Genomic DNA, 144,179 nt, shown 5'->3' with positions numbered 1-144,179 from the left:
AATTAACTCTGGAGACAATATGGCCAATTACACAGAAGAAAATAGGTAGGTCCACTACTGCTTCCTGTCTGACGATTCATTTAGTTACTTTGAATTCTTATTCATGATTCTTATGCTTTTCCAAAGGAGCACGTGTTTCTAAGTTGATAAATGTAAGCAAATTAAACACCTTTATGGGTGCAATGAAAATGTATCAAATAATATGTGTTGCCTTAATAAAGTTTTCCTTTGATAAGTACACTAGGTTTTTAAATATATCATTCCTTCATGATCAGGCCAACCAGACTGAAGTGTTTAAATTAAATGCTGGATTCACTTTTATTTTGTAATGAAAGCACCAGTGATAATAATAATGATAATAACAAACCTTGCATAATGTGGAACTTTTAATTATAAACAAGCCTGAAATGCAGGGGGCTCTTATTTTGAAAAACATATGCTTTACTATTGCCAGATGCTCAGTGCTCATTTTAACACTTTTTTTTTTACCTTAAATTTTATAGAAATTAATTATTATCATTATTTGTATTTTATTGTTATTTTTTTTTTACAGTATGGACCCATGCTGTTTATTTTAATTTTTTTATTTATACAAATGCTACTAAATATATATGCACACTATTTTTTTTGTCACAAATGTGAGTTAAATACTCTCACTTGTCAAGTCCTGTCATACAAAAAAAAAAAAAAAAAATATATATATATATATATATATATATATATATATATATATATATATATATATATATATATATATATATATATATATATATATATAAACCTTAGGACAAATCTTAGTTACATTAAGCTGAAAAAGTCCCATGCTGGGCAGATCATCCCTCTGTATTCTTTAAAAACCCTCGGTTGGCACTTCAAAATGCATAGCAGTGCTAAATTCAGTGCTATCCTTTGCCGTCATTGATAGAGCTAGGCACATTTCAAAGGTCAGCTTGGGTCACCCGTGCTTGCTTTGTTAATGTCCATCTAAATTGGCAGTTAAATTGATCAAATCTCTGTAGCATTTCTTATTACCATTAGGACCTTTTCTTTTTATTTCATCACATTTAATTTATCCATTTGCTCTGAAAATGAACGAGGGATGAAGTAATTCAATTTTGCAGCTTTAAAGTCACTGCTAACTACCAGAAACACTTAATAAAAAGACTCTTGGCTATGGAATGAAGTGATGAGGAGATCACCATTACCCATCCCTCCTCTGACCCCTAATGTAGTTATGCCCAAAAGAAAATTCAAGTGGCACTTCAGGAGATGGGAAATAAGCAGACCTTCCTCATAATCAATTACTTTATCATGTGTGTGTGTGTGTGTGTGTCTGCAAGAAAGAGGCTTAAGAACTTTCTTTGGGTATGAGCTTACGTGAATCTTATTTATTTTTTGAAGAGTTTGTTCTTAAATAGGTCTGGCATACTTATATAAATATATATATAAATGAAAGCCTGTTATGAATTAATTTATATTATCTTTTAAACTTGTCTTTGTTTAAACAACAAACAATTGATTTTAAAATCTATCCTATATCCATATTCATGGCAAAAAATACAATTAAATTGTGTGTCTGTAATGAGACTTTTATGGTCACTGTGCACCGGCTACATCACTGCCTGAATTCTAATAGTTAGTGGTCATGGTTAAGGTCTGTCAGCCTCACTAATGTAATCAAGCATGTACTACCAGCCCTCAACTGTGTTTACAGCAGACCATTTCTGCCTCTGTGTTTTGAAGTTCAAAAAAAGCACAGGTGTTGCTCTGTGAACCTTGCATATTGCCCACTAACCTCATAACCCTACCCCGACCAGCTAATCTTATTCCTATTGATTTTCCAACCACCTTTCAATAGGTCCTGATGGAATGATGTCAACATGAAACTAATGCCTCTAACAAGCAAGCAAAGAGAAACATAAAATATAATTGCTGTTGCTTTCTTCATCAACGGCCTCTGATTAACTCGTGCCATTATTTTGTGATTGTAATGACCTTGTAAGCAGTGAAGGTGAGAGAATATGAGGATGGGATGCTATAAACACTGGCGAAACGAGAAAACCCCCAGCCTGATCTCACGGCAATTCGTACATTTTTAAGATACTAATTTGTATGACCTCATTCGTACAAATTCAAAAACATGAAATACGTTAAAATACAAATTGGTCATGAGATAGTGTTGCTTTTACCTTTTTTTATTATTTTTTTATCATTTTATTTAGCAAGGATAATTTAAATGAATCAAGAGTAACAGTAAAGGCATTTCTAATGTTATAAAAAAAAATCTATTTTGTCAAAGACTCCTGCAATCCAACTCTTTAACCTGTTAACTGTCACTCACGTTTTTGAAGATACACTTGAATGTGCATGATACAAACATAAATTTTTATAATTCATGACTGAAAACATTTTGTAACATGATTTTGATGTACCATTTACATGGTAATGCAATGTCTGATTTTAAAATGGGTTTTGAAGGATGAATTTTGAGATTTTGTGTTTTGAAGTGATGTATAGCTTCTGATGATTTCTAAAATGTTATAGAGAAAAAGGCAACGAGGAAGAATTTTTTTTAAACAAAGGTCAAAGCTCCTTTTGTAAAGTAAATTTCTGAGGGTGCACTCTTGTCATAAATTCATCTATTACTTTTCCTACATAATTTTTTACAAAAAATATTGGTAAAATATATATTTGGGAGTCTTAGACCTTTCCAACGATATATAGTTTGTCAAGATTAGATTAGATTTGATTGTAATATAGTATAGTCAACGTAGGCGTCCTGTATACGGGACGGGGTGACATTTAACAGGTTAACCATTAGGCCACAGCTGCCCCACTACAGATGTTGAACAAATATCTTGTTTTGGTTTCACAGAAGAAACAGTAATACAGATTTGGAACAAAATGAGGGTGAGTAAATAATTACTGTCCTTTTAAGGTAGTCGTTATAAATATCACATATCCAAAGTTGTATGTCTCAATCTAACAAGTTCTGTTTATGTATGTAAATGTAGTTGCATTAGAGTGCACACAAATTTTCTTGAAAGCCAGTTATTGATTTCGACCAGCATGTGCCATGCCCATTTTCAAAGACTTCCATTGCACCTAAACCCTAAAGCAAGTGATGGCCGAACATGGGCCTCATTCATCTAGTAACATTCATCTGGCTTATTGTTAGGGTGCATTGGGGTTGCTATGAGGCACCTCGCTTGCATCGGTCTGGTGTATTCCTCCATCCCACAGGACCCCAGATACAAATCAAACTGCTCTGACCCCAGTGTCCTCTCCACACTCTCTCGGCGGTGTGAGATCCTGTCTTGCCCTTATTTATTTTACCCTTTGTGGCTGTGCAGCCAAAGGCTTAAGGCATGTACTGTATATTTATGTGGGTAAACTCAACCCATGTTGAGCATCCATTGCCATTTTCTTTTTAAATAATGTTTGCTAATAATAATACCTGAATATCAAAGCTTTGAAAAGGGGAATGAGAGCTATTTTATAATGGATGTGTGAATTGGCTAGCATTTTCTTTCCATCACCTGAAATAGAAGACAGTGGAAATAATAAAAAGTACATCAGACAGCGATCTGCATTAAGATCAAAGAGCTTGAGCCATTGTACAAAAGTACAAACATGTTTACCCGTGAAGCAGATGGCTGTAGCTTGCAGCCTGAAGAAGGAGCTGTTGTTGAGTGAATAATGACATGGTTAGTAAGCCCAAGTGTAAATACGCAAGTAAACACAGGCGCCTAGAGAGCAAAGCAGCCATGCTAGCACCAATGAAAACGAATCCCTTTTTCATGTCACATTGACCTTTTCCAGGCCAGCTGAAATCAGTCTTGGCTTAAAACAAATAGCCACATTCATCTGCTGTTACCCTTCAGACCAGACCGTGTGACCTTTGAACTTAATTTTCTATCTAAACCCATTTCCATGTGCCGCATCCCCCGCTCCGCTGTGATAAGTGTCTGGGGTCAGAACAGTGATGCTTAAAATTGTTTTTGAAAGGGGAAGCTAAACTCTAAACTCAACCGTTACACAAAGTTACAGGATTGCATTTATTTGATCACTTTTGAAATAAGGTGCAGTGTTGGGGAAGCTACACGCTATACATTGCATAAATGCTAATTGCATTTATTGTCAAGTACCATTTTTTTATTTTTTTTAATATGTCTTTGAATTGCAAATGAAATTTACATTTGAATTAAACGTTTTTAACAAACTAATAAACTTAATGTGATGTATACGTACATGCATGCAAATGGTGCAGGTATTATTCCTGTAATAGTGCTAATAATGTGTTCTAAATGCAAAATTAGCATCATCCTGTACATTTATATATTTGAATATTGCTTGGTCCCCTAACCCTAACATGCTCATGCTTCTTTATTGTTTTGAATCAGTTTAACTAAATTAATTTTTACAAATATGATTATATAAAATAATCCATCTATCAATCTTGTAAATATAGTTTCACAACTATTTGAAGTACTGTAGCCTTTTGTCATGCCAATCATTTGAAAACAATTGAATTTCTTTCACGCCATTGCATTGCTACTTTTAGTTTGTTAACCTTCTAAAATTATTCTAGAGCATCGTTCATAAAATATCAAATGGCATGGTGGCAAAATAATCATTTCTTATTTTCTGAAGTACATGGTTAGTTCTGAAATAATTGGGTACACACAGAGGCACGATTCTGTGAAAAGAAATGGCCTTCTAAAAATGTAGACAGCAAATATAGAAATATCTGTCACTGGGAATGATAAATAGTTTACATCTAGGCTGCTAGTATTGGAATTTCACCTTAGAAGAGTTCATGGATACCGTGCACTCTTTGACCGCATATTCCAACCATGGCAAATTCTAGTCCTACATTCATATAAAGAATATGTATTTATAGAGAGCATTGTGGCAGACAGTGTGAAACTCAAGGTTTCCAGAAGTGACTTGAATAAACAAACAAGACGAAGCTATCTGTCCCCCCTATCTGTAAATACACAGTCAGCCACTTAGGCCACTTGAAAGGCTAATTTTCTGGAAATGTCACGTTAACTCGAAGGCCTCACAAGGCATGAGAAAAAGAAGATTAGTCCAGATGGAGACATTTGCAACACCAATCGCAAAGGAACTTGGGATTAGGCAAGCACCTTGTCTCATTTTCAAACATATGCACACATTCACAGACACAAAAAGGTCATTTCATACTCATTTCCCCCAACTCTGGTTGCACTTCAGTAAAAGCGAGGATGCATGGGCTTGAATATATTTGACAGACACAAGAGGATGCTTATCGGCACTCTTAAAAGTGCTGCGTCAAAAGCCATTTCATGTCACCACGGCTTTACTCCTTCCTTTAAGTTTGTTTGATTGTCACACTTTGCATTCAGTTTTATCCAGTGAGATGGCAAAAAATGACTACTGAGCTTGTGAAAAAACATGGAATCATGAAGCTGTTTCACCCTGAACTACACACACAAACACGAGACCACTAGTGCATTGAACTCTCTAATGAATTAACAATCCAAATCTTGGAGTAATATTGAATATATACTTCCATTGTGGAGAATGATGTGTAAATACATCAAATTGGTGAAGAGGGCCTTGAGCTGTTCATGCTTTCCATTCCAAGGTTAAGAAAATAAATTGCGTGCAAAAAAATCTTATCCTGTTGTGGATCAAATTTTTGTATAACCTCCCAAGTTGAGTGAGCATCCAGAGCATCCATTTCAAACAAATTTATAACGGCACTAAATTAATAAATAAGAATATCACAAGAGGTGACCTTCCCCAGCCGCGCAAAAATAAATGTCTGCTGCACTGTCCTTCGGCTGTGGGAACTCACATCAGAAATATTGCTATTTTCTTTCAGCATTCCTCCATGCAAACTGGATTAGTGCTCCACTGCTTATTTAACCTTTTCATGTAAACAAGATTATTTATTTCAACTGGCCTCTCCTAGTTTTATCTTCTGGTTAAGAGAAAAGAGAATGAAAAATAAATGGGTGACTGTGCAGTGTTCCCACGCTTGGTAGCTCTGTAGAATTTGTTGTCGAGTTATTTTAAAAAACGAGCAATAACTTTTTGGATTAAGCTGTTCTGTTAGAGTTAATGTAAACATCTTAATGTTTGGCAAGCTGATGAATTCACAAATAAATAGACTAATAATGCCCAGCACAAGCACGGTTTTTATTGTTATTGCTCTTGTGACCCTTCACTAGACCAGATGCCATTATTGGCATTGCTCTGAATTGAGCAGATTAAGTATTTGAACTCTTTGGTGGAGTCCATTTGACAGCAAAGTCTGTTTGGTTATTGTGTTTTCTTCAGACTTTTGCTCTGCTATTACTATAGTTGAACAAAAAAATTGACTGTAAAAGAAGGTTGCAGTAATGTTCACTACACTGTTGTGGCAAAGCTGAGAGTGCAACATGTATGTACATAATTTATTTTTACTGTAATTTTAGATTGCTAGAGATGTGTCTACTTGAGACCTTGCCATCATAACAAATCTGAAGCTGCATTACCACTAACATAAAACATTAACATACAGCATGCTGCAATTGCAATTTATTGCAATTCATCACTTATTTTCTTGTCATATATTATCCTACAATTTCGTTAATATGACATGTTTAACATTTTAGCACACCAAAACAAATAGCAATGCTTAATGTTAATCAGCACGCACGCCTACTGCCCAGAACGCCATCTGCAGGTTAATTTCAGAACGTATTGATCTTTGCATAGGGTTTCACTCCCCTGACAGTCATCAAGTTACAGTACCTGAGGCAGCTCTGTCCAGCGGTCTATCCCTGGCATTCGTGTAGATGCATGTGTTTGTGTGTGTGTGTGTGTGTGGGTGGAGTTACTCTGACATGCCTTGAGGTCCACTCACTGACACAGCTTGTTTAGCACAGTTTAAAATTATTTTAATGAGTTTGATGTTAATCAGACAGTCACAAACAAGCCTATTTGTGGTCGTTAAGCACATCTACCCATACTGTATATTTTGATAATCCACATACTAGTTTTTAAAATTAACCAAATATGACCTCTTGAATATTAGAAAAGAACTAGGTCAATGCAAATGTTTGAGATAAGAATGGAAAACAAACTTGAGCGTAAGAGCAGCCATGATAGTGTGGGTTGATATGAATTATGCAAACACACAAGCTTGTAAGGTTAATACACAGTAGACAAACACAATCATCCTTCCCCTTTTTAATAGGAATGTGCTTATTGAGACACTTAGAGGGGTGGCAGGTGATGCCTGACCTTTTATACACACAGTTCAAACATTCATTATCTTACAAATATAAGCCTTTTCACTAGACCATCGATAATACATGGATATGTCAATAAGTTCAAGCATGGAAAACCGCAGCAGCTGATTGGCTGGGAAGAAACAGTGCTTTTCTAGGTGATTAAACTCTTTCTGAATCACCCTGTTCCAGCAATATGTGGCTGTGTGAATGCAGACATATTGTGAGAGTGTCGATCAGGAAGTGCACTGCAGTGATTGTTGTTTCAAATTAATTTACAAAAAGCAAAATATTAAAATAAAGCGGTTACTGAAGGCCCCTTTGTTTCAGTGCAAATTTAGCCATGTTGTTCTTGTAAAAAGGCAATCAATGGGTAAGCACTGAGTTTAAGCAAGTGAATGAATACAGGAACACATACAGCATAGTTGGAAAAGTCTGAGTATTATAGATAGATGGATGGATGGATAGGTGGACAGACAATTACTGAAAGTTCCTTTATTTCAGTCCAATTTCAGCTACATTTCTATAGGTTTTTCTTATAAAATTGCAATCAATAAGTGTGCTGAGTTTACGTAAACGTATTGAATCCAGGAACGCATTCAGTACAGTACAAGCACTCAAAATGTAATTTTAAAAGAAAAGTGCTGCATTGAGCATCCAGCGACAGTTATCTTGTCCATAGATAGGAGATTGTAACAAAAGCAGCATCATTACATTCACAACCAGGTGTTTAGAAAGCATTGTGGCATGGCTCGCATTCTCACTGTAGCCTGAGCGACACCAGTCTCAACCTTTTTAAGCCTTCCCATTTTTACAATCCCCACAAAGGGTTAATTCAATCACGTCAGGGCTCTTTGCTCTGCCGCCCGCTCTCTCCCATCATACTTTAGACTCAGCCGAGCGTCCCCTCATTGATGGCACCTTTGGCTCCACAATAGAAGCTAATTTGTTAGAATCTTTCACAGGTCAGGGGCTACGTGAAGGCGAGAGGAGGGCGCCTCGGCCACCGGGAAAATAAAGCCATCCACTGAGGTAGGGGGAGCTGGGATGGGAATGATGGGGTGGGGTGGGGGGTTATGAATACCCACCTCTCTTTTTATGATCGTGGATATCTAATATATAAATATCCATTTCCCTCTTCTGTCAGGCCAGGCTGTAAGATCTCTGCTTCCCCCATCCCAGTTAACGCAGGTTAATAGATTGATTCCAGTGACATGGCTCATAATGAACAGTAAATTGTTTTATCTCTTAAGTCTTATTTGGTCGGCCAGGAAAACATATGAGGTAATATGGCTGGGACTAAATGGGGCGTATAATAGATCTCTAGCTAAGACATAAGGATAAGGGCTAAGGCAGGGCTATGATTAATGAAAATAATAATGCAGTTGAAATTGAAATTTTTCGTATTCTTCTTTTTTCCCCAGCCACTTTATTTATTTATTTTTTTATAGCCCCTCTTTCACCTCTGGCTCTGACCAATCATGTGCACTGTGATTTGTGGGTAATTGTAGGACCTCATTTTTTTTAAGTTCTGCACAAGGCATTCAGAGACAAAACTTCCATGCATTACTTGTGCTCAGCTTATTCGGTAATCCAAATGATGTGATGCAAACAACTTTCCAAATATGTTCAAATGATGTGACACAATTAAGGAACGGATGCAATTATGTTAAAATCAAGGTCATTTACCAGTGTGCTGAGAACTTACCCTCTTTTCTCAGCGCGGCTGGTGTGATGACAGCTATGCAGGGTAAAGAGACAAGAGGTCACCTCTGTTTCATTGCTCTTACATTTGTTTGGTTAGGCCACAAATCACTTTGTTCTTAGGGTAGCTATTAATGCTGCTGTATATCAGTGTGTTCTCAAGCATCTCTTCAGCTCAGCTAAAACCACCTCATCATCTTCTGACATTTGGAGTGACATGCTGCTTCTGGTGGATAAACTGTGTTCTTTGTCTATATCATGTACAAAAACATATTGTGGTGATATTAGCAGTTTTCATTGTTTGTTTTCTTTTGTTTGATAAGCATTTTTGCAATGCATTAGGTCACCACTGCAAGGTAAAAACTAATTTCTTAAATAAAACAAGCCGAGAACCACCATGAACCACAGTAAAAAAATAAAAACATGTCTAGACAATCAGCAGTTATTACAGGTTTCTTATTACAATATGTGAAAACAATTCAAATGTTGGATTGCTGGTTGATTAACTCTATTCCCATGAGAGCATATTATCAGCCTTCTGTCTCCTGAAATATTGTCCAAGTTAGAGTGCTGGACTCAGACACTAGAGGGAGAGCTTGGTATCAGTGCTAAGAGAAGGGACTACTTTTCAACTCTTTCAACAGTTGTGTCTTCGAAAGAAGAAGAAGAAGAAAAGAGGGATTTTGAACATAGAAATGAAATGACATAACTAAGCTCTAAATGTAAAAAGACACAGCTAAGCTCTATTTTTAGTTACCTATTAAAAGACCTACATTTGTGACACATATGTATATACAGTATGCACTAAGTAGAAGTATTTTCTCTTTTGAACACCATTGTAAACGTTCATTAACTTTTTCCAAGGTTTGGCAGTTTTGGAGAAAGAGAGAGAGAGAGAGAGAGAGAGAAAATCACCTACGTAGAAATCAATGGCTTTTAATTTCCTTCTATTGATAAACCTTGATAATGCAGCAGTTGAACTGGGCCTCTGTCAGTGGTCATGGCAAGAGGCAGATGAAGAGTAATTGTGCCTTGACCCATATAAGACCACTGCCGCCACCTTACTCGATCTCCCCATTCAAGCCTTACCCAGCCTGCACCAGACCTTCTTCCAAACAGCCCTGCCTGTGGCAAGGTGATAAATTACACTTCTTAACTACCATTGATTACTTTGGGCTTCTCCACTTTGTGTGACAACTGTTCAGTCGTACCGAATAGAGCTTAATGGCACATTAGAAGAAGGAAAGTACACAGCCGCCCCAGCTTTGATTAAACCTGCTTGTTGCCTAATAAAGACAAACTGAAGTGTGTTGGGTCTAAAGTGGCTGGAGACCACATGGCTAAAGATATGAAATGCAGGCCCAGCATTCACTGGATGCATCTATTGATGGTAATTAGGTTGTTTTTCTAAAGGAGGTAACAAAGACAAACACTTTTTAAAGATGTGTCTGAGGAAACCAGACACATATCTATTGATCTCAACCAAAGTAATTTCTATAATTTAGCTTGAAATATGATTTTAGATAAAAATATAAAAACAGATTTGGTGTCCATATAATTATATATATATATATATTTAATATTTATTTATTTATTTATTTTTTGAAAAACCAATTATAATTGAAATACCTAAACCAGATGTCTTAGAATCAAAACCACCATGTGACGGGTCACATGCAAATAAAAACAGTGTCGTTTGTCAAAACTTTTTTCCATGCCAATCAATTCCATCATTTTTTTGGATTTCTGTCATCAGACCTCAAAAAAGTGTAAAGCCTGTTTGTCCCTCCTTGTAAAAGAAAATATGGGAGCGAATTGTGTACCAGTCTGGCCAACCTGTTCGTTCACCCGTCAGTTTAAATCAGTTTTGACAGTCCTGTCACTTTCCCTGACCCTGGAGAGACTTCTACTGACCTGGACCATCCTATTAGGGTCAAAAAGCAAAAACGCAGCACCAATCCAAAAACAAAAGCTGTAAACCCCTCATTAGAATACGGATAATGTCATCTTTAAAGGAGAAGTGCCAGTTGGAGAAGATGGAAGCAGCTGTCTAAGAGATTGCCTTTGTGTTGATGTTTTAAGGCAGGCCCTCGGGCAGAGGTGTGCCCTGGCAGGTCAGTATGGCTCTGGGGTCGGGGCTTTTTGGCCTTGCCATACCGCAAGCAATGGTGTTCTCCTAGAAAGGGCCTGGTACTGCTGTCATCCACAGATCATGTGAAACTGCCAAAAGTCAAGTCTAGTATCGAAGGGTTAAACTGATTAGCCATGCACTTGTGCTCCCTGGGTCAGAGTTGGAAGAACAATAGTTTGTTTATGGAATGGAGATCTCTTTCATTGCTTGCTTAATATGGCCTTGCTTTAGTTGCGGCTGCCTCAAAAGAGCAAAAGTCAGATGACGACGGTCTTGCAGGAGTTGGGTGGTGAATGTTTCCCTTCTTTTGCAGCCCTACCCTTCTACATTGCTCTGCTCCTCTTGCTTCCTGTGGCTATTGCTCCCACTTGGATAGTCGTGCTACCTCACCCTTGCTTTCCATCCTCTGCATGTCTCTTCAATAAGGCGCTCCCTGTCCTTCTTTCTCTCTTCCTTTCTTCTCATTGTGTCCCCCCATCTCCCCCCACCCACTTTCACTCGCCCTGCTGGTTCTTCTCGCTGTGTTCTTCTCACTTTCGCCTACACTCCTCTCTGGGAAATCTAGATCTTTTCCTGACAAGTTCCTCGAAGACTGGAAAAGAAGCAAGGCCTCTGGAGATCATCAGCAATCTTCTGCCAAGAAATGCGTGGGAATGGTCTGGATGGGAAGAAGAAGGGCTTTTAATTGTTTTTTTGTTTTTTTTCTCTCTCTCTTTTTTTCTTCTGGAATTAGTCAGTGGAAAAATGCGGGGATTGTTCATTTATTTATCTAATGTAAAAGTGGGGCTGCAGATTTGTGCTGAAAGGCTATGGCAATGTAAATAGGAGAGGAGAGGCTAGTTTATGACTTACCTAAGAACTTACATCCTTTCCTTAATTAAGACGAATAAGGGACCAATTGCCTCTTTAGCTGACTGCATGATTATGTGCAAATGTGAAGTTTATGCATGTATACAATCAGTTGGCATTGAGTGCTGTACAATGGATCAATCAGGCCATGTTTACAACACCGGTGAATATTTACTCACTGTGTTTATGCACTTTAGAACCTGCTTTAGAACACAGCTGGAATAACACAGGCTGTATTTTGGGGTTCATTAAATGCACAATCAGATGGTTTCCTGACTGGAGAGTGGTAGAGTTCAGCTGTGAGGTAGAGGCCTCTGGAAGTTCATGGATGTCTGGAGACAGATGTTATTTTTGTTGGCCTGTGCGTCTCTTGATCTGTAATGATTATATCTCAGACATCCTTCTCGGCGAAAAGCATTTATAACATGGATGGACAGATGGACAGTTGAAGGCCATAGTCCATGAGAGAATGAGAAGTGAAAGTGACAGAGTGCACAGAAAGTTGACATAAGAGATGAAGTCGATATCATCTGTGTTCTTTATGATATATTTTTGTGCTTATATAGAGTAAGGAATTGAATTGTGAAAAATTGCATTTTTTATTTTTTTATTTGCACCCAGAAATTAAAATTTTGTCTGAAAGTCACTGACATTCATATCATTCCAAACTCATTACTTTCTTTCTTCTGTGTATTCCAATGCTTCATAAGTCATACAAATCATTCTTTTGCAATAAATATTTAAGTATTGTTTTGGTTCACAAAACTGGTCTAAATAATTAATTCATTCATTTTAACTCACTAAACAACATCCAACATACTGTGTAGCTAATTTACGATTGAGTGAATTGGTGCTAATTCTTAAGAATTCGTACAATCACATCTTGGTTGAAGATTGGGTTGAATTATCAGTAAACAACAGAACAAATTCTGTTTGTGTTGTTAAATGTTGTAATGCAGCGCACAGATCATTGTTTGTTTTGTTTTTTTAATTGCATATAAAAGAGCTCAATGGGTTTGTGCGGTGACGTAATAGTCTGTAGAGACAGAATTTCCATTTTTGGATGTTCTGTTCCTTTAATTCTACCATATGATAAGAGAGAGGGAGAAAGAGTAGAAATAGTCAAGGGCCTTTCCATATTCCCAGACAAGACAGAGGAACACTCATCGAGATCCTACTTACACATCGCTTTCAAACGCTCCTCACAGCCTCCACCCTGCAGGGGATCACTGAAGGTCAATCTCTTGTTGAACAATGTCACTTACCATCTTTGTTCCAAAATGGACTTAAAAGGGCCTTTATTGCAAACTCACAATCAGGCCCCTTTCTTATATTAAAGGCCCATGACACATCAAAAGTGGGGGGCCATCAGGAGAGTTGAGGGGAGAAAAGGATCCAAGCAACTGTATTAGCACATTGTCCAGTACTATGAATGAGAAGGAATGGCTCCTGATTTTCAGCTGTCAGTTTGCCTTCTTAGCATGATTGAGACCGTTATTGTGAATGTCTCTATATCCCAGGCGGCCCGTCAGAGAATGTCACCTTCAGAAGTGGGAAGAATGTGTACTGTGCATTATTAAGAACTTTATGATCACTTAGATTTTTGCACATCGGCTTGGCTGAAAGGTTTTTTATCATCAAAGACATTTCAGTTTGGGCTATGAAAACATAAATATCTGAAAACAATATTGCTTTTTTCAGAGCACAAAACAACCTTTTATTCTGCCCTTTCCTGATTTTCTTTTAGTGCAAAATGTGCATTGAGAAGGTCAGTCAACAATGTAACCGAATTATTGGGGCTAAACAGTGGACAAGTTTTTCATTTAATGATAATTTTATTGCGATATATGTAAGTCTCTACTCATGGTACAACGAACAGGCCTTGATATTATGATATTTAATGTAATGCAATATGACTGGGGCCATCTTCATTATTCCATATTTTTCAATAGTGTACACATATCTGATTTAAAGGGATAGTTCACCCAAAAATGTATATGCATATGCTTTTGTAACAGAAAAAAAAAAAAAGGTTTACTCAATTGATTTGGACAAAAAACATTCTTAAAATCTTCTTTTATATTCCACAGATAAAAGAAAGTCATACAGATTTGGAATGACATGAAGTCCATTTTTCATTTGATTTACACTATCCCTTTAAATAAATGTTTGTAAGTCAACAAATTTGTCACAAACGACACTTTTGGAGCTGCTTGGCATTCAAGATGTGTTGTTAGCCTCTAACACGGTAGGCAGTGAGGAGTGAGTGTGAATTACTAATGTAAACCCAAGGAAGCCAAGTGCTAAGCCTGTGCTATGTTTTGACATGCTTACCAAACAATAGAAAAATCTTCATCAATCTGAAGATTGAATCTAGAGCTAAAGCCTCCACATGTGTCTGCACAATATTGTGTCCAATCCAGAGAGTTTGAGAGCGAATGAGACTAATAAAAAGAAGGAGAAATAGAGAGAGAGAGAGAGAGAGAAGGGGCCCTATAAATTCTGCAGGGCCAGGGGCCTCAATCTGTGCACGGCAGGAAGCTTCACTGGGAGGTTTGTTTAGCTGGATGTGATTTCGAGTGGCAGGAGGGGGTGTCGCCCAGTCATAAGGAGCACAATAGGGCATACGTTTTCACCACAGCTAATAGGCAATAATGACGTGGATGGCATCCAAGCACTTCCATGGCCCACGTCCTCAGATTAAGATACCCCTAGGCCCACCACACCGCCTTTTGTTTATTACCTCACTTCATTTTTCACACAGAGTCCAGCTTTCTAGCGGTTGCGGGATAATTTATGTGTGCGGGGCGGGATTTTATGTGAATGTTTTTATTAATGTGTGTTGCTTGACCTTTGTTTGAGAAAATTACTGTTTCAGAAACTAATGTTGGGTAAGGTAACTCAAGGCGTTTCGCATTGACTCACTCATTGTAGTACTTAGATCACAGGCATTATTTTACAGACTGGCCATTAAGCTACACTATATGATTAACAGGTAATTGAGGTCATGAAAGTAATTTTACTAAGTGAAACATGCTTCCAACATATAAACTCACCAATGTTTGGCAAAACACTTGGTAAACGTATTGTACAAACATAGAAAAAAAGAGAAAAGGCAAAAGAAAAAAAGGGCTCAGGAGTATCGCGTTGCAGGAAATAACCACTCACCCTCTCTAAGTAACTGATTCCAGAGAATGGCGGAAGGGAAAAAAGATAGGGAGCCAGAGCCTGGGATTTTCGAAACACTGAACAAGACAGATTCTCTCCAAATCCTAATTGGAGAACAGTTGATTTAATTGGTATCCATTTGGCTGACAAAAGAAAGCAAGGGGTAGTGGGCAGGCAGGGAAGGCCCCTTGGGGGATGTGAACATGGAGTGGCTCTGCCGAACGCTCGGGGACGGATCACTTCCAAAGACAAACCGTGGGAGCTGGCAGGACAGATTGCAGCGGGAAAGGGAACGGAGGGGGAGGGAGTGGTGGTGAGGGAATGTAGAGAAAGCCTTTCAGAGTACAGCCATCTTTATTTTTGGAAGGCTGAGCTGTTTGTGAAGCTCTAAAACCACTCCGCCACGCTCAGGGAAAGAGCTTGAAATAGGACTCTGACCCTAGGAGGACAGAGGGGTTATGGTTCAATGGACCCTGCAACCTGAGGCCTCTTACCGCCCAGACAACTAAATTAAAGTGATCACAACAAACTACCAAATACTCTGCGGATTAACTCATCCACTTGGCCTTTTACGTTCACTCTCCACTTTCTGATTAAAACAGTGAAAAAAAAAAAAAACAGTCCCTATTATTCACTGGGCTTGACCTTCTCACACTGATAAACGATCTTGAAGGGATAGTTCACCTAAACATTTTTATTCTGTGATTCTCATTGTCCATCCAAACTTATTTGACTGTGTTCCTTCTGTGGAACAAAAAAGAAGATATTTTGATTAATCTCTCAAAACATTCTTCAAAATACCTCACTTTGCGTATCACTCTCACATACAAAAAAAAAATCACACTTAATTTTTGGGTAAACTGTCCCTTTAATGAAAATAATTGCTTTACTGAAGCAAAAGTTATAATGATCATTTTGTAAATAAAAGCTCAAATCTGATCAGCTGAGGTGCATGCTCTCTTTACAAAATAAATAAATAAATAAAAACTCCTAAATTTAGAAAGCTCTAAGCATGTTTCATGGTCTATGCATCTGTGTGTGTGGGATAAAGAGAGTTCATCTGTGGGCTGTTGAAGCCCGGATGTGCAGACAGGGGGAGACCCAGGTGCTGAACTGTTTTTATGGCCTCTGTGGAGAGAAAGGGAGGGTGGAAGAGGGATAGAGGAAAAGAGAAAGAGAGAGAGAGAGAGAGAACGAGAGACAGAGAGGAAGGGAGAGCAGAGATAGATGACCCGGGGCCAGGCAACATAGACCTTCACTTTTGCCACGAGGGGACCCAGTCACTTCTCATCTCTTCCTTCACTTTCACTGTTCTGCCATCTACAATCCTCTCTCCCCTCTCTTACTCTCTCCATCCCCACACCACCACCTCACACAATTCAAAAATAGTTACAACTGCTGTATACACATAGGAAAGAATTGGTAAAAATAGTAAACCTAAAATTGGGTAGTTCAAAATGAATTTTAAATTGAACAGGACTTTCTTTGAACTGGACTTTAAATGTTAATCCAACATATAGTAACAATAATTTTCATCATCCAAATGAATATATAAATTTCCTTTTTTTTATGATTAAAGGGTTAGTTCAACCAAAAATGAAAATGTATCTATTTATTCTCCAAATAATCTATGTGTGTTTACATTTTATTATTTGCATTTAGTATTATTTTTCCCCTTTTGTCTGTGACACTATTAGAACAAACCTGTAACTCATTTTGGGATTATGGCTTGCCAGCTGAGCCCCCTGATTGCCACGTCCACACGAAGCCGGTGCATTCCCTATCCGATAATTTTTTTTCCTCGTTCTAAAAAAAAATTCCGTAAACATGGCGTCGACTCAAGAAATATCTGTGTACACACGAAACCACTGAAACCGACTGAAAATGGTGTAGTATATATACCAGACCAGTATGGGGCGCTGTAATTATGTCACAGATATACACTATACACGGAGAAGAAGACTTTGAGAATGCGCATAACCTTGCATGCTGTATATGAACCAAGAAGAAGAAGACGAAGATGGCGAATGCTTCAACTTCAAGAGCAAGAGCAAGAGTGGAGTCTTTCGTATGGACTGACGACTAAGTCGAGCTACTACTTAGAGTCACACTCGACTACAAGTCCACTAAGCTCCAAGAAAACGTTGACTGGGAGTCGTGTCACTCTAAATATTGTGATATAACAGATGCGTCTCAGGCAAAGTATCCGAGGGAGCTACACGAGAAGGATTTCCCTCACGATGCTAGCATGGTCTCAAAAGCCCAAATCAACGCAAAGTTGAAAAATATACGCAGCACAACTCGGCCTGACGAACCAGCAAACCAACCTTGTCAGTACCGCCCTGAATGTTACATACCTACACCACATGTCACCCCACATCAGCAAACATAATTTTTGTAAAGACGTGCACTGTTGCAAGATGACACAGAGTGACTGCCCTGTTGCAATATATTATTCTTGATTTTATATTGATTGCACTGCATTTCAGTTCTGTGCACGGTTGCACTTTATACAGTTTGACACGTTTTGTGTAAATGACACAAAACAGTTGTAGTTTGACATGTTGTATATAGTTATTGTGTTTTGTGCCCTGTTGCACTTTATACCTGTTCAATATTACCTGTTTATTCAAATGGTTCTTTGACCTAAATATTTATTTTCCAATAAAAACAAGTTCTCGAATTGTTGCAGTCATTTATTTTCACTAGACATATTTAATACATCACTTTCAAAATAATCATTAGTACATTTTCAAAAAGGTAAATACATAAAAAAACCTGAAAAAAAAAAAAAAAAAAAAAAAACTTGATGGCCAACATTTTTAAGGGTCAAAGTACTTTGTGAGTACTCTCCTTAGTAGCTTCTGCAGCACAAACACAATCATGTAGTGCGGCATAATTGTTGTTGATGTTACGTGTGACGCAGCCGAAACATTATGTGATGACATCATCATTTCACAAAATATACGAATTGACTGTACACACGAAACCGCAAGGGTGTTTTTCAGATTTACCCGGTTTTAAAAAATTGCGATTTCATTCTCCCAAAACGCCGGATCTGTGTGGACGAAACGTCAATGCGATAAAAATGTATACGTATACAGTGATATGCGTCTCCGTGTGGACGGGCCCTTAGTGTATAATCCCAAACGCACAATGTACCAGTCCACAGAGTTGAGTGTTTTAAAGCGAGATTCACTCTGAAGTAATTCTCTCCATCCTTCTCTATCTTCTTTTCAGTAAAAGGAACATTGTTAGATTTATGCTAAATCAGTGTTAAGGCAGCGGGTAGCTTCAATCCCCTCCTTACAGTATATGACAGGGCTGCCCTCAGCTTGCCAAGCACTTAAAGATGCAATTTCTCAAAAACTTGCTTTTCAATTAAAGCCCTGCAAGTGTACGTAGGAGCTGTACAGGAGTTGGGGGTTGTAGCGACGGGGCAATGAGCCCATTCCTGATGTAAATGTAGAGATGCATATCAGTGTTAATCCATTGCTTTGTAGTCACAGCCATACCTAAAGTCTGTCTAATTTCCCTTGCCCTCCCCTTTCCAGCCAGAAGTGTATCGATTGGCTGTAATTGAAGTGTACTTGATAATCCGCAAGGAAACAGGGGAGAGGGAGACCCTCAACTCTAACTCTGATGCACAGAGATTGTGTGTTTGTGTGTGTGTGTGTGTGTGTGTGTGTCCTGTGAGGGCTCTTAGGTATGGGCGGGTTGGGCAACACCCTTTTCACAATTTTTTCTCAGCTGATTAAACTCATTGAGAGGCAGGCAAGTGGAACAAATGGATACAAAGGTCTGCCAGGCAGCCAACAGCAGCACGGATTTCTTCACTGAAACTGCCAGCTCCAAATCTCTAAGGTTGTCTCTACACTATTACCCTGCAGGAGAGCCCGGCCCCGAGCTCCCTTAACTGTATGAATAACCACAGCGAGACCGCTCAGACCCGCAATGTAGATTTCAAATCTGTAAATCCAATTTCATACATTTGATAACACAGCCACCATTAGAATTAAATTATGTTTTATTCATCCCGGTAAAGGGAAACTCAATGTATTCGGTAATGGGTTCAGTGTTGGATAAATACATCGGCTTACTTCAGTAACTGGGTATGTAATTGAAGGAGCATTGTTAAAATACCACCTTGCAAAAAAGTCAATTGCATAACACGTGGAATGCAGGAAGAAGTCGTTTCAACAAAATTTCAACTTAGACGTGACACAAATAGAGGATCAAAGCCATTTTGCTTGAGTAGCACGTCATATGCCCATTGTTTGTTTGCAAGCAGGGAAGAGGTGGTCTGTTTCCTAGCCGACTTTCTGAGAGGTTGCCCAGGATAGCTGTCCGCCTATCTAGACTGGTCGGTGCTCAGTTCTGCCATTTTAGTACTATGTATTTTGACCAGGTACCTGTGTTGGTTTAAAATAGAAAGGGAGGTAACTTAAGGTTGGCCACGATGTGGAATCTAAAAATATTATCTCTTAATATTTGATAAATAGTTTAGCACCTGAAATGTACGCTCAAAAGACTTTCCAATAGCTTACATAACTTGTTCACACATGCTTTCTCTCTGCTATTCTTGTTGTCATTATGCAATTTATAAGGACCAGAGATGTATAGTAACGAAGTAGAACTACTTCACTACTGTACTTAAGTACTAAAAGGCGGTATCTGTACTTTACTAGAGTATTATTTTTTTCTCCTACTTCCACTTTTACTTCGGTACATATTTTCGCTGAGTTTAATACTTTTACTCCGATATTTTTTTTTATGTGCTGCATCGTTACTCGTTACAATTATAAAAATGTTACGAATCATTCCATTACAAACCACTGCCAGAACTGTAGATGGCAGATTTGATGAAGCTGACACATCACTGAGCGAATCAAGCGATTAAGAAGACTGCGCACTCTGACTGAACTGCTGTGAAGAGAGAGATGAACACCGAGCCGAGCCAGATAATGACTCGTTCACGAGTCAAGAACCGGTTGCATCGGTTTTCGGATGACCAGTAACGTTAGTTCTTTCTGACAGTTCGATTCAATAAACCAGTTGAAGAAAACAGTTCACCGATTCTTTTGCGCTCGATGCAATGGCGTCATTGGCGTTGACTGCACATGGGCTCATAACATGAACACAGAATCAGTTCAGAATCAATCACCAAAAGAATCAGTTCGGTTCCAGACGCTCTGTGTGTCGGTTTGCTTCACGCTAAATCACACATGCGCAGTATCATCAGCTCCTCGGTTCACGAATCGGACGCGTCTGACAGAAACGGTTCTTGACTCGTGAACGAGTCATTATCTGGCTCGGCTCGGTGTTCATCTTCAGTTCTCTCTTCACATCAGTTCAGTCAGTGTACTGTTTGAGTCAATGAATTACTCCGGGATATTGGTTTGTTTTAACTCATAGGGAGTGTCAGACACATTAAACAAGTTAACAGCTTAATTCATCTGTGGATTAATGCGCATTGGAGACGCGAACTGTTTAAAACGATTCAGTTCGATTTGGTGGACTGTTTCAAAAAGATCCGGTTACATTGAATGATTCGTTCGCGAACCAGATATCACAAACTGCTTTGTTTTTAACTGTCTTACAACAGACACGGAAGAGAAGACAATGCTGAATAAAGTCGTAGTTTTTGCTATTTTTGGACCAAAATGTATTTTCGATGCTTCAAAAAATTCTAAATGACCCTCTGAGGTCTTACGGGTTTGAAACAACATGAGGGTAAGTTATTAATGACATAATTTTGCAAATTGGGCTAACTAACCCTAGTAACCGTTTTTTGTTTACAAGAAGTTACAGTCAAAGGAATTGTGGTTGTCCTTTAGGTTAATCATTTGAAATAGTAAAAACAATATGTTCAAACTTTTGACTACTTTCTTTAATAGCTACATAACACAATACTTCTACTTTTACTTTCAGTACTTGAGTAGTAAATTTTAAAATAGACTACTTGCAATACTTAAGTACAAAAAATGTTGAATACTTTAGTACTTCTACTTAAGTGTGGTGCTTAAAGAGCACTTCTACTTCTACTCAAGTCACTTTTTTGATAGAGCACTTGTACTTTTACTCAAGTATGGTTCTCTAGTACTTTATACATCTCTGATAAGGACAAAAAAAAAAGGTTTGCATTCTGCGTTCTTTATTACACACACACACACACACACACACACACACACATAGATGAGATATTTTATGTATACAGATATAATAGTTTAATAATAATCAGATTTTTACAGAGCCTTTTTGATAGTATGAGTATGTATATAGACCTACATATGGACTACTGGTCTTGATAATGGACCTCTTTCTTTGAACATGTGTGCTAACTAAAGAGAGAGCTGTCCTATTGCCAGCGAAGTGAATTAGACGAATTAGACAACCTAAACTTTAGCCTTGCCAGACAGTTGTGTCAGTGTCCTTGATCATCATGCTCTGACATTTGGCCATGAGGACAACAGGAAATGGCCAGGCCTGAATGGGAGCCACTGTGCGTCATGAAAGTGATAACTTTGGCTTAGTGCAGGAGGGGTTGCTTACACTATATGACTGATTTACTTTAGCAGAATGAGAAGGGTAGAAGGGAAATAGACACTGTTTGTGTTAATATAAAAGCATGGTTAGAGATTTGGACTTGTACAGTAATCCAAGGGTTGCGAATTCGAGTCTTGGGCCAGCAAGAATTGTAGGTGGGGGAGGTACAGTGCTCTCTCCAACTTCAATAACACGACTGAGCTGCCCTTAAGCAAGGCGCTGAACCCCCAACTGCTCCCCGGGTTCCGCAGCATAAATGGCTGCCCACTGCTCTGGGTGTGTTTTTTCTCTGCTGTTTGGGTGCACTTTGGATGTGTTAAATGCAGAGCATGAATTCTGAGTATGGGTCACCATATACTTGGCAAAAAATAAAATAAAAAATAAAATGTTTTTACAGAAATCGAGCATCGCGTTAGTTCAGTCAGGCCATGTAAGTCACGCTTTGATCAGCTGAAAGTCAGCTGTTCCTGACGTGTACCACCTGGCACACTTCATCAAAACTAAAAAAAAAAATTGTTTTGATTTATCAAAACTAAAAAACATTTGTTTTGAATTATTCCTGTGGCTCAGTGGTAGAACATAGCATTAGCAGCATAAAAGGTTGTGGGTTCAATTCCCAGAGGAACATGCATACTGAAAAAAAAAAAAAAAAACACTCTTCTGCTAAATGCATAAATGTAAACGTAAATGATTTATAAATTAATAGATGTACTCTTCAGAAAGCATTTAGACAATTTCTGGTTGTCAAATATTAATAGTCCATGTTCTCAGCTAATGTTAAGTACCCATGTACTCTGCTAGGACACTTGTGTGCACTTGAGGTGAGCTGACCTCAGTCTTTCAACAACATAACTTGTAACCAAAGTTGACACAAATTAAGGACAAAGGTGGATCAGAATGCAACAGCATTCAACAACATTCATAAGATTTATATGTGTAGCTCAAGTGTCTTTTCGTGTTGCTTTTTATATGTTGTGCATACATTATATAACCAATGATTTGTTTATTAATTGTTTAATTATATGTGATGTGCACTTATTATAAATAAGTAAATAAAAGTATTTTTTCTTTTTTTTTCTTTTTTTTTCTGTAAATACACACATACTGCTCTTCTAGCAGCCAGTACCCCCCAGGTATCACAGTGCCCTCTCCTCATTAACAACATACCAGCACCAGAGACCTTAGACTTATGAGGTCTCATGCTTGCTCACAGCATGCTTTTGCCCACTTACACACACACACACACACACACACACACATATATACAGCTAAATAGACTCGTACACACCGAAAAGAACACATGAAAACACACAGCAGCTATCCAGATGCCCATGCTCCTTAGGAGAGGCTGAGAAATAACCATAACTCCCTTCTCCCCTCCCTCTGCCCGGCTGACCTCTGTTTTAAGTGGGAAGCAGGTAATTGGTGAGGCGGTTGCCCATCAGCCGCCACCTCTGTGTGTGCCGTCTGTGTCATCTCTATTTATTATATTCTGCACGCACCCTGGGCTTGAGTAATCAATTTCACAAGGATACAGGCCTGATATCCGTCAGCATGCACATCATGAGGCCAGCCCTCTTCTTATCAAGTGCAGAATTGGTGGCTAGAGGTCAGGAGCAGATAAACAGGGGTGTAAAGCAACTCCCCCTCCTCATTCTAACCCTACCTCCCGACAAACAAAAAGGTTGGGGAGGCAATGTTGAGCGCTGCTGGTAGTGAGGGTGAGTGCATCGAGAACTAAACACACAGCCAGTGAGAGGCTGTGACCCCTGTAAGGTACCTCTTGTTACGGCCAACCTTCAGAATTCCATCATCAGTATCCTGCTTCATAATTTGAAGGCAGCGGCGGGCTCATCTTTGCCAAGGAGTTTGTGTGCGTTATCCTACAAACATGCTCTTTCTGATTATCTCTCTGCAGACCTTTGTAGACCAAGCCTGACTCTATCAATCATAGCTATTTTTCTCGAGCTCTTCTTTTGACCCATATTCTCCAGTTTCCACCTTTTTCAAGCATAAAATAATTATAAAAAAATAAATATATTATACATTTAAAATATTTTTTATTTATTTATTGTTTGTTTGTTTGTTTAGAAAAGTAATCTACAAGTAATCAACAAAGAGAGATGTAGAACTATATACTATACAGTATATAATACAGTATATAGCTATATACTGTATTACCTTTTCCAATGAATGAATGAATATGTATATGAATATGTATGTATGTCATCTTTTAAAAAAAAAAGAAAAAGAAAAAAAAAAAAAACTTGTTCCTGCTTTTAAAAATAATAATAATAATAATAATAATAATAATAATAATAATAATAATAATAAAGGCACTGAGGCACTTAAAATGGAAATAAATGGGATAACCATTAAACTAAAGACTGTTTCAATAGTATAGCAACAAGATGCAAACAATATGCTTGTTAACATGATGTAAGTGTGCCAAATTATCTTTTCTGTGTAAAGTTAAATCCAATTGTCAACCTCATTGCCATGACAACATACTGTAACACCTTCAAAAATATGCCCCATTTACTTTCATTGTAAGTCTCTCTCTGTAACCTTGAAAAAAAAATTGGGCCAGTTCTTCTTCTTCTTCTTCTTCCTTTTTTTTTTTTTTTTTTTTTTTTGAAGATTTAAAAGGAACATTGATTCTTCTGTCAAAAATCTGTTCTCCTAATTTTTATGGCCTTTCAATGTTGAAGTAACTTTACACAGAAAAGGTCAGTATGTCATTTATTTTACACTAAAATCATATTACTAGTCATAAATTATGTCTTGTGGTTACTCTATTGAAACAGTGAGTATTTTTTAAATATATATATATATAAATGGAGAAACATGCAAAATATTTGTTTCATGGTCATTAACTTTACGCCATTAGTGTTTTTGAATGAGCTTATCTTTGTATTGTACCCAGTATATTCCTTAGTTTACAGTCTGTCCATCCAGCTGCAGATTCTTATGGGCATTCTGCATGTAACTATTAGCAAGAAATTTTTAACAGATCGCCGGGTTCTCAATCGCCTGACATTGGAAAACACCAGTCAGTACAGACAAACATAACCATGATGCTATGTTCAAGAATTAAATGTTAGTGTAGTGCCATTGCTACTTCATTTACCTCAGCCGTTATTTGCACAATCCCTAATATCCACTTAGAATTCGAATAAAATCAAATATAGTTCTTGTAAGATGGAAAGGTCATTGTGGCAGAAGTGGTCATTAGTCATAGACATAGCGATGTTTAGGGATCACTGGGTGAGTCCAAATCATGAAAATGTCATGCAGTTTGAATCAGCTTGAGTAAACATTCATTAGGTTGTGAGGCTGGCTGTGTAGACACATCCCAGGATTCCTTGCAAGCAGCTGTGTGTATTTGCAGAGAGGAATGAGGCTTGGACGAATATGTTTTGGCGGCTTTACATCACTTTTTGATGCTTTGCTCAATCACTGACCGACCTGAATGAAATGTTTTTTTTTGTTTTTTTTTGAGAAATACAATGCATCAAAGTTATAAATACATGGTAAAGCAGTGCATTTCATTTAAATTCTATACAGTCAGAATTTTACTGAGCAAGAAACAGCTGCTCCATACCAGTAAACAAGGAAACTGCAACATTTCATCCCTTTTTATACTGACCCCATGATCTCTTTCGAGGTTAAAGAGTTGAAAAGAGTTATGCTTGCTCTCTCCATCTCTCTCTCTCTCTCTCTCTTTTTTTCCTTTTATCTATCTCTCTGTCCCACAGCACCGGCCCCCACCCACTGTCCCTCATTCTGCATCGACCATCCGCTCTGTCATTAAGCTGTACATGCACAGGCTTTAAGACACAACCATATGGTGCTGTTTCATTGTGGATAGGAAGGCTCAGGATAACCATGATCTGATGAATCTTTCTTGGAAAAAGAGGTGTCTGCTCAGCTGATAAACCAGGCCAAACTGTGTGTCCATACGTGTTGTGGCATTATATGGTTGAGGAGAGAGATTCACTAAGGTGGCACCACATAGGGGACCTAATAAGACCCTTTTTTGTGCCTTTTTTATATAAATCATACATATACTTACACACACACACACACACACACATATATATATATATATATATATATATATATATATATATTAGTTTAGTATTCTGTAAAACTGTGATATGTAAATTGCACATTTTTAGTCGAACAACCTTTGAGAAACAAATCAAAGCATTCGGTCTGCTGGTCACTAAGTGCAGTGAAACTCACAAGTCTCCATCGCGGGGAAAGAGCTTAGCCACATGTATGGAGTGAAAGCAGTTTTTTAAGCTGTTGGGTTCCCCTCAGAATCTTGACGAGCATGTACAATGGTGGGGCAAACAATGCTGGCCAGCTCTGCTGTTAAGACGATTGGTCTGTCTGGAGGCATGTTTAGTATTCATCTAGCAGAGTGTGGAAAGATAAAAGAGGAAATGTCTATCTCTGAGACCAAGGAAGCCCAAAAGAAGCCATCAAGCCCCTAACATACAAGTATGAATAGACTCCTCTGGCAGTGAGGAGATGGTATCGGCATCCACAAGCAAATTCCCCAAACATATAAGGAAACACAGGGCAACCAGTGAACAATTTATACGCCACAGGCACGGTACATGCGATCTTAACACAAATACTGTAGTCCTTTAGTGTGAGCGTGTGTGCTGGCACATGTCTGTGTGTACTTTTGGGCATCTCTCTGTCTGTGTGTGTGTGTATGTTTTGAGCACGATATTTTAAAACCATAATATTGTATAGGATGCATTTTGTATTTCGCCTGTAATATATATATATATATATATATATATATATGTATATATATATATATATATATATATGTATATATATATATATATATATATATATATATATATATATATATATATATATATATATATATATATATATATATATATTTCTAAATCTTGGTTTAATGCACACGTAAGCATACTGACTCTTTGGCCTCTGCATCACATTTCTTGCGCAGTTAAAAAATGAAGTAGCCTACTTTTGTCAAGTTAAAAAGTAGTTTAATTTCAAATTTTCCATTATGTTGCTCCCATGGTTTTTATTATTTTTTAAATCACTATTTAAAATAAATAAATAAATACATTCATTATAAAAAATATACTCTGGGTCAGAGAAGAGACATTGTGGTAAGTGAAATCTGTAAAAAAAAATATGCTCTGTTCTGTTGTTCTCATTGGATATTTTGCATATTTTAATCACTTTATTTTAAGAAATGTATATTTATTATAAAACAATTATATTTAATATATTATTTATTTTGTAATTGGCATATAAAGCTTTTTTTTTTTTTTTTAATAAGTTTATAGGCCTACGTATGTTTAATTATACATTTATTTTTTATTATTTTGACACCCTAATAAGAAAACTTACATTATAGCAATACTCAAAACTGAAGTAACTGTTGTCAATTAAAACTAAGTTTAATTTCTAATGTTGCTACCATGGTAAAAAAAAAAAAAAGAAAAAAAAAAATCATAATTGCATAATTTTTAAATCACTAATCACTAAATAAAAAAAAATATTATAAGAATATTCTCTAGGTCAGAGAAGAGACATTGTGGTATGTGACAGTTACAATGTATACATTTCTATTCAGCCTGACACAGAACAAAAAAAAGCTTGAAGCATTTGAATTTGACACACATCCTTCTGATAACACATGGCTCTCACAGAATATTTCATTTGAATTGACTAGTCATTTTTCAGGATATGAATCTATTTTGGAGTGACCTACTGACCTATAAAACAGCAAATCCTACTGCAGAACCGAAGGCCATAAGCTCATTTACTGCTGAGAGATATGAAAAAACAGATTAGTCCTGTAATTACATTTATTGGGCAAATGTTTTTCTTTTTTTCTTTTTCTGTTTCTGCACTGATAATATGTTTCGTCTTTTGTGAGGGTGACAGAAGGATCCCCAGTTTTGGATCAAACATTTTTTGGCACATTTTTCTCTTTTAATGTGCCTCACTGAGCTAATGTAATCACTATAAATGCCAACTTTATGTACTGATCATATTATCGCCACAGGCAGCTAAAGCCTAATCAGATGAGTGCTGAAGATCACGCAAGCCTTTTCCTTTCACTCATCTGAACACGAAAACATTTGACACCTCTTTCTATATTGACAAAAAAATTGTAGATAAACACCTCTTTATTATTAATAAAACAAATGTAAGTGAATTTAAATATATATAAAGAAAGAAAATAATCTCCTTTCACAATATTCTCTTTCTTCTGGTTCACTGAATCAATCCAAACTCCCACCCACTCATCCACACCTCCAGCTATTACACTTTTATGTGTTTTAATAGGCCTCCAGGCCTCTTGACTTCTTCTCTTCGCTCTTTTGTGTGTGCAAACACTTCATAAGGAGAGCTATTTAGCCAAACTGAACTATTACAGATGGGAATTATTAATTTGTATCTGCTTAGCTTCATTTGGATTAATTTGCAAATGACTAGGGAGGAAGGGAGAGAGAGAGAGAGTGTGATACAGCGAGATAGAGAGAGAAAATCATTCTTTTCATTTGACTGTGGGGCTTGAAGTCCCCGGGCTTTGGACAGATCCTAGTCGAGGGTCCTGAGTGTTAAATGTCAAGCCTTGTAGTGAGCTGTCAAAGAACAGAATAGGCCTGGCATGATTGATGACTGGAAGGCCCAAAACCCAAACCCCCGATTGCAAATGCTACCTTGTGTCAGCGTTCCAACACAACCCCTTCCCCCACAATGATAGATTCTTGCCTATTCAAGGTCAGCTTGCATACCCTGACACCCCAGCATTCTGACTTGCTTAGGCCTCTTGACGGAGAAAGCCAGGTCTTGCACCACCATTTAGTCCCAACAAGAGGAGAGAAAAATAACTAGGAGAGCAGGGCCTCAGTTTTTCCACCTTGGCTGCTTTTTTTTCTTCATTTCGGGCATTCGTACGCTTTACCATGCCCTCCTGCAGAAAACCTCAGCATTCTGACCCTGACAAATATGGTATGCCTGATATCAAGAAGATGTGCGTGCGTTTTGGTAAACTGGGAGGGGAAAGCTAAAAGTGCATGCATATTCATAAAGAAAAGTACAGATGGCTCAGTGCTGCTAGCCATTGTGGAGTTAAAGCTTTTCCAAAACAATAGCATACACACTGTAGTAATAGGTGTGCATAATTTAACTAGAGTCTGTGGGGTCTGACTGTATTTCCTTATTCCCAGAATCCTACATTATAGGCTACTATGAGCAATGCATGTTTAAAGGGTTAGTTCAGCCAGATATTAAAATTATGTCATTAATAACTTACCCTCATGTTGTTCCACACCCATAAGACCTGTTTATCTTTGGAGCACAGTTAAAGATATTTTAGATTTAGTCTGAGAGCTCTCAGTCCCTCCATTGAAACTGAGTGCACGGTATACTGTCTATGTCCAGAAAGGTAATAAAAACATCATCTACTGTAAGTAGTCCATGTGACATCAGAGGGTCAGTTAGAATTTTTTGAAGCATCGAAAATACATTTTGGTCCAAAAATTGTGCGATTTTATTCAGCATTGTCTTCTCTTCCGTGTCTGTTGTGAGAGAGAGTTCAAAACAAAGCAGTTTGTGATATCTGGTTTGCAAACGAATCATTCGATGTAACTGGATCTTTTTGAACCAGTTCACCAAATCGAACTGAATCGTTTTAAAAGGTTTGCGTCTCCAATAGGCATTTATCCACAAATTGCTTAAACTGTAAACTTTTTTAATGTGGCTGACATTCCCTCTGAGTTAAAACAAACCAATATCCTGGAGTAATTCCTGTACTCAAACAGTACACTGACTGAACTGCTGTGAAGAGAGAATTGAAGATGAACACCTAGCCGAGCGGCGGAGAGCTCTCGGACTAAATCTAAAATATCTTAAACTGTGTTCCAAAGATAAACGGAGGTCTTACGGGTTTGGAACAACATGAGGGTAAGTTATTAATGACATAATTTAGATTTTTGGGTGAACTATCCCTTTAAGTTATAGCAATCTACATTATTAAAGATGCAGCATTTTTTTCTGGAACTGTATCCACTAATATTTATACTATATATGTCATCCTTTTGCTTGACAATGCATCCGTTATTCATATAAATCTGTGATCCTTTTTTTAGGGCCTCACCTGTGTAAAGTAGAGTAGTGTTTTCCCTGTCTGCTGCTAAAGTAGTCACATGGCATTTGTGGCTCGTTTGGTTGGAAAATTTGGCATTTTTAAAGTACATTGCAGTAAAGCACCTTTCCATATCTTCTGTAATAAAAATTGGTGATTTGTTCAACTTGGTAAATCTCTATGGGAGAAATTAGAAGTTTTCCTTTGCCAAAAAAATAAGTTACTATGTAGCTCAATTGGTAGAGCACTGCTTATCAAGCGCAAGGTTGGGGGTTCGATTACCGGGGAACACATAGGTAAAAATTAGCCTGAATGCACTGTAAGTCGCTTTGGATAAAAGCGTCTGATAATGCATAAATTTAATTATTTTAATTTAAATTTAATTATATGTTAATGATGTTTGAATAACACATCTTAAAGTGTACTTGTGCTAATTTATAGACATCTTGACAGTTTGGTTGTTTTTCCGAAATTTTTAACCACACTATTATGTTATATTTAATTAACCAAACTCTTTTGCAAGTTCTATATTGCAACTAACTATATTGTATCTTATCTGATATGAACATTTACCGTATTAGTTAATAAGCATTTCATCTCAAACTACGTAAAAAAAAAAAATCTACAAAAGAACAGATGTGCCTACAAGATCTATTTTTTCATTCCCTTTGTAGATAATCATAATGGCAACAAGAAATACATATAACTGAAAAACGTCATTATCCGTGAGCCTTTCCACTAACAATGGCAACAATTGTCTGCACATACTTGTCTGTAGGTTAACCACATGGCTTGAGTGTCACTCGGGTAGAGGTAGATCCTTGTGAGGTATGAAGAGGCTTCAAAAGGAGAGTCTGCTCACATTACTTTATCTGTCCTTCACTCCAGGCTCGCTGATACTATCAGGGCTCTGAAAGCAACGCTCTATGTTACAGATCAAAGACCCTCTTTTCAAAACCCACCATGCTGATTACTGTCAATTCGCTGCAATAAGTGGTATTTAGACTTCATTATCATCACCAAAAGGAAAACTTGTGTACTAAGTTAGGCATTGAGAGAAAGCCGGGCGTCGAGAAAGGGAAGCAGCGTCCGTGGTGTGTCTCACTCAGTGGATTTCGAAGTGGACAGGGCTTTGAAAACAGAAATTTGACACTATGCTGCACCTGCCTATCTGACCTGCCACAGCAATTCAAGATCTCTTCACTGCCATCAATATTAACACAGATAAACATAAAGCTAAATACCAGGCCATGCTCTGTTAACTTTATGTGATTAAGAATAATTGGGTTCTTGCTTCACCACACAGCAAGGATCAAAGAGCATGAAATGCCTATGAGATCGCCAGTCTCCCAGTGGAACCCCTTTCCTCTTTCCTCTACATTTAATCCATGTATTAATGCATGTTAGCATCAGCATTTACTCTCGGGCTTTACTCAGACAATATGGAGTGCTGTTACATAAAATGTAGTGTTTGCAAGACGCTGCAAGTAAACGGCCTGTGCAGTAAACTTTCTTTCTGTGCCAGAAAAGGTGAATGATTTGACCGTATAAATGTGATGAAAACATCTGATCTGTGATCTGCACAGGACATAACGCTAAAACATCTATTTTATATTAGGATTGACTTGTGAGTCCTTGTCAGATGTTGAAATGTGATTTGTATGATTATATATTTCACAGATCTGTATATCAAAGAACAAACATTTTCTGTCCAGTGATGTTACTAGAAGTACTTGCTTTTCAGGTTCTTTTAAATGTAATACATTTAAAAGGCCTGTACTTTCCTTTGTATATATTATAATTTCCTCTTAATTATGTGTTTCTTTATTGTTTGTATTCCATTTCACAATTTTGTAATATATTTTTCTTTTTCCTTTTCCTTTTCCTTTTTCTTTCTTTCTTTCTTTCTTTCTTTCTTTCTTTCTTTCTTTCTTTCTTTCTTTCTTTCTTTCTTTCTTTCCCTTGAAAAAAAAAGGCTTGCATACTATGAAAAAAAAATGCCTATTGTCAGTCATTTAAGAAGACAGGAAGGGCCCAGTAACACAGCAATGGTATAAAAAGCATTAGGTAAGATCTTGCTGGAACCAGTTCCAGCTGGCTGGAACACTGGGCAAAGAGTTGTCCATGGTTACTTTAACCTGCGTGCGTGCTCAGTGAGGAAAACATGACCCCGAGAATTGTGGAAGTGCTGTTGACAACCAATTTTAGTTATTCCTTATAATAAGCCCTTAATTAATGTATAGCCATTACCAATAGAAATACTCAAAGTGGCAACTATATTTCCTGTATAGACCTGTCCGTGTGAAAGCACAAAGCGAACTTGCCATCAGTTTTGATGTTGCACTGCTTATAGTGTCAACAGGCCTATTGATAGTTTTTGAGGTGGTGGAAGTTAACTTCCTAATCAGGGTCTTAAAAAAAAATGTATTTAATAAAAAAAAAAATATTAATATAAAAAAGTAACAATAAAGAAATATATTTATGTAATTGGAAACAATCACTTTTTGCTATTTATGGACTTCTTCCTTCATCAAAAAATTAAAAAGGGAATGCAAATGCTTATCTACTTCTACTTTCACTTTCACTTCATTGCATTTTAAATAATTAATATAATAAATGAGTGCATTAGACTCACTTTTCTGTCCTCGTGTTGTACCATGTTGATTTAATGTCATGTTATATTGATAACCAACAGTGTCAACACAGAGTAAACCAATGTTTTTTTTTTTTTTTTTTTTTTTTTGTGCCTGAAGGCTGATTACTCATGGATATTTGATGAGGTCCATCAAGCAGGCTGATGTATTGCTCCTCTTTCCCTGACTACCTGCTCCAGTCTCAACATGTTGCAATCTGACAGTAGCTGGTTGGAGACTCTTGGCTCATCTCCATGGGGCTAAAAGATGAGAAACAATTGAACTGAGCCAAGACACAGGAGACAACACCAGAGTCTTGGACTCCGATACACATCCTCCTCATGTTAACCAACCAGCAACCGTATCCTTTCCACATTCACTGAACATAATTGTGTGGTTTACATTTGTGCTTTTGAGAAGAAGGGACAAAGAACACTGCGGAAACTATGACAAAAATCTGTTATCCAATTGTTTTATTTCTTTCTTGCTTTCTTTCTTTCTTTATTTTGCAGTGCATACCATGGTGAGTCCCCCTACAAAAAACAGGCTTTAACTGAATGCCATCATGCCTGTTATAGTTTCACATGTAGCGGATGGCAAACCATATCAGACACCAATAATAATGATAGCCAACTTAGCATCAAATCTTCAGAGGTTAGCGGTCAAATAGTTAACAGTTCATTGCTGCCCTGGAAGTGTTTCAGACAGCTTGGAGGACATTCTACTTATTCCAGCCGAGTGAGCTTTAGCTTTGTTGAGGTGATTGAAGCTGTAGTCTTTGGTTCTTTCTTCCACTGCTCTTCCCTCTTCCTAAAACAAACACACACACACACACACACACACACACACAAATAGTAGAACACAGAAAGCAAGGGGCGTAGTTGTCTATAATCACATAAGCCACCTGCTAAGAACCACAATTGTTATTTGTTTGTTTGTTTTGGTTCCTGTAAGTACTCTGGTTTGAATCTAAGTGAATCAAGTTACCAGCACTAAAGTTTGGTGGTAGATTACATCAAATTGCTCGCTCAGAGCAAAATTGACCTCTTCTACTAGGATCATGTCACTTTCAAATCCATGATAAATGGCAGAAATGCTCAGCCCAACTTAACATGCATGATCTCCATGCAAAGTTTTGTGTTGAGATTTTGAAATTTGACATTTCTCTTACTGGCTGTTCGGATTCAGAGAACAGAATTGTCCTTTTCTAGATCCATTCTTGACGAAGAATATGCAGCATATATATTTATAAAAAAATATATATTATTTGGTTATTTATTTGAATAAATACAGTAAAAACAATGATATTGTCTAATATCATAAAAAATTATAATAAAAAAAAAACAAAACAAAAAACTTTTATATTTGTATTAATTTTTTAAATATATAAATGTAGTTTATTCCTGTGTTGGCAAACAGCATTTATATAAACTCATTTGTACCATTGAAAATGTCTTTAGTGTAACTTTGTATTAATTTAAATGATTTGACTGCATAAGAATGAATTGTTAAAATTCAGAATTCCTTCCCATTTGATATTTGTCCATTTTGCTTTAATACCAGTGTGCACTTAAAGTTGAAGTCATCCTGACATGTATCCATTGAGCATATGTAGCTGAGGTCCTGAATCAATCAGAGTCACACGCTGAAGCGCTGACCTGCAAGTTGTAATCGCACCACCTCTGAACCAGCCCCCTTTGTGCGAGCATGATCTGGCCCTTAGCCTGCTCTCGGTTATAATTCCTTTCTTCCTTTCTCTTCTCTTGCCCCTGGAGCCATTACTGTATTTAAATTCAGACCAAAGGGCACATGTGAACCGGCTGACCAGGGTGCTAATCTCTGGACCTTGAAGTGCTTCTTTTTGCTTTTTGTGAACATATATACGAGAGATCGATTACACATGGCTGAGTGGTTGTCTGACAAAAGCCCTGCAGTGAACTTCACCTATGGATCGACAGGGCAGCTGCAAAGTTATGGTGACTGAGCTGTATTCCGCTGCCTTATGGCTAAGATTTGAATCAATCTGGCCTCAAAGGGAGGGTCACCTTATCTGCAACAGGGTCCTGTGACATGGGTGACAGGTGGAGAATTGCACTGGGGGTGGAAGAAAGTCTTAATTTCCAATTCTAACAGGTGGTCTAAGCTTTATTTGAAGAGGGAAAGTGATGGAAATTTTGTGGTTATTATTTTTCAGTTTATTTGACTGTCAACATGATCTCTTCCTGATGACAGACTCTAGCCTTCGTTATTGTCCAAACCTTTCCAAATACTCTGTATCTTGACTTTGTCTAAAGGTTAGCGATGTGAAGCAGCTGTTTCCCTCCTCTCAAAGGTTGGACTGCAGGGCTTTTCCGTATGTCATGTTTGACCCAATATCACGAGAATGGAGAACAACAGAGATGTGTTTTGCCAAAGCATGCTTCGAAACACTCACTAAAAGTCACATAACTCTCATAGTTTAAGGACAACTCTTCATTGACTGACGTAGCTTATAAAACTTTTTTTGAGTTAGTTTGGGGATATTAGGGGTTCGATACAAGTTAGGTTCAATTAACAGCATTTGTGGAATAATGTTGATTACAACAAATAAATAAACAAATGAAGAAACATAGGAGGTAACTATGCAGCACTTAGAAAATTAGGTCTATTTTTGGAGGATTTCAAAACAGAAATCTGAAAATTCGATTTTTCTTTTTTTTGTGAGAACAATGCCTTTAATAAAAAACATTTACCATTAATGTTTCTGTTAAGAACTTGTGTATTGTTTCTTGCAGTTCCTTTTTGCTGTTTTTCTGATGCCACTGTCAATTGAAAGTTGAATTGAACATGGAATGTTTCATTTACAAGTTACATTTCATCAACTCTACTATTGACACGAGAATGTATTGTCTAATTGAAATCATCCCTTTCTGCTTAAAATATTAATAGTTTAGCAGCAGATGGGACCCTTCTACTGACACAGAAATGCCAGAATAAATGTGTACAATATTACTCCATCCATCAGCGGTCCCTGTCTGTGAAGTGCTTTGGCACTCAGGAGTTTAATCCATTAAAGTGCACCCTTTCTCTCACCGGCCTGACATTGAGAGGCTGAGTCCAACTTTGTGTTGACATCTTGCGCAGAGATCACCCTTTTATTCAACCGGCGCTGCCATCTCTGCCTCTTTCAATAATATCCTGACTCTCGGGTCAAAGAATCAGGGATTCTAGCCCCATTGGAGAGATTTGCTCGGTGAAAAGAGACGATGAGGGCAGCACTACCTGTTGACAGGAGAGTGGAGAGCTGTCTAAACAACTATTCCTGGTTATGACAGTTAATGAAGGACATCCTGTTACTGCACAGGTTGAAGCATAGATATTCATAACAAACATGTCAATAGGAGTTCAGTGGGCAGGTGAAGGTTTCCGAGTAGTTTGATTTGGATGCTAGCTTGATTGAGGCTGTAATTGGAAATGTTATCTTAGGAATGGAAAAAACAGACTACAAGAGGGTATTCCTGTTAACACTATTTAACATATAACCCATTGTCTTAATGTCCTCTAAAAAAAAAAAAGACAACAACTTGCCGATTGGAGCAGGCAAAACACTGCACAGGAGAGAGAAAGGAAAGGGGCAGTAGCTGGTGCTTTAAAGTGTCAAAACCTTTGTAGCTGTGACTAGTTTATGATGCTGATGTCAAGCATCCCTCTCAATGAAGTCTTTGTCCCGGAATGAGACCAGGGCAGTGGGAAAATGGCCCACATTTAGTCGGCAGGCCCATCTATCTTTCTACTAGGCCTTGCTGTCCCCTTTGTAGCAAAACTCCTGTGTATTAAAGATCTCGCGGGTTAATGTGCTGGAAAATTGGCTTGCATTTTTAAAGGAGGAGGCCAGCTAAATGAAAGAAAAACAAGTTAAGGAGGGCAGAATGGGACACGAAAAAATATCTGAAGGAGTGATCTGAGAGGGCAGGCTCTCAAGACTTGTATCCTGTGACCTCGATAAAAGAGAAGCGTCTATGTCACACTGGAGACCTGTAGTCTGCCAGAGTGTGTTTCCATTCATTTATCATCAGTGTCATAAGCAGTGGTTCTTACTGTAGAAGTGTTGACCCGGTCACAATGCACACAGAGATACATTACACATAAATCTAAAGGGAACACCAACGTAGGATGGAAAAAGGAGGAGGAAAAAAAAAAAAAAAACTGGAAGTAGTATTGTGTTATACAGTCAGCTAGAAAGGAGAAACACTCATCACCGCAGATACTTCATTCACCAGGTCACTCCATCTTTGTCTAACTCATTTTTGCAGAAGCTTCCCACAAACATCGGAGCCAGAGCCTGTCACCTGCCCGGCTGCTCGTTGTAAAGTTGCACATGCAAAACTGGGCCCATCAGTTCAATCAATAAGCTCTGAGTATCCAGCTCACTGGACATGTTTACGGGTGTGGGAGGCTAATTAGGAGAGTCTTCCCAGGCTTAGAGAGAAGAGCCCACTCAACAGCTGGCCAATACTGGACTCCTGTCCTAAGGTCAATTTTGTGGTAACACCAGAAGGACCATCGGGACAGCTACAGGTCCACAGAGGCCAATTGGGTTAATAGCTGGCCTGAAGGCCTGAGATTTCCAAAAATGTCTTGACTGAGACTCTGAAATTTCCCATGATATATATGTAAAATAAAGCTAATAATAAAGTTGAAATTGATGATAGTAGTAAAGCTATTATTATTATTATTATTATTATTATTATTATTATTATTATTATTATTAAACATTTTAAATGAACACATACGTCATTATTGTTGTAGTTTGGTGTAATTTTTTTTACACATATGTTAATAATAATAATAACGTTGAAGAATTGTTCTAATAATTTCTAATAATAATAATAGTAAATGTTTATGTGTATATATATATATATATATATATATATATATATATATATATATATATATATATATATATATATATATATATTTTTTTTTTTTTTTTTTTTTTTTTTTTTTTTTTTTTTGTAATGTTGTATATTTGTATTAGTAGTAGTAATAGTAGTAGTATTTGTATTTTATTGTTGTTGTTGTTTCTGGTAATAATAGTAATAATACATTCATACAATAACCACAATCAAAATTTACTGTATTTGCAATTTGAGTTTTCTTTTATTATATGCTGTTACTGTTGAATTTTTCCCCTCTTCTGTTTTTATTTATTTATTTATTTATTTGTAATGTTTTGTCAGTGTGTGTGCTTTAACATAAAGAGGGATCAGGATCTGAAATACTTTTTTTTTTCTGTGTGATTAAGAGGACATGCTCACAGTCCTTGAGGACTACAAGTCAAACATTGGCCTCTGACAACCACACAATTTAACCGCTTGCTTTTTCCCATTCTGTGACCCGAGGGGTCAAAAAGTTTTGGTCCCAGAAGTCTCTTAACACGCAGATGTTACAGTAACATTGCCAGGAAATCAGGCCCAAACAGCACCTCTGACCCGTCTGTCAGCTGATCCAGCATGCCCTTTTTTGAAACAGACTCCAAAAAAATTACCACATTTTCCCACCATCTCTCCTCCATTCAGCTTCCCTATCTGCAGTCATTCGTTTCCAAGAGCCCTGCGGTCAACGAATAGCGATGGCCCAGTGGTTTGTGAATCTGACCTCTTGGCTCCAGAGAGGTCAAAGGGCTCACACCAGGGTCAGGGCCTCTCTTTATGTCTCCTCTCACCAAAGGCTCTGTAATGAATGGGGAATCCGGGGAAACAAAAGCTTTCAGGAGAGACAAGCGACAGTGCTCTATACATCAGCGCCTCTGCTCACTATGATGTTCCCCCTACCAACAGAAGCAACAGAAACAAACAAACAAACCCCCCAAAATGTAGGAACTATAGGAGCTGGAGGGAAATTAGATCTGTTAAAAAGTTCTAAAGAACTCAGGAACACAGCATTTAGAAACTATCTAATGACATAACAGGCAGCATGATCATCATCATTGGATCCATCACTGGAGGGTGGAGTTACAGGACACACAGTAAACAAAAAAAACAAAAAAATACAGTATGATAATATTTATATGATATATGCTATATAATGCTGGTATTTTAAATCCATATGACAGCCTTGAATTTTGAAAATCGGAAATTAAATTAAATTAAATTAAATTAAATTAAATTAAATTAAATTAAATTAAATTAAATTAAATTAAATATAAAGAGTCAAAATATAATCATGCAAAATGACAAAAGCACATTCAAAAATTAATGTAAACAAAATAGTTAGTTAAATATATTAATAAATACAATAAGATTATTTAAATAATACTAAAAATAATACTGATTTCAGTCAGACTAAAGTTCCCTTTCAGTCGGTCACTCTCGACTCCACGTCGTTGACCGACCAATATTGGATATCGCTTCGAAAGACCAATCTACTTCGAGTGTAAGCTAAATGAGCCAATGCACATTGGCATGCAATTATTGCATCCAGCTGCCGCTGATCACTGCGTGAGTATAAGAGGGCAGCAGGTGCAATGCATACCAGCTTTTCATTGCCGCGAGTCCCGTTGCTGCGGCCACGATCTGGGGCTCGTTCTGGTGGCCGACAGACGAGAACCACTTCCGGCAGTAGCGCGGATGGTTTGAGGGTCACAGTGGTGGCAAACCCTTTTTGGCACCCGCGTCCGGACCTTTGGAAACTCCATGTCGCGGAGGTTCTAGGTGACCTATCCCAAGAGGTAGTGAACACCATCACTTCGGCAAGAGCACCGTCTACGAGACACTCTTATGCCTTGAAGTGGAACCTGTTCGTTGAGAGGTGTTCTTCTTGCCGAGAAGACCCCCGAAGATGCCTGATTGCGGTCGTGCTATACTTTCTGCAGCAAGCGTTGGAGCGAAGCCTGTCTCCCTCCACCCTCAAAGTCCAGGTTGCCGCTATTGCTGCGTACCATGACCCCATGAATGGGAAGTCTCTGGGTAAGCATGACTTCATCATCAGGTTCCTTAGAGGGGCCAGGAGGTTAAATCCTTCCCGGCCCCCCTCTATACCCCCTTGGGACCTGACTCTAGTGCTTAAATCACTACAGCAGGGCCCATTCGAGCCTTTGGATTCAGTTGAGCTAAAGTTTCTTTCATTGAAAACTCTGCTCCTGCTTGCACTGGCCTCCATCAAGAGGGTAGGGGACCTGTATGCATTTCTGGTCGATGATACATGCCTAGAGTTCGGGCCGGCTGACTCCCAGGTAATCCTGAGGCCCCGGCCTGGCTACGTGCCCAAGGTTCCCACTACATCCTTCAAAGACCTCCCTGGAGGAGGCAGACCCAGCCCTGGCTGTGCTTTGTCCCGTCCAAGCATTAAGGTGCTACGTAGACTGGACACAAAGCTTCAGGACCTCAGACCAGCTCTTTGTCTGTTATGGAGGCCGGCAGAAGGGGAGTGCCGTCTCTAAGCAGAGAATGGCCCACTGGATTGTGGATGCCATAACCCTGGCTTATCAGGCTCAGGGTGTGCCCTGCCCTTTCAGGTAACGAGATCACTCAACTAGAAGTGTTACATCCTCCTGGGCGCTGGCTCGTGGCGCCTCGCTGACAGATATTTGTAGAGCTGCGGGTTGGGTGAGCCCTAACACGTCCGCTAGGTTCTATAGCCTTCGTGTAAAGCCGGTATCCTCCTGTGTTCTCACCTCAAACGGGTAGTGACACGGAGAGGCCCCAGTTAGTGTCGACTTGCTTAAACCACTCCAGAGTGTCTGTACTGTAGTCCCTGTTGAGATCCTCCATCACCCTAAGCAGCTGGACACGGCAGAACATCTGGCGCCAGACCTTCATGATGAATCCGTGAGAACCATGGAAGGTTAGGTTCCATATTGAGACCTAAGTGGTACTCATATGTGTATAGTCCATGGTATAGCCTTAGAGCCCGTGTTTCCCCGGCAGACTTCTGCCTTCCCAAGAGGGTTTTAATCACCTCAAATTTCTCCTTATACTCCTAAACGGATGCTATATGTGTATTTGCCTCCGAGACCTCCTTCGGGAAGGATGGGGCTTCCGCAGCGTCCTGGCTCCAAGCGGACCGGGTACATTTTCCCAGTGTTATCCAATCTCACCCAGTGAGGTAATGCTTTGACAATGGTGAGTGGAGCTACTTGTTCTGAGCCCCGACCTACACCTAATAGGGGTGCAGGAGGCTCGCACAGGGCACTGGAAAGGGCAGCACCCATGGCGCTTTGATAGGGATCCCACATTTGTCGGTCACCGACGTGGCGTCGAGAGTGAACGACTGAAAGGGAACGTCTCGGTTATGTATGGTAACCCTTCTTCCCTGAAGGAGGGAACAGAGACGCCACGTCCCATCGCCATGGTTGCTGTACCGCCGTTGAGCGCCCGGGTCCCCGGCTCGGCTCCTCAGCGAAAAACTGGTATGCATTACACCTGCTGCCCTCTTATACTCACGCAGTGATCAGCATTGGATCGTTTAATTTACACTCGAAGTAGATTGGTCTATCGAAGCGATATCCCATATTCGTCGGTCACCGACGTGGCGTCTCCGTTCCCTCCTTCAGGGAACGAGGGTTACCATACGTAACCGAGACATTTTTTTTTTCTTTCTCAGAACTCAGAAAAATAGGCCTGGATAATGCAGTGATATCTTGGTTTTGTCCATCATGTTAATAGGCTTCAGAGTTTTCTCATTATTCTGTGGTCATATCCCCAAACGACAAAAAAATAAATAAATAAATCTCACATATTATAAAATAAGAAAACATATTTATCACATAATCAAACATCAGGAAGAGTTTCTTAGCTCAGTGTGTTTTCCCCCCATCACAACTTGTTTTCTCCGCTATTGCATTTGACCCCAGTAAAGCTATATCAGCAAACTAATAACCAGGCAAACCACCAATCTACTGTGTCCTTATCCCTGGTCTTTTTCTGTAATGTGTTGCAGATTCCAGAGGTCACTGGCGGCAGAGTAGTTTTTAAGCAAATGGCATGTGGTGAGAGGTCAGAGTCAGGGGGCCCAGTGGGTGAAAGGTTGAATAACTCGAAGGAAAGTTGTTACTGTTTGAGAGGGGAGATGTTTAACAGGTTAAGACTTTTCCAGCTCTCACTCTTTTAAGCCAAAGGAAGAAAAAACATCTGTGCCTCCCATCCTCTTTCTGTTTTAAATCTATATTTTTTTCTTTTTTATAATAATAATTATTAAAATAATGATTCACATTCACCATTCAGGTACTGTATAGCCAAATCCTATAATATATAATGTTTGATGTATAAATTCAATATACAGATTTTTGCATTCACAGTTAAAGTCAGTTTCTGCAGTCAAAACATTTGTGGAAATACATCCATAATTGTGTATATAATTATCTAATAGAATACACTTGTTGCTTGCATTATATAGGGTTTTAAATCTTCCTAAAATAAGTTTGATTGCAGATGAGAACAGATAAAAGTTTCTGTAAAGTTCAAAATGCAGGTGTTTAGAGTCAGAATGTGCCATTTAAATTTTTTTTTTTTTGTAGTTTTTTTTTTTTTTTTTTTTTGCCAATTTAGGCATTGAGGGCTGAGAGAGGGGTTGGGGAAATTTGTGGAATTACTGGTTGATTTTAACCAGATGATTGCTGGAGCTGGAGACCAGAGAGTTTTCATTAGGTGCCCTAATTTACAAGCCTACCTCTGCATTCCAGCAGATGGTCAAACTCCCCCAGGTCTTAAAGTTCACCCTGGGCCCACACATCTGTGATAGTGGCAGTGATAAAACACAAGACACAAACAAGTAAACCATTTGTTTGTGCATCAAAAACCAGAAAGTGCTCTGAATTGTATCATTACGGCTCATTTAAAACCTGAAACAGTGATCATTTCTAAATGAAGATAGCAGAAATATCTATTTTATCTTGAGGTTTGTGTGTGTGTTTATATATACAGTATATATATGAAACAAATACATTTGTTTTGTACTTTGTGTTGTACTACAGTGCATTGCACTTTAGTTCTTGACTTAACTTATTAAACAGAGAGTAGAGAGTACAAGAAAATGAATGAATCAAAAGGAAGATTAAATATTTAGAAACATAGCAAGACAGCAAAGCACAACCATGTTCCCTGCAAAAGGTGCACTTAAGTTAAAGGCCAGAACTGATTTTGTGACATGGTGTGCATAGCATGTGATGGCTTGTTGAATGATTATGACAGTTGTCTCATAACTGAGCTGAAGAATTGCTGAATTCTTCATAAAATGTTTCCAGTTTGATGTAGTTATATGAAACATAAATGGCTGATTTGAGGGGGGAAAAAAATGTGGAGAAAATTAGCATTGCATCACTTGCTCACCAATGGATCCTCTTCACTGAATGGGTGCTGTCAGAATGAGAGTCCAAACAGCTGATAAAAACTTCACAATAATCCACAAGTGATCGACATGAGTCCAGTCCATTAATTAACGTAGTTAGTCTAAAGTTAAAAAAAACAAAACATATTGTACAGTATAAGATATTATTTATACGTTTTGAACTTCAAACCTTTGTATCCGTGTAAAATACAAGTCCATGATCCATAATAATCCTTCCTCAAGTGAAAAAGTCAATCTCTAGTTGTCTTCTCATATCAGAACCAACATGTGTTTTGGGACTATTGTTTATTTTATTTTTGTAAACTGTGCCTGGTCTGTGCACATTTCTCTCCTGATTCAGACAAGGCAATTATTATTTTATAATTTAGAGTTTATTTTTTCATATTGCTATTCAGGTTTCATATTTTAGCAGGGTCACTGCGGAGGATCCATTGGTGATCCAGTGATATAATGCTACAATTTTCAAAATCTGTTCAAATGAAAAAACAACCTCACTTAAATCTTGGATGACCTGAGGGTGAGTACATTTTCTATTCTCTATTTTCTTAAATAAGCTATATGACCAAAAATTTAAAATGAAATAAATAAATATCTATACTAACCAAATTCAGTAGGATATTGAACACTGGCTTTAACTATTTGTGTCAACGTATGGTGTCATCATGTTGTCACATGTGATATTATCTGACTGTCATTACCAATGCACTGGATTTCCTATAAAATTAGCACATACATGTAGTAGACACATATGCATAGCTCTTAAGGTAATGACCTCTCCTTGGTGATGTTTTTGCAAAAAGTACAAAACACAAGTGTAGTAATTTCCATAATTCTTTCCCCTTGCTGTCACTTAGGCCACAATATCTAATAAAAAATACCAGTGTTTCATGTTGCTGTTTTGAGTGAAACTAGCTTTAAAATAGTTGTTTATACACATATGAGGTGGAACTCACAGTGTGCGCAGATTGCAGAATTAACTTCTGCACACACACACAAAACAAAGTCCAGGTTCTGTGACATCTATAAGTATTTCTCTTTAGCCTCTGTGTCAGATCAAGAGACTCATTGGTCAAAATTGCAACCAGCAGTGCAAACAAGAGTCTGCTTCAAGACAGCTCAGAGTCTGGTAAACTTTGAAATCCCCCTATTACTTTTCCAGCACAATAAATCAAATCTCAGGCAGTGTTGTCTTGTCAGTGACCTTTGATCTCACACAAAAAAAAAGGTCAACACGACCGACGTGAATTGTAAAAAAGCAGGCTGCTATGTAAACACCATTAATTTCTCCACTGTAAGGGTTAGGGAGCTGTATGTTAAATAAAAGAAAGCCTCAGATGTCTGGAAATCTGAAGTTCTAATGGTATTTCATTCATCAAATTGTCTGGCTCAGCTAATAGCTGCTGGCATTTAAGTTTTAACTCCAAACGACTAGTTGATGACATGTTCCCCCACACATGTGTTCTGACAATGCCAGAAAATGCCAAAAATTATGTGGTATTCAATGTCTTAGCTTAATAATATTCTGTGTTTGCCGAGGGAAATGTTTTTTTTTTTTTTTTATTTGAGCATCACAATTTAATTAAAAGTCACAAATCTTTTAAGTCACACTTATCATGTTGTTCCCATCCACCCTAACACACACACACACACACAATTCCTCCTTCAGCTACAACTGTACAAAATAGATTTAATGACACCAATGACTAGCGGGGGGGGGGTTATATCTAAATGAGCTTGTTATTGTTTCCAGCCCATTACTTGCTAACGCTTGGGTAAACAAATCTGTAGGTTGCAAATAAGTTCACCTATCATGTACTTGCGAATGTGTGTAAACAGCAGACATGAAGTGGGCCGGAGAGAGGGTAAGTACGGGGAGGAGTGGCCTCTGATACGGCCATATCTAAATATATCCACATGCTGCTAAACAGATGTCTTACCACCTTCTCATGTGTAATTAAGAGTCACTGTCACCTGGAGGTCTACTAGGCCAATTTTGCCTAGTGCAGGTTGTGCCCTGTTTGTTTGTTTATTTCATTTTATTTCATTTTTTGGATCCAAGTGTTTCCAAAAAATATGTAATTTTATTGCATTTATATTTCATAAAAAAATGCATTTTTTTTTATTTCTTTTTTTTTTATATATATTTTTTATTAGAACTTCTAAATAATAATAAGAAGAAGAATGTGCTACCATTCAAAGTTTTTGGTCAGTACAAATACTTTTAAAGTATATTAATAATTCTGTTACACATTAAAATGATCAATCATGAATTTTTTTTTTTTTATTATTCCTTTATTTAGTTATGTTTTGTGTATTTTTGATCAAATAAATGCAGCCTTCAAAAACATTAAGAACAGTATTGCACTTTATTGATTTTAGATTTCATCTAACCATTGCACTGTTATTTTATTTATGTTCAATAAAATGTTGCTTTTTTCTTGTGTGTGTTGAATAATCATTCTAACAAATATCTGTTATTCATATTCATGCACATCCCTGATGTATGTGTTATTGCTGTTTCTTTTGTATTGGCTGTTACTCATCCATCGTTGTGATTGCAATGAGCTGCAATGCACATTTTCCAAAGGAAAACACTCGTCTAATCGCCTGAAATACCATGTCAGACCAAGCAATCTGTGCTGCTAAACATTTATTTATTTTACTTAGCTTTTTTTTTTTTTCTCCACCAAGAATACATACAGTCCAAAAATGTGTGTATCTACTTGGAAAACAAAAATCTTTCCCCCTCTGACAAAACCAAAGGACACAAGAAACGAAGTAGTGAATCTCTCCTACTGTAAACCAATTGGGAAGCATTTAAAGCTCTATCCATTAGGTTTCAAATGAACATCTAGAGAGTCAGTCTATCCGTGCTCTTATTGACTGAAGATAATAAATAGTCTTTAAATTGTCCCTGAAATTGTGTCCAACGGTGATTACAACCGGAGTCATGCTGTGCCTATGTACAATAAAGAGAGAGAGAGAGAGAGAGAGAGAGAGAGGGAGGGAGTAAGAGATGTGGAGTAAGGAGGGATAAAAGTGAAAGGATACAGAGAGAGGAAAGGGAGGAGGGAGAGAGGTGTGTGTTTGTGAGTGTGTGCACTTTCCTTTAATCATTGGGCTGCATGTTAAGAGCTGGCTTGTGTGTGTGGGGGGGGGGGTGCTGTGTATCTCAGTGTCTGTTGAAGCCCATGCGTATGGAGTGGTCTTTCACACATCTCAGTAAGGATTTCACGAGCTGTCAGTCCTCTTTTGAAATCCATTGGGGTCTCTCCCTTTGACTCCTCTCTGCCCAATAGAGCTGGAGACAAGCCTTCATTCACAATGTCTCTATTTTGTTCTTGTGGGACTCTTCACAAAAATGTTTAGCAAGGGTCTAGAACCAATGATAGCGACCAACGGTTATCGCTCAATTAAAGTACAGATTTTGGAGATCATTTGTGGTTGTGATTAGTTTTCCTCGCAAGCCATTAATTTAAATCCTTTAATCAAAGCCACACAAATTACAGAAACAATATGTCCTTGCACAAAATTGTTAATAATAAACATTTACATTTGCAATATATTCACATTTGCACTCTAGAGTGTGAAAATCCAACAAATGAATTGATATCTATGAGAAAGTCACGGCAAACACGGCAAGTGGTTAAGCAAGGCACATGCGGGTTTAGTAAGAGAAACTGCTAAGGGGCTCTATGGGGTTGAGACTTGGCTCTCCGCTATAGGAGCTTTCTATGCATTGTTAATCTTTGTGTAATGAGGAATTTAAGAGCAGGAGTGCAAACACATGCAGCATCCTGTCACTGGTGTGTTAGCTGGGAAATAAAGCCGAGGGTAAGCCAACGTGAAGCCAAAACTACACTGCAGTATTATTCTATGTGGCTTGGTGAGGGTTTTACAAGTAAGAGTGGAGACATCCAGACTAATTCAAGTAAAGACCCATCCATCAATGAAAGGCAGAAAGAAACATTACCCAATTTAAATGATATCATAATTGTGTCCCACTCACTGAAGGATTAACACTTGTGTGTGTGTTGTATGTCTGTGTGTTTTATGTTGTCATCATCTCTATGTTTGTTCAAAAAGAAATGCTGCAGTTAATGCAGTTAATAAAATGATGTCACTTGTAATAATACAAGATGGATATCCCAAGACTCTGGAGTGAATTTACAAAAAGTGCCTTTCTCCTGAGCTCAGTGTAGGCAGTTGTTTTGTGTCTTGGTGTGAAGCTCTACAGTATAGTTCTTTCATTTTTGTACTCACCCTCTTGGCCCGCGTTGCTTTTTTCAGAGCCAAAGACTCTGGGCATTGCCCAGCCACTTCTGCACTCACACTGCAGAGCTAAAGAGGCAGCTAATGTTGACAGTCTTCTCGGGCTAGGATAGGCTGTGTTAGAGAGAGTAAAGGAGAGTGGGAGAGGGAGCCGGGCCAGGACAGCACCTTGAGTCTCACCAGCTGCACCCTGTTTTTAAGGAGGGGATGGAGAGGCAGCTCATTGAGGCCCTGGCAAACGTTGGATCGTAAACTTTCCCCTGCCTCTCCTTTTGATTGTCCTTGGACATCTGCCTGGCCCTCCCATCAGGAATGTGTGGCAGCTGTTTGCTGCAAGTGCCCTCACCATGTGAACTTGGGCCTGTGCACGGGCCCCGGCTTAATGAATTGAGCCAGCTCTAACCAGGTCGCCTGGGACACCTGTCTGCAGTGCATAACTCTGCTGTGCAGATGAGAGGCAAGTGCAGGGGGCTGGGAAATGTATATTATGGAGGTTAACCATTTGCCCTTGCACTGTAATTGGCTTCAATTGTCTCGGAACAGAATTTACTTGGGTGTGTTATTATTATTATTATTATTATTATTATTATTATTATTATTATTATTATTTATTTGGCCTGTAAAGCTGTTTTAAAAAAAAAAAAAATTAAATAAAAACTTGTACAGTAATTATTCAGTTCAAACTAATTGTTTTAATAATTATTACTGTGTAATAACCATATATAATTTAATGTTATTCTAATTATTGTTATTATCTGAGCTGCACAGCTGTTTAAATCATGATGCAAGTTGTTTTAGGGTTTATGGCGTTATGTTGTCATGCTGATAAAGTAACTATACAGAGAAGTTTTCAATTTACAAGAATTGTTCAAGTGATCTTACCACCTCTCACTTACATATAAAGCATTATGTCCAATGTGTCAGTGCAAGAGTGAAGCAGTTAGAGAGGATGAGAGCGATGCTCTGGAAGAGTGCCAGGCTAAGTAACGGCACTCCGGTCTCTTCGAGAGCAGGCGGGGATTCTGTTAACTCACCACACCTTATCTGCTCTCACTAAGACAAGCAAGTGAGCGCTGAAGAAGCAGCAGGGATACAAAGATTAATCATGGAGCAGGCAGACACTGCAACTAATACTTCACTGCAGGAGAGGAACAGCTTCTGGTCAGCACAGCGTTCTGTATCAAGAATGGATTAATCACATCACAATGCATTTCCAATCACAGGCAGCTTTTCAGACTTTTTGTTGTTGTTGTTGTTTTTCTTCAGAACTATTATGAAGTATTTGTGAATTTATCTGATTGCATTGCACTGTTGTTTTTTTAAGGTTGCACAATCCCGCCCTGCAAGAAAAGACCTCTTGGCGGACAGCAGATGTTTACAACAACACGTCGTGGGATAAAATTGCAAAGGTGTGGATGCTGAGACTATGGGAAATTCCTGATGCAATGTGGAATGCTTTGATATCTCTCTGTCTTCTAATGTACTTGAAAGCATGAAAAAAAGGTTAAGATCGCAGTCTCAATTCATCCAAGAATTGATCTTAGGCAGACTTGGGGATTACAGATAATATGGGGAGTTCAGCTTCTAAACACGCAGGCCAACAAGTCAAAGGTGCTGACAGGAGGAGAGGAATCTGGCTGTTTGTTTGAGAAGAATTAAAGGAAAGGTGCTATTTTCAGAGCTGTAACTTAGTGCTTAGCACGTGTTAAGATATGTTACGACGTGTCACTCATGTGGATGATGCAGCTTCGAGCACAGCTTGCATGATTTCAAAATCATGTTCCCTCATTCTCCCTATCATTTAATCTATTTATGATTACATAAAATGTGTTATTTTCAGAGCTGTTTCCATTATTCTTTATGTGTTTTTTCAGCACATGTGTTCTTAGTGCATAAGACGTGTCTAATATGTAGATGATGCAGGTTTAAGTCTGGCTCTTCATTTGCCGTCCTTCTCCCTTTCATTTCTATTACTCTTCATGCATTCTAGTTCGCCATCTTAGTTCACCATTTGTAGTATGTTAAGCCATGGTTCTCATGTGGATAGTGCTAGTTTGAGTTGGACTGGTGTCACTGTTCAATCTAATTTCCCCCCTTTTCTTCCTCTCAGTTCCTCTACACTGTAGGATTAAATAAAATGTTCTGTTTTCAGAGCAGTGACTTAGTGTTTAGCACGCATCTTCTAATGTATTAGGTCACACGGCTGATGTGGAAGGTTTGAGTCCAGCACATCTAATTTACTGAACTTATTCTTTCAGTACTCTATGATTAAATAGAAGTACCTATTTTCAGACTTCAGCACACGAGTTTAGCACACATGTTCTGAAATGTTGATCCATGGTGCTCAAGTGGACAATGCGGGTTCGAGTCTGGATCATTTCCCCTTTCTGCCTGTTGTTTCCCTTCCTCTATGCAGTTTCTTAGTTCACATGTCTGATTTGTTGAGCCATTGTGCTTATGTGGACAACACAGGTTTGAGTCCCATATGTATAATTTCTTTTCTCCCTTTTATCAGTCATTTCCTTTACTCTTTATTATTAAATAAAAGGTGCTATTTCAGAGTTCCAGATACTGTATCTTGACACTTTGTAAACTGACCCATGTGGATAGATGTAGATGATGGCAGCTATGCATTTTATGGTTCACATTTTTGTTTTATATGAGTCGTTTAGTAGCAGCTATGGTATTCAAGAGCAGGTATTCAAGGAATGGCTCTAAGATGGTTTAGATCCTACCTGTCCGATCGCTACCATTTTGTTTACTTAAATGGGGAGTCATCTCATTTATCATCAGTAAAATATGGAGTGCCTCAAGGATCCGTCCTAGGTCCCCTTCTATTTTCAATATACATGTTGCCCCTTGGTAATATTATTGTTATGTTATGCTGATGATACTCAGCTATATATCTCAACGAGACCAGATGAAACTTCCCAATTATCTAAGCTAACAGAGTGTGTTAAAAATGTAAAAGATTGGATGACAAATAATTTTCTCCAATTAAATTCGGATAAGACAGAGATACTAATTATTGGACCAAAAAACACTACACAGAATCTTGTAGATTACAATCTGCAACTAGACGGATGTACTGTTACTTCCTCTACAGTCAGAAATCTGGGTGTTATATTAGACAGCAATTTGTCTTTTGAAAATCATATTTCCAATGTTACAAAAACTGCATTCTTCCATCTTAGAAACTATTGTAATGCACTTCTAGGTGGTTGTCATGCTTCGTCAATGAACAAGCTACAGGTAGTCCAAAATGCAGCAGCTAGAGTCCTTACGAGGTCAAGAAAATATGATCATATTACAGTATCTGCACTGGCTACCTATTAAGTTCCGTATCAGTTACAAATTATCATTACTTACCTATAAGGCTCTTAATGGTTTAACACCTGCATACCTAACTAGCCTTCTACCACGCTACAACCCATCACGCACCCTAAGGTCACAAAACAATGGACTTTTGGTAGTTCCTAGGATAGCAACGTCCACTAAAGGAGGTAGAGCTTTCTCACATTTGGCTCCCAAACTCTGGAATAGCCTTCCTGATAATGTTCGGGGTTCAGACACACTCTCTCTGTTTAAATCTAGATTAAGCATATGAATAATGTATCTTTTAAATTGTGAGTGTAGTTGCATCTGATCAAAGGTGCATTTTTATTCATTAGCTTGGGTTAAATTAATTTTACTTTGTTGGATCAGCAGCTATGCTAATGATGTCTCTATTTTGTTTCTATGTTTCGCGGTAACTAGGATTTACACAAGCTCCAGTCTGGATCCAGAACATCTGAGAAGAGATGATGCTGACCCTCAGAGGACCTCAGATGATGCTAACCCTGAATCAACAAACAGAACTAACAATTATTGCTACATGCGTGACTGCATCATATAATAACTTAATTAATAATATTGATAGTTCATCGTCTAGCTGACTACGTCTTGTATTATTATTATTTTTTTTTTTTCTAAAATCCTGTCAAATGTGCACAAACTACTAGCTATTACTAAATATTGTAGAAACATAATTTTCTGTAAAGTTGCTTTGTAACGATTTGTATTGTAAAAAGCGCTATACAAATAAACTTGAATTGAATTGAAAAATTGAATTGAATGCAGATTAAAGCTTGGAGCTAAAGTACTTCCTAACTTGTTATAGACTTGCAAGCAGAGGTTTATCAGAGCACGACTGGCTTGTTTGTAAGTTGTAGCCGTTTTGTTTTATTTGGGTTTTGGTGCATCGTTCTCCAATTAGGCAATACGGCACTCTCCTTAGAGCATGATGTGTTGTTTAAAACCTAATCAGAGACTAACTACTCCCCAGTTATTTGTTTCGGGGCCCTGACGCTTGAGAGTTCCCAGATGTTGTGGAAGGTAGGGAGTCGATTGTTTATACAGCAGCGAATCTTTTCCAAACACACACGTTCTATCAGCCTGCACGGCTATCTATCAGGGGAGGCAGAAGTTACAGTTTTTCTGAAGTCAGGCAGACACAAAAGCCCTACGGCAGCAAATTACTACTCCCACCCCACCTGCTGAAGCCAGCGTGCTGGCGGCGCAGCGCTCAGACGTGAAACCTGCCTCCAATCGATCGGTTGTTGTTGCAGCTGGGCTCCGCTTGATGGTTTATTTAAGCGGCTCCACATGCTTGTGGAGGGGGGAAAGCAGCTGAATACATAAAACGGGCTCTCAGAACCACTTTGTGGTCCGGGGGAAGAGTAAATGGAATAATAAAATCCAAATGGTTTCATCCTATTTTCTAGGCTCATAAATCCGGGGAGTCACCATTTACCTTTATGATCCAGCGCATTCAGAGAATATGAGTGTATGTGTTGCGGGGTGTTAGCTTGAGAGAGTCAGTGTCTATGCTTTGGGTGTTTTCGCTGAAGGATTCAACATAAGACTCTTTCTTGATTTATGTTTTAGTTTTCCTAACTCAGTTTTGGTGTCTTAGAATAAGCTTTGCTTTTCATTGTGCATCAAGCAGAAAATGTTTGTTTTGAGTGCCATGGTTTTAAGGGGCCTGCAAATACTTTCACAAAAATTGCACAATGCAATATGCATTATGAAAATAAATTGTGTGTGTGTTTTACTGTAAAAGAAAGTGATATGTGGGATCTGGACTGGGCAGGACATCGGCACATAACTAATGAATTGAGGTGTAACCAAAGTTGCATGACTGAGAGTGCATGCCATCCATTTCACTGGCTACCATAATGACGCTTTTGCCAATGAAAAGGTGTTTGTTCTTTTGAGACGCAGTCTTGCATGTCTCTACAGCAAAGGAGAATGCTTTTAAGCAATCGGAGTGAAGAGAAGTGTGTTTAAGCAATGTCAAATATTTGAAAAGATTCACCTGCTCACAATGCGTGTGCGACTGTGATGAGTCGCCTTGGTGAAGTCTAAATGACTATCACACAGATATAAATGATGTTCCTTTGGAATTCGTGAAAGTGGATTTTTATATAGAGGTGTTGAAATCTGTTTTCCAAAGTAAAATTTGAATATGTTTTCAAATTGCCTGTTTTATATCTATAATTGTATGGTGCTTGTGCCTGCACAGAAATTGACTTAAAAAAATACCCTGAGAATTTTAACTGCAATAAATGTGAAAACTAGCTCCACTTTTCCCTGTATGTATACATATGATCTGAATTTGTCTTTCCGTTTATTTAATAGGATTTACACTTTGTGTTTTCTGCAATACTTTATTCAGCTTTTATTTTATTTTAGAGAGATAAGTATTTATGCTCTCAAAAACAAAATTCTGCTGTGTTGCTTTTCTGTTTTTGATTCTGATTTGTCACATATTTCATGGTTTGTATGTGTGCGTAGGTTAATCATAAAACTGGTTTTATGAAGGGATGAAGGTTTCTGCTCTCAAAAATAACATTTCCTCTGGTCGGGAGGATCTCTGGGCTCCATATGTTGGATAATTTGGTGGAGACCACATGCTTATAGAGGCACTTTATAGGCAGTCTGCACACATATTTGTGTTTGGGAGTGTCTGTGTGCTGTCATCCTGCCTGTGACGACTGCTCTTGAGCTGTGGAGGCCCAGAGCTGTCAGCGGAGTGTCAAGGTCGAGTCATGACTTTCCTCATGGAGGGGTCACAAACAGCACAGGGCTCTGCCCATTTCCTTCCCATGGGGACAAAGCAAGGTTGTGTCCCGGACTTCCTACTGTACTAGAAACTGAGAGGAAACATGCCACAACTTTTATTTTATCACATAACAGAACGGCTATGTTCAGCTTGTGAATTATTTTAAAATTTATATTTTGTATGCTTTAGATCATTTGTTTTATCACACTCACTTTGGAAATTTTCCTGCTTATTTAATGTCACTTAACGTCACACTAGAAACGCATAGCACATATTTTACCTGTCATAGTAAGGTTAAACGTCATAAATTGGCCACATTTCAGCATAAGCGAAAGCCAACTCACAATATAATAATAATAATAATAATAAAAATGAAATAAAAATGAAATAAAAACTTTATAGTGGAAAATATAGCTAGGTCAAATTGAGTTTTATTTCTTTTGCTATTATTACAAATGAACGTAGACTTTGTTTTTTTCTTCTACTTCTTCAAGAATGTAATAGTACCATTTTATATCATTGCCATAATGCACAGCAGACTCCCCGTTACAGCCCAGTTAAAAAGAACACTGTACTGCTCTGTCAAATAACTAGATGTTAAATTTTCTTTTCAAATAAAACAATAATGGACATTAAATATAACCATTTCTAAACGTGCAAGCTTTTTGGATTGTATTCCACCTTGCTATCAATAGTCAAACAGTTTCAGTTTACTTTTTTGTAACACTTAGAACCAGCAAAGGTAAGTCTTGCAAAAGAATCAGATGCTCTGATATTTGGGATATTTCTGTAAAATCCCCAGAGACGAAGCCTGCCCCAGAAAATGCTGAGGGCTGAGAAATATTATGAGAGAACCACTGTTTATGCAGACCTCAGGTTCACAGCAAAGAAACAGAAAATAGCAAATCCCCGTAAGAGCTAAACCTTCACCTATTTACAGAAATACTAGGCAGCAAGATGAAAATATTTAATGTTCTGCCAGTCTAACTGGGGTTACATTGCATCTCTTTGTCCTGCATTTAGACAAAGTCTAACATTCAGCTATACTGGTTCAGTTTTTAGGTGTTCTTACATACATTTTCTGTATGTGTATATTGCTTTCTTTCTTTCTTTATTTCTTTCTAAGAAAAAAAGGTTATAGACTATAATGTCTCATATTTGATACAGTTCACAGTAAAAATGCTAATTAATTCACCTTTAGAACAAATGACTTAAAATAATTAGCCTCTAAGTCTTAGTAGGTGTTTGAGTTTAGATAACTAATTGTTAGGTTATTAAATATATATATATATATATATATATATATATATATATATATATATATATATATATATATATATATATATATATACATACATACATACATACATACATATATATATATATATATATATATATATATATATATACAGTACAGACCAAAAGTTTGGATACACCTTCTCATTCAAAGAGTTTTCTTTATTTTCATGACTGTGAAAATTGTAGAGTCACACTGAAGGCATCAAGGGCTATTTGACAAAGAAGGAGAGTGATGGGGTGCTGCGCCAGATGACCTGGCCTCTACAGTCACCGGACCTTTACCCAATTGAGATGGTTTAGGGGTGAGCTGCACCGCAGACAGAAGGCAAAAGGGCCAACAAGTGCAAAACATATCTCGGGGAACTCCTTCAAGACTGTTGGAAGACCATTTCAGGTGACTACCTCTTGAAGCTCATCAAGAGAATGCCAAGAGTGTGCAAAGCAGTAATCAAAGCAAAAGGTGGCTACTTTGAAGAACCTAGAATATTACATATTTTCAGTTTTTTCACACTTTTTGTTATGTATATAATTTCATATATAATTCTGCATGTGTTAATTCATAGTTTTGATGCCTTCAGTGTGACTCAACAATTTTCATAGTCATGAAAATAAAGAAAAAACTTTTGGTCTGTACTGATATATATAATTGTATTTTTAAATCAGATGTTTAAACAGCTTTGAGGTAAACCGTTTTCCTGTATGTACTATATAAATCAGTTCCCCTTGAAAATAAAGTTTAAAAAGTACAGTATAAATACTTTTTGCTGCATCACAAAATTGAGAAATGTTAGTTAGATATGTATTTCTGATTGCCTTCTTCATTAAATCTGTACAATAATCTGATTTACTTTTTTTTTCTTTTGGGATGGACAGAAATTCTGATTTCAAAGTCATTTTCTAAGATGCCATTTTCTGATGTGCTTCTATCTATTTGACATAATTTTACATGTTATCATTGTACAGTCTTCAACAAATTGCTTTACAGCAATTTACAGCTTCTGACCTCGCTGGACTGAACAGAAGAATTGAAACGAAGAAGATTTCCTTGTCAAAGAAGGCAAAGCAAACTTTTCTTGAAACTTAGCTTTGAAAAAAGTCAAGACAGCTGGAATAAATGCTGTTTAATTAATTGGAAAAATGGTCATGGAAAAATATATTATGACTGTTTATGACAACATCTCAAATTTAGGTGAAAGATTAAGAGAAAAATATTATTATTATTAAATGAGTGATGTGAATCCTTTCAGTAATCAAGAAAACTCCATCAAATGGAAGTGCTCACACATGTCTGCAGTTGTTAACAGTCCTGTAATACATCCAGAAGACTGGCCAATAAACATTTTTTATGTGTCATCACTTTTGGAACTTGTTACCTTTTTCCTCTCTTATACCACCAAGAACATCAAACCTTCCTGGATTTGTGACAGGCTCTCTAATTACCTCTGCTATTTACTGTGCTCGGCCCGTCTGTTACTGATTTCTCCATTATCTTGACAGTCAACAAACTGGTCCCATTAGAACGGCCGTGCACGAGGCTCGCCTGAGGCAGGCCTGGGCTTTGGCGACTGCAAATCGCTTCTGTATTAAAAGTCACCATGTAATAACTGCCTTCAGCTTTATCGCTGAAGTGTCTGTTTTTGAGTGAAGGGCTGGAAAAATAAGTTTTTTTTTTCTTTTTTACAAGCTTTATTGACTGACCCGTACGTTCTGTGTGAGAACCTTTGAATGTTCTAGCTTTAACCAGGCTTCTGATCTCATCCACTGCCTTATGCAAATTAAGATAAATAGCTTTCGGACTTTTAATGGCTTTTTTCATTATTCAGATTTCAGACATTCATAGACATTCATACAATTAATATGCAAATCACAATTAGAGCAGTTTTAATGTCTAGCAATTAGGCAATGACAAAGAGCACTCTGCTTACTGAGAAAAGTCAAGAGGGAATAGCCACACACTGACCTGGAAGAAATGTGTCTTTCCAGGTCATGTCTGGACTGCACAGAGGTTCAACCCCAGTTGAGAAGGTCCTATACATGTGGGTGTTTAGAGTCAAGGCTGTGTCATCAAACATGGCATCACCACAGTAAGATTTACTTAGCTCTATGTGGTTTAAAAATCTGTTATCCTGTGTGCTTGAGCCAATGCTGTTTTGATGTCGAAAGGGCATTGAACATATTTACTTGCAGTTTTAGTTTTGTTTTGTTAAAAGAAGAAGAAGAAGAAGAATTTATCCCTTAGTTAGATAAACAAGCTAAAAGTCATTTAGTCATTTTAGTAATGCTGTCAGCTTTCACAATGCTTTTCCCTAAAATGAACCATCAAATGAAGAAAAATTAAATGAACTTCTCTCTTTCTATAAACATGTCTCCATGAAGACGGCAGCTTCTTGACAGCATGACATTGTTGGTGAGATGTGACTTTAGAGTAAAGGTCATTATTCCTCCTCCATGATGTCTTTACATGTCACTCAGAAGAATGGTGTGATGACCAATCAGGGCCTGGCATGCATAAATCCACAGTAATGGCTCTAGGGGTGGTCAGAAGTCATCAGGATCGGCCGGTTGTGCGAAGGGTAAGGGAGGTCAAACCTTTGACATTTGCCGTGACACCAGCCCTCTATTTTTATGCTGAGGCCTTCTCGTGCCACTTACTTTTTTCCCTGTATAGGGGTATCAAGTTGCAAATGTCACCAATAGAATGGACTTTGTTATTAGAAACTGTGTGGGTCTCTGTATGCTATTCCCTTTAGGTTAGTATAATCAATTAACCAACTTTATTGTGTTTTTATGAAGCATACAGCAAAATGGAAAGACGGGAAGACGACATTGCTGAGATTGGCTACATACGTCTGGAGAAATCAGTTTGACACTACAGTGGACGGAATTCTCACTAGATTCTTGTATATAGTAATGAGCCAAATAAGGTCAGTCAGTAAACTCTGGCTCAGATTTCCCTGTTTAACAAGCTCTTGTACTATGAATGTCATACAGGAACTGGATATGAGCATGCTCTTTCTCTGATCTTATGTGTCAAACGTTTTGCTGAAAACATATTTATTATTATTATTTTTTTTATATTTAGTTACATAATTTTTAGGGGATATACTACAGTCAGACAAATAAGGGCAATTTCTCCACTTCAAAAAATAAAACCAAGTGCAATAGGCAAAACAGTGCTATTAGATCCTTCAGTTGAATGACTATGAGATTTTATGTAGCCCTCCGGGTAGATGAAGTGTTACGGACTATACGGCCATTGTGTTTAACAGAGCAGGCATAAAAACTAAATTACTAAAAGGTGCGATGTAGACCACATCATTTAAAGTTTACATGCAGAACACAAGCAACCACAATCTTTTTTTTTTTTCTTTTTTTTTTTAGCACATTTCAGCTGTACTGATCAACCATACATTTTGTTAATAAGTCATGTAGTCGAGTAACAGAAGTGCACACACATTATATAACACATAAAAGCTTCCCAGAGGAAGAGAAGCTTAAAACCTCAAAGTTGAACAATATCTTAAGAATTACTTTGGGAACCTTGGGGGGGGGGGGGGGGGGGTGCCAAGGGGTCATGTGTTTTGTGTCACTATTAAAACTCAATAACCTAACTGTGGCTGTGTTTCTTCTTAAAAGTATCAACTTGTTTTATCTTTCCTGAAATGCTTTTTTTGTTGTTTTTAAGGTGAGAAATTCCTAAGACGAGCGGTTTCAGACGTTAACATAATTCACCTGTCCCTTAGGGAAAGGACTGTGTTTTAGTGACGGGTTGACTGTGTCAGTATTCAGCTGGTTTTGAATGTCTCCCTATGGCACTGATGCCTGAAAATATGGATTTTTCTTTGTCACAACTGCATTGACCCACTAAGGCACTGGAAACAGTCACTGATCCCTTAGAGATATGTAGCAGATTTGTTTTAATTAAGTGTGCAAACAAAAGAGAAATCGGATCGTTGGCTGAAACACTGGAACTACAACAGTAAAGCCACTAATTGCTGTTACTTTTTTTCTCACAACCTGAATCGATAGCCATTTCTCAGCTGTACACAGCGCAGGCAGCACAATAAAATAGACCAAACAGCTGTGATGTGCAATGAAGCACTCCAGTTGAAGCTAATTTAGAGGCAAATAAACAAATAAATAAATGCATTATTTGTGTTGGTAGACATTTTCAAAGTCTTGGGTCGTTGTCACATTATTATTAATTTATATAATTAATAATTGTGGTGCATAATTACACCCCAACCCCCCCCCCCCCCCCCCCCCCCAAGCTAACACTGCTAAACTACAAAACCCAGCAAAATAAAACACTCAAAGGATTAGAACAATTTACAAAGGACACCCCCATCCTTTCATATGTGCTTTCTTTTGCGCTGCAGCTATTTCTCCGCACCCAGCATGGGCTCCGCTTTGTGGCTTTTAATAACTTGCCTTTCTTGTCCACTACCCCCTGAGACACATTTTTTTTTTTTTCATAATTTCTATCTGTTCCACTCACTTTATTCGTGCCGCCCTGTTTCTTCCTACAAGCAGCTGCAAGGAGATGCGAGGCCTATGCTGTGAAGGCAGCAGCGGCAAATTTCTTCCAGTTGCTCGACGCGCTAATCCTCCCCTTTTCTTCGCAGCTCAACCATTATATTGCAGTTTCATTGACTGGGAGGCGTTGTGTTGCAGTGGAATCAATAGCTGAGGGGATCCCAGCCCAGCGATTAGTTTGTCAGTCAGGCCTGTGCAGTGGCAAGGAAGGGGAGGCAGTATAAATCCTGGAATACCAGGGGCCACCAGCATAGAGGGGCAGGAATGCTGTGAGCCGTTGAGTGCTCCGCACCACCTGTTGTGGAAGGAAACATGTGCTGTATGTATTAACCTTTCTACTACTGTGGTTTAACCACTGGCCACTACAAGGACAGCACTCCGATCTGGGGTGAAACATGTACACGTTTTCACACTCACAGTTATAACATCACACCAGGACATCATGTTCTGCATAGTTTGGAGTTAAAGAAACATGCGTTCATATTTTATGCATGTTAGCATCTTTGCACCAACTTTACACATTCATTGTGCCTTGATAACTGTTATTCCACTGTCACATTTTTTACTTCTATTAATACTTCTGTAATTGGGACATCCATTATAATCGTGAGTTCCAAGAAAAACTAAAAACTACTGAATGTTTCCACCATTATTGCCCAGGAAAACATTCCTCAATTGCAGTTCATGTTGTTGGACTTTACACAAAAGTTAGTACCAGTACTAAAACTTGATTCATAAAACAGTGTTCCTAGAGTGCTGCTGAAACTATAGGACTTTGCCTTATTGCAGCAAAGTTAAGTAATTTTCTTTTTTAATTTAGTTTTTATATGTTGAAGTTTATTTATTTATCATTTATTTAAAAAGCTATAGTGTATGACATAATTTCCTGTTCATTGGTGTCCATATTGAAACTTTCTTGAAGTCTGCTGTGACCGCTGTAGTATGGGGGATTTTCTCTGTAGGTTACATTGTTATGACAGTGGGTGGCAAAAGTGTCTTTATGATTGTCGTTTTGTCATTTACTTAACAAATTAATTCCAAAATGTTGAATCGATCTTTGAGGAGCAAAAGAAGAGTTGCTAAATCATTCACTCAAACAACGGATTCTTTCAGGAACTTTTAGTTGAATCATTTGCCCATAACTGATGTGTTCAAAAGCCATTGAATCTTTCAGAAAGGAAACACCTCTACAGTGCGCGGTTCTGCTACAGCTTTGCCTGGAACAGTTTTCACTGGTGATGTAAAAACAGACAAAGTAATTGGCAATATTGTTTCTAAAATGTAAGTTACTTAATATTAAATTATTGTTTATCAAGAGCTGAAGCCGTCAATACTAATTAAAACATAATTCCTGCTTGTGCGATGTTGTTTTAATATGGGGTAACCATTTAAGCCATTTAAAAGTCTTTTATCTCAAACCTCATGGAGATAAAGCCATTGTGACAAATAGCACCAGTCTCTACGATATATTGTTTTGCTGCTATAATTATTTATTTATTTACTTACAGTATCTTTCATTGTATTATGTAGACATGCAAATCTGTTTTTAAGGAAGGCAGGAAAGTTATCAACTTAGCATTGCTCTGGCTTTGCTGTCATGTTTTTGGAGCTTTTAATCAATCCTTCTGGATCTATCCTATGAGACAGCGGGCTTAATGTTAATTAAGTGTGGAACATAGGGAAATAAACTGTACAATAATTGCCAAAAGCACAGTGAATTTAGCAAGAACAAATCAGTGCTCTTTCAAAAATGTTTGGCCACTTTTTCAAAGTGGACAGTTCATCATCACAACGTCATGATGTCAACATTATTGGTTAACTTTAGATTTTACAAGGTTTGTTTCTTCACCCTTTTCTTAAAATAAGGTTATCTTTAGTTTATTATTTTTGTTGTTGTTATCCATTATTATTATTATCATTTGGTGATACACAACTTTTGCAGAGTCAGACCCGTTCAGACATCCCAGACTTTGTGCTGAGTGATCCTCTGAGCTTAAAAATTAGGGTGGACAGGAGCATATCTTCAGCCTCCACATGAGGTCTGTGTCACTGACAGTGTGAGTGAAAGCATATGTAATGCGTACGTTTTCTGCCTGGCAGCCTGTGTGCTACCCTCTTAACATGATACTGAAAGTTGACCTCACCTTAAAAAAGCACACTCTGACCCAAATCACTTTATTTTCTTTAGCTCTATGACTTATTCATCATTTGACCCTGTGTATAAACGATGGCTTTAAATACACACTGTCCATAGGTTTACCCTTTCAGAAAGGTCAAATATTTTTAAATGTGACTGAACATTAATTATCCAGTAAGTAGATATATTTAACTTACATTATTTATATATAGTACTAGTAGAAAACAAGAATTATACAAGAATTAAACCAAAAATAAAGTTGGACAGCTTTGCTTTTACAAAAATTAATTTGACACTGGGACTGGAGGCCTTTTTTTTTGCAAGACTTTATTCACTGTCATTAAGCTTGTCTCTCCTGTCATCTTTGTCCTTTTAAACTGGCTGATTTCAAAGTCCCATCTGAGAGGATGAGCAGCCATCTGATGGCTGGAATTAATGAGTGGGGACCTGCAGTGGGTTGGCAGGTAGCGGGAACACATGGAACAATGAGGCCTTTTGCTTATAATCAGTTGAAGCTGCTGTCATTAGTGTAGGCCTGATGCAGGACCAGCGTGGGCTCAGCGCAGTGAAGGCCAGACAGGAAGTGCTGGCCAGCTGCTGCCGAGCTGTCATCAGGCTGTTAAGGTGGAGTTGGGTGTGGTGGGGGCGCTGAGGGAGCGTGGTGTGGGAGACGCTGGAGTCAAGGGCAGAACGCAGTGTCCTGATGATTAGTGTCTTTTGTGAGAGAGTGTGTATCTATCTGTATATGTTATTATGGTGTGATATTTCATTGTGGCACTAGGCCACATTTTATGTGGGTGATTTGATCAACACTTAATCTTTTGGCAACGATGCAGAGACAAAACGGACCACACAACCTTTTTAGGTTCTGATGAAATGTTTGTGCGAAATGATCTCTGTGACTGTTATATTCATAAGAAATCATTTATCAAGATGATACTCGTACACTGCTCCATAAGAATATTTAGAATATCTAAAGTGTGAACTATGTATACACAACTAAGAGATCACTGACTAAAAGACATGAGCTTATTTGAGTCAGCACTCATCAATGCCTATATTAAACTCCTTAACCAGATGAAAAAAAAAAAAAAAAAAATCAGTGTCCTCCCCAGTACTGGCTTAGCTATGTTGTTCATGTAAAAAAACAAAAAACATATATATATAGATAATATTATTATTATTTATTTATTTTTATTAGTTTTTTTTATTTTTATTAAACAATAGAATAAAAAATGCCTGGCATTCCCAATGTTATAGGGATCAAAGTCCGTATAGAAACACCAGTAAATTTTGACCTTGTGGGAACATCTTTTTGGTCCCCATGGGGAGACAAGCTTATAAATCAGACGGAATTATAATTTTTTTCTTTAAATTTAAAAAGGATTTTTTTTTTTTATGGGTAGGTTTAGGGGTTTGTACAATATATAAAAAAAAATATTCACCTCTGGATTATATCCATAAAGCATGGAAACATGATGTTTGTGTGTGTAATAAAAACCTTTGTATTTTTAGACATCCTAAACAGCACAGTATATAACATGGAAACCTGTGTGTGTCCTATATGTCCCAGGTGACTATATCAGGACAGGGCTAAGTTGGTCTCTTAAGAGTCCTTGAGGAAAGGTCTGGGAGAATGTTGGAGATTCTAAGGAAAAAACCTCCTCAAGAGGAAAAACTTAGCAGCGTGTTAAGTTATTAAGCGCCACTTTGGGCAGTGTGAGTGAAACAAGCTCCCACAAGGGTGGGTGAGAATCCCTTAACTCACATTACCCCTCCCCTTAGCTTTGTCTCTTTTTCAGGACTAGGTTAGAAGGGTCACCCTCTTCATGTGGATAGGTCCTTTGGCCCAATTACCCTGCTACAGTGCTCAATTAGCCACAATCCCTTCTTTTCAAGGTGATGTTTGAAAGGGCTTTACATTTTTTAAGGTCTAAAAAAAAGGGACCCCCAAAGTGAGATGAAATTAGGGACATAAACGGAGGCTCAACCTAAATCATTGTCTGTGAAGTGCTTGCTATCCTCAAATATTCATACACTTCTCTCGCTCTTTATCTCATTGTCTGTCTCACTTTAAATATTGAAGATGGCCTGGAATTTCATATTTCAAAAGCATGGTTAAAACAAAATATTTGCTGTACTGTCCTTGAGGGTTGTTATTTCACAAATTACAATGAAACCAGCTTTTACCAGCATAAAATCAATGAATGGAAGATGACAAGGGTTTTGTGGGTCAGAACCACTTCTGAGGTGTCTGGTAGAAGAAGGTATTTCAGGTAGCCAAGCAAGGTCACTAGACTCAATTAATTGTGGAATTAACCTTGTTTATAGAATATAAAAGCAATATGGAGCCAGGCAGAAAATGTATTGTTAAACAGCAGGAGTCTCCAGTCATTGGCAGAAGGCCTGCCGAAAACCTGAACTGGGGTTAGCATTTCCAGACTCTTAACCACACACCTTCCGCAAAAACAATAAGTAACATTCTCCTAGATGTTTTTGGATGGGATGTGAAAGGTGCTGGCTGTATGGCATTAGATTCATGGTAAAGAACCAAGCTCACTCTCTATATGAGGTTTTATTAACAAAGTTCGGGAGGAGCACAATCAGATAATCATCCAATTTGGCACAGGTGCATCTCGTTTAGCTAACCATCTTAGCAAAACAAGTGTATATATATGCAGCCTTCCTTCCTCCTGTCCTATGACAGTTTTTCGGCATCCCTCCTCCACCCCAACTCCTCACTTCTAATCTATTTTATCCCAAATTAGGGATGGGGGAGTTTTTTGGGTTCGGGCTATGCTCCGGGCCCGGACCCCTCCCCTAGGACAGCACGCCAAAATATGCTTACTATTCGCTTTCAGATTAGATGTAAGGGTGAACTCGTGAAACACACACACAAACACATTCATGCCCCAAGCAAGGTCCTAAAAGCTCTGTCTGCCCATCCATCTCTCTGTGTTGGCTGCAGTGTTCAAAGACTCACCTGCCAAACTTTTTGTCCTTTTGTACTTTAAAACCCCACACCAGATGTAATAGAAACCCACTATTCATGTGTCAGATGTTACTAAGCTGCATTGTGAAAATGACATCTTGTTATCTTGCAAAAGAATTATAAAGACTGTAACTACTCCTGTTTTCTATCTGCAGAAGAACAGATCATGAGAAATGTTCAGCTTTGGGTAGAATCGGGTGATGTTTCAAAGTGGAAAAGAAGAAAAAAAGTCAGACTTGATCTCCAGATCAGGTATAGTGTGGTTTAAAATAATATTGGGAGATTTATGACATCCTTTTAATATTTTACTGATATTTTCCCACCATCTATATGTATTGAAAATAAAAAGTGACCTAAGAATCCATGTATGGTACATTCTGCAGTGGTTAACTTTTTATTGCTTTCATATGTGTTGATCTGTGCAGCTTATACTTCTTGCTTCTTACAGGCTGACTCATCTGTCTCATCAGAAGTAACACATGTGAATACACAGCTAGCAGCATGGCTTAAAAAAAAGAAATGAAAGAACAAATCTTACATGCTTAACACTTAACTAGCATTCTGCAGTGTCTGTGCCATGGTGGGAAATTATCTGTTCATGACAATAGTCAGTAGATCATTCCTTCTGTAAAAGCTGCTGTTATCAGCCTTGTGTTGTGTACTTGTAATTTCAACATGTAACGTGCTGTTTTTTCAAATAAAAGGATCATTAGTTATATATAGCACTCATTCTATGAACTACGTTTTTTTTTTTTTTTTTCGTTTTTGATGAATTTAAATTAAAATAATTGTTCTTACACTTTTCCTCCTCCTCCTCCTCCTCCTCCTCCTCCTCCTTTTTTTTTTTTTTTTTTTTTTTTTTTGGTGGATATGCCATGTTTAATGAATATGGTTAAGCATGATAGATGTGAATCCAACCACGCACCCTGGATTTTGTTTTCACTTTACATAACATACACCTAACATTCCATGGATGAGGTAGAACACTAGATGCAAACCTAATTTGAATGTTCTCAAAGTACTTGGTGCCAAATGCAGCAGTGTTAATCTCTAAAACTCTTGATTTGCAAAACACACAGGAACATATTAGAAATGTATTTTTTTTAAATCACATCCATCTGGTAGTTACATTAATAAATACCTCATCTCCACAAACTTTTTTTGTTATTATTAATTTCATAATTAGAAACTCATACTGGGTATTTTAGTAGATGTCATAAAAGGCTTTATTGGGACTTACAGTGATATAATGTATAACACTTATACGTATGTGGTTGGTTGCTGGATAAGATCTCTGTGTGCTTTGTAATCCTGGCAGCATGTCTTCTGGTTATATTCTATTACAGGTGTCTAACTACATCCATATTACAACTGTCACTGTTATTCTTATAGGAGTGGCATGCAGTTAAGCCAAAATCAAAGCCTGTATTTTGTGGCTGATGGTGCACTTTGAGATCAGGCCAATCTCACTGCTCCAGGCATCTATGAGCGAGACTTGATTAGGCCAAATTACATATGGGAGCTAGCGCTGTAACCACAGCTCTGTTCAGGGTGAAAGTGAGAGAGCATGTTGGCTTCGGCTGTGTTATGTGTGCGCCGCCTCGTGATTTATGCATATTCATATGCGAAGCAAAAGCCCAGTATGCTATTCTGTTACTTGCTTAGATTGTTGACTTGTAATGTTTTATCAATTTGTTACATTTACTTATGTGATAAATAGCAATGTTTGCCACATGTGCACCCCCCCTGAAATAACTGCGGTGAGAGGAACAACTGTTTTGAATTTCGAGTCAACCCCAGCTCCCTGTTTTATCTGTGGAACAAGTGCCGTCAAAAGCCTAGGGCTAAACTCAGCAGATTGTATCAAAGCTCTGGTGCAGATGAGAGGGTGGAAGCAGGTGGGGGGAACGGACAGAATCTGGGCCTGGACTCCGGCCATGTGGCTTTCCCAGAGCTACCTCACAACACGCACACTATGAACTTGGTCAGACATAGATTAGATGCGTTGCTGTTGTGGTAAAGTTTTCAAAAGTGATATAATGTCATGTTTATTTTTAAAGCACCTTCCCATATTGCTTTCGTAGCAGAATACAGAGGTGAACTAGAAAATCATTGTAAGTAGAAATATGCTCATCTACTTAAACTTTACAAACTCTGCTTTGTACCTTCATATATACAAATAACAATGGTGGAGCCGTAGCCTTGTGGGAAGCATGCCAACATATAGCACAGCTACGGCTTCACATAATGAATCAGAGTCCGTAAACCAAGGCCAAAACTCATATATGGACAATGTACATTGTCATGTACACAAAACACCATTCAAGAGTCATGCATGACACTAAATACACCCTTATATACACAGCAGGAAACCAAACCGTTTCAATAAAATATAATTATATATGATGTATCATGCATTGACTTTTGGAAAATTACTAAAATGACAGTTTTTCGTTTTAATAAAAAAATATAAATGACTGTAAAATTATATGTATTTTCTTTAGTGGTAAATAGATTTAAATGTACTAATTCATACTTTTATACATATAGATCTAGCAATATTTTATAGAAAAGTTATAATCATTGTTTCACAATGCAATTCAATGTAATTCAAAAATGCACTATACTATCATTTTGCATTAGTTTACTTTTAGTGGAGTTCAAATTGAATAGCTTATAACTTTGTATAATATGTACATATTAAAATGATATTAGATCATTTTTAATGATTCGTTTGATGTTTTGGTGTTTTCACTTTGTTTATTGTGTTTTATACTTCATATTGACTTGTTTCTAATTTAAGTAAGCTGTGAATGTTAGAATGATGTCCAATTCTCTTGGGATTATGTTTACATGAGGATCTGATTTCCCAAAAGATTAATTAGATGCAAAATAAGTCTGTACTTTTAAACTGTATTATTTTCCACTTATTGATAAGCGCTAAAGCTCAGGGGGATAAGCAGTGCTGCTTAGGAAGCCCCCTCTTGACACACACACACACACACACACACACACACACACCTTTCTCATCCCATCTTTTCTTGAGGAATTAGAGAAGAGACAAAAGGCTGAACATTCTTTAAGTCCCGTTGGGCGGTGAATAGGAACGTTTCACGTGTCAGAGGAGTGGTGTTTCCTATAGATTCATTAGCCTCTTCATCCACCCCCCCTCCCCCCCTCCTGCTTCTCCCTCCTTCCTTGCCTGGGCCCCTTTCACTTTCTGTCACTTTTCTCTCTCACCCTCTCGCTCGCTTTTCTTTTTGTTTGCTGTCTACAAGAGGGTTTTTAGCACAAGCAGTGTTTGTAATTAGCTCCCAGTGCTGTGCTGGAGCATGTTGAGGTGACTGTTTATATGATGAGCAGGTCGATCTTTCTCACAGTTAATGTGAAGCTAAAACAAAGGTCTGCCTATTTTCTTAAGACCGGGTGAAGTGAAACAATGAATAAAAATGTGTTCAGAAAGGCCCCTGGAAAATTATACCGAGCTGTTTTATTAACATTAAGCGTAATTTTCTACTAGTTTTGTTAAAATTATTTTAGCTTTTTTTAAGGCATTGTAGTTTGTTTGTTTGTTTTTCTTTTCCATTGACTTTATAATATGTAATTATAGGAATAGTTCACTAAAAAATGAAAATACACCCTCATGTCGTTCAAAACGGACTTTCTTTTCTTTCTTTCTTTTTCTATGTCTGTTTTTTTTTTTATCACACCAATGTTAACCATTTCTTTTCATCCAATGAATAAATGTTTTGGACCCCACTGACTTATATTGTATGGACATACATTATAAGGTATCCTATGTATACTTGTATACTTAGTATACTTTCAAGTATATTAAAATTTGGAACTCCTACATTAGGATAATATTTACTGTAGCTATTATTCTGATGATATCTCCCACTCATTAATAGCGTATACAGTTCTTCACTCCCAGAAAGTATTTGGTCTGTTTTTTGGGGACATTTTCAGCAAATTTCCATCGTCCCTCTCTGGGTCAGAGTTCACTCTCTCTGGGAAAGCTGTGGGTGTTATTCTCAAATACTTTTTTGAAAAATCAATCCACAGTTTTTTCTTCTTCCTCTTCACAAGCTTTACATTTACTACAGCACTGCCGGAGCAATCCATTATTGTGTCATGGTTTTTGGTCCATTGCGCCCCAGCAGCATGGCGCTACAGCTTGTTTTAATTTTAGCTGGGGAAAGCCAGGACCACAGCTCCAGTCCCCCGCTTCTCCAGATGTGCCTTGATCAAGGGAAGTTGACTAAGCGCTTTGTGTCCTTTAAGACACTAATGTGATTATGTCACATATTTTCAGCTGATTCCCATTGCTATTGGTCTTTGTGTGGGGTCCCCTACTCAATGGTCTCTATCAGGCCTGCGAGCGGGGAGATTTTTCTATTTGCAAAGTCTGGTTCCTAGCCAACCTTTGCAAATTGACTGTGCGATCGTGTGTGAGAAAATGTGTATCAACGGGAATTTGGCTGAACTGACATGCAAGGGAATAACACTGTTAGTTAACTGTGTATTTTATATTTGTATACACAATTCAAATCACATGCTAATATTGAAATCAATAACAAGGAGTCACATTATACTGACCAAAATGATTCTCATCCTCAAATATATGAAAAAATAAATAAATAAATAAATAAACCTTTATTTTATGTATTCAGTGCTTATGTTGGGTTTGTGTCATAGGGCTATTGTCAAGCGAAATCTAACTAATTATCAGTTGTGTGTGTCATGTTTATTTCCATTGCAATGCATTGTGGGTGTCAAGTATCTGTTAGAACAAAGATGTTTTTCAAAAACAAGAGCCTACACTGCCCCGGAAGGTCTGAAAAACATTATTTGGGGTACTGATTACTTTCAGTCACTATTGATATAATGCAATATCTGACAATGTGTTTCAGAATAATTTTGCTGTTCACATTTAGAATTTTGCTATTGACAACTTACACATAGTGCTTTTGGAAATTGTAGTCATAAACTGTAAGTAAAACTAATTAAATTTTATCTTATTGTATCAGAAAGTTATCTTTTAACTTTATATGAATGCCAGTTAAAATGTGATTACTGATGATACTAGTGCCATCTTTATGAACAAGAAACACTGAATTTTATAGTGTCATACATTTATGAAGCAAATGGCTGAAATGAATATGGTCACAGCATTCACAAACTGAATGACGGAATGACGTTTAAACGGTGGATCTGTCCAGTGCCCAAGGAGTGAATGGACTTAGTGTATCTGGAGTGACTCATTCATCATAAAGCATTACAGTATAATGCAGATAAGAAAGAAAAAGATGGACCACCAACAAAGGTAGCTATTACAGGTTTCCTGGGAGTTTTACAGTACGGCTTTCTCTGTCTATATAATTATTCACTATTTGGGAATTCTGCTTTCAGAGAGGAACAAAAAATTTAATGGATCACTAAATAAATGGCTTTAATGGGATATAAAGCATAGTTGAAATTATGATTTAAAATTTTAAACTGAGAGAGAGAGAGACATGGTGAATAAAAAAATAAATAAATAGAGTGACTTGAATCTGAATCCTTAAGGGGTTTCAAGGTTTTGAGGTGTCAGGTTACTGTCAATGATGGGACAGCTTATGTGGGTTTTTTATTTAGTTTAGTTTAAAGGGGTCATATGACATTGTTAAAAAGAACATTATTTGGTGTATTTGGTGTAATGCAATGTGTTTATGTGGTTTAAGTAAAAAAAAAAAAAACGTATTTTCCACATACTGTACATTATTGTTGCTCCTATATGCACCGACTTTCTAAAACAAGTTGAGTTTTACAAAGCTCATCGTTCTGAAAAGCGAGGTTTACGCAAACTAGTATTTGAATAATCACTGGCAAATTATTTAAATATGAAATCATACTTACAGGCTGTCAGTCAAAACAGCCAGACTGTCCTTGCAAAGTTGGAATCGCCCCACTTTAAACAACCTTTGTGCATAGTCAGGTGTTCTAACAAATAATGCTACCTATTAGATTATGCTACCAACACTGCCTTTATACTACTGTAAGAGTAGGTTTAGGGTTGGGGTATGTATAGGTATACATGTTAATAAAGCCTCATACCCGAAAATTTGGGTTGAACTGTGCTGGAACAGTGTTGTAAATACAACTTGACCACTGATTTCTAGTTGTGTCCTCTTTTGGAAGGCCAAACAGAGTATTTTCACTTTCATGATGAAACACACAGCATCTCCACGACCACTGTTGGGAACGTTACTTTAAAAAAGTAATTAGTTATAGTTACTCACTACTTGTTCCAAAAAGTAACTGAGTTAGTAACTGAATTACTCTATAATAAAAGTAACTCAATAACAGGGAAAGTAACTATTGGTGTTACTGTAAAAAAAAAAAAAATGTTGCTATATGTCAGAGATTTTTATTTTTTTTTCAGTTTTCCCAAGTCAGTTGAAATGAGTAGAAAAAACAGGTGTTCGTACATAACTTTCGACATTTTTGGCCACTAGCTTTGTAGATGCATGTCAAACATTACATGCACGTTCTTGCCTTTGACCACAATTAATTTGAAGTAGTGCTTATATCTCCACCTCGAAAATGCCAACTTTTTCATCGGATTGCTCCCGACTCGCCATTTCTGCTGCTGCTGCGAATCTCTGTGTAGCTGTTGCTTGTGTGTGTGTGTGTGTTTGGCGCCGCTGGCTCTGCCGCGTGTGCCGGCATGTGTGTAAAAACACTGGCTCTGATTGGCTACCATGAAACACGTGACTCTGCATTAGCCAATCATAATCGCTTATTTCGTTATTAACCCACCTGCTCACTCGCTGTGTGAGCCAGGGTGCGTTCTGATTTCATAGTTTATTAAATCAATGCAAAGTAACACACCGCATTTAACGTTCAGTAACGTTAACGGCGTTGTAAAGACGGGAAAAGTAATTACTTAGTTTACCCCGTTACTGAAAAAATAACGTCGTTACCTAACGCCGTTCTTTTAAACGCCGTTATTCCAAACATTGTTAACGACATGGCTGTGGTGGCAACAATACTAGAGAGAGAATCAAAGTTATGCCTTCTTTCTTGTGTGAAACTTTGGGCGGTTTTATGCAAATCTTCCCACACAGTGACATAGACATGTGGGGGCACATGCCGAAAATAGCATGCCAGATGTTTGTGTCTCATTTGCATATCCTTCCTTATATGGTATTTGCCCAAAAATGGGTTCATTTGAAAGCTTAGAGTGTTTTCTTTACAAAGAATACCATTAATTGGGGTTTTATGATACATAAAGTAGTCAAATTAAGCTAAGAAATATATTTCCCCCCCCCATAAATTTCCATCTAACGATTGCGAATACGTTTTCGTAAGAATGTGTATTTAAAAATTTTTCACAAAACAGTCAAGTCATATATCACAAGAAAGCTCTCATTCTCAGGAATTTTATTGTGTGACAATCACAGATCGAATGATCTTCAACAGAATCGCGATGTAAAATTTCTCACCTTATTATTTATACATTTTGCACCGCTTCAGTCAGCCGCAAACAGCCACGCATACCTATATACTCGATATAATCTTTTAGATTAGAATCTCTTCTTTCAAACAAGACCATGTTTACGTTTCTGCATGCTTCCATTGCTGAGATATAAAGCGTTTTGTACAAGTGCGCAAAAGGGCTCCAAGGGCTGTATGTTTGACAAGATCTTCAACTCATATAGATGGGTCTAAAAGCCTTTCTTCTGCTATAGACGTCTGATCTCTTTTGTGAAGCGCTATTTGTCCTGATAGCTGCCATTCACAAGTCGTTCCCTCCAATCGAAGGTGTGATTCAGCACCAGCGGGGGTGCAGGAACTGGACAGCGACTGCCCACTCCTTTCCGCTCGTGTGACGCGATGGTCTCTGGGAAACGGAGTTTTTTGCTGCTTCTAAACAAAGGCCACGCGAGGCGAAACTACAAGCGGCCGAATCTCCGGATTTATAATGCATAATATTCATAAAACAAGTTATGGGTGGCCAACTTCGCCGTGGAGAGGTCAGGACGCGCATCTGGTAAGCGTATACGCGTGCTACTCGCTTTCATACATTTGATTCTTTATTCTGAGGCTTGGAAGCTCCGCTAGCAATAAGCTAATATGTTTATTTTCATAACTGTGCAGTGTTCGACCGCATCTCAGTGAATGTACAGTAATCCGTACAGTACTGGGGGAATAAACATAAATTAGTTTGTTGACGCTCCGAAGTTCGCGTAGAAGCTTCGGGGAGCATGTTTACGCTGAATCAGAACCGAAACCAACATACACGCTGATAAAAAATCAAAATATTATATATGAATGAGACAGACGAGGTCTCCCAATCTTTACACGATGCAGAATAGACATAAATTAAACGATATGAAGCTGGAGATTGTGGATTCTATTTTAGATTTTGATAGACCAGATATTTTTTATAATTTTATGCATGTTGCTATTGTGTAATTTGACTTATTCTCTTTCAAAGACTGTTCAGAAAACCCACACACAAAAAAAGCACATTGTATTGAGATGGTTCATCATATGTGAAACAACATAAATAATACTATTTGTCACAAACAGCAGCTTTTTATGTAACTTCTGAGTGTTTTCTGTAAAATAATATACAGAGATCACATTATTCCATACTGCAAGTGTGCAAAAGATGACTTCATACTTATTTAGACAAAAATTTTATACAAAAATGGTATTATTCTTTCCTTCAGTTGGAATAGAATAACTTTTGCATAGATTAGGATAGAAAGAAATTTCTGTTTTCCTCTAATAGCTGACAAGTGGAACAAGCACAAGACATTGGTCTGAAGTTGCCAGCCCCTTCAATGCCTGAGTTATACCATTTCAAACTTCAGTTTACACAAATAAAATAAAAAAGCGCCTTGTTTTTTTCCCTATTTATTATAACACAGACAGCATATATTGTCATTTTTATCAATTTCAACAGTGTTTTATGTAATTTCAAAGGGTTTCCTTTGAAATTATACCAAACTTTCTGAGCTTACACTGTAGCATTAGTATAGGCAGGCATTCAAAATTAGGTAGGAAAATGAAAAACGGAAATCCCCAAAATAGAATTTGTGCTTAATTTAAGCAATTTTGAGACTTGAGGGACTGATTACTGGGAAATAAAAATAATATAATGAATAAAATTTAGTTTGGTGATGATTGTTAGTTCCCAGCATGATTTGCATATGGCTGAATATAGAAATAATGTTTAAATATAGTAAATAATGAAATTAAGTACTATTTTATTTTCTGTGTTTTTGAGTGAAGGGAAACATATGTTTATGTTTAATGTTCAGTTACCATTATGCAGAAGAGTAGAGCTTATGTTTAGGTTGTGCATAACTGTATGTACTAACACTGTGAGGCTTAATGCTTTGTTTATATGATTTAAAGAAATCAAGCCTCAAAAACTGTAATACAAGTGTAATATGTCTAGCATAATTTAAGTAGTACAATATTTATTTATTTATTTATTTTACTGTGTAAGAGAAAAAGAGACATGTTTAAAGCCTTTTAAAAAAAAACAACCTTGCGGTTTGAAGGCCTTTCCCTCTTCAAATTAAAGCTATTAAACAGTCCCTGAACCTTGTCTTGAGCCCATCCACTCGGTTGGATGGTGGGGACCGCTCTCATAATTAATTGCATTTCTTAGATGATGAATGTAATATTGGTTCATAACACATTCAGCAAAGAAGGAAAGGGATTTGAGTTGCTTGATTATGTGTCCATTTACAATGGGATACCTCACATCAATGAATACCTCAATGTTTGAAATTAGTGTCCACCTCTCAAGGTTGTTTTTTGTTTAACTTGAAGAGCAGTTGAAGCTTGAAGAGCTTGTTCTTCAAATGTCTCGTAGATAACCGCATTATATATTCACACTGCCTCTCCAGGGCTGCATTTACCAAAAGCATTGTAAGCAAAGGTACATTAGTGTCTAGGGAAGCGCAGCCCAGATCATTTATTCATTTACTGAGTGAAAATAAATGTTTGAGTGTCTTCAAACTGTGCCGAATGTTGTAGGCCAAAGGTTATCTCACACAGATTTGTTTCTGGAAATTAACATTGCAAACAAGTCATTCTCCTATGACCTTTGCCTTATCATATTTCCAGGCATCTCTGTACACGCTGCACAGTCCTTGCAGGCTAAGGTTCATGCCACATTGTTCTGTCAATAGTAGCACTAACTTGTGTCTTTGTATATAAGAGAATAGAAGTACTTTTATTTGGCTCAATATAACGTCAGTGAGCAATGGCCTTTTCTTATTATAACCGCTGAAGAATATTACTTCTAAAAACAAATTACTTCTTACTTAAACTAAAAGAAAGGAAACTTTATAAAATGTGCTTCATAAAATTTAATTGTTTTATTGAAGTATTTATTCATGGTTTTAGTATTGGTCAGATCAATTAAAATAGATATAAAAATGTCCTTTTATGTATAAAAGTGTACTTATATATATACTTAAGCTATCCAGTGTCTTCATTTATTCACTCTCAAGTCATTCCAAATCTCTTTTGTGTTCTGCAATTATTTGTGGGTCCAATGGTATTTTGGAATGAAATGTGGATGAGTAAATGATGACAGAATTAGAATTTTAAGGTTCCTCTTATAAAATATTTGCTGAAGAATTGCTCTGTAAATGCTTTACACATTTTACACATTTTTTAGAATTGCAGTACTCATCATCCTTCACACATACTGCAACAGCCCCATACACTGCATGCCCACTTTAAACCACCAGCTTTAAGAAGAAAGATTAAATAGAAATTACTTGTTATTTGAAAAAAAAAAAAAAAAAAAAAATATATATATATATATATATATATATATATATATATATATATATACTGTAAATGTACATATAATGCATTACATGTACTTATGTAATTATTTGATTATGTAATGCTAAGTATACATATGCTTATATATATATATATATATATATATATATATATATATATATTTTTTTTTTTTTTTTTTTTTTTTTTTTTTTTTTTTTTTTTTTGCGAATTGTGTTTTAGTTATTGGTAAACCAGTGGAAAGACAGGTCAGTAGGGATTTGCACTGTGCGTGGCGGAAGCGTGCTTGCTCTGTCTCTCTGCCATTAACAGAGGGATAAAGTGATCAGTGCCTATGTCACAGAGAGGGGGAGGAATGAGCATGGATGAATGGATAAACACAATTCTTTGGGCCAAGCTTGTGATTATTGAGTGCAAGGCCACAGCACGTGTGTCATCGAGTCACTGGGATTACAGCTGCTGTGTTCTGAACTTTGCATTGCTGCAAACTGGATAATCCATCCGTGGACAGTTTGTTAACCGAAAGAGCCACTTTCTGGGTTCATCAGTGTTGGGAACAGATTAGCGCAGGGTAGTGGATCTCATATGCCCTGGTCAGAGGCCATCCCTGAAGGGCTTAAGGGATTACGGCACAATGAATTTTCTCTCACACACTCATTCCAACCCTGGCTGATATTTAGTCAAAATAAGTCTTCACTGGATGAAAAATGGGAACCACCCCCACAAAGCATTATTTTGCGATTAAGGGAGCATTTCATAGTCTTCGGCTATAAAGATTGTTGTTGAGGCACACTTCCACAAATAGGAGAGCCTAGATGTCACTCTATCAATGGCAGACTTGATGTTATTAATGCTTTTCAGGCCTGCAGTGTGTACACAGACTTTGATATCGCCTTCCAGCCATCAGACTCCCAGGATTGAGACTGATCTCCAGTCAGTGCTGTTGTCCAGTTGTACTCGGCCTGCTTTGATTACCTCCAGTAGCATCCTCACCGCAATCTTATAAGGTTGGGGGAGTTTGGGGGTCGGAGGCTAAGTCCGTGTTTAAAGACACCACGAGCTCGCTGCATCAACAGACAGGCCATTTGAGCGCAGGGCCTAGGATGAAATGTAATTTCCCATCTGCTTTATGGGCAGTTCTGATCCCTGGGCTCTTGTCAGCGAAGCCCTCAGTAAAGATATCATCAGTAATATAAGGAGGACTCTGGCAATACTCAGGGCCTTAAAAGGCACTTTGCTTTTGCTGGCTCTCTTGAATGGCTTAAGGAAACGGAGAGCACAGGTCATGAGTAAACGGTTTGCAAACACTATATCGGATTGCACACATTAAGTGGCTTAAAAGAGAGCTCAAACATTCAATTACAAATATGTGACTTCCGACTGAAGTGCTCAAAATATGCAGCCGCCCTAAATTACTCTCCTGAAATGCAGAGAATTGGTGACTGACATTCGCATGACCATAAAATTCATCTGTTAGACAGATGAACCACTTTAGTGCTCATCGCCTTTTCAAACACTTTCCAAATTAGGAGCTCTGTATTAACTATAAACCGTCGAGAAAATATAGTCATTCTCTGAATAAAATCCAATAAAAAAACACCCAATCAAGTCCTAAGGCAGTAGTTGATGAAAATCCCCGGATTCGTAAATCCCATGCACCCTCTAATACTTTTTGAAACGTTTATGAGTTGGAATATTTGGAAAGAGCTCCTGCAATTGTCGTCTGTATTTGTAGCACGCTTTTGTGCAGGAGTTTTTTGTTTCGCTCATTACGGCGCAGCAGAATTTTGGCGTGTATCATGACTTATGAGCACGCCGTTAACAGCATGGGTTCTGGCCCGGTGAGTAGTTGTGGGAGCTCTAATATGAAACATAACTTTGCTCAACCACAGCATCACAACCTAAACTGCTCTTTAATTGAGAACAACAGTAAATCTGAGGTAGAGTAATTGCCAGGAACATGTGTTCACATCCCATGTTGAAGTTTGCATAGGTTAGTTTTGTTATTGCTGCTAATGCTGTTTGCGGTCACCGTATTTCAATTCTTTTGACAACTGCTGGAAGAAAACGTCTCTATTCAAGATTCCAAAGGAACGCTCTGAATGAGTCTACAGCCATAAATTATTTCAGTTGCTCATAGTTAATTTTTTCATTGCTTATTGGGGTAGTGGTTGCTGCCAGACTCGCATTCAGAAAGCCAAGCGCACATGATAGTTTTGCTTTATAAGTTGTGTTTGTTTTCCTTAACCCAGGCCTCTTCCTGAGAGACCTGACCAAGACAGATAAAATGGGGAACTGTCATAAGATTATTCCACAATGAGTAAATATGAGTTGTATTTGCACAGGTGACTTCATTTACTGGCTTTCATATGTCTTCCTGGAATTTGCCTCCATCCCGTTTCAGTTCATCTCATCTCACAAATCAGAGCCATGCATCCCTTTTCCTGCCTCGCTCGCATTACATTTCCGCTGATTTTGGCCACTATCTCTTTTTTTTGTTTGTTTTCCTGAACCGCTGTCGACACTCCCCCTCCCTTCTCACTCTCAACTTATGATGTTTCATTATTAGTTCTTCATAATCTCTTCTCCTTGGTCCCGATCTTGATCTTGTACTCCTTGGTTTCCCTCTGTTTTTTGTTTTTTTAACTCACTTGTTTCATGGCTTTCTTCCCAGCAACTTCTCTTGGAGTTTATATTCCTCCTCCATATTCTCAAAAGAATGCAATCCCTCTCTCCCTTCAGCCTTACCAGCCATTCTGCTTAGGAAACCCAGCTGTTTCCCTCTGTCTCTTTTTTTTGCTCCCTCTCACTTTCTGGCTGGGTTTCAAATGGGAGGATTGCACTTAGAGCAATAATAAAAAGTATTTTGAGCTGGATGAATCTGTGTGTGAGTTGCATACCCAGATGTGTCTCCTCAGCCTTGATGCATTTCTTGTGTAAAACATTATCATTAGTTACTCAACACTCCTCATTCCGGATCGACGAAGGTTTGCTGATGACAGTTCCTCACCCGTCCACCCTCCAGCGAACCTTTTACAAATAATTATCTTAGTCTTTATTTCTCCTCTCTCTCACTCTGACTCGGTGTTCCCTGCAACCCTCTGTGCCCTAACCATTGCGGCCCATCACCCAACCAAAAATGAAGTTTGCATGGTTTGTTTGGTCCACCATATGCACTCAGCCAATTCAATTTAGTTGGGAGCCTTAACGATAGAATTAGACTGTAATCCCCTTTAAGCTTCACTATGCTCTTGACATCATGGAAAGAGGTCTGCAAAGCCAATGTCATCATTTGATGTAGCTTAACTGTTTCACTGACACTTTGGATACCAACTATATGATTTGCACACAGTGAGTGGAGGCATGGACAGAGCTTTTACTTTTCCATTCTCCATGAAAGGAAGAAAGGGCTCTAGCATCTAAATAGCTGGACACTGCTAAATTATGTTTTAGCCCAGTACGTATTTAGTATGCATTTTGCTAAAAAGCTTTTTAAATCATGATGTTTAAATATTAGAATGCATGACTAATAAGAAGACTTTTTTACTTGGTTTTCCAGTTAAAATATATAAAAATAATTTCAAACAAGATGAATTTAAAGTACCAGTGTATGAGATATTGCTCCATAAGTGTGTATTTTGTCTTACTTTGTCGAGTTTTTCCCCAAACATGTAGAAAAATCTGCCTTTGTGTGTGTGTGTGTATACAGTATGTATGTGTATATATATATATATATATATATATATATATATATATATATATATATATATATATATATATATATATATATATATATATATATATATATATATATATATAAACCATGTTACAAAATATATTAATAAAATGTTGCAATGCTAATTTATTTATTTATTATACATGGTACATCTAGATATGTGCATGTTATGGCTCTCTTCTCCATAACTTGATTTTGAGTTAATAATAAAAAAAAAAATAAAAAAAATAGTCCTGCTTTGATTAGTAAACAGTATTTTGGATAAAGTTTTGTAACACCAAACTGTACAGAATATGTATCCCAGAATACAAAATGCATCATGATCTTGTTCTTTGTTACACATTTTGCTCTTTTACTATTCTAATGAATAATTTGTATCTATTTAAACATTCTTGTCTCTCAATAACATCCCTTGGAATTATAAGTTTCTCTCTAACATTTTTGTTAAAAATTGAGTTATTCACACATTGTTATTCTGTGACAACTTATTTACATTATGTTATTTGATTTTTTTTATTTACTCTGTTGTATACATTATGGGATTTTTATTTAAAAAACAATAAGGTTCTATCTACACAGTTGAATGGAATGCAAAAACTTTGAAGCCCAATATCTCAAAACTACTTGGAATGCAGATAGAACCTTGTAATTCCAAGGGGACGAATTGCATATCATTTTTTTAATGTTATAATGGGCTATTGTAATAAAATAGGATTGTGCACAGTATGTCCTACTGTGTACAACAACAAATTATCAACAGATAGACCTAGACTGTTTAATCTTGTTTGTTTCTTAGTTTCACAGCTCTTCTTCTTTATGAAGTCAAAGCATCAACAGAACAACCTTATGTGACCACTCACATCCCAAAAGGGTGTTCTGTCCTTCCATATGACATTGAATAAGTCCAGGACACAGGTATAACTATAAACTATCATCACATGACCCAATCCACCCCCACCTCCAATATTGTGTGTGTGCTCTGAACTTTGACAATCGGTTTAAAGTGTGTGCAGTTTTTGTAAGTGCAAGATAAATCTAGTAAATGTCATCCCTTTTGCTACCCATTGCAATAGCCTGAAAATCTCTAGAAAATTTGGCCCATTTCTGTGCAACAAATAATTTTTGTGCTCCATCCTTCCGTTAGATGTATTATTCATTAAATTACTTTATTTAGGAACTCCTTTAACATTTAAAAGCACCTCAGCGCTTTCAGTGTAATTCAGGTCACATCTTACACAAAGAACAAATGAACTAACTTTTATGCAGCTTTTGTGTGAATCGCATTCACATTTGATGTTGAGCTGGACGCATGCAGAGGTCTCAGTACCCCACCGCCAGTGCAAGTTCCATTTCAGGAATGCAAATGCCTCGGGCTCTGACAGCCTGTGATTTATCTCCTCATCTATCCTTGCACACATCTGCCTTTGCCCTTGTGTCTGCCTGTTGCTCATTCCACCCTCCCTTTCTCCCTCGCTCCCTCTCACAGGATGCCAGGGACTCCCCTGCCTGCCCTCGGAGTTCGCCTAGGGCAGTGATACAGCCGTCTCTGACCCCACCACACACTACTTCTCACCCGCTGTCATGCCAAGGTCTGACGGTTCAGTGGTAGGATAAGAGGTCCCTTCTCCCAGAGGAGAGCGGCTCTGAACTGCCACAGCGCTGGTGTGAGTCTGTGAGCCTCTGCCACTGCAGCCTGCTAAGTGCTTTACAGTACAGCATGAAAACACAAGTGACCTAATAACCACACTCGCTCTCTGTCAACAAGGATTACACTCTGCCTAGAGTAAGAGGAGGCTGCTGGCAGGCATGCAGCACTGTGTGTACGTACATGTGTGTGCGTGTGTGTGTGTGTGTGTGTGTGTGTGTGTGTGTGGGTGTGTTTTTGCTACCTCTTGGGGACATGGATGTGTTTTTTTACCTTCCATGTGGGGACACGATGACCAACTGGGGACAAAATCTGTGTCCCCATAAGGATGCCCATTGGAACTGATAGGAAATAGCATGCTAATATAGCCTGTGCAAATTTCTTAGCTCCTTACTTGTGACCCCAGAAGGTGGTTTTACCAGTGTTGGAGTGTGAGGGTGTGTGTTCGGATTTGCCCCCTGAGCCGGGTCTTGGTACTGCAGTGTGCATATTTAATAAATCTCCGCCTCATATTTACATGTATGGCGGGAAACTAAGAAGACGTGTTTCCCCCTATGGCTCGGTCCTGGTACAGCATTGTGCATAATAAATAATTGCCAGATATTACATATCAATAAATGCTACATATCTGGACACAAGGAAGTTATCTCAAGTTAACTGCTCAGCTTTTGATGGATATCAACCATGTATTCTAGTAAATTAATAAAGTATGATGAATATAGACTATCGTACGCTTCGACTATAAAAATTAATATAATTTTCAGAAACTTTGTATGTTATAGCCTAGTAGGATGTTTAGATCTTGTTCTACAAGGAGCCATAAAATATCAAATTGTTTTACCAAAACGTTGAAAAACAAACACCTGCTAAACATAGTCAATTACTAGTACTGAAATCAGAAACCCATGTTGTAATTCATGTTATGTTAGTATCATGTTAGTAGATCGCGTTGCTGATAGCTTTAGGCTAGCTAACAAGATAGCACACGTGATTACAGTAGGTACAGCCTGTCCACGCAACGCAGTAACCCCACCCATTTGTATAGCGCCCAATACAAAGTAATGATAAAGCTATGAAACAACGTATATTATGTAATTATTGTTATCCTACCTTAGACATGTTGTCAGTGAAGATAATGTCCAAACTATCGTTTGATGTCAACAGGGACGGACTGACAATCTGTGCGTTCTGGAAAAGTCCAGAACGGCCGTCCGTTTAAACTTACGGAAAAAAGGCACAGTATAAACATATAAACTACCGGTATTTATTTACTTCAGATCACCGTTCGCGGGGCCGGTATACGTCACCATGGTAAACGCGGCGCGACTCAAGTTATTTTGCTTAGAATTATGGGTAGTGTAGTATTTCTCCAGAAGATCGCAAATAACAAGGTTGATTTTTATACTTTGTGGCTTTTATGGGAGCAGAAACTTTCGTTTCTCAGCCTCGTAGCTCATGGTCAATCTAACTTGGATGGTTTAGGGGTCTCCAAACTTTTTTAGCTACTTTTTAAAAATGAAAGTGGCCGAGAGCTATATGCAAAAATTAAATCTATAAAAAAAAAAAAACTAACATAAATAATGTCTCATAACTCTCATATTAACAACTATGCCAACTGTTTTAGACCTAAACGAGTTATTGTAAGCCTATATGTCACCTTTAATTGACATATAAAAAAATTATTATACTGTAAAAACACATAATTATTGTTGATTTTATAGTACATCATAACTGTATTTTCATGATTATAGTGACCAAAATGAGCATTGTTATCACATAATCCTGTTCAAAAAGTACTAATACTACACAATAAAATCAATTCACCAAGTTTTATATCGAAAACCAGCAAATAACAAATAAACTTACCATCAATATGCACTTTTTGTTTGCATAAACATTAAAATAGTATCATTAAAATGATGGCCAAATTTGAATGAAGTGTCTTACAACATGTTATCTACTAACATGTAAAAGTTCAAATAAAGTTTTGACAAAAACGTTTTTATAAAAAGATAAACCTCGCATATTTCAGTCTTTAAATCATTCTTATAAAAAGAATGATTCAAAAAAGACAAAATACTGACATTTACAATACACAATAGCTTATCTTTTATTATTAATAGTACAGTTTTTTTTTTCATTCGCTTTGGTACTATTTCCACAAATAAGGTGTACATTTTCAAAACTCTTAGTACAAAAATCCAAACTGATCACACTTGTAACACAGCTAGTCATTCTTTCAAAACCGGATCTCATGCTTTCATTCAGTTGCACATGTTTTCATTCCATATAATCATTGTTTCAAACACAAGATTATTGTAATATGTAATGAGAACATTTGGTTTAATCACTGAAACACAACAGTATGATCTTCTTTCAGTTTAGTACTTTTAACATTCAGTTCATCCAACAGCAAACAATGCAAGATACTGGTTTCAAATCGGCCTTAGAAGTGCTGAAATTAATATGCTACAGTACTATAAAAGACAGATTACACAGTTTTCACATTAGGCAATACACTTTTATATGCCAATATATTTAGTACATTACCCAACATTTACATAATCTATAATTTCCAAAATATCCATCCAATGTGTAATCAAGTGAAGGATCAATGAAGACATCCTCTACAATAATTTGGGCAAATTAGTTTTTATTTTTCTGATATAATTGTAACATAGGTATATTTTCTATAATGAAATTTAACTAAAGGAGAAGAAAACATAACATTTAGTGCACACATTACATTAATTTGGATCACGCCTGTCTTGAGCATTTGGCCATAGATTCTCATCCACATCACAATGAATGTTATCATTGTTCAAGCACCTTGGAAAAAGCCTTTTGGCGTGCATGCTTGACATTGGTCTACACTGATGTCATCACATGCATCATCCATGGCCTGAATGAGGCTAGCACGCTCAAGGGGTTGGTGATCATAGACCTTCCACCTCCATGCTGAAAAACATTCCTCAATAGGGTTGAGGAAGGGAGAATATGGAGGCAGGTAGAGGGTCATGAATCGGGGATGGGCCTGAAACCATGCTTGAACTACCTCTGCGTGGTGGAACCTGACATTGTCCAACACAGTTACATAGGTGACCCCTTTATACCTTGACAGGCTGGTTCAATTTCATTGAGGAACTCAATAAGATGTGCAGCATTATAGGAGCCAAGTAATGGCCTACGTCCTACAACACCGTCTTCAGAGATAGCTGCGCACATGGAGATGTTTCCTCCAGGTTGTCCAGGCACTTGGACATAATTTATATGTTCATACAAACACGCATTTTTATTTCTGTAGTTCTCAAAATCCATATACTGTATATTCCTGACAAACCAATTTAAAATCTATAGGTTTACCAAACGGTTCAGTGATTAACCATTAAGATCAGTAAGAGATTTATGAAAGGTGGTTACTGTGAATGAAACATTTATTAAGATGAAACACTTATTTTGTGTAGTGAAAAGGATACTTTGTGGTTTTGTGTATTGTACTAAAACAATCGAAAATATGCTGACATGTTTGAAAAAAGTGCACTTTTGATGATCTGTCGTGATATTAGTAATATGAGTTGTGAAAATGTACACCTTGCTTGTGAAAATAGTACCAAAGTGAATAAAAAAAAACTGTAAAATTCGGTCCGATTTTCCCGTGGCGTCTGTCGTTGCTATGTTGCTACGTTGCTAGAAGTTTTAATAGCCTAGCTAATGGATTTCCACTACCGATAAACGTTTGCTGTAGCTCTGCTAGAAGATTTATTTACGGAGAAGAAAAAAACACCTGTGGTTTGGGTGCACCCCCATCCTTCATATTGACTCGTTGCACCTGGAAAAAATGAGTGGGTCGCTTAAATATTTTGAACTTGAGCGCAAAAGACGCCATATGTGAATGGCCCTTGGCGAGCTACCTCCAATCAGGCCACGAGCAACGTGTTGGAGACCACTTTAGACATTATGTCTGAAAATAAATATCCTAGGGAGAAAATGAATGGGATTTTCCTGTTCTGTTGGGGGCCCCCTTGGAGGATCCACTGAGAAGCAGCTCAATTTAGCGCAGAATTCTCTATTTCTCTTAAAAACCCACAGATGACTATGTGATTCAAGTTTGATATTCTCAACATATTGACGTAAAAAAACAGGCGAAACATTGTTCCAAGAACAAACCAGTCAGAAGACATTTCACTCCACAACTTATGAATTAACTGTAGTAAAACAAACATTTTTTGGCAGAAATGTATCTGTATAAGTTCATATTGAAAATGCTGTTATATTATATAGTCATGTAGGCCTATATTACATTTACATTACATTTATTCATTTAGCAGACGCTTTTATCCAAAGTGACTTACAGATGAAGACAGTGGAAGCAATCAAAAACAACAAAAAGAGCAATGATATATAAGTGCTATAACAAGTCTCAGTTAGGTTAATACAGTACACGTAGGATGGGTTTTTAACTAATATAATAAATAAAAAGAAAACAGATAGAATAAAAAAAATGAAAGAATAGAGCAAGCTAGTTAGAGGTCTTTACACATACACACACACATACATATACAATTGCATAATAAATGAAAAGAAAATAGAATACAAAAAGATCAGAAAGGTAGTTAGATTTTTTAAAGAATAGAATTAGAATAATGAGTGTTAAAGTTCGAGGGTCAAATAAAGATGGAAGAGATGGGTTTTAAGCCGATTCTTGAAGATGGCTAAGGACTCAGCTGCTCGGATTGAGTTGGGGAGTTCATTCCACCAGAAGGGAACATTTAACTTAAAAGTCTGTAAAAGTGACTTTGTGCTTCTTTGGGATGAACAATCAAGCGACGTTCACTTGCAGAACACAAGCTTCTAGAGGAACATAAGTCTGAAGTAACGAATTTAGGTAAATGGGTGCAGAGCCAGTGGTAGTTTTGTAGGCAAACATCAATGCCTTGAATTTTATGCGAGCAGCTATTGGAAGCCAGTGCAAATTGATAAACAGATGTGTGACGTGTATTCTTTTTGGCTCATTAAAAATTAATCTTGCTGCCACGTTCTGGAAGAATTGTAAAGGTTTGATAGAATTGGCTGGAAGACCTGCCAAGAGAGCATTGCAATAGTCCAGTCTGGACAGAACAAGAGCTTGAACAAGGAGTTGTGCAGCATGTTCCCAAAGAAAGGGCTTGATCTTCTTGATGTTGAATAAAGCAAATCTGCAGGACCGGACAGTTTTAGCAATGTGGTCTGAGAAAGTCAGCTGATCATCAATCATAACTCCAAGGCTTCTAGCTGTTTTTGAAGGAGTTATGGTTGATGTGCCTAACTTAATGGTGAAATTGTGATGAAAGGATGGGTTTGCTGGAATCACAAGCAGTTCTGTCTTGGCAAGGTTGAGTTGAAGGTGATGATCCATCATCCAGGAAGAAATGTCTGTTAGACAAGCTGAGATGTGAATAGCTACCGTCGGATCATCAGGATGGAATAAGAGGAAGAGCTGAGTGTCATCAGCAGTGGTATTGTCAAGCACGAGTCAAGACCAAGTCCACAAACATCAAGTCCAAGTCCGAGTCCGAGTCCAAAAGGGGCCAAGCTGGACTCAAGTCCGAGCTCCCAAAGGCCGAGTCCGAGTCCAGAAAGTAATAAAAAAAAAAGGCTATATAGGCTATGTATTAAATGTAATGCAGTATGCTAATGTTTTAAGAAGTTATGACAGTTTATTTATTTATTTTTGCATTTATATTTATACTAAATGTTTGGGCTACTGTTTTTGATAATGCATACATAATAGGTTTGTAGAAAATCAACAACAACAAAAAAAAATCTATAAATATTTTCATAATTTTTCAGGAATTGTTGATTTCTTTTTCAACACTTGTAAGTCTGAACCAGAATATCAAGATATTTTATTATTTTGTAAAAAAGCACCACCATGTTATATGTATAATAAAATTTGAGTATGACAAACACAAATCCCTTCTATTATTTTATCCCTTGAGGTAGCCCTCGCACACAAAAAGGTTGGTTGGAGGATGGAGACCCCTGGTATATAACTATGTTTTATAATTATATGTTTGTGTAATTTGGGGTTTCTGCCTGCAGTGACACTTTTGTGTGTGAGGCCCCATCCATCCTCCCCTCAATACGCTGCAGTCGTCCTGTCCCTTTTGCAGAAAAGCATCCATAAAGAATGATGTTTCCACCTCCATGCTTCACAGTTAGGATGGTGTTCTTGAGGTTGCACTCATCCTTAGTCTTCCTCCAAACACAACAAGTAGAGTTTAGACCAAAAAGCTCTATTTTCATCTCATCAGACCACATGACCTTCTCCCATGAATGAGTATGTGGACAAGTGTCTTTTATACAGGTAACGAGTTCAAACCGGTGCAGTTAATAAAAAGTGGAGAAAAGGAGGGCTTCCTGTGAGAGCTGGAATTCTTACTGGTTGATAGGTGATCAAATGCTTATTGTCATAAACAATAAACTGCAAAAATATATTTTTAATATATATATTGTTATTTAAGATTCTGTCATTAGAGTAGAAGAGTATACCTAAGATAAAAATGACAGGCTCTTACGTGGTTTGTAAGTGGGAACCTGCACAATCCCCAGTGTATCAAATGCTTTTCCTCCTCACTGTAGATAACTGAGGGGAACACTTATTTTAAAAGTGCCATGTTGACACTGTTTTGGAGTTGCAACTCTGAGTTCAAATGACTGCAAACAATCCCATATTATACTTCATCTGGTGCCCACTCTAAAGCAAAACTATATTCTTTCCAGTTATTAATTTAAAATAACTTTCATATTATCTGTAATCGAATGTGTTCCATCCTACAGTTCCTCCTTTAAAACCCTTGCCTCACACTTGAATTGCCAGGCAGGAGTTTATTTTACTAACGTGATTGTTTCTTTAATCAACATGACAAAATAATTTTGTCTTTTTTATTTATAATACAGAGCTTAACTGTAGAGACCTACATTTCGGTTGGATAAAGGAGGGTACATAAATTAACCAATATCAAAAGCGTATGTTGGTGGATTGTTGTGGATTTTTCCATCTTCACACACACACACACACTCGAGACCGGTGTATGTCCTGGTTAAGACTATCCGGGTCCCCACATGGTCAACCCCTCCCCCACACCTATACCCGCGCGCGCGTCTGGAGCTAATGATTGCATCTCTTGACTCACTCACTGGACGAGCAGGAGCTGCAAACGCAGCAGCAATCAGCGTGTTCGTTCTCCAAGGTAAGCTAAACACTTTTATTTCAAATGTAATTCGTGTGTTAACATCATAACTAATGCCACTACCATATATTATGGAGAATGTTAATAACAAAGCAGGCCTTGCTAGCGATAATTTTAACTTTGCAGTTTTCTGTCGAGTCGGGTTTAGTCAGTATATTGTTAGATAACGTTAGTTTACTAACGCGCCTATACATGTGCAATGTAAATGGAAACTATTTAGCTAACTACCACTACCAAGCTAACCGACTTATTAGCTAGGCACGATTGAAGCTTAATGCATGCCATACATTTTTATTTTATTTTATTTATTTTTTTTTTTTTTTTGCGTGTGTTGTATAATTTAATCACATTTGATTGATAATCGATAAATGTATGTTTTTTATGATATGCACACTACAGTAGTTAGCTTGTATGTTAGGATCAAGGGGCAAGGAACTCGACCGGAAGTTGAAGTCGGGTGGGGGCTGCCATCTTTTAGCAGAACTTCACTTGCGTTAGCATTCCCATTGACTCCCATTCATTTTGGCGTCACTTTGACAGCGAATAACTTTACATCTGAGGCGTTTAAAGACTCCGTTTGTCCATTATGTATTTCTAAAGATACACGACAATGTATAAAGGGCTCCATTACCTTTTATGTTACATTATGGCCCCGTATAAACAGTTTTTGTAAAAAATAGGCTAACGATTGCGTCATAACCACTCGGCTCTATGTCGCATTACCGTACAGACAGGAGGAGAAGCTCGCAGGCAATTAACTTAATATGGCGTACTGGCGTTACATTTTAAAATACTATACAAAATAATTAATCAGAATACTTACTCCTGCTCACTCACGCCAAAGAACTCCCCGCTCGAGCTCGCCGTCTCTGCAAGATTAACGATGGCAGTTTGCACACACAGCTACTAGAAGATTTACATCTGGCAGACAGGTTGCTGACGTCGTCAAGCTTCGTTTGAGTCTGCGCGTCAGAAACGGAAGTGCTAAAAAACGCTAAAACTGGGCTTCATTTGTCTCAATTGAGTTCCAATGGGGTCGCTGTGTCCATTTCTTTTACTGTCTATGGTTAGGATGGACTACTATGACAATTAGCAAGTTAAATAGAGTATAGGATCAGTTGTCATAGCACTTCCGCACTACAGCGTGGTTAGGTTGTATGGCGGGAGAAAAGCTGCCATCAGGGGTAACTACATTAATTATCCGTAGTAAAACTAATTAGACCATTTTTAAATAACTGAATGTTCATTTAAATTATTTAAACATTATAATGGACCTACTGTATAGGTGTTTTATGTCGTAGAACAACTTCAAACATCTTTAAATGCTTGAAATCATTGATTTTCACTGGTAGTTTAAGAAAACGCTTGACTACAATGTAGGCAACACAATCCCAATTATACCATATAAAGACTATCAATGTGTTATATCTGACAGGCTAAGAACTAACTACTTTGTCATACAATTGGCAATGGGTTATTTACTGCATTTAAAGTAACTTATGTCTCTTGCTACTTAGGTTTTCACTCATGGAGAGAAGAACTTGGACCAATCCAGGATGCGGAGTACCATATCCAAGCGGGGATTGATAAACCATGTCTCCAGCGTTTTATCAATAATTTTAAAGGTAAATGTTAAACTCCTTAATATGATTTAGCTGGAATCAGTGAAATGCCTTCAGTGATCAAGTCTCTTGCTCAAGAGCACACTGCACAATGGTGGTTGCTAGTACACAGGGATATTAGAACTGACAATTCAACAGCTTTTAGACATTTGATAAACCATTTTGTCCTTCAGCACAGTGCTTTAAGCACTTTTGCCTCTGTGCCCAGCCTGATTGCAGTAATCTAAGGGTTTGACAGGGATTATTCCCTGTAAAAACAGACCCTTTTTTTTTTTTACCTTTTATTTAACCAGGTAGGCCGATTGAGAACAATATCTCCTTTGCAACGGCGACCTGGGGAGCCGCTGGGATTTGAACCCAGGAAGTCGTACACCCAAAGCATGCACTCTACCACTGAGCTACCAGGGGCCCGTTCTTCATACGTCGCTTATTACATCTGAGATCAAATGACACATCCAAGATGATATCATCGTGCTAATCATGATCCGGCTAATTGGGTTCTTCGAACACACCTGTTGTGTATGATTAGTATCGCTGGATTGAGATTTCTGAGATAATTGCGCGTTCATGTGTTGTCTTAAAAGGGGATATGTATCGATACTCGAAACCATGATCAGCAGTGCAGCGATTGCAAGACGGCAATGTAATGACGTCATATAATTTAAAACGACAACTGACGAAAAACTTGACAAATTTCTGGACTTTTATAAGGAAACAGCCAAGCAAACAAAGCTACATAAATGTTATAATAGATATATAAAACAGATAATTGATACATGTTTTTATTTTATTAGAATTTTTTTCATGATTCCCAGTTATTTAGATTCGCAATTTAAAATAGTTGTTTAGTCTTTACATTTTTATTTCAATGTAGAAATTAACTATTAATTTCATATTTGGACAGATTTGTTACGTGACCGCATTAATGAAAGTTTCTTAAGGGTCAATATCATGTTATCTGCATCTCCTGCGCTCCATCAAGCCACTCGAATAATAGCAGTCATCACTCAAAATAATGCACGACTCTATTATCTGTATAGCATGTGTGTAAGAATAATACTTTGATGACAAATATTTCAGTGAGTAAAACTGGCTGTGTCTATAGCAGGCTGTTATGTACTACACAGCATTTTTATATTATTTTTAAAGGGGTCATGACATGGGTTTTTTTATTTTATTATTATGGTCCCCTAGGTGCAATTATAGTATTACTATAGTTAAAAAAAAAAAAACTTTTAAAATGTAGTGAATTATGACATTTTCCCACCCTGTTTCTCATCCTTTGATTCAAACAGTCTGTTTTGGGTTGTTTCCCCTTTAAGAGTTCAGTGTTAACGCCCACTGTTATGATTGGCTAACGACATTTGACGGAACATTTGCGGATTGAGCGTAACTGTTTAGTAGCGAGTGATGCATTCGAAGCGATGGCTCTTGCAATGATAAAACCTTATATGTTTGAGCCGGAATCAGATGAGGAATCAGAGGAAAATGAACCATCACCACAACAACGAAGACTGGATCAGCCCGTGTCCACATGGAAAGTGAAACTATTTTGAATTAATAAAAAAATTGTAACCCGAGACACTTGAAAACGGTTTATTGTTGCATAATTATTCTATAGTTTAATATGCTAACAGTTCAACATTATTTACCTAATTTCAATGAAATGATAGGGTGTACTGCGGACAAAAATGCATGCACAGTCCATATTTGAAGATGCAGCATTGATAAGGCAACATTTTTAATCTTCTATTACATGTAGGCCTACTAGAAAGGCGACATATTTTCAAGATTCTCTTATACAAATAAACTGCATCCATTTTTCCTTGACGTCAGGATCTTTCGGCAGCGTATTCAAAGATGTTGTTTGTCCACAGCCAGGAACAGCACATCTGCGTGGCATTGTAATTTTCCTGTACACAGACCCACTCGCTGTCCGTCGACTGAACACTTGTGAGGCGCGCAGCGCGACAACGATCCGAAATGAGCGTAGTTGTCTTGTGCTGGAGGCGGTCATATGCAAATGGTTGGAACGTCACTTCGCACCGTGACGTCACTTCTTACCATGGATCCAGAACGAGCTGTATTTAGAGCTTGATTAAATAAATGGCTCGTTTATAATGGGGAGGACGTCTTAAGCTATGAAACTTGCAGGACGTTTTAATGGTACAAAGACCTCTTATATTCCAAAAGATCAAGGCAAATTTGGTTTCTCATTTCATGACCCCTTTAAATATTTTTTTTTAATGATTATTATCTTAAATTATTGTCCCTGGATCAGTACGATACTCTTGTAATAAACTAGCGGTGCTAGCAGACATATTTTGAGTATCAGTTCTGGTTGAAAAGAAGCGATCTAATCCTGTTTACATGAAATAAGCTGCTCCCGAGCAGGTTTAAGCTAACGGACCTGTTGCTATGACAGCAGCTCCGGAATGAGCTTCGAAGAACCAAACGATCCAAGATCACGCCAAATCGTCAACAATCAAATCCAGCTAACTGAGTTAGCCACGTACGAAGAACAGGCCCCAGGTATTTTTGCCACTGAACTCATATCCAAAGGTGACTTTGTTGTGGAGTACCGAGGGAAACTACTGTCACAGCAGCAGGCAGAGCTCCAAACTATTGAGTACAATGAGTCTGCAAAGGTTTTTCTTTTTGATTTTCAGTGGAAGAGTAAAACATGGTGGTAAGTAGATGAAGTGGCTATGTAGCAACTTTACAATGCAAGGGCCATGTCTAAAATCTAGAGTTTGTTATTCTTTATGTTAGTGCCTTTGTCAATACTACTTCAGTTACAGTTATCTGCCCTTCACTGCACCTTCGCATTGACGGTTATCTACCCTTCACTGCACCTTCGCAGTGACCGTTATCTGCCCTTCACTGCACCTTCGCAGTGAACGTTATCTGCCCTTCACTGCACCTTCGCAGTGAACGTTATCTGCCCTTGAGTGCACCTTCGCAGTGAACGTTATCTGCCCTTCACTGCACCTTCGCAGTGAACGTTATCTGCCCTTCACTGCACCTTCGCATTGACGGTTATCTGCCCTTCACTGCACCTTCGCAGTGACTGTTATCTGCCCTTCACTGCACCTTCGCAGTGACCGTTATCTACCCTTCACTGCACCTTCGCAGTGACCGTTATCTGCCCTTCACTGCACCTTCGCAGTGACCGTTATCTGCCCTTCACTGCACCTTCGCAGTGAACGTTTTCTGCCCTTCACTGCACCTTCGCATTGACGGTTATCTACCCTTCACTGCACCTTCGCAGTGAACGTTATCTGCCCTTGAGTGCACCTTCGCAGTGAACGTTTTCTGCCCTTCACTGCACCTTCGCAGTGAACGTTTTCTGCCCTTCACTGCACCTTCGCACTGAACGTTTTCTGCCCTTCACTGCACCTTCGCACTGAACGTTTTCTGCCCTTCACTGCACCTTCGCACTGAACGTTTTCTGCCCTTCACTGCACCTTCGCACTGAACGTTTTCTGCCCTTCACTGCACCTTCGCACTGAACGTTATCTGCCCTTCACTGCACCTTCGCACTGAACGTTTTCTGCCCTTCACTGCACCTTCGCAGTGACGGTTATCTGCCCTTCACTGCACCTTCGCAGTGAACGGTTAGGGTTAGGGTTAGGGTTCGCAGTGACCGTTATCTGCCCTTCACTGCACCTTCGCAGTGACGGTTATCTGCCCTTCGCAGTGACCGTTATCTGCCCTTCACTGCACCTTCGCACTGACCGTTATCTGCCCTTCAGAAAAGGCAAAAAACATGGTGCGAGTCATTTGTCCAATTTGCTTTTACAAATACATTATTCCATACAATAGTCGCTTATAGAATTGTATTTATTGGTATATCCTGCTCATATAATTTAATCAAATACTGCTTCTTCATAGTCGAACCTCTGTGCTAATACATATTAATGAAACAAATGTTTCTATACAGCATTGATGCATGTGAAAAGGACTCCTCTCTTGGGAGACTTGTTGATGACGACCACAGAAGACCTATTTTTGCAAAATGAAAACCATAAGTAAAGAAACCACACTTGTCTCTTCGCGATTCGATATATTACACCTGGAGAAGAACTGACGTCAACAACGTGACTCAAACTGGCCATGGAGAGCACAGGTGAGTTACCTTTTTGTTTCTATATCCAATATGCCACCTACCTGGATAAGAGTTTATATTTCATGCAATTTGTTGCAGACACTCCAAACAAGAAAGCTGTAGTAGAATGTGTTTCTATCTTGGTTTACTTAGCAGTAACAATTTGTTTTTATGAGATACATTTCCTATGCCAGGTTTGATTACACCAACTGGTTTTTATTTATGGAAATGCCTTTATTTCCATAGTTTTAATGAATTGCATTAGTTCCGATGTCACAGTGGATTCTGTTTTGGATTTATCTATTGTATGCACCCATTGGGTCTCATTCATGAAACATTCGTAAATATACGAGTAAATATCTGAGTGATTTGCGCGTAAAGAGAACTTCCTGAAACTCTTCTCCTGATTCACAAAAACTTCGTAAACGTCAGTTGTGATAGTGACGTGTGTGTGTTAATTAATTCCAATCAGTCGTAAATGGGACGCGCGTGCACGCTCATTCTCAATTACCATAAATCCCTCCCATTAAACTAATATATATTAAACTATATATGAGCATCATATTATGACACCAAACGAAGGATTTCAACATGTCTTCTCAAAAGCGAATGGAAAAATAAAAATTTCTCAGCTGCAGAAATTTAAGTTTTATTATCAGAAGTTCATTCAAAACGCCACGTTTTATTTTCAAGCGTATATAGTGGCGTATCAGGTCCTAAAAAAAGGAAGCTTTGCAGCATATTACAGATGCTGTTAATGGAGTTTCTTCTGTTATTCGAACAGTCCCCGAAGTGAAAAGACAAACCTTATGTAATTACTATATGTAATATTTTTTTCAAAATGCTGTGTAAATATGTACCCGATTATGAATTAAAATGCAGCCGTATTAATGAGCAAAACGTTCAGACGTTAAATGCACTATTTACGTGTGGCTGGGAGCAGGTGTAGATTTATTTCGTACCAACTAACATTTGGAAAATACGAACGTTTTAATGAATCGGAAAATTTACGCCAGAACCACTTTACTCGCGATTTACACAAAATTCGTTTTGCTCATGTTTCATGAATGAGACCCATTGTGTACACACAATTAGAACATAAAGTTGTAGCAAAAAGTAAATTTTAACTTGTTGCACTCATGCATCCATTAAAAATGATTGTATTACATGCCTATATTACAAAGATTAGAACCACATATGCAGAATAAATGCAGTGGTGCTGTCTGATCAATACCTATTAGGGCTGCACGATATTGGGAAAAAATGACATTGCGATATTTTATTTTTCTGCGATATATATTGCGATATTTTTTCTTACAAACAAATGGGGTGAGCACACTTACATTCTCATTTTAAATGATTTAAACATGGACACCATCGTGTCAATTGATTAATATGCGCGAGGGAGAGGGAGCAAGACAGAGCTTGTGTTGTTTGAAAACGTCTCTCTCTCTCTCGATTCAATTCATATTGCTTTATTGGCATGACATACAAAGGTACATATTGCCAAAGCATTGTACATATCAGAATAGAAACAAACAAAACAAAAATACATATATATTCATAAGAAAAAAATGACATGCAAAATAAATCCATGTACATTTCTATAAACATTGATGGTACTTCTAATGTTCTCTGTCTCTCTGGCTCGCTCGCTCGCTCGCTCTCTCTCTAGCAGCAGCGCGCTCTCTCTCTCTCTCTCGCGCGCTCTCTCTCTCTCTCTGCCCTGTTAAACTTTCATGTGGTTTTCAGTCCTGTCAATGATAAACTTTCACTCTATGATGGTTAAACTGTGCAATTAATCCGCAAATCACATTCGTCAAGGGCCGGGGAGCAGCTGCTCCATACAGTTAATGAATAACGGATCAACTACGACAGCCTACATCGCACATCCTGCAATGTGACTATCGTGGATTCGTACATCGCGATATCGATGCTTAAACGACACATCGTGCAGCCCTAATACCTATCCTCCTCTGCAAGGATGTCCCATGTTTTTCTCAGTGTAAATGCCCTCTTACTATATTTCACTTGTTGCCATCTGTGTGGTTTCCTCTCCTAGCCCCCAAAACACACTTCACTGGCACGGACACCCTGTTCAACATGCCCGTCTCAGGTAAAAGCAACTGCCCCCCACCCCATCACACATATCAGTGTTGCAGGTCTCAAACTCTAGACTGATTGATTAGTTATTGTGTAAGGGAAGTGAAAAGTATAAATAAGGACTAACAAATGATGTTGTTCTTGCAGATGATAATTTGCAGAGTGAGCGCTCGAAGGTAAGTGCATAAGTGCCCCAGACTGGGTCAGTCTGTGGATCTGCACTATGCATTCATGATTGTCAACGTTTCCAGTGTCTGGTTCCAAAGTCAAATGAACATTGAATTATACTTTTGCATAGCCCAAAAACGTCACTACTACATCTATTTGTTGCTATATTAATACTTCAAGCATAATATTGGCCCACATAAGTATGGACACTAAAGCATTTCTCATGTTCTGTACTTTAAATTTGAAATTACACAAAGACAATGTGGATACATGATGTTTTGATGCAAGTAGGAAAGACTTTTGTTTCTCATCAAAACAGTGCTATAAAGTAGAGTAAGGTAATTACTTAAACTATAAAGAGATTAATACACATAGCTTATGTTGGTAGCATGAGCATGATGGTTTGAGGCTGACTTGATAACTCTGACTTTAGTCGAATAACTAATCCATACTGCATGACCGTAACAAAGACAAGTTTGGTTTCCAAACCTGCATTTATTTGTGGGCACCCTGTCATATTTACATTTAAAAGGTTTGTGATGTATTTTCATTATATTGTTTCAAAGTACTGGTGTACAGAACAAAAGAAATTCGTTTTCAACATGAAAATCTTATCCCTAGTGTCAGTCTGTCTGAAGTAATGGACCATTCCAGGTTACTTAAATCCAAATTAAATTATCAACTTTTTTTATAGTATTGCATTTTTTTTTTTTTTTTTTTTTTTTTTTTTATAATTTCTGGTACACTGATTGTTATATTTGGTTCAACAGTTGCAGGCCAGGATTGACAAATTAAAAACACCACAATCGGTGTGAAACTCTGTATGAATCTACGGCTGAGAAGCGAAATGCTCTTCAAAGACAGCGAACCTTACTCCTACTGCAATTGGCAAACTTGGATAAAATGGTGAGTCATTTTATTGTACGTTGACAGAACTTGGGTAAAATATTTTCTGTTCTAAAAAATGCAGCAGGTAAACCTAGCCTGGCTAACGTCAGACCAATTCTCATTCGAGACTTGGTCTGGTAACCACCTGTTCATTTTCTCGTATTTGAGGCGTGGTTTACGAATGCCCAGAGCAGTTTATTGGGCGCTACGAATGTCTATCAAATGTGCTTGCTTCTGAAATTGTTTAACAGTTGCTCTTTTTTCAAAACAAACTCTGTTCTTAACTACTTAAAACACTATCTAAAGCTGAATCGAAAGGTAATTTCGTGTCTGATGCCATGTTGGATCCATAGAAACTTCTTCAATGTGTCGCCTATTAGGGCTGCACGATATTGGGAAAAATGACATTGTGATATTTTATTTTTCTGCGATTTTTATATATTGCGATTATTTTTTTCTTACAAACAAATGGGGTGAGCACACTTACATTCTCATTTTAAATGATTTAAACATCGACACCATCATGTCAATTGATTAATATGCACGGGGGAGAGGGAGCAAGACAGAGCTTGAGAGAGAGAGAGAGAGAGAGTGCGCGAGAGAGAGAGAGTGCGCGAGAGAGAGAGAGTGCGCGCGCGCTCGCGAGAGAAAGACAGAGAGAAAATGCCCTGTTAAACTTGCATGTGGTTTTCAGTCCTGTCAATGATAAACTTTCACTCTATGATGGTTAAACTGTGCAATTAATCCGCGAATCACATTCGTCAAGGGCCGGGGAGCAGCTGCCCATACAGTTAATGAATAACGGATCAACTACGACAGCCTACATCGCACATCCTGCAATGTGACTATCGTGGATTCGTACATCGCGATATCGATGCTTAAATGACACATCGTGCAGTCATTGTCTTGCTGATCCCTCCCCGTTCTGTGATTTGGTTCCCTTTTTCAGGGGAGAATTTAGTCCATGGTGTCCAGGCTGCCTTAGCAGCGTGAATCAAATTGTGCGCAAGGCAGCCTGGGAACACCCAGGGTAAGGTAAACCAGGATTTGCATGAATTGAAAATAAGATTTACCTACTGCTATTTATATATTTGATGGAAAAGATTTTAAACATTACTGTTTGTAATTAATAGGCTTAAGGGATAGGGAACAACAGTGATTTTATAATTGTATGTACTTTAGTTAAAAAATCATTCTACACTTTCTGTAGCATTGAATTTTTTATTTATTTGATTTTTAGCTGGGCCCAGAATCACATCCAGTCACTTAAACAGCAGAAGATTCTGTGATACCCTCACCAACAGACACACAGGTAATAAGACAGGTTTTTTTATAACCATTTAGTTTCAGAGCTGCACATTATACATTATATTATAGTAATTATTTCCCAGCAACAATGTTGATCAGAATGTGTTTGACAGAACGATGCGAGGATGGCATTATTACAGGCTTTGTCCCAACCCTGTTAGGGCATACTGGATTTTTTGCGCACATTTACGAAACGTATTTACATTTATGAATGACAAATTGTAATATAATTATATCGGTTTCTACATTTTAAACAACTTAACACAAACGATGGATTCAAACGCCCTCTAAACAATCCTGAAAGTTTGGTTGGCACTTAAACCTAATAGGTAGTAATGAGTATTTATGATAGCTTCTGGGGACATTGACCTGTATTTTAACTGTCCTTATGGGGACACTTTGGCTTAGTGAGGATGGAATCCTAGTCCTCTTAAGGATAACCATTGGAACTCGTATGTAATTTCTTGCTGATACAATTTTTGTTTATTTATACAACTAAAAACTATTATGATCCTCCTACTGTTTTTTGCAAACTATAAGGTGCACCGTAGCAGTTTTCCTATATAGTTCATTGGGTACATCCGTCAGTAAAAACCATTATAAATCCTAAAATATTGTTCGTCTAATTACTTTGTCCGCTGAAATTTGGAGACCATGTATTTAAAATGGCTACCCTCATACACTGTCCATAAAAGATGGATAGAAACATTCTCTAAACAGAAGTTGGTAATAACCTCAGGTCTTTATTTTAAATCCACTGTGCTTGTGTACAGAGCAAAAACAATAAAATATGTTGGCCCTAATAATTTCTAGCAAAAGGAAAAGTGTTGTTTCCCCTTGTTTTTGTTTTGTAATACTGTTATTCAGTCTCAATAAAGTGCCTTATCTGTTTTGTAATTTCATAGCCTCAAATGATAATTATTTTTTATTACAGGTATGGTCAGAAATTGACCATGCATCTCCAACCAGCGAATGTGTACCACCACTGGAAAGAACGGAGTGTATTTGTAAGTAACAACATTAATTACTTGCCTGTCCAAAGTCTGTCCATTAGGGTTACATAAAATATCTACCTTTTTAACTCCCTATTCTTGAAAGTTTGTGGTCTGAAGATCACATTTAACTGTGACCGGGTTTAAAAGTAGTGTTGTCAAAAGACCCGGTACTTTGGTACCAAGTCGGTACAAAATTTTAAAAAATGTGACTGTACCAGGTTTCTTTAAGTATTGGTAGTACCGAGGTCTCGTTCAAACCCGGTTCAGCGCTATGATTTCCGTGAAGCAGAAAACGAGGATGGAATCTCAAAATCCAGTCATGAAAATGAAACTTACATTTTAATATGGACAGTCATGGAATTTGTCAAAGTTAGCGTAAATTAATCAAATCAAATCTCCGTATGGACCAGTATCTGTAAATGTTAAGCCGCAAAAAAATCCGTGTTCTGCGCGTCTCTGTGTGAATCAATGAATGGCAGAGACGTGCAGGTTTGTTTACTACATGGACTGAAGCGCATGACGCTTGTATTAATTTCAGCATCTGAGCTTCAGAGTTCTCTCTCCATCAAGCGATCTGAACTTTTCAGTTCATCTCAATGGACGCACAGCGCACCTGTATTTGATGCTCTGTAAACTCTGTGTGAAGGCGCACGACTCACCGTCGCTTTACTGATAGCGCTGTTTCTCACACATGCAAAGAGAGAGAGCGCGAGAGTCTTACCACGCTGAATCGACACGCTATATGTAAACTATTCTTTGTTGTCTTCTCCTGTCAAAATAATGGAGTTCATTTACAATTATTCATTTTCGAACAAGCAGAAGACATACCGGTTTCTCCGGTAGTGGGCGGAGCTAATGTGCAAATGGCAATTTCATTGGCTGACGCTCAACTAGCACCGACCCTGTTTTGATTTCAGCAAATCAGTTTGACCGAACGCAGACAACGTGATTAATATTCATGAACCCAGCAGCTCATCAATTCATAGTGCATTGTATATACATTAGTATGATAGTAAAATTATCCTTTAATAATAATTATGATCTATTACTATTTTTCTTACAGAAACCCTAAATGACCAAAAATATCTTAAGCATCACCACCAGTCTTAAGTTCAGTTAAAATGACAAATATGCATTCATTAGGCCTAAAAGTTAATTTTTACATAAAGGCATTGTGCTACTAAATATTACTATTATTTAGTAAAATGTATGTGATACTGCTACTACTGTTAAAATTTTTTAAACTTTATTTTTTTAAGAAATAAATCACAATATTTCTTCCATGTTTTAATTTTAATAGCAAATCCCCTTTATTTACCAAAAATAAAATGTTTAAATTTCATAAATTAAAAGACAAATTAAATTTGGGTGAAACTTATTTACTGTTTTTCATAATTATATAACCTGTAGAAAAATTTTAAACACAATTGTAAATAAGTATAAAGAATGGCATTGGTTTTATTTATATTATTTTATTAATATATATATATTTTTAATTGGCATATTTTTGTGTTTTGCTTTGGTACCGAGAACCATGGATTTTCACTTGTATCGGTATCAAATACTGAAATTTGGGTACCGTGACAACACTATTTAAAAGGTATACGACTCGCCAAGAAATATTTTGATTGTGTACTGCTCTGCATACAACTGTATAATGTCTAAACGTTAAACCAATATGTCTCTAATGATCTCTTTGTAAGAGACAAAACCACAGTAAGATTATTTATCGTAATGTCATGATGAGAATTACAAGAAATTGCCCCAACTCATGCTCGGCCAACATCAAATTGTAGGCTATTATTTCTGCTGTTGTGCTCATGTGTAAATTGAGGATAGAACGAACAAGTGATGATATTTGATACCTTCTGGGGACATGCATTGACCTGTATTTTAACTGTCTTTATGGGGACACCTTGTTTAAGTGGGGATTGCATTATTTCCATGAAACCTTCTGAGGACATTGACCTGTATTTTAACTGTCTTTATGGGGACACCTTGTTTAAGTGGGGATTGCATTATATGCATAATATAATTTGTGTAGAATTCTCAAGACCTTTTATATTTGTCATGTTTGACTGATTACAGGTTGCCTTCCTTCACAACATGGACACATATTCCAGCTCTGCAGAAGATGGGAATGTGTCCCACTCCAATTCCAAGGTAAGAAAGTATAGATGATGGCCACAGTTCATAAAAGTTTGGAGAGTTCATTAAGTTTATCTTGACTGATTTTTGTAACAGTTTAAAAGGCAACTCTTTCAATGTTTGTTTGATACTTGAGACCCATTCATACTTCATAACTTGCATTCATTTTTGCAATTATATATTAAACTAGATTATTAATCTGTTCTGGTCCATGTCTAAATTCTAATACAATCACATCGCAATTCAAATAAATTGGATCATTACTTTAGAGAAGTGACTACTAATTATAAATGTAGAGAACAGAAAATCATTGCATGTACATAACAAAAATGATCACTTTTAAAAAAACATTTTTTTTTTTTTTTTTGCAGTTTACAATTGTACAGGTCCTTCTAAAAAATGTAGCATATTGTGATAAGTTCATTATTTTCCATAATGTAATGATAAAAAATAAACTTTCATATATTTTAGATTCATTGCACACCAACTGAAATATTTCAGGTATTTTATTGTTTTAATACTGATGATTTTGGCATACAGCTCATGAAAACCCAAAATTCCTATCTCAAAAAATTAGCATATTTCATCCGACCAATAAAAGAAAAGTGTTTTTAATACAAAAAGTCAACCTTCAAATAATTATGTTCAGTTATGCACTCAATACTTGGTCGGGAATCCTTTTGCAGAAATGAATGCTTCAGTGCGGCGTGGCATGGAGGCAATCAGCCTGTGGCACTGCTGAGGTGAGATGGAGGCCCAGGATGCTTCGATAGCGGCCTTAAGCTCATCCAGAGTGTTGGGTCTTGCGTCTCTCAACTTTCTCTTCACAATATCCCACAGATTCACTATGGGGCTCAGGTCAGGAGAGCACAGTAATACCATGGTCAGTAAACCATTTACCAGTGGTTTTGGCACTGTGAGCAGGTGCCAGGTCATGCTGAAAAACAAAATCTTCATCTCCATAAAGCTTTTCAGCAGATGAAAGCATGAAGTGCTCCAAAATCTCCTGATAACTAGCTGCATTGACCCTGCCCTTGATAAAACACAGTGGACCAACACCAGCAGCTGACATGGCACCCCAGGCCATCACTGACTGTGGGTACTTGACACTGGACTTCAGGCATTTTGGCATTTCCTTCTCCCCAGTCTTCCTCCAGACTCTGGCACCTTGATTTCCGAATGACATGCAAACTTTGCTTTGATCCGAAAAAACTAGTTTGGACCACTGAGCAACAGTCCAGTGCTGCTTCTCTGTAGCCCATTTCCTGCACACGCCTGTGCACGGTGGCTCTGGATGTTTCTACTCCAGACTCAGTCCACTGCAAGTCGCCCAAGGTCTGGAATCGGTCCTTCTCCACAATCTTCCTCAGGGTCCGGTCACCTCTTCTCGTTGTGCAGTGTTTTTTGCCATACTTTTTCCTTCCCACAGACTTCCCACTGAGGTGCCTTGATACAGCACTCTGGGAACAGCCTATTCGTTCAGAAATGTCTTTCTGTGTCTTACCCTCTCGCTTGAGTGTGTCAATGATAGCCTTCTGGACAGCAGTCAGGTCAGTCTTACCCATGATTGCGGTTTTGAGTAATGAACCAGGCTGGGAGTTTGTAAAAGCCTCAGGAATCTTTTGCAGGTGTTTAGAGTTAATTAGTTGATTCAGATGATTAGGTTAATAGCTCATTTAGAGAACCTTTTCATGATATGTTAATTTTTTGAGATAGGAATTTGGGGTTTTCATGAGCTGTATGCCAAAATCATCAGTATTAAAACAATAAAAGACCTGAAATATTTCAGTTGGTGTGCAATGAATCTAAAATATATGAAAGTTTAATTTTTATCATTACATTATGGAAAATAATGAACTTATCACAATATGAAAATTTTTTGAGGAGGACCTGTATGTACTTTAGTTAAAAAATCATTCTACACTTTCTGTAGCATTGAATTTTTTATTTATTTGATTTTTAGCTGGGCCCAGAATCACATCCAGTCACTTAAACAGCAGAAGATTCTGTGATACCCTCACCAACAGACACACAGGTAATAAGACAGGTTTTTTTATAACCATTTAGTTTCAGAGCTGCACATTATACATTATATTATAGTAATTATTTCCCAGCAACAATGTTGATCAGAATGTGTTTGACAGAACGATGCGAGGATGGCATTATTACAGGCTTTGTCCCAACCCTGTTAGGGCATACTGGATTTTTTGCGCACATTTACGAAACGTATTTACATTTATGAATGACAAATTGTAATATAATTATATCGGTTTCTATATTTTAAACAACTTAACACAAATGATGGATCCAAACGCCCTCTAAACAATCCTGAAAGTTTGGTTGGCACTTAAACCTAATAGGTAGTAATGAGTATTTATGATAGCTTCTGGGGACATTGACCTGTATTTTAACTGTCCTTATGGGGACACTTTGGCTTAGTGAGGATGGAATCCTAGTCCTCTTAAGGATAACCATTGGAACTCGTATGTAATTTCTTGCTGATACAATTTTTGTTTATTTATACAACTAAAAACTATTATGATCCTCCTACTGTTTTTTGCAAACTATAAGGTGCACCGTAGCAGTTTTCCTATATAGTTCATTGGGTACATCCGTCAGTAAAAACCATTATAAATCCTAAAATATTGTTCGTCTAATTACTTTGTCCGCTGAAATTTGGAGACCATGTATTTAAAATGGCTACCCTCATACACTGTCCATAAAAGATGGATAGAAACATTCTCTAAACAGAAGTTGGTAATAACCTCAGGTCTTTATTTTAAATCCACTGTGCTTGTGTACAGAGCAAAAACAATAAAATATGTTGGCCCTAATAATTTCTAGCAAAAGGAAAAGTGTTGTTTCCCCTTGTTTTTGTTTTGTAATACTGTTATTCAGTCTCAATAAAGTGCCTTATCTGTTTTGTAATTTCATAGCCTCAAATGATAATTATTTTTTATTACAGGTATGGTCAGAAATTGACCATGCATCTCCAACCAGCGAATGTGTACCACCACTGGAAAGAACGGAGTGTATTTGTAAGTAACAACATTAATTACTTGCCTGTCCAAAGTCTGTCCATTAGGGTTACATAAAATATCTACCTTTTTAACTCCCTATTCTTGAAAGTTTGTGGTCTGAAGATCACATTTAACTGTGACAGGGTTTAAAAGTAGTGTTGTCAAAAGACCCGGTACTTTGGTACCAAGTCGGTACAAAATTTTAAAAAATGTGACTGTACCAGGTTTCTTTAAGTATTGGTAGTACCGAGGTCTCGTTCAAACCCGGTTCAGCGCTATGATTTCCGTGAAGCAGAAAACGAGGATGGAATCTCAAAATCCAGTCATGAAAATGAAACTTACATTTTAATATGGACAGTCATGGAATTTGTCAAAGTTAGCGTAAATTAATCAAATCAAATCTCCGTATGGACCAGTATCTGTAAATGTTAAGCCGCAAAAAAATCCGTGTTCTGCGCGTCTCTGTGTGAATCAATGAATGGCAGAGACGTGTGGGTTTGTTTACTACATGGACTGAAGCGCATGACGCTTGTATTAATTTCAGCATCTGAGCTTCAGAGTTCTCTCTCCATCAAGCGATCTGAACTTTTCAGTTCATCTCAATGGACGCACAGCGCACCTGTATTTGATGCTCTGTAAACTCTGTGTGAAGGCGCACGACTCACCGTCGCTTTACTGATAGCGCTGTTTCTCACACATGCAAAGAGAGAGAGCGCGAGAGTCTTACCACGCTGAATCGACACGCTATATGTAAACTATTCTTTGTTGTCTTCTCCTGTCAAAATAATGGAGTTCATTTACAATTATTCATTTTCGAACAAGCAGAAGACATACCGGTTTCTCCGGTAGTGGGCGGAGCTAATGTGCAAATGGCAATTTCATTGGCTGACGCTCAACTAGCACCGACCCTGTTTTGATTTCAGCAAATCAGTTTGACCGAACGCAGACAACGTGATTAATATTCATGAACCCAGCAGCTCATCAATTCATAGTGCATTGTATATACATTAGTATGATAGTAAAATTATCCTTTAATAATAATTATGATCTATTACTATTTTTCTTACAGAAACCCTAAATGACCAAAAATATCTTAAGCATCACCACCAGTCTTAAGTTCAGTTAAAATGACAAATATGCATTCATTAGGCCTAAAAGTTAATTTTTACATAAAGGCATTGTGCTACTAAATATTACTATTATTTAGTAAAATGTATGTGATACTGCTACTACTGTTAAAATTTTTTTAAACTTTATTTTTTAAAGAAATAAATCACTATTTCTTCCATGTTTTAATTTTAATAGCAAATCCCCTTTATTTACCAAAAATAAAATGTTTAAATTTCATAAATTAAAAGACAAATTAAATTTGGGTGAAACTTATTTACTGTTTTTCATAATTATATAACCTGTAGAAAAATTTTAAACACAATTGTAAATAAGTATAAATGGCATTGGTTTTATTTTTATTATTTTATTAATATATATATTTTTTTAATTGGCATATTTTTGTGTTTTGCTTTGGTACCGAGAACCATGGATTTTCACTGGTATCGGTATCAAATACTGAAATTTGGGTACCGTGACAACACTATTTAAAAGGTATACGACTCGCCAAGAAATATTTTGATTGTGTACTGCTCTGCATACAACTGTATAATGTCTAAACGTTAAACCAATATGTCTCTAATGATCTCTTTGTAAGAGACAAAACCACAGTAAGATTATTTATCGTAATGTCATGATGAGAATTACAAGAAATTACCCCAACTCATGCTCGGCCAACATCAAATTGTAGGCTATTATTTCTGCTGTTGTGCTCATGTGTAAATTGAGGATAGAACGAACAAGTGATGATATTTGATACCTTCTGGGGACATGCATTGACCTGTATTTTAACTGTCTTTATGGGGACACCTTGTTTAAATGGGGATTGCATTATATGCATAATATAATTTGTGTAGAATTCTCAAGACCTTTATATTTGTCTGATTACAGGTTGTCTTCCAAATCAACATGGACTAGGGTTAGGGTTCTTAACATGAACGACACCGAAATGGACCAACTTGCTGATATCCTGGGACATGATATTCGTATCCACAGGAAATATTACAGATTACCCGAGGGAACACTATTAACAGGGTATGTAACCTGTTAATCGAGTTTAAACTACCTGTCAAGCGTGTCCTAGTGACTTTGGAAGAATCTGTGCATATCTCTGAATACGAAGACTATATTTCAGAGTGCGTTGAGCCTGATCCTGGGATGGAGAGTGAAACAGAACTGTCAGATCATTCTCATGACGTGACGTCAAGTGAGACAGGTAAAGATTTGTAAACACATTTTTTTAAGATGTTTGTAATTTCCATTAGTTAAATAATAATAAATCATGCCTTCAAGCAGGCACTTCAGGAGTGAATAGCAGCAGGCCAGTAAACACGAATGAAGGTAAGACGTATGAACAAGCAGTTAAATGTTTAATGCAATTAGAATATCAAGAATTCCCCCCCAAACAGCCTATCAGTAATTAGTAGTTTGATTTAGAAATGTATATGATTGTGTTTCTAAAGGATCTCCAGAGAGGTCACGGGAGGTCATGAAAGTAACATCAGGTAAGGAACCTGTCCTGTAATAGTTTTTATTTACTTTATTTATAAAAAGTCAACAACATCATAAAGAATACAGTAGTATAAAAATAATCCAGTCTTGCACCTACAACACATGCAGTGCAATTAATGTAATTTTCTTGTCATTAGTTCCTAGGAAGAGAAAGTGGAGTGAGGTGGAGATTGCGGCTGTAGAAGAGACAATGATGAAATTTATTCACTCGGGAGTTACACCTGGAAAAGTCGACTACATTGCATGCATTACAGCAGCCCCCAAAGCCCTCTGTGAACGAGACTGGCAGGCGGTGAAGTATTATATAAAAAACAGAATCACAGCATATGAGAGAAAGACCACTAAAAAGTAAGGTTGATTTTGGTTGTTGATTCCGTTTTTGCGTTTTAGTTGAATTATAATATTTTTTTTTTGGTCTCAATACTAGGGCTGCACGATATTGGGGAAAAAGGACATTGCGATATCTTATTTTTCTGCGATATATATTGCGATATGATATCTAATCTAATTTTTTCTTACAAACAAAAATGGCATGAGCACACATACATTCTCATTTTAAATGATTTAAACATCAGAGTATTGTTTAAATTAGAGTAAATTATTTGTTTGTAACTTTAGGATATGGTTTGAATTGTTAACATTAACTAACATGAACTTACCATGAGCAATACTTGTGTTACTATATTTTTTAATCTTTGTTTATCTTAGTTATCTTAAACACAGCTGTTCATTGTTTGGTAATGTTACTTCACAGTAGGGATGCACCGGTTGACCGGCCATTAATCGGAACCGGCCGGTTTTTGCTTAAAATACGCAATCACCCGTTTTTGGTGTTTTTCCGGCCGATTTTTCCGGAAGTGCGCTCGCGTGCACAGACTACATTGTAATCGTTTGCTATGTAATTTGTGTGGAAGAGTATTTCGAAATCTGTGCGCAGGACACAGGCAGTCGATCAGTACCGGAAATGCAGAGCTTCATGTCTGAGGCACAGATGGCAGGAAGTGAACAGCCGCTGTTGTACTGCCGCACAAATAAGAGCCTTTCCTGCACACTGAAGCTGCGTGAGTGTATACTGTATCTGTCCGTGCCCTGAACACAAGTAGACCGTGAAGAGATGTTCAGCTCAACTTCTCACGTGTTGGATGAGAAACGAAACGGACTAAACTGTGACAAAACAGAATTATTTTTTATTTATTTATTTTACTTTTTATTATTATTATTAGAACTTGCATTCATGTTTGAAAAGCCAGAAATAAACTTCAGTTCTGAATTAGGATGATTATTTTTATTTTACCCTAAAATAGACTTAATTTAATTTAAAAATCATCTGCTGTAGCACACTGAAAAAAAGTATTTCATCTAATTAAAATATTTTAGGGTAATGATTCACATCTATATTTTTTTTACTTGAGTCAACAAGTTATTTATTTTTCACTGGCTCAAGTAAAAAAAATATAGATGTGAATCATTATCCTATTTATTTTTTAATTATTATTATTATTGGATGAATGAAACCCTTTGCATCTTTGTTTTATTCGCACAAACATTATTTGATTTTAACATTTTGGAAAATGTATTTATATAGCATACTTTTATTTAGTCTCACTGGTAAAGACCTTTTTTTTTTTTAACTTAAAACCAAATTTAAAAACTAAAATACTGAATGCTGATCAAGAAACATCTTATTGAATGTGTGTTGATTGTGTTGTTTGGACTGTAGAACTATGCAGTTGTTACCTTTAATTTCACATGGTTACAGTTAATCTTTTATTTAAGGCCAGTTCTCTGTAGTTTCAACCCAATTCAAAAACAAAAGTTAAATGCTGATGTCTGTACCATCTGTGTTTGTATTGAATGTAGGCTACTTATTGTGCAGTTACTGCTATTAATTTAATAAACAAGATTTGACAACACAGAACACGTCATAGAATTATAATTTTTTTTTCCGACATCGTTTTTTGATTTTGATAAATTTGCGCGAGGGAGAGAGCAAGACGACGCTTGTGTTGTTTGAAGACGGTGAAGGTGGGCGTGAGCGCGTGGCTGGGCCCTCTCTCTCTCTCTCTCTCTCTCTCTCTCTCTCTCGTGCTCTTTCTCTCTCTCTCTCTCTCTCTCTCTCTCTCTCTCTCTCTCTCTCTCTCTCTCTCTCTCTCTCTCGTGCTCTTCTCTCTCTCTCTCTCTCTCTCTCTCTCTCTCTCTCTCTCTCTCTCTCTCTCTCTCGTGCTCTTTCTCTCTCTCTGCTCGTTCTTATGCGCTGTGTTAAACTGCTAGGACTTAAACTGTGCAATTAATCCGCGAATCACATTCGTCAAGGGCCGGGGAGCAGCTGCCCATACAGTTAATGAATAACGGATCAACTACGACAGCCTACATCGCACATCCTGCAATGTGACTATCGTGAATTTGTACATCGCGATATCGATGCTTAAACGACACATCGTGCAGCCCTACTCAATACCGTAGTTGAAACATTATAATGTAACTTAAGTTTTGAAAGAGTTAAAACGGCTTGATGTTGGTTGTAAATTTGGTGCTTGGACTTCCTTGTTTTTAATGCTGTGTCAAGTGATAAGCAGTTGGTGTAAATGTTTTTTCTAATTGCGTAGATTAGTTTTACTGTACAGTAGCCATACGACAGAGTGAGTGTCTATAGTATTCAATCCCTTTATTCAGGCCCCTTTACGTTTCACATTTTAATTGTAAATTGATAAATTTATTTTCTGATGGCACATTAGACGAAACGCATCATAAAAACTATGTTGTAATATCTGATGGCAAGCACTGAACCCATACTGTACTGATTAAATTTGGCTGTAGATTCAATTTGTATCAAGGTCGTTTTTATTTCTCTTGGATTTCTTTTAATGACTTAAAGATTAAATTCTTAGAGCATTTCAAAACCAGACAAAAAAAAAAAAAACATTCCACTGATAATGTTCATAATTTTAGACAATTTAAGAATTGTAGCTCTGATCTAACCTTTCCGAATGTGTTATTACTGGTTAACTACAGGATACTTAACTTTACTTCAAACATAATTCATACTTTTAAAAGTAAGCTTACCATGTATACGTTTAATTGGTATGGTAATTAAAAAAAAAAAATTTGTGTGTATTTACTTATTGTGTGCTCTGTCAGGTTTAGGGTGGGTGTTTGTAAAAGCACTCTGTGACAACTTTATTTTAAAGGGCTTTATAATATATATTAGATTGACTTTGATAAGAGCAGCAAAATCACATTCAACGTACGTCTCTCATGGGTCATAATAATCAGTAAATTTAGCAACTAAATTGTGTAAGAATGAGTTAAATGCAGTATATGATTGTGGCAGTCTTAGTGGACTGAAATGGCTTGCAGTTGAAAATTGCATGTTGTTCAAGTTCATTTTTGAAGTTAAGATGAACTAACTTATTAAACCACCCTATTTTTAACAAACCAATATAACTTCCAGAAATACCATTATGAATTGGCCAGCTGGCCATATTATGACCTTTCTTTGTCTGTAGATTACACTGGTTTGTCCCCAGATTGGACATCCATGTGTACTTACTCATACACTAGTTGGTCAGGGTTTTGTCCCCAGATGGGACTTCCGTTAATGCCCATATAAGGAGTTGTCCCCGTGTCCCCACATGTGTTAACCTGACCTGTCCCCAGATTATCACCTACCCTTATTTTAATGAATTAATTACATTTTAAGTGAGATATTTATTAAACTTTTTTTTTTAGATTTTTTGATGTGTTTATCTAGTCTCTAGGATGTCAGGAAAGTGGTGTCCCCAAAATGTGGTAAATAACTGGTGCCCCCACGAGGCACCCCAAACAAGTATGTGTGTGTGTGTGTGTGTGTGTGTGTGTGTGTGTGGACAAACAGAGATGCAGGTTAGTTCTCCTCTTGACAGAGCTGCAGGAGAACATCACACAAGCTGCAGCAGGGCTGTCGAGCCTCCCAACGGAACGGTCCCAAAACCCCCTGTCTAAAAGCTTTAAACAGCTGCTTACAATTCCACAGAGTCTACGCTGCTCCTCTCTCAACAGGCAGTGCAAGTAAGGACCTTTGCAGGCTCTCCGCTGTTTGTCTCATCTTCGTGGCCTCTGGCCCCGCACGCAAACGCTTGCGCTTCTCGAAAACCGAGCCCCTTACACCTCACGCTACCCCACCCTGATTTCTCATTTACTAGTCCACACTTGTGCGCAGGCTGCTGAGAAATGGACGCCTGGTGTGAGGTCAGGTGTGATTCATCACGCTGCGTCTGGGCGAAGGGTTGACATTCGTAAAGGCACTCTCTCTGCTGCCATTGTAATTGAGTCTCCTTGTCTTTTCTAGGACACCAGCAAATATAACTATGTCAGGATGCCTCACAGCTATATATTACCCTGCTCAGTGAGAGAGACAAAGGGTGAGTTATCATTTGGGCAGCAGCTAAAGAGAGGGAGAGAGACACATCTGGACATCAGTAAGATGGGGTTTTGAAGGCCAGGGTGGTGCTTTTAAAAGAAGGATTGGTTCAATAAATGAAACTCAAATGCTACATTTAGAACATTTTGAAGAATGCATTTTTTATTTTTATTTTTTTTGACAGGCCTGGTATTTTTTTGCCAATAACTTGTCTCAGATGTTTTTTTTTCTAAATAAATATTTTACATTAAGATAAATCAATTATAAAAACATTTTTATGTATTTGAGATTTATTGATACAAAATATAATAAAAAAAATAAGATAAGATAAATTATAGTTCCCTATCTGTCGGTCACTACGAGTTATGCCGAACGACATATGGGGTCTCACTTGGGGGGCCATCATCTCTGAGTTTAAGAGAAAACGCCAATGAAAATAGTGGCTAGTGGATTTAACATACCTGAGCCACTCCCCGTGCCAACGGGTATAAAAAGGGCGACAGGTGCATCCACTCATTAGATTTTTGCTTTGGAGCCGAGAAAGCTATGAAAGCTGTTATACTCCACAAAGCCATTCTTCTGCTGTGTGTCGGGAAGCTGTTCTGGTTGGCGGTACGGCGCAAACAATGTCCCTTGTCCCTTTCAGCAATTCCCCTGGGTTCTTCAACAAATAGAGAAGATTTCCTAAAAGAGCAAATCACGGACGATTCGCGTCTTTTTAAAGACGCCGTTTCGTCCGTGTCCTTCTGGATGCTGTGGTTTCCTGTTCTCTGACAACGGGCACTTTTTCATAAAAGAGCAATTTCCCTTTCCTCTGAGTTGCAAGGCAATGAGCGACACACTGCCACCTCATTCTTACCCACAACGCCCCCTTTTGCCAGCGGTTAAGAGGTCGTGGTTTGGAGACGCTACACCTCTCCACGCGTCTCTATCTAGTTCCTCTGGGAACACGAGTAGTGTGGCCGTGATGACTCGGAACGCGATGCCTTCTGGGCCATCCGACACAACTCCACATCGCTGCACCACTGCAGGTATGTCGACTGTCCCTTTGGTGCCACTTGTACAGTGTTTGGGAGCATGGCTTGCGCTAACCCAACCTGTCACGCTGGCTCATTCAGACGGTCTGGCTCGGTTACGCAATTCAGTTCACCTGGTGACCTCCAAAGTTCAATGGCATGCCTGAGACTTTGGTGTCAGTCCGGGACGCCTCTGTCTTGCGCGAGGAGATTGCTGTCCTGCTGGCGAAGGATGCAATCGAGAAGACCCCCGGAGATGCCCGGTAAGAGTCGTGCTTTCTTTCCTGCAAGAAATGTTGGAGCATGGGCTGTCACCCTCCACCCTGAAAGTGTATGTGGCTACCATTGCAGCCCATCACGATGCAGTGGACGGCCGGTCCCTGGGGAGGCATGACCTGATCGTTAGGTTCCTGAGGGGTGCCAGAAGGTTACATCCTCCTAGGACACCCCTGATTCCCTCCTGGGACCTCTTTATTGTCCTGGCAGGACTTCAGAGGGGTCCCTTTGAGCCACAGGATTCAGTCGAGCTAGTTCCTGTCTCTCAAGACAGCGCTCCTGGTCGCACTCAGTTTAGCCTTCTCCAGCAGTGATATACTCTCCCTTTGGCCCCTTCGGTACCAAGGTCAGTGAATTTGCTCTGGGGCTTTGGGAAGGTTACGCCCCTTAAGCGTAGTTTTTGTGGCACGCCACGACTTGTCGACAATTGCAGAGCCACAGGGTTGTGACGGTGTTCAGGTGGTGGGGTTTTCCATAGGACGCCATATGTCATTCGACATAACTCATAGTGACTGACAGATAGGGAACGTCTCGGTTACGTACGTAACCCTCACTCCCTGATGGAGAGAACGGAGACGTTTTGTCCCCATACCACAACCTTGAACCGGTCGCTGTTGCCGGGACACGTTCTCGGCTCCTCAGTGTAAAGCCTAAGGAGTGGATTGACCTGTCACCCTATTTATACCCGTTGGCATGGGGAGTGGCTCAGGTATGTTAAATCCACTAGCCAATTTTCATTGGGGTTTTCTCTTGAACTCAGAGATGATTGGCCTCCCAAGTGAGACCCCATATGTCGTTCGACATAACGTCTCCGTTCCCTCCATCAGGGAACGAGGGTTATGTACGTAACCGAGACTTTACACAACATTTCTAAAGTTAGGGGTCAGTTTTTTATAAGAAATTAATACTTTTTTATTCAGCATGGATGCATTGAATTGATCAAAAGTTATAGTAAAGCCTTTTACATTGTTATAAATAAATCTAATTATATATATATATATATATATATATATATATATATATATATATATATATATATATATATATATATATATATATATATATATATATATATATATATATATATATATAGTGTAGTAGTTGGTCCCTGCGGGAAAAAGGAAAACAGACACAAGGAGGGGAGTTCAACCCGGAGGGTGTATATTTACAAGTGAGCAAATGCAAGGAAGTCGCCAGGGGATGCTTGACTGTACTCCTCAGGTCTATGTCTAGTAAAGAAATGCTCCTTTTCAGGCGTTCCCAGTGTTTGTGGCCCGGATGAGTGTGTGTGTGAAAGTCCTCTGAGCAGACAGGGATCAGTTTGTGTAGCGATCTGCCTGTGGAGTATCCGTAACACCAAGCTCTTTTCAGTCATTCTCTGGCAAAAAAAACAAAAGCACAAGCGTTAGTTTCAGTCGAAAGAAGAATCTGTACCTTTTCTGTGTCCACCGGGGTTCATATCCCTGTCTAGGAGATTGACTGATTGCCATCAGCTCAGCTTGGTGATATTCCTCAGCTGGTTTGTGTGTGTTGCCAGGGGCGACATATGATGAGATGCTGGCAACTCACCACACATATATATATATATATATATATATATTATCCTTTTTCAAGGGTAGTGTAAATGAAAAGAAACCACAACAAATCTTACTCTTGGCAAGAGTGTGAGCTATACAAATTGTAAGAGTATAAAACTATACAAATTACATGGATAATATTGCTCAGATACTTTGGCCTTGTGAAGTTTGAAGTGAATATTAAGTGAAATTTCTTTCATATTGAAAATACATGTTGATTCTTTGAGATCTGTGTTCTGTGAGATTATATGGTCTTTTTCTTAGAAGAAAAATCTAAGATGCCTGAAAGTTCACATTTATATTTATGCATTTGGCAGGTGCTTTTATCCAAAGTGTCCTACATTGCATTCAATTTTTATATTTGAACAGTTAATACATTGCCTGTGAATCAAACCCTTGACAGCATCTTGCTCTACTGTTTGAGTAATGTTGTCTACAATTGACAACCATGTTTTTGGTCAGGTTTTTTTTTTCCAAGAGATGTGTTTTCTCTCTCTCTCTCTCTCTCTCTCTCTCTCTCTCTCTCTCTCTCTCTCTCTCTCTCTCTCTCTCTGTCCTGTGTGAAACCATCAATTATCATCTCTCTCGTATGATGTTTACATTTCTGCAGAATTCTTTCCTTTTCAGCAGTTGACCCACATGCATTTCACATGCTTCTCACTGAAGAAGAAGAAGATAAAAAAGTAGTCTTGTAAGGTCAAGACCACAGCTGGGTCATGAAGTAAAAAAAAAAAAAAAAAAAGAGAGACAAAAAAGAAAGAAAAAAGTAAGAAAGAAATCAGACCTTTGTTGACATTCACGGGGCGAGGGGCTTTCTCACATTTGCAGAGGTCATTGGTAAGTAAACACCTATTAATGGTTACCTGCTTGACGAACAGATAAGCAGGTCACGGTAATTATTAAGCCACAGTTACAGTCCATGTGTGCACAAAAGCATACTTGTTGAATACAGGTCTGCGTAAATGCTACAAAAAAAAATAAAAAATCATTATAGAACAACAGCCTTTGAGCTGAATCAGAGCATTGAGACACACACACACACACACACACACCAGTGAGAGCCATAAAAAACACACTTGTCAACAGCCATTATTACATTCATGCAGGTACTGTATTGTGGGTGGCTTGCTGACTGTACAGCACAGTTAGAGAGAGAGAGAGAGAGAGAGAGAGAGAAGGAGGTGTGTGTATTTGGGGGGAGGGGGGGTTGTGATAGATAGAGAAAGAACGAAAGAAAAGAGAAAAAAACTTTCAAGTTCACAAGGTCATTTCCAGCCCAGGGATAAAGTAAACTGAGCGAAACTGCACAAGCTGCAACTTATCAGCCCGCCTGCATGCCAGAGCTTTCTTCTGTGTGTGTGTGTGTGTGTGTGTGTGTGTGTGTGTGTGTGTGTGTGTGTACATTTAACAAAACAAAACAGAACAAGATGATCACATTTGTTTAAAGTATTTGTATCTTGCTCCACTCAAAAAGTGTATTCTTAAACTTTCTAATGATGTACATGTTTAAATCTGGGGAAAAACAACAACACACACACATTATGGATATTAGGAATTAGACTTTTTGAACCCCTCTATTTGGAATAAATCATGAAATCAGGAAATAAATATTCAGTTTTTAAATAAATTGTTATCTTGGTTTGTTGCATTTGTAGTGCATAGTGTTATTTTAATGAACAAAATCTTCACCTTAATGATAGCAGATATTCAAGGTTTATTTCAAGGCTTTCCGCTCAGTGACAGGACACAGGCAATTTCTTTTCTTCCACTCCAATAATTTTTTATTTATTTATTTTTTGTCCTTGGCTGTCTTAAAAAGTGTCCATGGGGTCATCATAAGCACAATGAAAATGTGGTTTTATATAAATAAATAAATTGTTAAAAAATGTGGAGCTCTTGCGCTGGTGTAACAGATATTTACTCTTGAATCCTCCCTATAAACACACCACCCTAAAAAAAGCCATTTGACCTTTTTTCCATCAATTACTTTGAGATGTGGGTGTAAGTTTTGAACATTCAGAAATTCTGGACATAATCATAGCAACAGCTAATAAAACTTTTCCATTTCAACTAGAGCTTTTAATATCACAAAAAGTGGAGTATTCCACTGCACTACTAAATCCTCAAGAGCTTAATTCAAAATGTTGTTAATGTTTCTATAAATGGGTGGAATTTAATTGTTTGTTTACCCCCACTCCTTTCTGGAGGTCATTTATTACTTTAAATTGGTCTCCTATAATGTACTGTCACCACATTTTCTGTTCAAGCTGGGTTTTCTCAAGAGTGCTTTAAGTAAATCTCTGCTGTTTGGTATCTATGGCTGTGTTAATTCCAAAGGTCAGGGGAAACGTAGCAACTCTGGCTGTGTTAATTAAGAAATGAGAGGATTTCACTGGTCACCATCCTTCATGTTGCATATTACAATAGAAACTCCCTTAAAACGGTACTAAAAAGATACTTTGAAAGGAGTGAGGAAATATAAATGCCAGAAACCCTTGCAATAAATAACTGACTGGGAGAGCCGTCTATCTTACCCCGAAAAAAAAAAAGGGTTACTTAAAAAAATGAAGGGAAGGAAAGGGTCATCTGGTTTCCATTAGAAAGATAAAATGGTTCACTTGGAGCCTTTTACCAGCCTCTTTGTTTCTGGGAGGCATCCATGCTTCTCTCTCCATCATCAGCCAGTTGACACAACATTAAAGGCTTCAAACGGCCAAGTCGGGCCCCTTAATCAAAAACTAATTGTAATAGATATTGGAGGAGTGCTAACTCTGACCGCTCGGGCTTGTATCAGTGGTCCAAAGCTTGAGATACCCTTAAACACAACACAGACCTGATAGCTACCACAGGGTAGAAAGAAGAAGCATGCTATGCTCTATATCTGGCTGAAAAGACACATGCGCTGTGAAACCACACTCTTTAAGAGAAGTTCAGCACTGTCCTGTCCAGCGGTGTTAGTTAGCAACAAAAAAGGAATTTGAAAACATTAAATGAAAGTGGTCCCATTGAGGCATTAGGGAACAAGGCTGAAAGGCCTGGAGATAATGTCAGTTTGGGCAAAACACCCCACCAGCCTTAGAGTCTTATCAGTCCCAGGAGGATCGCTTCATATTCCTCTAAATATTTCTGGAGGACTCTCTTGAGGACCCGGCATTACACATTTATTTCTTTGTAAGGCATCTGTCTGTAAGGCATCTAAAAATAGATGGATGCCATTTTTATTAACTTTTCATATATGATTTAGCTGTTTATTTTTTATTTTTTTTATGTATGCAACATAATTTCTGTAAAAACAAAACAAAAAAAAAAAAAAAGCAAAAAAAAAAAAAAAAACTAATCTTTGTCTGCTTATTATGCTTATGTCTTTTGTGGATTTCCTCAATGAAATCAAAAGGAAATTGATAATATATATATATATATATACATTCATTTTTCAGCTTAATAATAATGCTATTAATACTGTAATTGTAAGCATACTAATATTATTTTAATAGGACAATGCACAATTGAGAGCTTGAATATATATATATATATATATATATATATATATATATATATATATATATATATATATATATATATATATTAGTATTTATAAAGTGTTTACATTTCCTTTCTTTCTTTTCTTTCTTTCTTTATTTCTTTCTTTTCTATAATAGCACACATATGCAGGTAAACAATTGAAACAGTAAGTGTTTAAGTTCCAAAAAGACCACATTAGACGCATATCTTTGATAATGACGACTGCACCTGTTTTTAATTATTTTATTAGACAAAATTTTTATCCACATGAACTTTACAGTTGGAACTATCTGTATCAGAACAACATTGCCTACTGAGTATATGCCCATGTGCACGTTGTGTTTGCATGTACGTTCATATCTCTGATTGAGAATTACTCTCTGACCTTAAAGATTAGAAGTCAGTGTGTGTTGCCAGATTTAATTAAACTAAATGATTCCTTTGCATTTTTATTAGCAATAGTCATTAGAATATCTAGACTTCCAGGCAGGCAAGACAGATAGGAACTTTAAGGAGCTTTTTTTTTTTTTTTTTTCATGTATATTAACCTCTCTGACACACTCATATTGGAATCCCTGTCGAAATTAATGTCCGAGACTGGGGCGGGCTGTCTTGCCAGAATGATCCATAATGCAATTCACACCACAAGCAGATGATTGAGTTAAGAAGTAGGACTTCAGATACACTTGTCTGCCTCACACCGCCTGACTTAGGGGCAAGGCCCATTCTTTAGCAGTAAGTCTTGTAGTCCCCTAATAAATCCTTCACACTATGAAGAATAACCATCAGGATTAGAATGATAGAATGTTAGCTGGCCGAGTACGACCAATAAAGTTCAAAGAGCTGATGCTTAGAGTACTTTAAAAAGTTGATAGTGTTATATCAGTAAATTGCAATAAAGATGATGGTGGAATACACCATTGATCATGCCAATTGAAAAACTGCTATCTCTAAAAGCCTATAATCCCATCCTAAATGAGACCTAGTTGCTGCTAATTCAGAGTTGCTGTATTCCCTCTCTCCTGTCAGTCAGCTGTCATTACTAATAACCTAGCGGGGGGTCTCATAGACCCTGTGTTTACAAATGACATTCTCACCCTGTCGCAGGGTCACCCAGAGTGACATTTCAGTAGATCAGAGTTAAAGGGCCAGTAAACCCCAAAATAAACACTTTCTAATTAGGTTGCTGTCTCACCTGACCATAGGACCAGAGTGTCCCCTCTCAGTTATTGCTCGTCATATTGAATTATTGAAGATGACTGTCTAAAGGTGTTCAGTTCTGTTGGAATATCACAAAACTAAATTATCACTTGGATATAAAGATGTAATCAGCTAAATCATAAGATGGAGAAAATTGCATTACAGTTACATTACAGTAACAGAAATAAAAGAGGCATTAAAGAATTAGTTAACCCCAAAAGGAAAATTCTGTCAGCAGTTACTCACTTTGATATTGTTCCAAATCCCTATGAAATTTGTTCATCTTCAGAACACAAATGAAGATCTTTTTAATCAAATCTGAGAGATTTCTGTTCCTCCATTGAAAGTCTGTTCAAACAAAATACTTCAAAACATTTATAATAATAATAAATAAATAAGTCAATATTGAGTGGTTTAACCCAAGTCTTCTAAAGAAACATGATTTGCTTTATGATTATAAGATAGAATATAGGCTTTTATCCAAATATAAACACTGATCAGCCAACATAAACAGAAGCTCAACCATACTGGTTTGACGTAGAAGAACAAACCTCATTGGTTGTAGGAGTATGCACATGCTTGTGTGAATGAACCTCATTGGTTCTTGGTTCAAGCATGCTTGATTAGATGTAAACAGATTTGAATGATTTTAGCTGATCAATGTTATATGTGAATAAAAATGTGTAACATGAATCTGTTCATCATATAAATCAATCATATCTCTTCAGAACTTGATTTAATCTTCTCATTTCCTGATTTGATCTCTTTACAAATGAAGCGTGATAGTTTTGGGTGAACAGACTTTTAAAGGGACAAAAATCTGTCAGAATTTTCCTTTTAGTGTAAACTAACCTTTTTATACTAAAACTGTTTACTTGTGCCCAAATCTAGCGCTCAGCTGCAAAGCTCTTATATTATTCACTTCTATCCCGCACCCAAATATATGCCTGAGTGTTGTAATTGTTTGGTAAATCCCACTCTCACCCAACATCGCCAAGCCCTTGGTTGCCTCACTCCACTATGGATAACAAATGGGCCTTTTCTCTCTGAATTTGAGGCTAAATGATGGTTTCGCTTAGAGAGCAAAGTGACTGTCCATCTTCATAACAGTGCTCTCCATCAAAGAGCAATGAATCCCATCCCATCTGACTGGCCCTGATTAAACACAGGCAATGGATATCCCCCTCCAACCCCCACCCTTTCTCTGCCAAGACTGAGCAAAGCCAGCCCTGCTATGTCAGCCCTAGCACCTGCAGCTATCAGCTTCTTTTCCTCTGGTAATAAAACACTCCTCACATCTGGAGCAGTGAGATGCTTGTTGCTGCTGCTTGCACAAACTTTCATTTTAATCAAATTACCAAACAAATTGTATATTAAGGAGGTTCTACAGAAGGGCTCACAGGTCATTAAGAGCAATGGCTCTGGGCTTTTAGCTTTTTTTAATTATTATTATTTCTGAGCTTTTTATTATCTCTTATATGAATTAGTATATCAATCTAAAAAAGCAAAACATATTTAGAGGTTTGATGAGAAACACATACATTAGTGGTCAAAGGTTTTTAGCTTTTTTCGGAAAAACATTTTAGAATTTTAGTCATTTAAGTCATCAAATCAAAACAATCACTGCTTGACATTTTTCTTGAAAACATGAAAATGTCTTTACTGTTGTTTTTTTATTTTGATATATAATATATGTGTATCCACAAACTATGGTTGTCTTCAAAACTAATTCCTCCAAATTGAAAGGTCTTTTACGATCTGGAGAAAGATGAATTCAAGTGTACAAAGTGGCCTATATGTCAAAGTATATGTTCTGTTTTTGCATACATTTGAAGAGAAGGTTAAAAAAGAACAGATTATATGAACCATTTGAGTGATACGTTTGAGCCAGTTCAATGACTTTTATGACTTGTCGCCTGCTGTTCACATGTTGATGTGTTTTCATCTTATGGTCTTGCTCCATGAAAACTTCTCATTTTCTTATGGCCAATATCCAGAATTGCTGCTGGGCCAGTATTTAAACTGTCACAGGCGTACAATGACAAAGTAATTGTGTGTTAAATATATGCTCAAAGGCTTTTGCAAAAGTTGAATTAATGTATAACTGAGAACCACACATTAATAACTGATATATTTGAATGAACATATTACTGTAGACACATTTCACAATGTTATAAAATAGTTAAAAGATATAAACTTAAAACACTGTTTTTGGTATTCAAGTGTAACACGCTTGTTCACAACAGAACGATGCTCCCAGGCGTTGGCAGAAGACCAAGAGCATTCTGGAAAGTCAGCAAAGCAAGACAGACACTACAATCTTGATAGACTTGTCTTGTTTTAGTGTTGGGTTTCCATCGATTTCAAGGGGGTAAAATCTTACACCACTGTGGCTGCAGGCACAAAGCATTGCGGAGCTATCGCAGGATGGGAGCTTGAAGCTCTTAGGAACATTAGCCTGAAAGAAAACAAATGTGGGTCAACTGAATTAACCCAACTCCACACTGCCAACCAAGGAAAACTCCCAACAAAGAGCCTGTCATCTCTTACTGACAAGGACCAATCTGTACCAGCTGACCTGAAGTATAATGCAGACTACAGGAAACTCCCCTACATACAAAATACTGAGCCAAAGATATAAATTAGCACAGCAATAGTGCTAGTCATTCAAGACTTTTAACATTAAATGCCTTTTTAAGAGTGTTTTCTTGTACTCTAAGCACTGTACAAATTTTATTTTCACTTGTCATGAGCAAGTGCACTTTGCCAACATTTAGTTTTAAATATAGGTGAGGATTCTCTAGGAATTATACGTGTTATTCAGTCATCATCAGTTAATCTTCTAAACTATCATCACACTATCAAGACGTTGCATATGTAATCTCTGAAGGTTGCAGTTTAACCAAACATGCATGCCTGTTCTCATGCACTTTTATTGGTATTTAAACCAAACAGTGCCACTTGAGATTGTGTTTCTCTCTCAGTGTGCTACACATAGGATTACAGTATCGCCAGGACATTAGCTAATGTCGCTATCTCTTCTGTGAGGTCAAAGGGCCTAATCTTGTGTTATAGGATTTATAAAAGACAGAAGCGATCTTACTTAGGGTCTAGGATGACAGGCAATAATCCCCAGTTACTGTGGATGGTGTCAGTATGATTTAAAGCTGACTGTGTTTTGTCGCAGGTAAAGACTTACAGGAAATAAATATGTATGTATTTTTATATCTATATTTTTGTTACAATTGCAAAATGCACATGAATGGGGTAAACACATCTGGCAGGATGTGTTTCTGTAAACAGGTGCAAAGCAATAGAAGCCACCTGCATTTCTCTGTACAACAAACACATCAAGCGCATACATTAAGCTGCAATTATCTATAGTGAGTAGAAAATGAACGATCAATCCCTTGAACTTGATTGAGCATGTTGAAAATGTGCAAAAGCTTGCATATAATCTATTAGTCCCACTATGTCTAATCCTCTATTTTTCCACACGCTGAGTTGCTTTGCAAACAGGTGTCCGTTGTGAATGACTCTCCACCTCCCATTATGAAGAGCTACCTTTACTAACAGCCCTGTATTAAAGTGACATTATCTCCTCCATCCCTCTGTCTTGTGTGCCATGCACAAATGGACTCCAGTCTTTTATAATTCCTTTTTTCCCCCCTATGCTGGGTATAAATGTCAACGTCCTATTGTGTGAATTACAGGCATTCCCACATCAGCGCTGATTGTTCCATGTGTAGTGGTGGGAGCAGAATAGAGCATTTGATTTCAGATAATGTACAACCAGACAAAATGCCACTGGACTTGGCAGGGCCCCTATTGTCTAAGTTGGCAGGCTGAGCCAGAGACCTGAATCTGAGACAAGACAGAAAAAAAAGAGCGCCTCGGTGGTGTGGATTTCACTGACTGTTATAATACAATTTGTCAGGTTTTATGATGTCACTGACAGCTGGAATTCATCCTCTTAACCTTTTCAGGTTGTGAGCTTTATGCCATGCAAAGCCATAATTTGTCACCATAAACAGAACATAATTTACATAGTCAAACTCCTTTAGTGGTAAAATGTGAAATATTCATGATCTGGTCATTATGTAAGAATGCACATAAATTGTTGTCTCACCCAGACATATTGCTCTGCCCCTAAGTAGTGACATCATACAAGTGCTATTGGTTTATATATGTAGTATAACTGATATATTATATCAGCTGTCAGTAATTTTAATTTTATCTAGCCTTTTCTGTTTTTTTTTTTTTTAATCATCTTTCTGGATTTCAGTCATTTGAATAGTTGGCTAGTGCTATAGATTTAACATTTGAATTTATTTGAATATACTTATTTTGGGGTCATATGAACCATATGCAGCATATTTTCAACCTCCCATCACGTTTTTTATATGTTTAATATTTAGTATTATTTAATATTATTTTGAAACATAATAAACTGATCAATAGAAGTATTGAAAAAAGAGAGAATTATATCCACATTTGCTTTTTTCACATTTACTTTGGGTAAATAATCTAAAGTTTAATTGTATTAATAAAATATGCCTAAGCTTGATTAGAGCGTTTTTCAGAAATTATGTTGAATTGTTTTATAAAAATTATGTATATTTTTATTTGTTTATTTATTTATTTAAAGCACAAGCATAAAACAGCTGGTTACACTTTATTTTAAGGACCAAATTTTGGCTATGAATTAGTTGCTTATTAGCACCATTGCAACAGTCAAAATCATGTACATTTTTGTTTATTATTATAGAGTTTACTGCAAGGCACATCCAACCATAACAGTTGTTATGAGCTGTTTACCAGCAGTCTGCATGCTTCTGAATAACAGTAACAATGATCTGACGATGGTGGGTAACAACAGTTCATACGGTTCACTGTAAGGTCATACTCCTCCTTTCCCTTTTCTTTTCAATAACTAAATATAGTTCCCACAAGCCTAGCACCAAATATGTTTCATGCATCTGGCCCAATAAGTTGTTGGATAATTCATATATTGATTGGTTATGTCATCATGTGATGGCAGAACAATCCACGGGCCCCATTGTTCATTCATCAGCGCCCCTGATCGGGCCCATGTCTTGGTTAGCTGCAGGCCAGCCAGATAAGGATCAGTAGATGATTGGGCGCACACATTCTTAACATGGCTGACCCGTGACATCTTGGGTCTGTCATTATGTGTACAATGCACTGCTTTCTTCCTTCTTATCTTTGCCGATGACATTGAGAGTTTTCGCATTAACTCATTAACGACAAGACTCGTCATTAAAGGGAAGGGGGAGGGACAGGGTGTGTCTCTGAGTGGGTGACACTTGGCATGGAGGAATGTGGGATCAGTCCAGTCCCTTTTTTAAATCTCTCCCAGGCTTTGATATGAGCATTAGTGATTGAGAGATGGGCAAGTCAAGTCCAAGGCTTAGAAAGGCTACAAGTGACCTTTTTTTGTAGTGCACAACCCAATGCTGAATAAATTAAACTTAAACACGGGCTCACAGTTGTTAACTACCCCCGCTTGCCCTATCTGGAGAAAATGTTGGTCTGTACGACATGTAAGTTCAGAGAATGATCACTCAAGCTCCAGAGGTCCTTCACTCGAGGGCTTTTTGCTGCCAGGAGCTTGTGAAGGCCAGAGTGTTTGGCCTTTGCTCATAGCTAACTGTGCCAAGGCCTTGACTCTTGTGGTTTGCCTCTGTCAGACACAGCATTTCAGAGTGTGGCTCTGTGGAAAAACTCAGCTATGCCGTCCTGTTTCTTGACCCATCAACGCTTTCAACACAGCCATATAGTGGGAAGAAAAAAAAAAAAAGAGAGAATTAGGGAGACGAAAAACTGTCTGGGAAAGATTGATAGCTTTGCTCTGTGGTTCAGTTGTAAATTACAATGCAAGTCCTTCTGGGATACAAGGGCTCTATTTGTGATTAAGAAAAAGGCTTCATAACCGAGAGATAGAGAAAAAGTTTGCTCCCTCTCACACACAGGCAATTAGCTTGATGAAATGGCCCTCGTTGTTTTGTGCCCTGGATATGTAAACTGATATTATAATAATGGGGCTGACTGCTTGTTCTGTTATTTTCACCTTGAGTCGAACAGGAGGAGGCATTATGGTGTACACAAAGCATTGTCTTGTATAACACCACAAACCCGGACCCCTGGCGAGCCCAGAACCGCAGACACGATGCAAAGTAAGGTGACGCGAGAAACAAAGCAGGCTCTCATATATGCTGAAGGTATAGAATTGAGCTTAGCAAGCTCGTTGCCAGGATGACAAAGTGATAAAGAACTTTTATATGCCTCATAGAAATAATGTTAAAGCGAGCTTGGAGTCTTGGCACTGTACCTGCCCACAGCAGGAGTCTCACCTGCCTCCATTTCTTCTGCTTTCTCATGCAAGGCAGGGAGATATTAAAATGTATTATATGGTTTTATATAGCAATGCGATTTTTATCAGGGTTTATTTTTTTTTTACACCCCTGTCTCAGCTTGTTCGTATTTGGAGCAATCCAATGGGTTTGAAAGCCTTATTTGGTTTGACTTTGGTCTGAATAATGACTTTCTGTCTGTGATTATGTTTGTGTATATATATATATATATATATATATATATATATATATATATATATATATATATATATATATATTAGATCCCATCCTTAATATAACTATGAAACAACTTTTTGGTCTAACTGTTTTTACCTCATTAATAGTTGGAATGTAGCCACCTCACGTTTTGCTGAACACTCCGGGCCCCTATAAAGAGAGGAGAGATGAGAAATGATCATCAGTGGAAGGTTTAGCTTCTGTGTCTCAAATCGATTCTGCAGACATAAGGAAGGGGCAGTACAGCGCACAGTTGTTTTGAAGAGACGTGCAGTGAAGCGGAATTCTGTGCCAATGCGAGGGTAACATAAGTGCATTGCTAACACATGGCTATATTCCTGGAGATGTCAGAGGGGATCTGCTTTCATGAAGGAGAGTGAGAGAGAGAGGGGTCTAATGTGGAAGTAATTACATGTGAGAGAGTCACTGTGATGGAATGCAGTACAATGTTTTGCATTTGCAGGTCAATGCCCAAAGCTACATAGTGTTGTAGATATGCTAACACCAGCCTGTTGTTTAATCACATTTTTAAAGTGTGAGTCTGCACATTTATTCAATGAAAGGGGACACATTGGACGTATGCTTTCAAATATTTTCGGTTTTTGATATACAAGTAGGTATTGTGAACTCTATTAGGTTTCTTCCTGCATCATATTAAAATAGAATGGTATTTGAATGTTAGCCATGCATACAATAGCAAAACTAGCCTGCATTAACTTCACAAGAAGATTCTATTAGTCACTGACACCTGAGTTCATTATTTGAGGAAGCTGGCAAAGTGCAAACAGACCTTATTCATGCAGAACCCAAACACACCCAGCTAATAAGGTCATTTCACTGTTTACCTTTGGAAAGATTGCTGACTTCCCAGATGTTCATTATGTAGACTGCACTTTAATTAGTATCAACCCTACCTGTAATTTAAGCCAGGGCTTATGTGTTGGTGGGGGGGGGGGGGGGTGCAAGTTCAGGAATTGTCTGACATGGGTAAATAGGAATTGGATGAATGTGAGCACTTTGCTAGCATGATGCTTGACATGGGAAAGAGGAAAAAAAGGGGGACAGAAACCTGGTTTTCAAACATGGCGTAACAGCCGCACCCTTGTCAGCTGTGTTTCCTCTGCTTATGTTTCATTCATAAAGAAAATTCTAGACTAACCTGGGCCAAGCAGACACCCTATACTCATTTATCCAATGCTCTGAAAAAAGGACGGAACAGGAAAAACTTCAGACATAAGTTGCGTAAGGGATTATAATTATTTTGTGTCTGTACAATTTACACAAAAGGTATGTAATCTGGTCCTCTTCATGCGTCCCCTGGAGTCCTCAGATCCAGATAGGAGCGTCAGGCATGCTGAGGGAGAGATTAGCCGGTGCATGACCTGATGTGTTAGGACTTCCAAGAGCAGTAATGAGTGCCACCGATCAGGGACTGTTTTGGGTCAGACTGCAATGTCTAAACTGATCATTCTAGTCTAATGAGCTTTGGTGACTTTGATATAATGGTCCATCTGATTCAGTGCGCTAGCTGCACCACACAAATTTAGGTCACGCCGTGTTTTGGGATGTTGCTAGACAGTGCAATAGGTCCTTTTTTGAGGCATCTGATAAGCTTGGACCTTGTTTGTGGGGTTAGATCTGTTGGAGTCTTTGAAGTGACGGCTCTGTGAACATTAACTGGGACTAAAGAGGAGATTGCATTCCTTCAAACTCAAACAATATTCCTGCAGTGCTATTCTCTTCACTTGGCTTTGGTGTTATATAATACATTCTGAAAAGGCAAGTGGACGCTTTTGGCTTTTTTGCAGTATTTTTAGTTTGTTTCATAATGTTAAAGCTCTGGAAATTATCAGCAACTGTGATCTTATTTCCATTGATCCATTGTGTGTGTGATTATTATTTTTGTTTATTTCATTTTTTTACTGTGATAACATTTTTTTTTATCTGGAAAAATTGCTATTACATTTATTTTCCCCAAAATCATGCAGCTCAACTCTACAATTTATTTTTATTACATAGTATATATTTCAAATGCAACCCTAATTTCTGTCTGTCCTTTTTTTAAAGATTACATATGACCATTTGTCTAGCTCACTGGTATAGAAAGTCTTTTATAGTATCCAAAATTGTTTTATATGCTGTAGTCCCATTGTATATTGAGTCATTTAGAAGAAGTAGGAATCCCATGGAACCATAAAAGTTGCTCATAGTATAGGAAGTCCACACTGTGAGGCCCTTTGAGGTGAACCACAGATTCAATTTTCTGAAACCAAAGCAAAATATTTTACATTATGTGCTGCAATGTTCAACTGTTGCCTGGAGAGTTATCATTCAACCTTGTAAAGATTTACCGCATACAATCACTGTCTTTGGCCTGACATAGTGTATTGTATGTGGAAATCATGCTTGATTTTCCTGTGTGTTTAAAAATAAAATCCTAAAGCGTAACTGTTGTGAAACTTTGGGTTACATTGTGACTGGATAAATGTTATAATGCTTTGCTCTGTCAAGCACTTTAGCTGAACAAAAGCAGTGTGCTTAGTTTGTGATCAAGCAGTGAATAACAACAGAAAATGCGGTTTCTTTTCACACACTCTACCGTGTAGTATTTAAACCATGCACTCTCGTGGGAGAAAAAGGTACAAAAGCTGTCACTGGAGCAATACCTTTTTCGAAAGGTACACTTTTGTACCTTTTAGGTACTAATATGTACACTTTAGGTACTTATATGTATCTTTAAGGTACCAATAGGGACTCTTTAGGTACAAAGGTGTGCCTTTTGAAAAGATAAGGCCCCAGTGAAAGCTTTTGTAACGTTTCTTCTGAGAGTGTGCAGCAGTACAACAGTGTTTCCTTGACATGTTATAAGTGTTGAGCCAGTGTCCTGTCTCTCTGACATTCACACCTCTTACTCTTGCTGAATGGAATGCAGATGCTTTTGTTTGCAACTTACCATATGAGGAGAGACTTTTAGTGAGGCGCAACTCTCTGACTGTTTTTTTTTTTCTTTTTTTTCTAAAGTTCTGTTGGAAAGATTTCCTTCAAATAGTGCAATAGGTGAAAATGTGTTGAAAAGTTGTGTCTTTAGAAAGAAGCCTCAATGTATGAAAAAATGTAAAAGGTAGGAACATCTGGTTGTGTTTTGTGAGAAATCCGGCCGATATATTTATTTATATTGTTATGTCTTTTGCACTTCTTCATACATTGCTTCAGGCACTACTTACCATTCATGTATTGTGGCCTTAAAAGGTGTGCACACACATACCTGGACCATTTAAAAACCAAGGTCAAAGACTGTGGATTATTAAGAATATCTTAATGGACATCTAAAAAATAATAATAATAATTTTTGAATGCATTATTGAATGTTGAATGAAACATCAGAACCTCCATCCTTATGGTGACATTAGAACAAATTTGGTCGTGTTGAAACTCTTACCACTGCACAGAATAAAAACGCTGATATTAAAGAGTTAAATTTGGCCCTCTGCCAGGAGGAACCAGAACTCTACTTTGTAAGACATTATTTATTAATTAGCTATCACATTACATCAGCTTTATTTTGCCTTAAAGATAAAAAAAGCTTCAGTTAATTTAAGAAAATTATATACATATCACAACAAATATGCTCCTTTAATATGAAAACACACTATTTTCAGAACTTAATAATCTTATTTCTGTCATCAAACCTGAGAAATGACATGTCACAGCCTAATTTAGTGTCCTGTATTTTAAACCTCTTCCTTCAGGTCCAGAGGAAGCAGAGTAGTACTACGTTGTTGGGACCAAACAGCCTTTAATGGAGGTGACGAAACAAACGTCCTTAGAGAAAACCTCAAGAGCCAGTTACATGAGCACTTCAGGGCCTGCAGCTGAAGTTTACCCGGACACCGCTTCTGTCAGGGGGCTCACATAAACATTACACTCTCTGTCTGGGTAATTGATCCCAAATCTTGTTTGACAACGTTTTTTTGACTGCAGACACTTCACATGCTTCCTGAACATAGCTAAACTTTTTTGGCTGTGTTGCAAATACCACAACAACTCATCACTCATTAAATCTTGTGCTGAATGTTCTCTGCCTTACCATTGCCAGTGTGTGTGGTTTATTTATTTTGCCCTAGCTATTTATTTGCTTAGTTATCTCCACATATATATATATATATATATATATATATATATATATATATATATATATATATATATACACCCACACATACACAAACACACACACACACTCTCTGATCCTGGACCACAAACCTGTCTTAAGTCGCTGGGGTATATTTAAATTATATTTAATTAAAAAAAAAAATATATATATATATATATATATATATATATATATATATATATATATATATATATATATATATATATATATATATATATATATATTAATTAAATAATAAAAAATAAAAATAAAAACATTGCATGGGTCACAATTATTGATTTTTCATTAGGATATTAAGTAAAGATCCATGAAAGTTCCATGAAGATATTTGTAAGTTTCTTACTGTAAATATATCAAAACTTTTATGAAAGTAATTTTTGATTAGTAATTTGCATAGCTAAGAAGTCATTTGGACAAATTCAAAGGCAATTTTCTCAGTATTTAGATTTTTTTGCACCCTCAGATTCAAGATTTTGAAATAGTTCTGATCCTAATAAAACATACATCAATGGAAAGCTTATTTATTCAGGTTTCAGATGTATAGATGTATAATGTATGAATCTAAATTTCTAAAACTTGACACTTAAGACTGGTTTTGTGGTCCAGGGTCATATATATATATATATATATATATATATATATATATATATATATATATATATATATATATATATATATATATATATATATATATATATATATATATATATATATATATATATATATATATGAATGTATGTATATTGCCTGCATATTTAGCGTTCTGCAAATTTGGCAGACTAGAATAATACTTTCTTTTAAAAAGTACTCTCATGATGTTTGTTTTATTTACATCATTTAATTAGTTACTTAACCTTTTTTTGTATTTAGCAATAATGAATTATCTCAGTATTCTCTCTCTCTCAAAAAAAGAGTGTTTGTGTATATAAAAAACTTAATTTGTTAGTTGAATTTAAAATTCAAATGTATGGCCCTATGTTGAAAGCAATGAATACTTATCAGTGTTGTGTCTGCTGTTATTTCTTTAACTTTGAAGACTAAATTAATTGCAAGATCTGGATCAGCTGAGTGACAAGGTCATCTGTGATGTCGATGACATTATTCTTGCACACAGTTTTTGTTTGTTTTCAAGTCTTATCTAGTACTGTGAAAGTAGCATTAGCAGTTCAGCCGTTTTGTTTCAAACGTACCATAACACACATAACTTACTCCAAAACTCAAATAATTAAACTGTGAGAATCCATTTTGGTAAAGGATTAAATAAAGATATGTGTGCATAGGTTACTCCCACATGCTTTCATGAAAAACTTAGGCTAAATACATTTCTGAAGACTGTGGTTCAATATCAGGTATTCCCAAACATTTGTTTTAACCACCTTTTATATAAAGATACTTTTCATAATATCTCAAAATACTTCTCGGAAGGCCACATTAGAAAACAAGCTGCTTTCAATTACAGACAGCAAATACGCAGTCTGAATCTCTTTCTCTCTTTCTCTCCATCTCTCCGTCTGTCTTTCTCATCTCCTTTCTTCTGCTTTGGCTCTTTGATTACTTTTGAAAACATTTATATTCCCTAATAACTTGGGTTTAGTCTAGTGGCCAGTGATTAAATCCAGACTGGTAAAGTAAATGCAGAAGAATATATGTGGAAAATAATATATATCTATAATTGTCCATAACAGCTAAAGAAATGGAAACTTTTATGGTAATTTTTGCAATAAAAATGCCAGTTACAGCTCGTACAGCTCCACATTAAATGAAGATTTAGAGCTGCCCTACAACCAGCGATTTTCAAATACACATTTCTCATTAAAGGTTATATTCATAACGGGAATGCTGTAGATTTCATAAGAAAGGTATGAGGACAAATCCCTCATAGCTAAATATATACTCCTTACATACCTGCCTGTAAAATAACTATGCTGATTACCGATGTTAAAGATAGATAGATAGATAGATAGATAGATAGATAGATAGATAGATAGATAGATAGATAGATAGATAGATAGATAGATAGATAGATAGATAGATAGATAGATAGATAGATACTGTAGATGTGCAATAAATACAAACAACATGCATAAAGGAGCCATGTTTATTTACTTGCTTTTGTAGAATTGTACAGTTGAAAATTACACATTTCTACTATTGTCATCAAGAAAAGAATTTATTTCATTGCATCATTCACTAGAAAGATACAGTGCTATGTCTTGTTCGGTTGCATTATTTAATCATACATCATAACATTATTTGCAGAATTACAATATGGATGTAGTTGACTTCAAGCAGTTTGTAGTCTTTTGCCTATAAAAAAAATCCATTACAGGTTAGTTGCTCCAGTAGGTCAAAGGCATACATTAAAGCCTACCTTCCCTGCTTTGTCATTGTGGGATCTTTGCATGAAGTTTCTCGTCCCGTCAGGCGTTTGGTGTTGATGTCAACGTCACCACTCAGTATTCGATCAGTTCCCACAGCGGCCATGTCCTCTGCCTTCGTCACAGTCCTGCAGAGGTCTGAGACAATACACAGCTAGTCTGCCAGAACGTCGTATTCTACCTAGAGTTTCGGACAGTTGATCATAGTTTAAGTTGTCAACTACTACAAAACTACTATGCATTAGTGTTTCAGTTTTCTAGTAAACACTTAGGACACTTGTACTTATTTTTACACCTATGTTGTCTGTTACCTTATTTGATTTTATTTAGGGTGTGTAAAGTGGTTTTAAATGTAACAAAGGATCTATTTAAAAAGAATATGATGATTATTAAAGATAAAATAAAATAAATGAACAATAATAACATTCATACATAAATATAGCATGCATGTACATGTTATTAGCATCACACTTTTTTGTAACACAGGGTTTTTGACTTGTGAAGTGGAAAATGGAAGTTTGCCATTCAGTCTATGAAGAGATTATTTAAACAAATTAAGCTTTTGCTGTTTAAATTGACACTGTAATCCATCATTGGAGAATCGAACTCGGATCTATCATGATTCTGCTGGCTGCTTAGATTGGGCCTTAGGGCAAACAGAAATAGACAGGGAGAGGGTAACCTGCACCACTGAACGAATCAATCACACAGAGACTTGTACACACACTTACAGCAAAAGGTATTTTCATAAGAATGCAATAGACAAAACTCTGATTAAGTAAGTGTATTAAATTGACTTTTTGCCTGTATAAATTCAGATGCTTTGCGTGTATATACTTTATACTGCTGCTATAACTGTGGAAACTATATTTGATACTGTAGTACAGTTAATTCCACTACAACACTTTGTGTGAAAGGTCACGAGTATCCCTTCTGTCTCCCTGCAGTCTGGTATTATTGCTACGCTATAAGAAATAAGAAAAGGACATTGAAAGTTACATTTTGAAGTTTAGGCTGTATTCTATAAGCTATAATATCATAAGATTTATTTTTAATTGACAGAGGCAACAGTTAGTCCATGCTCTTTTCTTAAAGAGTGAAATTCATAGCAGGAGCTTCTTGTCCTGTGAAGAAGCAGTAAGTCATCTGAATTCCCAGGCCAATGGTGCTGTTTTAAGACTGAAGGTAATGCTGAACAAATTACACCATATCTGGGCACAGAGCCAAGCTTCTGAAGAGAATAAAGCCATAATCCTATTCAATTTGCCCATAACCGATATGAGATTTTCTTCAGTGAGTTGGAAGAATATGGCAAGGGGAGTTTTTTTAGATCCATTTAAATGACAAACAATAAAAAGGCAGGATTGCGTGAGAAAATACTTCAGAAGTTTTCTGTATTATTTTGGATTAATGCATTGAGAATAATCATAATCAGATTTTCCCAGTGTATTTCTCCCTTTTTAATAATAAAATTGCATGTTCAATTGAATATAGTGCCAGCACGCATAATCTGTATTTGCTTAAGTGAAAGTTCAGAGCACATCCACATATATTTAGATTATGAAAAAATTTAATGTTACCTGTCATGTACATTTTAGACTGTCAGCAAGTTGATAGGTTTAGTCTTTTTCCGTTAGCTACTGACTTTTTGAGGCTGGTGTATTTAAAAAAAAAAAAAAGCTTTACATTTATGTTGCTTATACTTAATTAGTTTATATAAAATAAAATGTTCAGTAGCATTATAAACATTTTTGTTGTTTATACTCAAATTTAAGATTCTAGTAGGTTATGGAAAATATAAAAATGTTAAATATTACAAGAAATGCAGATGTGTGCACACATTACATGTTTACAAGTGGAATCAGTCTGAAAATAAATTGATAGTGCATCCTTTACATCTAGTAAAATAAATAAAATCTGCTAAACGCAACTGTATTGATGTATTGGCAAAGAGAATTGTTATTGCCAATTACTGCAAAATATCAAAAAATGCTTTACAACAGATGTGCTATATAGACTGCAACCACACCAGCTGACAGGTTTATTACTTGCTCGTTTGGACACGTTTTAAACCACACCGTCTTATCCAGTCGTTTTCAATCCTTCAATTAAGAGACACAATGCAGTGCTGTGGCTTCCCATGCAGGACAACCACAGGTTCAACCCAACATAAGCATTCATCAGAAATAATAATAATAATAATAATAATAATAATAATAATAATAATAATAATAATAATAATAATAATAATAAAGTTACGTTTTCGTGCAATGTGATCATCTTGAAATATGCAATATAAATATGAAATATAGCCTAGATATGTACGTCCTTTACTAGCATGATGTCCAATGACTTTGATGTACTTTTTGTTTTCGGTAATATTTAGATTTTTTTCTTCTTCTTTTTAAATAATAAGTCATAGGCTATTTATGTATTTCTGAATTCTGATTCGCCTTAATCAGTCTCCTCATGTTGATTAGCCTGGTTAACCTTTGAGCCGTACCGGGTCTGTAGGGGTTAATCAAGCCGGGATCTCAGTGACCCGAGGGTCAGATTGCCTCTATCTCTTGCCTGAAGGATTCGGTGAAGGCAGCGATAAGATTAGGGTGAACTTTCCTCTTCCAACGCATCACAGCGCAATAGACACCTGCGCCTAAACCTGCGCTCGCAAAGCTTTTGAGGATTACTAATGTCCACGGCTTAATATGAACAAAATAAATCTACTGTGAGTGTTAAAAAAGGGGGGTGTCCAGTGGGGGGGGGGGGGGGGGGGGGAGTATATTTTCTTATATGCAATTTTATATATTAGGATATAGTAAATCAAGCAAAGTTTAGCTGGGTCTTTTAAGGTTCAACGTCTAGTTTAATATGTAGTCGGCTGATGACTGAGTTTGGATTTTCAAACGATTCATTCGCTTATAACTCCTCTTGCAGGAGTCGCGTACTTCACAAACAATAATTAAGTGATTTACCCCTTTCTTCACGTCCCAGCCATGGAAAATTGTTAAAGATCCTGCTATTTGTGTGTGATCAGTAAATATTTAGTGTAGTGTCTCGTCCTAATCGATGGAGGTCCCGATGGGGGAGCGCTATTGTGTGTGTGTGGACGCACGCTGAGCCCTGTGTGTGAGGACTCTTTCCTTTGCAGTGCGTTTTATAATGATAGATGCCAGAACGAATTTGCTTGCATATTACTGCATAATATGCAGTTGCTCGTGAACAACTTTCAACGTGGAAGTTCCTTCAGCGCAACCACCGATTACAGGCTATTTTTAAGTGCAAATTGATTCACTTTACTCGATTGCTGGCGTTTTTTTTTTTTGTTTTTTTTTGCGATTTCTCGCATTCTTATAGATGTATGATTGTGTCTCTTCATTACCTTAATGACATATTAAAATAATATTTGCATATCGGTAAAGGTTTATTGCGTCAGTTCATTGATCTAATAAAGTCCTCACTTTGGACTTAACCACTGAAAAACAACAAAGGCATATCACTGTTACTACTTTGCACAAAAAGAGACAGGTGTCTCTCCTGACTTCACCCCCCTCTCCCTCCCTCCCTCCCCCAGTCACACAGCCTACACAATGCAGCTGCGCTGAGGAGGCTGTTTACCTTCTGTGGAAAAGAAAAAGACGCACAGGAGCACTTTCTCTCTTTTTATTTTTATTTTTTATTTTTATTATTATTATTAATATCATTATTTATTTTTAACAACAACAACAACAACAACAAACTCACTATCTTCAAAGTCATCAACACGACTGTCCTTCTATTAGGATATGTAGGCTACTACTAAATATTAACGTGATTTAAGCGTAGCAGAAAAGTTTGACCGATTTTGCTTGTCGGATTGTCTTTTTACCCCCTGCCTAAAGTTTTTGTAATCATTCAAATAAACAGAGAGACGCATTTTTGTGTCTAAATCCGTCAGTGGAAAAACCGAGGGTTAAATCGCACAGTACGAGAAGACATATATTTTTCATATAGGAGAGGATGCATCACGGGGAAGACGAATCAGCATTATACGCATTTGGTATGTTCGGGCTTTGTTGAGAATCAAACCTCACTTAGCATGTACATATTATTTGGAATGTGTATGTTGAAGTCAACCTGACTGTTTTGTGTGAATTTATTAAAAAATAATTAAAATAATATAAATATGAACATTGTATCAAACGCATCCTTGAGCGGAACTTTGTCCATTCAATAGCCTAAGCATTGCAAGTTGGTCCGCATTATTTTATTTCATTTTTCTTTCTTTCTTTTATCTTTGTCAGTAATTTTGCTGATATTTAAGAACTGATGCTGGTGTGTTGCATGCATGTCTCTCTATGCGTCTTTACTAGTCGTATTCTTGCTTAAAAAAACAGAAACGAAAACAAAAATTGAGACATCCTTGAATTTGGAAGTTAAAGTGTGAAAACATGGACACTTACCTTGATCTTGGGGGTAAAATCCACTTTGCATCGTACGATATAATTTACGTCTGCGGTAGCCTATTACTTTCGGCTGTCTTGTTCACATACAGGCTTTTGAATGGTCAGAGATGAGGTACGGTGCTCACTTTTGATCGTTTCAAAAAACTGGCCAAAAATAACCGAAACGCTGCAGTAGCTACTCCCGTGCGTGAACAACACTGTGTGGAAAATGTGTGGAAAAGACGTAAAAGTGCACCTCTGCAACGTCCAAGTCAATTAGAGGGAAATCTCAAAAGCATTAATCAGATTAAAATAGGCGCATGCTACTTTGGTGTAAGTGAGAGCCGAGCGACCGATGAAGATTCCATTTAAGATGGCTCTTCCACCTTAAAAGCGAGTTTGGCAAGAAATAATCCTAACGCCAGGGGGCGCCCATATACTGTTGTACGTCTAGTCTTCAGCATTTTTTTTTTTTTAACTCTGAGGCAGCATATGCTCTGATTTAACTCTGTATGGTGATACAGAAAGTAGATTACAACAACCGAGCTTTCGAAAAAAAAAAATGTGATCTGACTTATAACCCGAGGAGCGGAAACGGAGATACCTCATTTGACCACGTCGAGGCTCCCAATAGGGCAATTAACGTACGACTTCTGGGCTTCTGCCTTCTCAATGAGCACCATTCATCTTATGTTTGAATGATTGTTTAATGTTTAGATTTTATTTGTATTTATTTATTTATTTATTTATCTATCTCGAGGAAGTTATGTGATCTTTTATCAACTTCACTGAGTAAGATAGCTTTAGCATGCCAAGGCCCTAAAAGCACAGCAATCCTAAAAGTAGGCTATATTTTTGTTTGGCTATGAGAACACGCTGAATGCAGTAGCGTATCTGGTTTCCGCATGTATGACTGTAAATTGTGTGGATAACGGTATACACTTCTGTAATCATCAAATATTTTTTTTTCTTCTTTTTTTTTAGATTGTGAAGGTATAACCACGTAAAGTCAGTCGACTTACATATAAGAACTATAGTACACGTAATACGTTATTTTAAGACTAATTTATTTGATTGATATGCTATATAAATCCAATTCAACATAAGCTATTGAAGTTCTGATCAAATTAAACAAATGCACAAAAACAAAACATAGCTTGCACAAATTCTTACTCTTGATTTTATTTTTATATATTTTATATATAATATATTTATATATTTTATATTGGATTTTTTTCTTTCTTTCTTTATTGCTGACAAAGTAGAGTTTCGCATAGCCTATATCTTTGACATATGTCTTGATTACAATGTAAGTAGCCTACTCGCATTTAGCCTCTCCCCTAAATTACTTGTTCCCTCGTGGACGGTCTCTGTTTTAAATATATTTGTCAGTACATTATTGACTTGATAAATTCTATGCAGTTTCCTGATTTATAACTAGACGTTAAAGCGGATAAATGGATTAATGAAACTGACTAAATCATATAGGCTACGTTGCGGCCAGTCTATACAAAAGGCATTCAATGCATGTAACACACATTGAAAAATCAAAAATCTAAATGGCAAAAAATACCATTATGACGGAGATATTTGTCATTGTGTGGTCACATAAGTAGCGTTTTTATTACATATATTTAAATTAGCATTATATTGATTTCCGAAAAGCCTCCGACCTATGTGCTGTGGACAGCAGCTTTAAAAGATATGTCAGTTGTGTTTTTATTTCCAATAAATAAAAAATAATGAACACGTAGGCTATTACGATTATTTTCCATCGAACTGTGTACACATACTCTCTTTAGGACCAAGCGGCTCCTCGACCCTTATTCCTGGCTTTGGCAAAGAACCAAGTAGCACAAGTGCCGACTAGCCAATAGGGTTCAGGGGGAGGTCCGTGAGCTCTGACCAGTCAAACACAGTCACTTTCCATATATGGCAACTCATCTCCATGGTAACGTGTGCTAAGTTGCAGCAGTCGTGTCAAAGTTCACTATATAGAGAGCTCAGTGAGCTGATCAGAGAGAACGCATTCTGCCAGCCCAGCGCCTACAAATCGCAGTCACTTCCTAACCTCCCCCTTTTTAACATATTTGATCACTTTGATTCTCTGTCCTCTCTCTTATTATTTTTCCGCGCATGAAGGAGGTTCGGTAGGTTGTGATCTTTTTGTTTTATTATCAGTCCTGCTTGCCGGAGAGTTGACTTCATATTTGACTCGAGCACAGGCTGCAACTGCGCGCGGCTGCTAGCGCTACCTCATCTGAAGAAAAGGAAGAAGCGATTGTTTTTTTATTTTTTATTTTTTTTCCCTTTTTTTTTGCCAGTTGTTGGTTTTCTTCAAGACTTTACGCTGGAACTTCTCGCGTGTCGCAAGTATCTTTGAAATCTGCGTGTTTCTGATCATCGCTACACACGTGAAGTTGTCTGTCCTGCTCTGTTCGTATCTTCATCCGCCGTGTTTATTTCCTATTTTTGTCTTGATGGTTTTACTGGATGGATGACTGCAAGTGCCCCTGGACTTGGCCTCTTAGAGCAAGGGTGCTATTCGGCTTTTCTTTGCTTCGGTTTTAACCACATGCCAGGTAACGTTAACGCTGTTTCAGTCAAGAAATAGACTGCTGTTTGTCGTCAGTGCGCAACTTTGAACGGACATCCAGACTCTAACCGACCGTGCAGATCCTGAATTATTTATTTCACCTTCCTAAGTGATTAAGGCACCGTGCTTTTTGAAACAAAGCATTCCGAAACCAAAAACGGGGAACAAAAAGTTTTTTTTTTTTTTAACGTTGACTGATAGATATGGCAATGGTAGCGTGGAGAGGCTCCCAGGACGATGTGGCCGACACCCAGGGCACCCTCTCATCGCAAGCCCAAGGAGGACTAACCCTTCCAACCCCTCAACCAGGCCAGCTGGGTCTGACGGCCTCTCAGGTTGCCCCTCCGACCCCTCAGACACCCGTTCAAGGACCCCCGAACAACAACACACAGTCCACCCCGACGAACCAGACGACGGAAAAGCAGCAACCACAGCACATAGAGTGCGTGGTTTGCGGGGACAAATCCAGCGGCAAACACTATGGCCAGTTCACTTGCGAGGGGTGTAAAAGCTTTTTCAAACGGAGCGTACGGAGGAACCTCACGTATACATGCCGTGCCAACAGGAATTGTCCCATTGACCAGCACCATCGCAATCAGTGTCAGTACTGTCGCCTCAAAAAATGCCTCAAAGTTGGCATGAGACGGGAAGGTATTCGGAATTTTGTTGTTTTACTGCTGTCTTTGTCTTTTGTATTCAGCCTGATTAAACCATGCATGCTACGTCCCCCTGTGTTTTGTCCCCGACTCTTCTCTGTCAGTCAGTCTGCCCGACCACAGCACGCGAAGGAACCGCCTATAGCGCTCGAGACTGAGCGTTATCTCGGCGCCTGTAATGCTCGAATAATGACCACCCTCTCAAGCGACTATTCCGCATTTTACATGTTCGCAAAGTTAAATTGATCACCACTTTTATTCGGCGACGAAAATATGGGCATTCGTCTTGGTTTTTAATAATATCACTGCAGATATGCCGTGCGGTTATGGCGAGGGATTGTGGAGAGGCACCGTCAAAATCACACACACACACACACGCTAGGGTCTCCGTATCGACCGAGATGTACATCGCTCTTCTTCGTTATAAAAGTAAAAAAGAATCACTGTTGCGCTTTTGCTAGTATTTATTTGAATAAATGTTCTAGCAGACACCCAGTCCGCTCGCAGATTCTCAATACACAGTTAGCTAAATAGGTTAAGGGTTAGCATTCATGTCTTTCTTTGTGCATGCATTCACTGGACTAGTGTTGTCTACTGTGAAACGTAAACACAAATTATTTATCAAGTATACATTACAATAATTTAAACATGTGCTATGTCTATTTTTCTGTTAAGTAAACAATGATTATAATTATTTTCTGTGTAGCCTATGCAGTGCACGGTGCAGAACATTATAGTGAGCACATCGTGTGTTTTATTATCATTATTATTATTTTTATTTCACTTAAAAGTAGAATCGTGAAGGCCATATTGATAGTTTAAAAGTCCTGCACGTGTCAAGTGACATAACTGATTGCATTAATGGAGTTGGTGTAGATCTCTAAACAAATTGTGTGGTAACATCACACTAAGTGAAGTAGAAAGTAGGTCAAGCTATGTTATGTTGTTGTAGAATTCAAGCATCAATATCTACAGTTTCTCTTTTTACTGCAGCCGTGCAAAGAGGACGGATGCCACCCACACAGCCACACCATGGTCAGTTCGCCTTGACAAATGGGGACCCACTGCACTGCCATTCCTACTTATCCGGATATATCTCTCTACTACTACGAGCGGAGCCATACCCAACTTCTCGGTATGGCAGTCAATGCATGCAACCCAACAACATCATGGGCATCGAGAACATTTGTGAACTGGCAGCCAGGATGCTGTTTAGTGCGGTAGAGTGGGCCAGGAATATTCCCTTCTTCCCAGACCTTCAAATTACCGACCAGGTTGCCCTTTTGAGGTTGACCTGGAGTGAGTTGTTTGTGCTCAACGCTGCTCAATGCTCCATGCCGCTCCATGTGGCTCCGCTTCTGGCGGCGGCTGGGCTCCATGCCTCCCCTATGTCTGCGGACAGAGTGGTCGCCTTTATGGACCACATTAGGATCTTCCAAGAACAAGTCGAAAAGCTCAAAGCTTTGCACGTTGACTCTGCTGAATACAGCTGTTTAAAGGCCGTCGTTTTATTCACTTCAGGTAAGTGTTCATTTTCTAAACTTCTGTTTTATATTCCGGTGTGTTTTTAAAGACGTGGATTATTTTTATAATCTGGAAAATTTGTGTATGTGTGTAAACGTTATTAAAATACACCCACGTAATAGCCACGTAAGTGTAGATATGTTGCAGTAGGCCTACTCTGATATTAATTTCAATGAGCAAGTAAAATTAGGAAAATTATTTCTTCCGACATTTTTCCTTTTTTTTTTTACATCGTCATCGTACATAATTTTATCGTCAATATAATACAATTTAACGCTTGAGAATTTATTTTAACACTTAAGCTCTTTTAAAATATTAAATGGTGAACATTTTGTGACAGTCAGCAATAGCCTAGCCTACATAAAATATTTTATTTATAACATTCAAAATAATGGAAAATATATGTTTGCCTATAGCGCATATAGCTACGTTGTCTTATTTTTAAAAATAAAAATAAATAATAGGCCTTATAATAATAATAATAATAATAATAATTGTAGAAAATCAGCATTATCGGAACTATAGAAATGCTAAATACTTTGTTGTAGTTTCACAATAGGTAAACATAATAATATCTTGAAGGGCAGTCAATTATTTGTATTTATTTGCAATGACAGATATTAAGGATGTCATGCTGGAAGGGAGGGGGTGAGGCTGTGGGAAAGGGAAAAAGGCCTAATGCTCCGTTTACACATGTAACAGCCCAGCTTTATACTGGAGCCGATAGTTTAAATTGCTAGATATATTCACGTTGGGATAAACACCAGTGGCTAGTTTTGTTTAATTGTTCTTTATTGTGGCGAGGGACAAGACATTTTTGTGCGTTGTTTTGTTAGGATGATCTAGGGATCCTAGACACATGCTGGGCTCGTTCCAGAACTGGGTCATGACCCTGACTTCCTTGCTTTATTTGTATATCACAGAACTAAAGCGAAAAAGGTTTACAGATTTAAAACTTAATGGCAAATATATTCTCTCGGAAATGTATGACTGGAAAGTCTTACCAGTTGCACGTTAAAGACTGCCCCAGAATGTAAACATACTGGTTTGCTTCCTTTACAGATAATGTTCCCTACAACAAAAACATATACATAAATCAAAACTTAAAATATGTAATAATAACGGAACGGTTGTTTTAACAGTTAAGGCCTTGAAGGTTTGCTGTCGTTCACTATGTTTTAAAAGTTTTGGATTAAAGGGTACATTGCTTTTATAATAATAATAATAATAATAATAATAATAACAGACACGGTGTAATACGCTTGCACTTCATTATATATATATATATTGTTATGTGCATTGTGTATATACTGGCGTAATAGCAGTAGCAGTAGCAATAGCAGTTCAGTGAAATAGTATGTGTTACTTTAGCGTGGCTTGTCTTTTGTAAATTGATTGTCCAGGTGTAGAGTTGATGTAATAAACATTGGATTTTCTCTCCATTCCTTATAGATGCTTGTGGCCTGTCAGATGTGGCCCATGTGGAAAGTTTGCAAGAGAAGTCCCAGTGCGCTCTGGAGGAGTACGTTCGGAGTCAGTATCCCAACCAGCCAACTCGATTTGGGAAGTTATTACTGCGCTTGCCCTCTCTCCGTACAGTCTCGTCCTCGGTCATAGAGCAATTATTTTTCGTCCGATTGGTAGGTAAAACCCCAATTGAAACCCTCATCAGGGATATGTTGCTGTCGGGGAGCAGTTTTAACTGGCCTTACATGTCGATTCAGTAGGCAGAAGGAATGATCAAAGGGGCTGTGACTACAATAGTTAGCGCTTCTTTTTGTAGAAGGAATCGGCTGTTACACGAGTTTACTTTCACGAAGAAAGACTTTCATACAATGACTGTGAATTTTAAAATTGAGACATTCAGTGAAGCCTCGAAATCCAGAGATTGCTCCCAGTGTCATTCTGAACCGTTTGTTCTAATGTTTTGTGTTTGTTTGTTGTTTTTTTGTAATAAATGCAAAAATGAAGAAATAAATAACTCACTAAAATTAATACAAAAGGAAAAAAGGCAAGACAAAAAAAAATATTCAAGGATTTTCATAATCTTTTCGGGGACAATAAACTTATAAAGTGCATTTAAGCGACAATTTGGAAAGATTGAGAAGAGAAGGAAAAACTTCCTTTTTTTCCAAATTGATTTAAAGTCCTGTGTCCATGTATCTATAGCGGTTATTTTATTTTATTTTATTTTATTTTATTTATTTTTTGTTCCTCCTTTCTGGTTCTTAACCGGTCTGTAATTCTGTCGTATGCAGGTCTCTCTCTCTCTCTCTCTCTCTCTCTCTCTCTCTCTCTCTCTCTCTCTCTCTCTCTCTCTCTCTCTCTCTCTCTCTCTCCCTTAATAACCATGGCTTCTTCTAAAACAGTTCAGTAATGTAAAGACTTTCTTCGAGAATTCGAGAATTAAAACTAAATCCACAGCAATATAGCCTATTCTTAATGCTGCAAGCGCACTTGATGTCCCTTAATGAACAATAGGGATTATTTTTATTCCTTTTTCAAACTCCTATACACAAAATGCCAGAGCGCTAGTAATGTTCCAATATCTTATACCACTCTTCTAACTGATAGAGAAACCCTTAAATCAATATTCCCAAAAATGGATACAGGAGCAATATTTTCTGCAAAAATTATCAGTTATTTACCACGAAAGTATTTGCAAAATCTCATATTTGGTTGAGAGTTATGACCTGCCTCCATATATATATATATATATATATATATATATATATATATATATATATATATGTGTGTGTGTGTGTGTGTGTGTGTGTGTGTGTGTGTGTATCTATGTATGTTTGGGAACGGTCGTCAGGTTGTAATGCAAATGGTAGAACAACGTGTCTGATTTTACAGTTTAGGAGACCCCCATTTAATATTTCCAGATGTATTACAGGATGTATTAAGTTGCGCCCAAGCGAATTCTCTCTCAAGTGTTTTGCCACAGTAAACTGTATTTTGAACGTAGGGAAAATGATGGGTCGTCATTCTTTTAAAAATAAAGCAGCAGTATTAATAAGAAGTTACTATAAATGTCGCTCAATACTTAAAACATTAAAGTGCCTGTACAGCGCAAATGCGTTATTAACGGTTACTGAAGTCTATACACCATGGGGAGCACGCTTAGAATTTACAAAGTAAGTCTTATAATTGTTCAGTTCACTTGAGGATACAAAAAAAATATATATATATATATAATAAAAATACAGAAATCACAAGTAAAGGCAGTATTCTTGTAAATATAGGTCAGTTCATTTCAAGGACTTTTCTTTATAACTTATGTGATTAAGAATA

General features: G+C 37.6%; 1 protein-coding gene and 2 long non-coding RNA genes across 8 annotated transcripts; all 3 read left to right on the top strand.

Annotated features, from left to right (window-relative positions):
• The first annotated feature begins 48,075 nt into the window (after positions 1-48,075).
• On the top strand, positions 48,076-53,556 carry LOC127934567 (uncharacterized). The gene is made up of 3 exons (XR_008147794.1): positions 48,076-48,216; positions 48,380-48,464; positions 50,812-53,556. It is a non-coding gene; the product is annotated as an uncharacterized LOC127934567 (long non-coding RNA).
• Positions 53,557-86,503: 32,947 nt separating this feature from the next.
• On the top strand, positions 86,504-108,614 carry LOC127934568 (uncharacterized). Of its 5 annotated transcripts, none has more exons than XR_008147795.1 (16): positions 86,504-87,556; positions 89,074-89,181; positions 93,122-93,307; positions 95,349-95,402; positions 95,537-95,565; positions 96,328-96,463; positions 97,686-97,757; positions 98,688-98,760; positions 100,837-100,911; positions 102,860-102,931; positions 103,862-103,934; positions 105,915-106,058; positions 106,159-106,239; positions 106,320-106,364; positions 106,487-106,528; positions 106,673-108,614. It is a non-coding gene; the product is annotated as an uncharacterized LOC127934568 (long non-coding RNA). The 5 variants fall into 5 exon arrangements; XR_008147798.1 differs by having other exon boundaries at positions 106,317-106,364; XR_008147797.1 differs by lacking the exons at positions 97,686-97,757; positions 98,688-98,760; positions 100,837-100,911.
• A 29,508-nt stretch (positions 108,615-138,122) lies between these two features.
• Positions 138,123-143,215, top strand: LOC127934603 (COUP transcription factor 2-like). 2 transcript variants are annotated; one of them, XM_052532091.1, is made up of 3 exons: positions 138,123-139,353; positions 140,334-140,879; positions 142,335-143,215. In XM_052532091.1, the coding sequence occupies exons 1-3, from the start codon at positions 138,906-138,908 to the stop codon at positions 142,607-142,609; spliced, it is 1,269 nt and encodes a 422-aa protein (XP_052388051.1). In that variant the 5' UTR covers positions 138,123-138,905; the 3' UTR covers positions 142,610-143,215. The 2 variants fall into 2 exon arrangements, with proteins under 2 accessions (XP_052388051.1, XP_052388053.1); XM_052532093.1 differs by having other exon boundaries at positions 138,125-139,353; positions 140,352-140,879.
• Positions 143,216-144,179: the final 964 nt, after the last annotated feature.

Source organism: Carassius gibelio, chromosome A18 (assembly GCF_023724105.1).
Source record: "Carassius gibelio isolate Cgi1373 ecotype wild population from Czech Republic chromosome A18, carGib1.2-hapl.c, whole genome shotgun sequence".
Classification (NCBI taxonomy): domain Eukaryota; kingdom Metazoa; phylum Chordata; class Actinopteri; order Cypriniformes; family Cyprinidae; genus Carassius; species Carassius gibelio.
Note: the sequence above shows the minus strand (reverse complement) of the source record. Positions and strands in the feature narration are given on the sequence as shown.

What these genes read in the sequence shown, in the direction of transcription:
- LOC127934603 (XM_052532091.1), top strand. Translation starts at nt 138,906, where the DNA reads ATGGCAATGGTAGCGTGGAGAGGCTCCCAGGACGATGTGGCCGACACC. An exon ending in AGTTGGCATGAGACGGGAAG is followed by an intron (nt 139,354 to 140,333) that starts GTATTCGGAATT and finishes CAATATCTACAG; the next exon opens with TTTCTCTTTTTACTGCAGCC. An exon ending in CGTCGTTTTATTCACTTCAG is followed by an intron (nt 140,880 to 142,334) that starts GTAAGTGTTCAT and finishes CATTCCTTATAG; the next exon opens with ATGCTTGTGGCCTGTCAGAT.